The sequence below is a fragment of the Lichenostomus cassidix genome, chromosome W (genome assembly GCF_008360975.1).
Source record: "Lichenostomus cassidix isolate B80296 chromosome W, HeHo_3.0, whole genome shotgun sequence".
Taxonomy (NCBI): domain Eukaryota; kingdom Metazoa; phylum Chordata; class Aves; order Passeriformes; family Meliphagidae; genus Lichenostomus; species Lichenostomus cassidix.
Genome location: NC_139510.1, coordinates 866,104 through 1,010,282, shown reverse-complemented (window position 1 = coordinate 1,010,282; position 144,179 = coordinate 866,104). Strand labels below are relative to the sequence as shown.

Below are 144,179 nucleotides of genomic sequence, written 5' to 3'. Positions count from 1 at the left end.
TCTGAAAACTGCATCTCTTGATGCTGCATGGTTCGATCCAAAATTTTGACTCCTAAATATTTCCAAGGACGCTGTTGTTGAACTTTCTCTGGAGCAACTTGCAACCCATAGGAATGCAAGGCATCGAGCAGTCGAGGCTGTAACCTCTGCAACTCATCCTGGGTGGGTGCTGCCACCAGGATACCATCCATATAATGGTAGCAGAGTGCCTCAGGAAACTGCTCACGGATTCTGGACAAGGCCTGAGTGACATACCCTTGACAGATAGTCAGGCTATTTTTCATGCCCTGAGGTAACACTTTCCATTGAAATCTCCTTACAGGCTCTGCATAGTTAATTGCAGGCACAATAAAGGCAAATTTTGGCCTGTCATTGGGGTGCAAAGGGATTGTGAAAAAACAATCCTTCAAATCAACGATCAAGATTTTCCACCCCGTGGGAATCATCGTAGGTGAGGGCATGCCAGGCTGTATTTTCCCCATACTTTCCATCACTGCATTAACTTTTTGGAGATCTTGCAACAGTCTCCATTTCCCTGATTTTTTCTTAATTACAAAAACAGGGGTGTTCCAGGGTCTGGTAGAAGGCTCAATGTGTCCCTGTTGCAGTTGCTCCTGAACCAGCTGACAAAGGGCGACTAATTTGTCTTTTGGCAGGGGCACTGTGGTTCCCATATGGGTGTTTTGGTCAGCCATCACAGAGATTGCGTGGAATACGGTGCGCCCTTGCACACAGTGACCTCTATTAAAAATTTGTCGTGATTCGCACCCCCCAAGCTGCCAACATGTCCCGTCCCCAGAGGTTAATTGGAGCTGAAGTGACAAAGGGCCGGACTGAGGCCGTGTGTCCCTCTGGGTCCTTCACCAACACAGGTCGTTTACTCAGTCAGCCCTTTGTGGTTCCTCCCAGCCCCGCGACAGCAGATCCCACAGGGGCTAAAGGCCATGAAGGAGGCTGTGAAGTGGAGGAAAGAATTGTTGCATCGGCACCTGTATCAATCAAACCTCTGATCCGAATTCGGTGCCGATACACTTTCAGCATGATGAGGGTACATGTCATCTGTGGTGACTCATTAGAGATGGCAGCAGCCCAGTAGACCTGCGGAAGTCCCGGCAGTTCAGTGCTGTTACCTCCGCCAACTTGCTGGTCTACCCTGGGAACAGAAGACTCAAAAGGCAACATTTGAGCAATGTGAGTCTTTTCAGGGATAGTGACGGGGAGGGATCTAATGTGGAAACCGTAGCATGAATCTGGCCTGTAAAATCAGCATCTATAACTTCTGGAAGAACAAGGATCCCTTGGCTGGTGGAATCAGACCCTCCCACAAGCAGCGCACTGAATCCCTGATCTCAGGGTCCATGTACATCCAAGGGAACCCTGTGGGCATCGCCAGATTCTAGGACGACTGTTGCTGCGGTGTAGACGTCGACTCAGGCTGGGCCTTGGGTGCCATCTCCACATTGACTGGATAGGCCTGTGCCACCGCCCTGTTCTGGGGGAACTGTTGTGTTGGGGGGCAAATCCCCCTTTTTGCAACTCTTTTCACATTTCCCAACAGGGGTCGACCATCTACATGGTACTGTGAACTGCAATAGTCTGAACAGTGACCTGGCCTACCACACCTCTTACATTGAGGAGTCTCGGTCCCCAAATTTTCTTTCTGCTTTGATTTGACTCGTTTCTGTTTGTTCCCAGCTTTGGGCTGTTTTTGTCCCTGATCAGGGGGTTCACAACCAGGTGATAGAAATGCAGCCAAGGTGGATTTCCTTGGACTGTCTGCCTGCACCTTAGCGCAAGCTTGTACCATGTCTGTGACTGAAGGTTCCCCTGGTAGGGCATTTATGATCCTTCTACACTCATCATTGGCATTGTCTTCTGCCAACTGCCTGCACAATATCTCTCTCAATGTATTATCTTCCACCTGCTTTTCCAAGGCACCTGCTTGTGGCTAGCACAGTTTTTCCCATGAGAAGTTTTCTTGTGTTTTGTAAATAAAGATAAAGTTTGGATGTTTTTGGAACAGTGTCCCAGAACTTGGGCAGTGCAGGCCTGGCCAATCAGGCCTGGGGGAAGGCTTCTGACTGACCAATCTAGGTGACTTTTGAGAACTCTATAAATGTGATGAAATCAAAACAATAAAGGTCATTCCTTCTTGCCACTGAGAACCGATGCATTCGTTACTCTGCTAGCTGCTCAACAGCGACACCTGCTAGCTTCTTTACAAAGGTCAGGAAAATCTCAGATTGCCCCTGATGTATTTTTAAATACTGTGTTTGTGGGGCGACCATCTCCATAGTTTTTGTGATGGCTCCCATACCGAGCCTTTTGGCCTGCTCCAGAATCTGAGGATCCCAAGTAGCTTGGACATTGGAGTTAGTGAAATGTCCTCTACCCATAAGGACATCAACCCCAATCGTGCGCCTAGGGTCCTCAGGAGGCAAGTGCATATTCTGCCTCACCTGTTTTTCAACCATCATTTTCCAATTGTCCTCAAAAACTGCACATTGCACGGGGTGAAACAAGACTTTAGCCAAATATGAAATATCAAATGGAGCAAGCAGATCACTATTTATCACGCTAATAATTTGCATAACATGAGGCGAAGAGAGGCCATAATTTGCTATTTTCAAGTAAAGATCTTTCATGACTTTCCATGCAGTGATGTCATGCTTGCTTTTCTCATCCAAATTTGGGTCAGGCTTAAACACCGGAAAAGCCTGACCGTCTCCTTGCAGGAAGCTAGCATCACTTTGACACGCTGTAGCAGCCAACAGGTTCCTTTCACAGTTCTCCCATCTTGGCATCCCTTATCTCTCTATAAGTTCATAATGTCCCGCCTCCAGCTCGCCCTGCTTTACTGATTCCCAGAAATGCAGGAAGTCCCTTGGACGTAATGGCTCCGCGCTGTTCCGGCATTTCCAAGGGGTGCTCAGAAGCAAGTGCTTCTTTCGCCACCCTGCCAACGCGAGCTTTCGCCCAGGAGGAAGCATCCAGTCTACGTTACTGTCTGAATCGTCAGAGTAGGGCTTGCTATCTGCAAGCCCTATCACAAATGACAGGGTCTGGCTGGACGTAGTTCCCGTGTTGAGAAACGGCACAGTGGTGGGGTTGGGGGAAGGGCAAGAGGATGGCGGCGATACGGGAGGGGCATCGGGCATGCTCGCCGAGTTCACTGGCACAGGGTCAGTTAAAATCGCTTGCTGCATTGGCACAAAAGCGGCTGGATCAGCGGGCTGTGCCATGGCTGCGTCTGCCACTGAAACCATCAGAGGGACCGGCAATTGTCTTTGTCCCAGATTCCCCCGCGCTCCCGCTGCCATTTCAGCTGTCCCTGCCGCATGGAGCCTGGACACCTTCCAGGGTCTTGGGACAGGCACTTCCGCCCTGGTCCAGCCTGTGTGCTGGATGCCCTGCGAGCAAATCTCCACCATATCTCGGCTCAATCCGGCCACTTTGGCCAGTAAATCCATTAAAAGCTGAGACGAAGGGGGCAAATCTGGCAGAGACCCAAAATCCCGTGTACCTGGCTCGCAGAGAGTCAACATGTCAATAAAGTCGCCTTGGCTGGAAGCACCAGCTGCCAGAGGCTTCCCTTCTGGTTCCCGCATGGCCTGCACCCCCTCCCCCGCGCCATCTGGGCAACAGCTGGGATTTCTAAGTCCACAGCTGTTCTGGACGGAACCGGGGTCTGTTGCTGTCCTGTCTTTGTAACGACAGGGCAAGCAATTTCTGCACTCTCAGTCCCTGCCCTCGGGGCAGCCCACGCCATGGCTGGGAGCTCCGGCGGCAGCCCCAATGGGAGGGGAGGGGGGCGCCATTCCACAGAGGCAGAGGCAGGGGAACGCTCGCCACTGCCGGTGTCCCGTGGTCCTCCTGATCCCCCTCTTTTTCAGCATCTCTGCTAACTGGTCATTGGGGTGAGGGTAAGTGGGTAAGATAAAATCATTTGGAGAGTTATACTTGCTCTTTTTGGACCCATCCACTGCTGTGGGGTCAGTCTGGGTTGGGGGTTTCTCCGTGCGGTCCTCGCAGATCGAAAGCAAGGAGTCCAGACAGAAAGAAGCGTTAAGTACCATAGTGTAAAATTCCTGTCCCCTTAATGTGTCCCAGACTGATCGCCATGTCCGATGCAAACGAATGGTTATCTCGTCTCCAAATATCATTTCTTTCCACAAAGCCTTCCCAACCATTAGCCATAAGGCACAATCCACATCTGTCTCCCACACTTCTGGAACCCCCTTTTCAGCGGCTCAATCCAGCAACACCCTGGTAAGGTGTTGTTTGCCTGTGACTGCTGGGTCACACCAGGGATCCTCCAAGAAGGATTGCAAAAGGTCATCTTTTGGCATTGGGGGGTCCATCTCCATCCCAAAACCCGAACCGCACCACGTACTTTTGCAGTGCATGTAGTACACATCGGTGGTCACCAGATGTTGCTGTTTGACCTTTAGCAGAGTGAAGAGATGAGTCCTTTCAGAGTGTTCAAAAGAACTACTTTATTAAATAATTAACAGATTTATATACACATCAGAAGGCTGTTAGGATTGGACAACAATCATCCTTCCCCAGGGATTGATTGGCCCAGGCGTTTGACTGCCTGTATCCAAAAGGCCATTTCAATAACATGAAACTTTATTTTTATTTAGAAAACATAGAAGAAGAAGAGAAAAATTCCCATGGGAAAGAATCTGTGCTGCCACAACAATTGACAAAGGTCTGCACTGGGAACATAAAGGGGAACTATTTGTAGCTTGATGGGCTCATGAAATGTCAGGGCATATAAAATGAGATGTCACCTATAGCTGGCCAAGAGACTGAGGGGTAGACTTGTCTAAAGATTCTATTATACAAATAACAAAGGACTGACATTTGTGCATTAGTGAAAAAGCTAAATAAGCACCAATTTGGAGATGTATGGCAAGGAGACTACATTGGACTTCTGTGCAGGACTACTAGGGGGCATTGATAGGTCCTAGCCATGGTAGAAATGACTACAGGCTGGCTAGAGACTTACCCAGTGACCCATGTCACTGCTAAAAGCACAGTAGCAGGTCTCAAAAAAGCAAATTTTATGAAGACATGGTACACCTTGAAGAATTGAGTCTGACAATGGCTATCATTTCAAAAATGTGATTATAAAGTTAGGAGCAGGTGAAAGTGGAATTGACTGGATATACCATATTCCCTGTTATTCCCAGGCCTTGGGAAAGGTAGAATGGCATATTGGACTCCTGAAAACCATGCTATGAGCCCAGGGGAAAAAGGGATATGAAAAATTGGGATGTTCATTTGGCAGAAGTCACTTGGCTTGTAAACACTGGAGAGGCATCATCCCAACCAGGCCCAGGCCAGGCTAGACCCATGTAACCTCCCTAAGTCAGACTCTCCCCTTTTAGATTGGAGGCTTAAGACATAGCTGATTGAGATTTCCTGATTAAGCCACACACCTTTAAAAAGCTAGTAATACCTTAGTTGGTTAACAAACTCCCCACTATTATTAGTAATATTGATGCCTGATGATCTTTTGTCCTTTCTCTTTATACCCTTTTTATACATTTTTATACCCTTTCCCTTTCCTTGTACCCTTCACTAACACTCCTTGTACCTTAGCCCTACATGTTTATAACTCTTGTAGTCTGATATTTAGCTTAGTTTGGGAGTTTTCTGGGGGGAAGACAAAACATCCCTACTATCTCAGAACTAGAGGCTCCAACCTTGGAAGGGGCCTCCTCTCTGAAACATGTTTTTGTAAACTAGATTGTAGTCTCATTTGGGGGGGAGGGGGATAATTAGAATAGGGGGACAATTACTTCATTTGTTAAGTTTCTTATTGGGGGATTTTAGGTAGATATGCTAATTTGTAAGGTCCATAAAATTGTATACGCGTTGTACATGGTGTGCTGCTCGGTGTGTTTCCACCTTTGACGAGGGGGCACCTGGGATCCTATTAAAACCAAGGTAATATCCTTTTTTCCCTATACTGCTGTGTCTGCCTCATATTTTTACCAGCTTTTAAGGCATCAGTATTTGTATACAATTATATCACTGCAGGTTATATTGAGTTATGATTCTATTGCTTATTATTGATACACAGTTATAAAACTATAAATAAAACTTATAAAATACACACATTAGTGCTATTAAGTTACAATTCCACTGCCTTTCCTCCTGCACTTAATAGTAAGGCACAAGTCTGTCCGTCCATGCAAGTTTATTCCTTCTGATACCTTAATAATTTCAGTTTTTTTCTTCTTCATGTATCTGTAACTTGGTGTAGTTCTGTGCTCTTACAAAATGCTGAAAACTTCTGTTCTCAACAGATTTAACCAAAACAAAGCTCTCTGGATAGAGACTCAAGGACATATTCGTTACCCTAGGACCTGGAAATATGTAAACAACTGTGGAAAGGGGAAGCAGGGCCTGGGGCGGTCAGTATCATCACCTGACAGTGTGATTGGATGTCTTGGTTTGAAAGACAGGTGTCTGCTAAGAGAGGTTGAACCCTCCCTTAGGACAGAGAATGTGATTTCCCCTCCCTCCGAATTATTTTAATTTTGAAATCAAGGGCTTTCAGGCAAAGGTATGGGAAAAGGAATAACAGTTCTTTACTAGTATCTATAAACAAGCAATAACAATAATAGCAACCACAAATAGAACCAGAAACCAATAGCAGATGACTTTTGAGCTGCTGAGCTCTTTCCTGTGTGGTATAATCACGGTCACAAGCAGCAGGGGCGCTGTTGAGCTCCAGGGCAGGGAGGGCAGGGCAGGTGCCATGACTCCCGAGCGGCTGCAGGTGGCGATGTGGCGCAGGGTCAAGTCAGCCTCACGCAGCTGGTAATGGCGGACTGAGAAGCAGGCAGCCAGGCAGCTTGGAGCAGCAAAAAGCAGGGCGGCAGGGGCAAGGGGGCTGGCTCTCCCAGGCTAGCCAGCGAGGTAGCAAGGATTCTGCAGTCACGGCAGACGCCGCGATCTCGTGCGGCAAAGCGGGGTGGGCGGCAGGGACAGCCGGACTCCCCGGCAGCTGCTGCGAGAAAATGCAGATGGGAGAGTGTGCACTCCCAATGGGAAAGAGGTTGAATCAAAGCTCACCCAGCCAGGAGGAGAAGGCAGAGCACAGTTGAATCTCCTGCGGTCACAGCCAGAAGCAAAGAGCACCCTTTCGTCCTGGTGTCCGACTCACGAGAGAGTGCCAGTTCCAACAGCCAGCTGCCTCCTTCCCCTGCCCCACCCAGCATACCATTTTGTCCCTTACAAAAGAATTGATGGCTCTAATCAATCAGACATTTGTTGCTTAGTAACAGGGATGGAGAAAAAATTCCAATGCCCCCCAACCTCCGACATTGGAGAATTAGGGACCAATATGCTAATAAGACAAAACTTATAAAAGGTGAAGAGCACCTGGGCATCCATTTTGGGTGTAGTCCCTGAGGGGGGCTTTGCTTGCCCGAATGTACCTTGAAGGCCTTGAATAAATTTGTCTACTTTTTATACACCAAATTGTCTTGGCCTCTGTTTCAGGTAGCTGGTTTCAGGCATCACGTCTTACTCCATCCTCCCATACCAAGTCTTCTAAACATAGGTCTGATGGAGAATCCAGCAGGTTGTCCAAGGGGGTTCCTTCCAGTATCCTGGGGAGCATGGGCCTGCAGGTCAGCTTCACCACTGTCTGTAGGCCTCTACCATTGCAAAATATCCCGTTCTTTGTCTTCCACCTGATTTTATATCTTATTCCAAATTTTTTCTTTCCTGAACACACCTTTTAACCACCCCTGCAACCTTCTCTTTTCCACTCAAACACATCCCAAACAAACAGTGCACCCCTAATTGCTTTTTCCTCGTTGGTCTCAGGTCTGTTACATCTGTACCCAAATTTGGTGTTTCTGACATAGGCAATTTTGGCATAATATGGTATTACGGCATTACTGATACAGTTACCTAGATGAAGGTGGCTTTGCATCCCCAGACTCCTGTACTGGGTCTGGCTGGGATGGAGTTAGTTTTCTTTATAGCAGCTTGTATGGTGCCATGTTTTAGATTTGTGACCAAAACAATGTTGAAAACATACCAATGTTTTAGTTACTGCTAAACAGTGATTGCACAGCATCAAAGCCTTCTCTGTTTCTATCCCTGCCTGCCCCCTCCGCTGCAGTGAACAGATCAGGGGTGCACAAGAGGATGGGAGGGGACACAGCCAGGACAGCTGGCCTGAGCAAATCAAAGAGATATTCTATGCTATATAACATAATATCCAGTGATAAAACAGGAGAGGAGAGGAGAGGAGAGGAGAGGAGAGGAGAGGAGAGGAGAGGAGAGGAGAGGAGAGGAGAGGAGAGGAGAGGAGTTTAGGTAGGTTAGCCATCTTTTGCTCAGGAACTGGCTGGGCATTGGTCTACCTGTGGGAAGTGTCAAGTGATTGCCTTTGTATCACTTGACTTGGTTTGGTTTCCTTCTCTCTTTTCCCACTTCTTTGCTTATTAATTTTTATCTCAACCCATGAGTTTTCTTGATTTTACTTTTCTTCCATCCCACTGGGGGTAGGGAGCGAGTAGGTGGTTGTGTAGTGCTTAGCTGCCTACCAGGGTTAACACACAAAACCTCCCTTCTGATTCTATGGTCCCTATCATTTATATTTTTTTTCCATTATGTTTTTTGGACAGAATTACCTTACTTTTGCCTTGATACCCCTACCTACTCCTAATTAAGCACAAGCAGTTTGCATACTAGAGCAACAACGTAACCCAGTTAGTGCTGACAACATACTTCTATGCTTGAAGAGTTTTCATCACACCTCTGGTTCCCATCAGAAGCCTTAGCTAGTTTTGAAGCCTAATATTCCAATGGGACATCTTGTTCACAGCCTGTCAGAAGAGTAGCTTGAGATAAGGTTCCAATCATGACAGGCCACAATTGGATGGGAAATGTGATTGTTTGGGCTGTCACTCCCTTAGGGAAAGGGAAACCGTGGGGGTGTGTTAGTGTTTGCACATGGACTGGGACATACAGCATGAGTAATATTATAAAACAGGGAAATGAAATGTGTACCTAAACAAACGCTGACTGTAATTAACCCCCTGTGAACCTCATTATACACAGGAAGATGAACCCTTTTTTGGTATGGACAGCACTTTGGACTTTGACCGTAATAATGGCACAACCAACCACCCACCCCCCAGTGCTGGTCACAAGCTACCACACCACTGTGGAATGAGAGGGAATCATATGAAATGAACTGCAGAAAAAAAAAAATAGAGGATTGACTGTATGGTAGAAAATTGAAGGAGAATGTCTTACTGTATAATAAACCCTAATGACAATACAACCCAATTAACTCAGAATAGCAGCCAGAGCAGAGCAGGTAAAAATGAACCCTGGTATGTAGGCTATATTAGTGAACATAAAAGGCTTCTGACCACTATGATGACTACACTTAATAGGGCCACCAACTTCACAAGTATTCATAAATGTACCCAAGACAATCTAAAATTAGAATTTAAATATGAGGCCCTATCTAATGAAGAAACACAAACCAACACTAGTGAATTAACCTCAATACTATCTTGGCAAAGAACATGGTGAACCCCACAATTTGTAGCAACACCTTTCAATATATTTACCATAGGTGATTGGAATAATCCAATAAGGAACAGTACCACATCAAGTGCGACTGAAATGTAAGTTGACACAATACCACCTGTATGCCTTTTATTATAAGGATTCAACATACCATGTTCCCTGAGCAAGGCATCCACAGAAGAACTAAAAGAGATATCAGGAATGCTAGGACTTGGAGGAGTTGCCCTAAACATCATAGATATCCAAGCTCTCCAAGCCCAGCTGCTACTGGTTGGACAACTAACCTCTCAGTACCTTGAGAGGCTAGCTAAAGCTGCTATCTGATTAGAAATGGCTCACCTCCAATTCTGCTGAATAGAAAGACAGACCTGGGAAGTCATGAAAAATGTATCTATTTCTGCTGGTGTTCAGAATGACTCTTTGGACGCTACCTACCAAAGTATGCAACTGGCCACTTTACTGGCCTGCAAGACTCTGGTGAATGGAATGCTCATGCATACTCAGGACATAATGGGGTAAAAGGGACTAGAAAGGTAAAATCTCTTTACAGCATTTAAATGATAAATGACCAAGCAGTCAAAAACTGGGGAAGATCTAACCCCAGATCCACCTTTACTGTCCCACCTAAAAGTAAAATCTCTATGGCTTGTAAATTTGAAACTCATAAACCTTTTATAGATAAGATTACTACAGTGACCATGGGCATCTATGACTACTTTAACAAGCAGTGTGTACATTCATTTTCATGTGACCCCTACCAGGATTTTTGTGTTATGCAAATTAATGTGACTGTAGCCTAACACAAAGCAGCCCCTTTCTTCCGCAATGCATGGGCTGGGTAGGTACACAATCATCATATAGAGATATAATAATTGAACTGACTGATGATTTGAATCAATAAATATTACTCCCAATAGATGACTCTCGTGCACCCAGCCTAACACATCATACTGGTTGCATGTTTAGTGCATGGGATGGGTCTTGTGTAAAATCTGCATTTGAAAATCAAATCTCATCTTCGGGATATTCTAGGCCATAAGGTATGTTAACTAATCCAGCCGCAGGGGCAGCTCAGGATATAACCACCCTAGTAGGATATATCATGCCCAATTCTGTAAACCAGTGGTGGCAACCCAAATATACATGGAATCCTGATAGCATAACCACATACCTTTATGGGCCGAGATACTCAAAATATTCAACTGTTTGTATCGGGAACTTTGGTAAAGTGAGTATCCTCTATAACACTACTGGAGGTCAGGGTAATGTTTCTGTATGTTTTGGAAATGCTTGCCTAAAGGCAGTCAATGTATTTGAAGAAAACAGTTACATGCTCTGGGTACTCGACAGCCAGCGAAACTAAATGGGTCACTCAATGAACATTTAAAATTAAAACTAAAAACAGTTCTGTAGCATTGGAAACACCAGAATCACATGCGAAAAAATATAATCTTTCACTTGCAGACCCCTATGTGATAAAAAAAACAAATGAACAATTGCTGCTTTTAGATCCTCAATACTCGCTGGAAAAGCTGGAAGTAAGGGTACAGGCTAATATTTCTGGAATTAAACAAAAATAATACCCCTTTATACAGCAGAGCCTTGTGGACAGATAAACACAATGTTAATGAGATTACTGAGACCATCACCAAGATCCAGAAGGAAGGAGAACATCGCTCGTGGGATATCTTCTTGGGATGGACAAATTTAAAATCACCAACAGCCATGCAATTTTTCAATTTCCTCATCCACCCAGTTCTAGTCTTAATAATAATAACCCTCCTATTGACCATCATGAACTTGCAGATGTGGTGGCAGATTAAAATGGTAGCACAACAGGTTCATGTGCTATGGGCTACTAATATAATCTTGTAAAAGAATTTGCAATAGGATAAAAGAAAAGGGGGAAATGAAACAGGGGGCTTCATTTACATAATGAATTATAGGTATTTAACACAATTGATTACAGGTAATTAATATACATTGATTGCACAGTTAAGCACAAATGCTTGAATAAGCAAATACTTAAAAAATAAGAAAGCCTAGTAGGCCCGCTTAGTGTAAGTGCTTAAAATTAGGGACTTAAGAGTGGCAAACAGCTAGAAAAAACCTCTTCTGGCAAGAGAGATAAGAAAGGCTGGCTACTCCCAGCAACACACCCATCCCCACGAGCAAACGTAGGAAGATGATGCAATGTGTCACTAACTGCTTGCTTATCATATACTAACCACAACTCTCTATGAATATTTGGAATTTTTTATAAAATTGCTATATAAACTCACTTAAATTTGTAGTGGGCGGAGAAGCATTTTGGGAGGGGGGGGGGCTGTGGACCCCCGCTCTCCCAGCCAGCCTAAAAGGAAAGTGCTTTGACTGTCAAACTTGTTTGTCAGCCAAATTCTTTAATTCAACAGGGTGTACAAGGGAGGCAAACATATCATATTCGATTTGCTCACCAGACAGAGCCCAATACCTGACTGATTGCCATGCTATGCGACCCTGAAAGGATCCCTTCCCCCATATCCAGAAAATGATGTGAGATGGTATAGAATACACTCCAGGTCCTAGCCATGTCACGTCTTGGCTACTGCAAAAATTAACCCTGTCCTGGCTGGAACAAGGACATTATCCACCCCTTTTTCTATACCATCTATATCATGCCCATATCCTACACTTTCCAACTATATATATATATATATATATACACACACACACATATATATACACACACACACAAGCAGGAGTATCATTTCCATAGTCAGTGGCCATCCCGCCAAAAAGTCTGTTGGGTTCATTTTGTCCATGACTATGGGTTCTATCCACCCTAGATGTCTTCCAGGGAAGGAGGGCTGGTGTGCTGTCAGGTGGTTGCAAACTGCATCAGGAGCTCACAACTGGTATATGTGGAACATTCTATCCTCATTGTCCATAGCAGTTATGGCATACAGTGGCAGTGTCATTCAGAAACCAATATCATACAATTCAAAATTGCTGACTGTTCTCACCAAAAAACCAAACCCGTTAAGGTGCATATTGCGTTTCCCCATCCCTCTGGTTACCCACCAAGTGTACACAGGTCCTTGAATAAAAATAACCCCACGACTGGGTTTGACTTTGCTTGAGGCAGGACTAATCCAAACTGTTTTCCCTAACATATTCCCCATAATGCACCAGAGGAACTTTATCCCCTTCTACAGTATGTGGTTTGGATTGGGCAGGGCCAGCTTGATTGGTAGAGCTTCTAGTGTTAACTAACCAGGTGGCCTTAGCTAAATGTAGATGCCAATGTTTGAAAATCCCACCACCAATGGCTTTCAATGTGGTTTTTAAGAGTCCATTGTACCGTTCAGCATTCCCAGAGGCTGGTGCATGATAGCGAATATGATACACCCACTCAATACCATGCTCTCTGGCCCAGGTGTCTATGAGGCTATTTTTGAAATGAGTCCTGTTGTCCAACTCAGTTCTTTCTGGGGTGCCATGATGCCACAGGACTTGCTTTTCAAGGCCCAAGATGGTGTTCCGGGCAGTGGTGTGAGGCAAAGGGTACGTCTCCATCCACCCAGGGGTTGTTTCTACCATTATAAGCATTTAGTGCTTGCCTTGGTGAGTTTGCAGGAGTGTGATGTAATCAATCTGCCAGGCCTCCCCATACTTATATTTTGACCATCATCCACCATACACAGAGGCTCTACCCACTTGGCCCACTTGATTGCAGTGTATGTTTCACAGTTATGGATAACCTGGGAGATAGTCTCCATGGTTAAGCCCCCACCTCAACCATGAGCTCATCTGTTGCATCTCTTCCCTAATGACCTGGGTAGTCATGGGCCCACCGAATCAGAAATAATTCATGCTTCTGCTGCCAGTCCAGATTCACCTGAGATACTTTAATCTTGCGTTGTGGGTTGATGGTGGCCAGATGCCGGACACCCACAAAGGCTGCTCACTCACTCTCCTCTGCAGCTGGACAGAGGAGAGAAAATTTAATGAAGGGTTCATGGGTTGAAATGAGGAGTGGGAGAGATCACTCATCAAATACCATAACAGGCAAAACAGATGCAAACTAGAGATATGAAATGAATTTATTACTAACAAAATCAGAGCAGGATGAGAAGTAAAATAAGCCGTTAAAAACACCTTACTCCCATGTGGCTAGCACAGACCTTTGCCGTGAGAATTCTTTTCTCTCTTCTTCCTATGTTTTATAAACAAAGATAAAGTTTGGATGTTATTAAAAACAGTTTCTCGGGATGTGGACAGTTCAGGCCAGGCCAATCAGGCCTAGGGGGAGACTTCTAACTGACCAATCTGGGTGACCTTTGAAAAGTCTATATAAGATGGAATTAAATAATAAAACTTTCTTCTTGTTACCACACTTTGAACCTGGATCTTCTTTCTCTGCTAGCGGCTCAACAGCGACACCCCCACCCCTCCCTCCTTCCCAGCTCTACCTGCTCCCCCAGTGGAACAAGCATACAGGGAATGGGGGTTATGAACAGCTCATCAGCTGTGGTTTCTCTCGCTGATCAGGGAGAGGAGTCATTTCCCCTGCTGCATCATGGGGTCCCTCCTATGGGACATAATTTTCCACAAATTTCTCGGATGTCAGTCCATCTCACAAGCAACAGCTCTCTGCACACTGCTGCAATGTGAGTCCATCAATCCATTCCACTGGCAACAGTACCCATCAAACTGCTGCAGCATGGGTTACTCTTCCACAGGGTGCAGTCCTTCAAGGACAGGCTGCTCCAGCATGGCAGCAGGGCCTCTCTCTCCACCGGTCTCCCCCGAGCCCACAGCCTACTCTCAGGCATCCACCTGCTCTGGTGTGGGGCTCCTCCACAGGCTGCAGGTGGATGTCTGCATCCCTTGTGGACCTCCATGGGCTGCAGGAGGACAGCCTGCTTCACCATGGTCTTCACCATGGGCTGCAGAGGAATCTCAGCTCCTGTGCCTGGAGTACCTCCTCACGCTCGTTCTTCACTGACCTTGGTCTCTGCATGTTGTTTTACTCATGTGTTCTCACTCCGCTCTTCTCTGGTTGCAATTAAAACTGTGCTACCACTTTTTGTTTATCTTTCTTGCTAAATATATTATCCCAGAGGCATTGCCACTATTTCTAATTGGTCCAGCCTTGACCAGTGGCACGTCCGTCTTTGGAGCCAGCAGGGATTGGCTCTGCTGGACATTGTGATAAATGAGTGAATAGCGAATGTTGGCTTTCACATATATGAATTTAACATTTACAGGTGATAATGTACTGTGTAAAGTAGCACTAAGATAAAATATAGTTAAGTAGAACCAAAGTTAGAGTGAATTATAACTTCAAGATAGTTGTAATGTTAGAAAACGTGGTAAGAAATACATGGTAATAAATGTCTTTTAAGCTGATAAGCCACAAGGCCAGAGATCAAGACGCCCTAAAGAAACAAAAAGGAACAGACCTCATGCATCCCAGGAAATCTGTTATCTCCATTCACACCTCCCTGAGAAGCTGTCAGCCACAAATTGAATTAGAGCCGAAGAAATATTGAGATAGGATTTCTGCCTTCAGCCCTGAGGCAAACCAGAGGACCCAAGACGGCACTGGCAAAAGGGGGCAAAGATCTAAGAAAGAGGGGTGGTTGAAGTGTAAATAGGTTTTTTTTGGGACTTAATGAATATGTAACAGTTACAGAAAGTACTTAAGTACACATTAATATAAATAGGGTGCGGGGCTGAAAAAGGCAAACTTGCCATGCTCACCCGGCGCTGTACACCTTTGTTCTCCTAATAAATGTTCAATATTATATTTTAAAAAATGCTGGCTTGTGAATTTGTTCATATCAACATGGACAAAGCTTCTAGCAGCTTCTAACAGGAGCCAACCCTGAAGCACCCTCAGCTACCAAAACCCAGGCCATGCAAAACAAATGCATCTTGGCAGCATGATCCACCTGTCCATTTTTGTGGTGTTCTTCAGTAGCCTGACCCTTGGGTACGTGTGCATCTACATTATGTACTTTTACAATCAGCTTCTCCAACCAGGCAACAATGTCTTGCCACAATTCAGCAGCCCAGATGGGTTTACCTCTGCACTGCCAATTCATCTTTTTCCATTAGTCTAGCCACTCCCACAGAGCATTTTCTACCATCCACAAGTTAGTGTAGAAGTAGAGCATTGGCCATTTTTTTCTTTCAGCAATATCTAAAGCCAGCTGGATGACTCAGCTCTGCAACCTGACTTGATCCACCTTGCCCCTCAATAGCTTCTGGGACTTGTAATGTGTGATTCCATATGGTAGCTTTCCATTTTCTATGTATCCCTAAAATATGGCAGGAACCATCAGTGAAGAGAGTGCATTGCTTTTCATTTTCTGGTTGCTGATTATATGGTGGGGCCTCCTCAGCACGAGTCAGCTTTTTCTCCTCCTCCAATAGTCCTAAATTTTCTCCTTCACAACAGTTCATAATGACTTCAAAGATTCCTGGATAATTGGGGTTATGAGAGAAACCAATATGATTTTTATTTATGCCTCAACATATGTTATACCTGAGGTGAAAAAATTACCTTAGGGTCTGTATATGTGCTGGGAGCTCTTTCCCCCAGAGGCTTTGCCTGGCAGCCGATCAGGAGAGAGAAAGCTTCCACTGCAGGTCTGCAAGCGATCTCCCCTTAGCTGGTGGGGCAGATCCCCGGATGCCCGGGAAAAAAAATGCGCAGAAAAAGTGCACGGGAGGGCATGCTATAGGAGGGCCAAGCACATAAAAGCAGTTAACTGCGACACGACCCCAGCCATTTTTCTTTGGGCTTCTTGGAGGGAGTGGGGGCTCACCTGGAGGGTCAGCTCTGCCCCCCTCCCTCCCTTTGCATTTTTCTCCCTGCAATCTTACTCCTTCCCTGGCTTTCTGTCTGCCTGTGTCCTGCTCTGCTTTGCCGCTTCCCTGAGGCAGCACCATAGCTGCGACAACCTTGTGCTCGCTGTTTCGCCGACAGAGCCGCCACTGCCTGTACCCTGTCTGCACGCAGCCACTGCGTGTTCCGCAGAAGCCCCACAGCCATCACTGCCTGCAGCCACTGTGCTCCAACCCTGACTGCCTGCAGCTGCTTCTCGAGTCCTGTTCCTGTTCTTTGCCCATGGGAAGGACACGCTGCTGCTGCTGTTTGGAAATCACACCCAGCCAGCTGCGGGAGCCATGCCTTGCAGCTCGCAGCGCACACACGCGCTATCTGCCAAAACCTCGCCGATGGGGCGCCCGGGGCACAGCGGCAACAATCTGTCCGGTATTCTTTCTCTCTCTGTCCCTCTTTTTTCCTCTTTGTTCCTTTTTCTGTCCCCTTTTGGTAGGAACACTTACCCTTCTTTATCAATAAACAGTTCTCAGATATATTGTAGCGGTTGCGCTTTATTTTTTCTCTGGGAAATATATTAAAAGAATCCTTCCCAACTCCCTCTTTTTACAGCAGAACAGGACAGGTTATCTGTTGTATCACAGTCTGGGAGGGTGGCACAGGCCGGCTGCCCCCCCGGACCGGGTCTCTGGTTCGTGTAATCCCACCGTATCTGGGGCGGGCGGCCCCCCGAGGTTCTGCGGCATGGCGGCAGTCTTCAAACTACGTCAATTCAGGCAGGAATATAGTGAGACGAAGGAAGAACTGGACTCCATCTCTGTTCTAGCACGGAGGTTTATTTGGGGTAACGGGGAAAAGGGGGTTGCAGGGAAGGAGAAAGGGGGAGGAAAGGCTGGGATAGGATAAGGGGTGCCAGCCCAGAGATGCAGAGACCACAAGCTGATCCAGGCTCTGCCTTTTAAGGGGAAGGAGAGGGGGCAGGGGCTGGCTCTCTCTGAGCCAGTCCCAGGAGGACAAAGGGAAGATGGGCAGGAGGGTACACACCAATAGGTTTTGAGGTACAGCAGAGCATATTTCAAAATGAACCAATGGTATACAAAGCAGAGGAACAAAGGAGCACATGGAATCCTAAAACCCACGTTGCTACAGTTATCTATTCAAGCTCACTGTGTGATCAGAGCAATCGACTTACTCCACATAGCACCAATGAGATGGTGTGTAAAAGGAACTTTCCCACTGAACATGCAGCCCAGCACTGGCAGTCAGGGTGCCAAGAGGAGCTGTGCTTCGATGCCAATCACTTGTGAAGCACCTCAAAGCCCTTCATAAGATGCCAGGATCTCCTTTTCAGTTGGGGCATAACAGGCCTTAGATTCTCTGTATCCCCAACTCCAGTCTTGAATTACAGTGTAAGGTGTTCACAGAATCACAGAATCACAGAATTACCAGGTTGGAAGAGACCTTCAAGATCATCGAGTCCAACCTCTGTCCTAACACCTCAACTAAATTAAACCATGGCACCAAGCGCCACATCCAGTCTCTTTTTAAACACGTCCAGGGATGGTGACTCCACCACCTCCCCAGGCAGACCATTCCAATATTTTATCACTCTTTCTGTAAAAAAGTTTCTCCTAATATCTAACCTATATTTTCCTTGGCACAACTTAAGACTGTGTCCTCTTGTTCTGTCAGTTGTTGCCCGGAAAAAGAGACCAACCCCCACCTCACTACAACCACCTTTCAGGAAGTTGTAGAGAGTGATAAGGTCACCTCTGAGTCTCCTTTTCTCCAGGCTAAACAACCCCAGCTCCCTCAGCTGTTCCTCATAGGACTTGTGTTCCAAGGCCTTCACCAGCCTTGTTGCCCTCCTCTGGACGCGCTCAAGTGTCTCCACGTCCTTCCTGAGCTGAGGGGCCCAGAACTGGACACAGTACTCAAGGTGCGGCCTCACCAGTGTCGAGTATAGGGGAAGGATGACTTCCCTGCTCCTGCTGGCCACACTATTCCTGATACAGGCCAGGATACCATTGGCCTTTTTGGCCACCTGGGCACACTGCTGACTCATGTTGAGTCGGCTGTCGACCAGTACCCCCAAGTCTCTTTCTGCCTGGGCACTCTCCAGCCACTCTGTTCCCAGCCTATAGCGTTGCAGGGGGTTGTTGCGGCCAAAATGCAGGACTCGGCACTTGGACTGGTTAAACTTCATCCTATTGGACTCAGCCCATGTATCCAACCATTCCATGTCTCTCTGCAGAGCCCTCCTACCCTCCAACAGATCGACACACGCTCCCAGCTTAGTGTCATCTGCAAATTTACTAATGAAAGACTCAATACCCTCATCCATGTCATCAATAAAAATATTAAACAGAGCTGGTCCCAGTACAGACCCCTGAGGGACACCACTGGTGACTGGCCGCCAGCTGGATGCAGCACCATTCACCACCACCCTCTGGGCCCGGCCTTCCAGCCAGTTCTTAACCCAGCGAAGAGTGCCCCTGTCCAAGCCGTGGGCTGCCAGCTTTTCCAGGAGTATGCTGTGGGAGACAGTGTCAAAGGCTTTGCTGAGGTCTAAATAGACAACATCTACAGCCTTTCCTGCATCCACCAGGCGGGTTACCTGGTCATAAAAGGAGACCAGGTTGGTCAAACATGACCTACCCCTTTTAAACCCATGCTGACTGGGTCTGATCCCCTGTCCATCCTGTAGGTGCTGTGTAATAGCACTCAATATAAACTGTTCCATAACCTTCCCTGGTACCGAGGTCAGGCTAACCGGCCTGTAATTACCAGGATCCTCCTTCTTACCCTTTTTATGAATGGGCGTCACATTGGCCAGCTTCCAGTCATCTGGAACCTCGCCAGTGAGCCAGGACTGCTGGTAGATGATGGAGAGTGGCTTTGCAAGCTCATCTGCCAGCTCTCTCATCACCCTGGGATGGATCCCATCCGGTCCCATAGATTTATGGATATCCAGGCAGCTCAGCAGTTCCCTGACTGCCTCCTCTTGGATAACAGGGGGACTGTTCTGCTCCCTGACACTATCTACCAACCCAGGAAGACAGTTGTCCTGAGCACCATGTGTCTTTTCAGTAAAGACCGAGGCAAAGAAGTCATTAAGCACTTCCGCTTTCTTCTCATCTGCAGTTACTAAATTCCCTTCCGCATCCAATAGACAACAAAGGTCGGTCTTGCCCTTCCTTTTTTCATTAATATATTTGTAAAAGCATTTTCTATTGTCCTTTACAAGGGTTGCCAAATTGAGTTCAAACTGAGCTTTGGCCTCCCTAATTTTTTTCCTACATGCCCTAGCAGCTTCCTTAAATACTTCCTGAGAGACCTGACCCTCCTTCCAAAGATGATATATCCTCTTTTTGTTCCTAAGTTCCTTCAAAACCTCATTGTCCATCCAGGATGGACGTTTACCTCGCCCACTCATCTTTCGTCGCACTGGAACAGTCTGTTCCTGTGCCCTCAAGATCTCTCTTTTGAAGTATGCCCACCCTTCCTGTACTCCTTTGTTTTTAAGGGCTGCTTCCCAAGGAACTCTCTGGATAAGTCTCTTAAATAGGTTAAAGTCTGCCCTCTTGAAGTCCAATGTAAAAGTCTTATTGATGTTCACCCTCCTTTCACCAATTATTGAAAACTCAATAATTCCATGGTCACTATGCCCCAGTTGTCCTCCAACCACCACATCTCCCACCAGCCTGTCTCTATTTGTCAACAATAAATCTAGTATAGCCTCTCCCCTGGTGGGCTCACTCACCAGCTGCAACAGAAAATTGTCCTCCACCCACTCCAAGAACTTCCTGGACTGCCTCTTTTCTGCTGTATTAAGTTCCCAGCAGATGTCCGGTAGGTTAAAGTCACCTACGAGAACAAGGGCTGGTGACCCTGAAACATTCTCTAGCTGCTTATAGAATAGGTTGTCCACTTCTTCATCCTGGTTGGGTGGTCTGTAACAGACTCCCAGTAGGATATCAGCCTTGTTGGCCTTCCCTTTAATCTTTACCCATAGGCATTCAACTTCATCATCATTAGTTTCAATGTCCATGGCATCAAAAACCTCCCTAATGTAAAGGGCCACCCCTCCACCTCTTCTCCCTTTCCTGTCTCTTCTGAAGAGCTTGTAGCCATTCAGTGCAGTGCTCCAGCTATGTGAGTCATCCCACCATGTTTCCGTGATGGCAATCACATCATAGCTTTGCTGTTGTACCATGGCTTCCAGCTCCTCTTGTTTGTTACCCATGCTGCGTGCATTAGTATACATGCACTTCAGCTGGGCTACTGTTTTCACCCCTAACTCAGGCTTACCATTCTTGGGACTGTTTCCAGAGAGCCCAGCTGTATCCCCTTCCCCCTTCGAACCTAGTTTAAAGCCCTTTCAACGAGTTCAGCCAGTTCATGAGCTAAAAACCTTCTGCCCTTAACAGAGAGATGGAGCCCATCTGGTTCTAGCAGACCAGGTGCTGTAAAGGTTTCCCCATGATCAAAAAAACCCAAAATTCTGCTGATGGCACCAACCCTTGAGCCACTTGTTGATAATGTGGGCTCTCCTATTTCTTTAGTCATTTTTCTCTGCCACCAAGAGGACTGAGCAGAACACTACCTGAACTCCTGCCCTATTCACCACTTGACCCAGTGCCCTAAAGTCCCTTTTAACTGCCTTGATGCTCCTCCTCTCAATCTCATCACTGCCAGCCTGGAGTATCAGCAGTGGGTAGTAATCAGAGGGCCGAATCAGCCCAGGTAGTCTCTCAGCAATATCCCGTACCCGAGCCCCAGGGAGGCAGCAGATCTCCCTGTAGGATGGGTCCAGTCGACATATGGGGCCCTCTGTTCCCCTAAGAAGGGAGTCACCCACTACCACTACCCTTCTTTTCTTTTTAATGTTAGAGGTGGTGATCTGTCTGACAGGTGACTCACAACTGGGAGGATCACTGAACAGATCATTCTCCTCTGTGTCCTCTAGTTGATCTTCTAGATCCAGGGCCTCATACCTATTCTGAAATGGCACCTGGGTAGGTGAGGGGGGTAGGGAAGAATTTCTACCACCTCCTCGAGTGGGGACCCATTCCCACTCCCCTTCATCTGCCGGGTGTCCTCCTATTGCCTGACAGGGAGAGGCATAGGAGTCCTCTGACTCCTGGTGAGCCTCCCTCAAGGATGGAAGGGTAGAGCTCCACCAGTCTATTTCCCTTTCACTTTCCCTAATACTCCTTAGTCTTTCTACCTCCTCCCTGAGCTCAGCCACCAGTGAAAGCAAGCCGTTCACCTGTTCACACCGCAAGCATCCTCCTTCTGCAACGTCCCCTGGTACCGCCGATAGGCTCAAACACTTCGCACAGGAATGGGTCTGGACAGACACATCCTTTTTGGAGGGCTCTATTTGGCTACATACACTTGTAGCATTCCCAGGTTTCGATCGTGTAAAGACCATTACTTCCAAGCACAACAACTAACAACTAAAAGCCCCACCAGCAGTAAACCTGCAGCCCTGCCTGCTTGTCCTGCCTGCGCAAACTGCCGCGCAAACTGCCGTGCCACACCCTCAGAGACGTGCCACGCCCCTGTTTGCCCGCTTCTGTTCGCCGCGCTCCGGGTCGCCGCACTCCCTAGGGACGCTTTAAATCGCCCCGCCGCTCTCCCGCGCAAGCCCCCGTACTGCTGAAAAAAGGGGAGTGGATTCTTTTTGATAGATTTCTCGGACAAAAATAAAGTGCAAACATGGCAATATTATATCTGAAAACTGTTTATTGATAAAGAAAAATAAGTGTTCCTACCAAAGGGGGATAGGAAAGGGAGCAAAGAGGGGAAAAGAGAGATGGAGAAACAAGACAGGGACAGCGTTACTGCAGGAACCCAGGGGCGCTCTGTTGGCATCAACTCAGCAGATGGAGCATGTGTGCTGCAAGACATGATGAGTCTGTGTGGCTCCTGTGGCCAGTTTGGCGTGACTTCCAAACAGCACCAGGCTGCATGTCCCTTCCATCGGCAAAGAACAGGTTGCTGTGGCTACGGGCACATTCGTGGAGCAGCTGTGGGCTGTCAGGGTCAGGACGCCACAGCTGCTCTGTTGGGGAAACAGAGGAGCACTAGGTTGTTGCAGTGACGAGCTGCCTCAGGGAAGCGGCTAAGCAGGGCAGACGGACAGGTGTGGACAGGGAAGTGTGTTTCAGAAGACAGCCAGGGAAGAAGCAGGACTGCAGGGAGAAAAAGGCGAGGGGGGCAGGGGGGCCAAGCTGATCCTCCGGGTGAGTCCCCGGCTCCCTCCAAGAAACCCAAAGAAAATGGCCCAAGTTGTGTTGCAGTTAACTGCTTTTATGTGCTAAGACTCCTCCCATAGTGCAGCAGTGCAAAACCTGAGGGCAGCCCCCCCCCTGCTGCGGGGGAGGGCTGCCCTAGAACTGGAACACGCAGGATGGTCATTCCATGGCCACGAGCTGTGGGGCTGGTCAGACACGGTTCTTGTAGAAGCGTTGCAGGTTTAGAAAGGCAGCTGTTTGGTTCCTGGTCTCCATGGTGTTTTTATTGAGGAAAATAGGGGTGGAGTGGGGAGACTGGGGAGGGGGAAGGGAAGGCAAGTGAGGGTGCAGGTTCCATATGAGTCCAGAACCAAAGAGGGCCGTTCCGGATCTGGCTGGGGATTTTATCTCTAGGGATGGGAGGCGGTCCTGACTCACATCCAGTCAGAAGGGGTCAGGGGGGCGGGGTCAGGGACAGGAAGGACACACGTTACAACAAATCCACTTTTTCTCTTATACAAAAGGAAAAAAAAATTTTTCTAGTTTAGAGTCTTTTGGAGCTGGTAGAAATTTCTTCAGTAGGGTTGGAGTTGAAGCTGCTTGGCTGAGATCAGGTATATCTTGCTGCTCTGCTGCGCGACGGGGCTGGGCTGTCTGCAGTGCCCCCCCCAGCTTGGACGTGCAGGGAGAGGGGCAGAGCTTACACACAGCCGGAAAGACACAGGGATTTTGGGAGAAGCAAATTTTTAGAGAGCATGGTAGAGGGGCTATTTGGGGAAGAAGAGGGTAGGAAAAAAGGGGGTGAGGAGTGATTTTTTAAGGGTGATGGTACAAGGGGGGAAGTGGCAAGGCGCCTGAGAGAATCAGTAGCAACTCAGTGTCTTTTTTGACGGGATGCAGCCTTGTTAGTTACCTCCTTATCAGAATGGGAGGGAAGAAGGGACATGGGAAGGAGGAAAGGTATTAATAGGGGTAAACAAAACATACTGTTACTCGAAAAAGGGTTTTAACTAAAGAAAATACCTTTCTTTTTTGAGGATTGGGCGGAGAGGGCCTTTTCCGGAAGCCCTCTCTAGCCCAATTCTCAAAATGCAACACTTGTTAATCTGTCTAAGGTTAAAATAAAAAAGAATGAGCTGGGTTTTAAAACAGAGCCCTACACCCTGCCGTGTTCTATGACTCAACCATTCACACCTCTGCACCCCCTCCCCTGGGGGGTGCCTTCAGCCATTCACACGTTTCCCACCCCCTCCCCTGGGGGGTGCCTCCAAATCACATTCATACAAACATTCACTCCTCCTCTGCTGCAAACTACACCTTTAGCAGAGGTCCAGGGTCGGAAAATTTCCCTGAATAGGCACTGTAGGAGCTATCGGCTCACCCCCAGAGCCTCTCTTACTCTTGGGTAGACTTTTGCCAACTGACAAGACTGGTCACCGCTTTCCGGTCCCTTGCAGTCCTCTTCGTCACTGTTTTATCCTCAGCAACTCAATACAGACTTCACAAGCTTTCTACAAGTCCCTTCAGGGTCCTCTTCTTGGGACTCGCCTGTGTCTTTAGAGAGTCTCACAGCTCGCGGCCACCGCGTGTGCTGCACAGCAGAGATGGTGTTTGGCTGTGCAGAGTTGGTCTCGCCGGGGAGGGGCGCCCGCGACACAAAATGGCGGCTCACAAGATGGCGGCGCCCATGTGCGGGCCACGCGGCCAGGGTGGTCTCCGTCTGCAGCGCAGGCAGCGTCCCGCCGCGTCAGCGGCTCCCTGCCGTGTGTTCGCCGCTCCGCCGCAGCCCCGCGCGGGCTGGCGGGGAGGCGCGGGCCCCGCGGGCCGGCGGCCAGCTCGGCCCGGCCCGGCGCGGCCGTGCCGCTGGCCCCACCGTTCCCCGAGCGCCGCCGGCTCCCGCCGCCCCCCAGCTCCCGCGGGCTCCGCTGCTCCCCGGCGTGTAGGCAAGTTCTTACCGCTGCCCGCATTCTCCACCACTTGCAGCAGTGCAAAACCTGAGGGCAGCCCTCCCCGGCTGCGGGGGAGGGCTGCCCTAGAACCGGAACACGCAGGATGGTAATTCCATGGCCACGAGCTGTGGGGCTGGTCAGACGCGGTCCTTGTAGAAGCGTTGCAGGTTTAGAAAGGCAGCTGTTTGGTTCCTGGTCTCCATGGTGTTTTTATTGAGGAAAATAGGGGTGGAGTGGGGAGACTGGGGAGGGGGAAGGGAAGGCAAGTGAGGGTGCAGGTTCCATATGAGTCCAGAACCAAAGAGGGCCGTTCCGGATCTGGCTGGGGATTTTATCTCTAGGGATGGGAGGCAGTCCTGACTCACATCCAGTCAGAAGGGGTCAGGGGGGCGGGGTCAGGGACAGGAAGGACACACGTTACAACACCATAGCCCAGTTTTCTGGGCATTTTTTCCCAGGCATGTGGGGATCTGTCCCACTGGCAAGGGGGGGGGTCACTTGCAGCCCAATCGTGGAAGCTTTCTTTCCCCTGATTGGCTGTTAGGAGAAGTCTCCCCAGGGACAGGGCTCCCAGCACGTGTACAGCCCCTATAGTAATTTTTCACCTCATGTATAACATATGTTGAGGCATAAATAAAAATCAGATTGGTCCCTCTCAGGTATAACCAAAGTATGTATTCTACCATCATCTACATTACTGTCTTGTTGGAAAACGCAGTTTTCCAGCAAAACTCATGCTAACTGAGCAGGGCTGAGCAAGGCTTCAGTATTCCCAGGCCTCAGTAAAATTCCAACAAGCTGCAGTGGTTTGTTTGCCTGAGAATGTTCTGTGGGAAGAATGCCATGAGAAAGATTAGGAGTCAGGAGTGTTATGAGAAAAGAATAAGGGAGTTAGCAGGAGGATCCCTGAATGTGTGAGAACAGCTGCAGGTGTGTGTGTGTATCTATAATTAGAAATATCTGTAACAGTATATAAGTCTCTCGTTTGGTGAAATAAAATGGAGCTTACTTTATATCTCATATTGAGAGTGCCAGTGAGTTTCCCTCTCGCCGTATCTCGTTACTGTCTGATGAGCTGTTAAAATGGGTGGAGCAGTGTTTCTTTATCTTTGCCATGACTCAACTGTGATCACTCCCTCCAGGGAAGCAGCAGCCATCCTGAGGGGGCCATCTCTGCTAATGGGCCATCAAGGACTCCCCAGAATGACTCATAGAATTACATCATCCCATTGTGAAATCCCCCACCCTGGGGGAGGTCCCAAAAATTCCGACCTGTACAAAATCTGGCGTTTGGGACACCACAATGCTACCACTGGATACCCAGAGGACAAGAGCTCCCAACAACCACCACTTGACCTCCAGAGAAGGACCAGACCTTTCCACAGGATCACTGCTTCAACAAGACCACATCCATCACTCCAATGGGACTGCAACTGAGGTGCAGATTGACTCCTCAACTCAAATAGTTATGAAGTAGGTATGCGTTTATTCCAGCTGGGGTGCATGGGGGGTAGCCCCTCCAAAGGCATGCACACCGTCAGCAGCACTTCACTTGGTTTATATTAGGTTACAGGTTACATATGCATGAAGTTACAAAATGCCCCTATACATATTCATTACCTATCCCCGCTTTGTATTATAATGAGTTTAAAGTTCATTTAAATATGCTCACGCACGCGCAGTATCACGGATTAATTGTGGGCAAGGGTCCCGAAGATAAATGAGAGATGAAGTTAGTAGTCTTCCTCAGGATGAACTCTTCACCCTGTTCCCTTGCACATGCTCTCTTGGTTCTTGGTCCAAGTCCAAGCCTTAGAACTAACTTGTACCAGTTCTGGGGTCCGAGAGCCAGATGCTCAGTCACACTCAGTAGTTTTTCTCAATTATTTGGCTTTCTTTTCTATATCCTCCCTGTTACTAGGTAGGCACAAAATCATTAAGCAAATGATACATTGTCTTCAGCAAGCAGTTCTTAGTAAATCATTATCCAATTTCTGGCCTTCTAAATCAGTTAAAAAAATTATTATCCAGCTTCTAGTTCCCCAAAATTAGTAAATTCTAGCCCCCCTAAATCACAACCACCATTTAATCAGACTGCTACCACCACCCTGACCAACAGGGTGTCAGGTTGTATTCTGACTTTGTTGGTTTAAGCCAAGTGTTTCTGTATAATTACCTTTATTGCAATTTTCCTATTAAATTGTAGCTTCAACTTAGAATCTTTCACAAGACATTTGTGTGGAGTTAATGCCTCCTGCTGGTTTACCTTCAAACCAGCACACATGGTATGTAAAAGGGACTTTCCCTTTGAACATGCAGCCCAGCACTGACAGTCAGGGTGCCAGGAGGAGCTGCGTTTTGATGCCAATCAGTTGTGAAGCACCTTGAATCCCTTCATAAACTGCCAGCATCTCCCTTTCAGTTGGGGGCTAATAGGCCCTCTGTATCCCCAACTCAAGAACCCCAGGGGTTGTCCTCGAGTTTCTCCAGGTACATTCTGCTAGAGGCTCCAGGAAGGACCATTCTCCCCAGCTGTGGTATAGAGTACATTTTTCTCATCTTGTCCTTTCCTGACTGGCCCAAGGGCTACTGCATGAACAATCTCCTGTGTAATCTGTTCAAAAGCTTGTTGTTGTTCAGGACCCCACTTAAAACTGTTCTTCTTCTGGGTCACACGAAAGAGAGGTTTTACAATCTAACTGTAATCTAGAATATGAATCCTCTGAAAACCCAGAGTGCATAGGAAAGCCTGTGTTTCCTTCTTGCTGGTCAGTGGGGACATAGCTGCTACTTTGTTGACCCCATTTATTGGAATCTGATGACATCCATCTTGCCATTTTACTCCTAAAACTGAATTTTCTGGGCAGGCGCCTTGACCATAATTTACTTTATGGCAAAAACAGCCTCCAGGAGGATCTGGATTATCTTCTTCCCTTTCTGAAAAACTTCCTTTGCTGTGTTGCACCATACAATGATGTCATCAATGTATTGCAAGTGTTCTGGAGCTTCACCCTTTTCCAGTACAGTCTGGATGTCTCCATGGCAAATTGTGGGGCTGTGTTTCCACCCCGGGGCAGGCAGTTCCAGGTGTACTGGACACCCCTCCAGGTGAAAGCAAACTGTTGCCTGCACTCTGCTGCTGAAAGAACGGAGAAAAATGCATTAGCAATGTTGATGGTGGCACCACTTTGCTGTCTTGAACTCCAGTTCATACTGAATTTCCAGCATGTCTGGCACAGCAGCACTCAGTGGTGGTGTGACTTTGTTCAGGCCACAATAGTCCACTGTCAGTCTCCACTTTCCATTGGACTTATGCACTGGCCATATAGGGCTATTGAAGGGTGAGTGAGTCTTGCTGACTAGACCCTGGCTCTCCAGTTCTCAAATCATCTCATGGATGTGGGTCATGGAGTCCTGGTTGGTGCGATATTGTCAGGGTACATTGTGCAGCGGTGTCAACTAAAGCCTTATACTCCTGTGGGTCTGATGTGCCAGGCCATTGGATCCACACAGTTCAATAGATCGGATTGTCCCTTTCCGCTACCTGGCTATAGGCCAGGTCATAGTACTCGTTGCTCACTTCTTGCAAATATGAACTGGAGGTCCTTTCAAAAGGATCACAAGTGGCATCAGTCCTCTGTATTGGGTCTGACTGAGATTTAATTTTTCCTTAGCACCCCTCACAGTGCTATGCTTTGCATTGGTAGCTGGAAGGGTGTTGATAACACACCAATGGTTTTGGCTACTGCTGAGCAGCATTGTCCCTCTAACATTCCAACCCCCCCCCCCCCATCAAGGGGTTCGGAGTGGGCAAGATCCTGGGAGGGGACACAACCAGGTCAGCTGACCCAAAATAACCAAAGGGATATTCCATATAATATGATGTCAGCTCAGATATCAAAGTTAAGGGAGGGAGGAGGAACAGGGGGGTATTCGTTATTCTACGTTTGCCTTCCAGAGCAACTGCTACATGTGTTGAAGCCCTGCTTCCTGTGAAGTGGCTGAACATTGCTCGCTGATGGGAAGTAGAGATTAACTTTTCCCTTTGCTGATGCACATGCAAACTTTTGCTTGTTTTTTTCTTTGTTTTAGTAAACAGCCTTATCTCAACCTCCTAGTTGTTCTCCATCTTAGTCTCCCTCCCCTGTCCCACTGGGAAAGGGAGTGATAGAGTGGCTTAGTGGGCACCTGGCCAAGGTCAAACTGCTACACTCTTCTGTCTGAGGACTTGCCCACTGGAAAATGGAGCAGCATTTATCCTTGAAGGATTTCTTGCAGTGCTTGTTCTTCCTCTCAACTCACATCCCCATGCTGCTAGGGCAGAGGTGGGTTTTCCATTCCACTATCTCATGTCCTCTCTGTGGCCATGCAGGAAAGACCACAAGTTACCTCGTGGTGTGTACCCTTTCTCTTGAGCAGGGGGCTACTTTCTCCCAATAGCAGAGGCTGTTGTTTGTACTAGTGGGGCATGGGACACTTCTTTAAATTGCTGGTAGTCCTCTTTAAATTGATGGAGGCCCTTGAACAGTCTTTCCACAGACGAGACACAGGCTCATATAGGGTAAGAGATACTTTCTTCATGTTGCCGGAGTTTGATAACAAAATTATCCACTCTTTGTTCTCCTTCTCTCATTGACATCAATGCCAGTGAGTTGACGCATGACGACGGCACACTCCATAGGAACTTCCACTGCATGGTTTGTGTACACTTGACCATATCTGGATTCATAGGGGATTGATCATTATTTGAATCCCTAAAGAGTACCTCCAGCACAGCTAATTCTCTCAGGTACCGGATACCTTGCTCCATGGTGTTCCACTTGTCTTGGTGCACTACTAGATCATCCTTGAAAAGATGCCTTTCCCTCAAGCTTGACAGGAGTTGCCTCCAGAGGCTGAGTTTCTATTCTTTTCACAATCTCCTGGTCAATGCCCACATCCTGGGACAGGGATCCCAGTAGCTTGGCTTCACTACCATCTAGTTTCATATTGCGGGCCACAACATCCCAGCATCGGAGCAACCGGGTCACCAGGGGCTCACCCAACTGGCAGCTGAAATATTTTTGCATATCTCGCAGCTCACTCAGGAATAGGGATTAGATGATTATCTCTGGCCCTGCCTCTTCCTCCTGCTGTGAGGGCCCTACTTCTTCATCCCTTGGAGAACTGGTTTTGTCTTGGCTTTCTTCCTCTGTATAAAGGCAACTGCTACCAGCACAGGTTGTTCCTCTGGTTCAGCTGCAGTTTGAGTGGCCATAGTGCCTGCTGGTATGCTTTCCTCCTCCTCCTCCCCCTGATGGTGCTGTCTAGTAATGGGCAGTGTCCAATAAATAGTAGCCAGGGCCTGGCACCGTGCATAACTTCACTCCTCTCTAGAACTGCCACAGCATTTTTCTTTCCAATATACTGCCACTTTATCAGGGTCCTGTAGTTGTTCAGGGGTGAACTTCCAAACCATTGGAGCAGAATAGTCCTTCAAAAGCTGGCTGATTTTCTCCCACCTTCCACGCCACTCATGATTATCCACCCTCAAAGCAGATCTCTGAAAGACCCTCCTAAAAATCTCTTGTAACTCTAAACATGGTGTGGACCTCACTGAGGAGACCTGGCAGACATAGCAACAAGAACATGCTTTCCTTAACATCCAAAGGGAATTAAAAATTCTCAAAATCTGTTGTAACAGGCCTGAAGGAGGAAAAGGGGGTGAAAATCTGGGGAAAATCATCCTCCCCTGTTCCCCCCACAGGCTGGGTATGATTATTAAAGAACTCCTAGAAGTAGCACGCAAGGTAAGGGCATGAGGGAAGCACTGAAGACACATCCCAAATGACCCTCATTGCCCTTGATGTTCTGTCATAAACTGATATCACACAGTACATCAACAAAACATTCCTGATCCCTCTCCCTGCTCTGAAAAGGATCATCATGAGGAGCACATCTTGTATATATGAGAATATATACAGGATTAGGTGCCACAACCATGTGAACAGACCAAGCAACTATGTGACCAGCGGCTCTGCACCTAATACAACAAATGCTTAGATTAAATTTGGTTCCAACCGACTCTGGTAAGATCTGTTGTTATCTCAACCCTTTGAGCCCCAAATTGGGTGCCAAATAAGGCTGTCATGGTTTAGGAATGGTATTCCCCAATTTAGTGTTCCCACTGAAACACTCCAAACCATGCTCCGCCTGCTCACTCTCCCCCTTTCCCCTGTGGCAGGCTGGAGAGGAGAATTGGAGGCACAAAAGGTAAAGATCATGGGTTGAGATAAGAACAATTTACTGGAAACAGCAATGAAATAAGGAAATGAACAGTAACAGCAACAATATTAATAACTAAAGTGTATGAGGGAGGTGAATGATTCACACATGATTTGTTCACCACACAGAGCCTGGCAATACCTGCCCACCCGCCATGCTACATGACCCCAAAGGGACCCCTTTCCCTGTTCTCAGAAAATGACATGAGGTTGTAAAGAATAACCTCTGTGTGCTAGCCATGCCCCCTCTTGGCTATTGCAAAAATTAACCCTGTCTTGGCCAGAACCAGGACAGGCAGATATTCATACTTACTCTATGCATTTAAATCAGGCACCTCAGCCAACAGTCTAGGTTCTCTACCAGAGAGAAATTCAGAGCCCCAAATTCAGACTTTACCTCTCTGTTCTGATTATACAGGTAGTCTGAAATTAAACTATTTATGCTGCTTGCCTGCAATCAGTCTCAAGGAGGTTAGGTTCTGATTAAGATGTCCTGAATAAGAGCAGGAAAACACCACAGCTCTCGCTGCTCTAGATTTATATAACAGCACCTGAAAGCCAAAGTACTCTGCAAGACGCTAAAGTAACAGCAGAGAATTCCTGTTGCAGAGAGCTTACCACCTAGATAGGAAACATGCACTAAAGTAAGGGGGAAATACAAAGAGAAGATGCTCTACTATCAATTCTCACAATTAAAAGCCACAAGAGTCCAGGCATTTGACATTGTTCTCAAAGCCTCAGCCCTGAAACAACATCAAAATGAAATCAGGTTTTTCTTTGGAGGGGAAAGGATTCTTAAATGTTAGCTCAGTGTATCCAAATTGCTAAAAGGCAACTCAAAAATAATTTTTAGGCCTGGGTTTTTACATCAACTCTCTGATTTTTGATTACTTGGCTTTGGCAATACTATGAAAATCAAGCTCAGACAGGGCTAGTGACAAGGGAGAGATCAGAACCCAGGGTCACAGAATCACAGTCCAAACTTAAGGCACCAATTACATACAGAATTTTTCCAGCTTCACAATACAGATAAGCAGCTGGCTACCCATACTTTAAGCATCTCCATTTGAGTACTCCCTGCTTGGTAACTACTTTATTTTGTATAACAGCCTCATTGAAAAAAAAATTCACTTTTCATATGTACTTTGGATATCAGTACTTTGGCAGTAGAGGGATGAAGTAGCATTCCTTATGTACCACAGGCATTCTGCATTAAGATGCTTGAGCAGGCACTAGTCAGATTTTGAAGAGCAGAACAGCAGTGGGATAAGTCAGAAAGGCACTGGATTAAGAAACAGGAGTAGGTAAAGTTACTAAAGAACTGACAAAAGAATTTAAATGAAATACAGGCAAGCAAATGTTTCAAATGCAGATAAATTCCCCTGTGCCACTAAGCTGTGGCTGAAACAGCAATTGCAGGAGACAATATTTTAGTGGCACTAACAGAAGTTAAAAAAAAGTGACCTACAGAGACTGAGATGGCCTTGCATGCAGGCAGTACCACAGGTCCACAGATAGCATCTGCGGTGTCCTTGTCTACTTGGAAGTGCCCACCAAAAAAAGCGTACGGTCAAGGTTATTAATTACAATGTTCAAGGCAAAGCAAATAATATTGCCATAAGTGAAAGAACACATACAGAAATCCACAGTAAGGGGACTACAGAATTAGGTCACCCAACTGATTCAAGTTGCAAACTGCTCATAAATGCAATGGGAGTCTTTCACCTAGACAAGTCGCTCTTATCTGTTTCATAGGTGAAAGTAATAATCTGAGTTAGTAGGATGCAATTTGATTGTGGTAGGAAAAAGCAACTGCCTAAAAAACTTGATCAGGAGTAGAAGTCTGTATCGCTAAACACACATAGATCCAGAACCTCCACAACAGCTGTATGAGAAGTGATTTTAACATCTAAACTATACCTTTCCAGCCACAACATGCAGAGCAGTTGTGCCATTTATTTGGGTGGGTTAGAATGACACCTAACCTTCAATAGAAAATATAGACAGCAATTAATAAAAAACCAAACCATCATGAGAATTAAAAGTTTTATTAGTGTATTCACATATTAGAGAAATGCAACACACATGAAGCTTATTTCTTAGGTTCACAAGTTCTACCAATACATTAGTCTAGTGGTAAAACTAGCATAAACTGGTAACTGCTTTGCCAATTTTTGAAAAGTGTCTGGCCCACTTTTTCAAGGCTTGAGTTTTGGTATTGCTTCTATGCCCCAGCCATTATGGCATAAAGATATCCATCACTATTGTCAATTCAGTTAACAGATTAAAAGCTGCAACACTGGCCCCATTTTTGTTCTAAAAACTATCACTAGCTGTACTTACAAAGTACAGTACTAGTGTAATGGATGAAACAATGGGAAAAACAAAGACAATGCCGCTACTGCCACAATAACAAAAGAATGACAGCTAGATCACAAGCTCATTAGTAAGATATATATTTTTCAAGTCAGAATAACCCTTCTATACAGCTTCCCAACCCATCCCCAACCCAGACTTATTTGTAGAATATATTTCAGAATATTTTTAATATGGTGCAGTTGTAGTGTCCAAAGGTTCACAATAACATGCAGTGTCACAAAGAACCTAGAAGTCCTCCTTTACCGGTCATACCTCAGCAACCACTATCCTAGAGGTTTTGCAGAAGCAACTACTTTTAATAACAATACCCATTATGACATAATGAATGTGTATGATCTGGTATGCAAGTAAGCTATACAAAGCCACACAGATCAGAAATTTAAAACCTGTTACTGAAATATATTAAGAAGATGCATCTATTTAAAACCAATACAAAAGTGTAGTTTACCTTGGGAAAGGATTTTTCAAGGTATTTAGCTCCAAAAACTAAACCCCATGATTTTTAGAGACATCTGTTCAATGAAAAAATACAGATGTAAGGGGTAAACCAATAACCTTGTGTACTTAATCCAGTATCCAATGCTATGATAAATTCTCATTCCATGAGAAAAAACACTGACTTCAATGATTCAAGGTAAACAAAAAAGTCCCAAATGACACCATTGCCAACAATAAGGCTGGCACCAGATGCATCAACTTAGATGGGTAGGGAAAAGTAGATTCGTAGTGTGATGGATACTTGGAATTTATAATATGAATTGATTTAGGCCCCATTATGTATATAGGTATCTCAAGATTTCACAGATGAATCTCAAGACATTTCTTTCCCTTCCAATTGAGGGATTTTCTTTTTCTTTAAGAAGGCAGCAAAAAGTTGAGCTTTTTATGTTTAGGACAACTCAAAAATCTGCTTATATTAAAAAATATAAAAGAATAAAGGAGTAGAGTCTTGGAATTTTATAAGAGATTTACCCAAATAAAAAAACCCCAAGCAACTATTTATGGGAACTAAAATGTAGAACAGCACAATACTGTGATAGTTGAGATCATGATGCATTACCTGTACATATACTTGGTTATTCATGTTATTGATAAACCATTAGGACACTCAATTATATGCCAAATAAAAACACCATTAAGACTCTTGAGAACAGTCCTATCTTCTTTCTGAAGAAAGCATTTCTATACACTAAATTTTCATCTAGTAGCAGAGTATAGGAAACAGAATCCACAAGGTGCTTTAATTGATGAGACCTCAAGTGCTGTTTTTATTTTTTTTTCTTTTTTAAAAACCTTTTTAGATAGTAAACAGTTCATGAGGACCACACACAAATACTATGACAGACGAGGTGTTATATTAAGTCTGTTAATTAGACTTGATATTTAGCCCACTGGTAACAGAGGAAGGAGTTTTATGACATGCTGGAGCAGCGTACTGAAGGGGAGCCCATCTGAGTCAATACTTTGTCCAACCATTGTAGAGGTCCATTCAGATGAAGTTCAATCCAGCAAGGAGTGCTTGTTACTGTTTGCCGCCTAGAAAAATAAAGAATAAGGAAGTCAGAAAGCAGCTTTAGCTGCCATAAAGTTCTTCATCATATGATCAAATCTGTTTCCATCTATATCTCGTACACAGAAAGAGAAAAATCCACAACCATTACCATAACTGTTACTAAACTTTTTTCGGACAGTCTTTGAAGAAAAAAAAACCATCAAAAACCCCAAAACACTCCACACATCTGAAAGACACATCAATAATTACATGCTTGTCCATAATACATCAAGAATATTCTGCACTGGAGAATAAGAACTGCAGCATTTGCTTCAAGTACACTTCAAGTACTACACCAAGAGCTTTACTTCTAAAAAGAAATTCAAAACTGAAAATTGTCCAACCAATGTGGTGTTTACATCACAGATAGCTGTGTGCAGCTACATCGTAACCATCAAAGAGTCTGCATGCATAAGTGGGTTTGAATTTTGTAGACAATTACTGAGAAATACAAAATATAAACCCTTGACTCTGCACTATCACCATGGCCAAACAGCACAATGCTATGATGATCATAAAGTCTGGCTTTTTTGGAGCAAATGACAAGATAAATGTATAAGGAAACTGCTAGATGTCAGAAACACTGCATCAAAACACAGTATGCAGTTATACTGTGCTAACTGATGCTATCTCAAATGAACACTAAACTTTTATCTCCAATTTTCTGTAATCTTACACTTCTACATGTGTTTTGTACTGCAACATCCTCACACAAACAACCAAAGTAAAAATTGTGTTTCCATTGCCTTCTACATAAACTTACTGCTGAGAATCGGAGGCTTGACAATCCAATATGGATTTACTACAAGCTTCAGTTTATTGATTTACAGTTTACAGTTTTATAGTGTAGTTAACTAGATCATGCATATTCTGTAATCGTACAATATTATTGGTTATATACTTCCACGCCCTAAGTTTGGCTACTTGCCTTAACATGTATCTATGTTTACCTATAATGCCTGATTTCAGCATTCTTGCTACCAATTAACGCATTTTCGACGGCTCCTACAACCTCCATTTGCAGAAAGTCATGGTGACCTTAGATCGCTGATTGGACGAAGGTATCTAATTAATAGTTGGCTGAATATGGCTATTGTTAAGAAGCGGCTTGTTAAGAAGCAATCTATCTACATCTGCGTGTCCCTTCTCTAGAAGCCAGCTTTCCACAACTTACCTATAATTTTTCACAATAGAAGCCCTTAAATAAACACCATATAGCAAGTCTCAGTAAAGCTGAAGGGCTGACAATCAAAAAAGCTTCAATTCACTCTCCCATATATCCTTGTTTCAGAGACCTGTTGTTCAAAAATTTTCCTTCTCATTTCCAAAGTAAAAAAGATCAGTATCGGACATACTCTGCCTGAAAAGTCCTGGTTTTTTTCACTGTACCTGCTACAGACATGGGAGTTTTTCCAAAATAGACTGCCAAGACTACTGTTGCTAAGCCAGTTTTTCCTAGTAATTCTAGCTATTCCAAAGTCAAAGCAAGAAGGCATTAAGATTCAAAGGCAGCAGATTAGTCAGACATAAACTCAGTCCTTTCATTTTTACTGTTGGCACTGCAAGCCTTCACTTTAAGGAAATCTGTTTATATAAACAGAGGAACTGAAAAGGCAGAAAAATTAGGCCAGAGAGAAGATTAATTTCCAAAGTTGTCGGTGATTCCATATTTTCTAGGAAAAGAAAGCAGCTGGGGTTGGTGCACTCTCAGCACTCTAAAAAACATTGTTATCTTAGCCCCAAATGCCTATGTCAAAATAAAGTGATCCAATAGAACAACCTAAACCACAGGAAATATAATTCCATTTAGTCTCAAATCGTTTCCCAAAGAAGGAAGTTCATTATTCCAATGCTGTTAACTCCCCTACAATGTGTTTCACAACACACTTCCTCAAAATTTTATAACTGGTTCTGTTCAACAACCCTAGCTTTGCACTACACTGGCAGAAGTTGATAACATAGCAACAGTTGCTTAGTGGCTGTCTCAAAGCTAAAACTCAGCCTCTTCTACCCACAGATTTCCAGTTCACATATCACTGTTTGCTGTAATTACCTCTCTACTGAACTCTCTTTAGAAGATGATCCTAGACCTGGATAGTTCTTGTGATAACTTGAACACTTGACTGCTGATCTGAACTTCTACCACCATCCTCAATTCTACCTAACATGTTGAGCAAAAAGTTGTAAACTATTTTGTCTACCAAGCTTATAAGCTTGGTAAATAAACAAAATGTACCACTTTGCCATACATGTGCATTTACCCACATAGCATAAAATGTAAGTAATGCTTTGGCTTTGCCCAAGCCAGTTCTATGAGAAATCTTTTTGACATAATGATGAAGCACAGAAGTTTTAACAAGAATGATGGAGTTTACAGTGCCTCCTAGTCTATTTTGACAATTCAAACTACATTTGTTTAAATTCAAGGTTGTGTTTGCAGGAGCAAACTCTTCTTGCTTTTATCACAACTGCAGCATAACTTACAGGTTTTGTTCATCAATAATTTATTAGTATCATCTTAAATAGAGATGCAAAGCAACTAGTTGAGCATTATGCCAGTAATCAGTTTCTGTGGTGTTCTGGCAGTGTTTGCACTGCAGCTTTTTTAATCCTATGATCTCTGAACAGTTTATAGACTACTAATAACCAACATTCTCCCTCCTTAGAAACAACTTTACCAAAAGGCTCCCCACTGTTTTAATTCAGCACTTACACTCCATTCACTTCAAGTTGTCTCCATATAATCTGACTGATTATGCCTCTTCTGTTCTGATTTGAATGTTGTATTTAATTGTGTAAGTGTATACATACTTATTTTGAGACAAATCCAATAGTTCTTTAAACTCGAGCCAGATTCTTTCTTGTGTATCTCTTACTAACAAAGAGGTACCAATTTATTCCATTACTCAAATTTCTCATTTCATCTAATTAGACTTCTACAAAATTGGCTTCATTTATCTGAGAAGCCTCCCCCACACACTGATGCTGCTATTTACATGTGTATATTTCAAGAGCAGATAAAAGAAACAAACCACCAACATTCGCAGTGGAACCTACACACCATTATTCAACTTCAGAAATTATATGGATTTTAAAAAAGTCATTATGTATTACAATAGGTATTGATATGTCAGACCTCATTCTTTAAGGGGACAATTTCTAGAGAGGTTTAAGGAATTTGTTCAAATAAAGAATACTATTGGAATCTATTAAAAATCAGATAAAAGGCTATTTTTTCCACTCAAAAAAATTTAGCAGTTTTACTACATAAACCAAATCATCTTACTCCTGCAAAGTTTTTTCCATTACAAGTTCCAAAATATTTGTCATCCCTTAAATGCATGTTCTCCAGCTGTTTCGTTCTGCAGAATTCATTCCAAATTACTTAAATTATTTCTGTCAGATACTATCAACTGCATCCCTCACCACAACCTAATGAACTCATTATTGTCTTGGGGTGACTTTATAATGATACTCTATTCCTGATTGTCTGCTTTATGCCCAGAAATGGGTCCTGTAGCTTTAAGCTGGGTTGGGGGAGGGGCGGGAGCCAGGGGAACTCTGGCACAGGCTTTGTTCAAACTCTCACTCCCGCGTGCTCAGCTTGTGGAGCAGACAGGTGTTACATTGTTGCTTTTAGCTAGCTCGGGTTTTGTTAGCTGAGGCAAAAAGTTTTTCCCTGGACTGCAATAGCAATCCTCCGGCAGCTTCTGTGGTTTCTTCTGGAACTGTTCAACTTAGCTTTGGTCCAAGAATCAGACCATTGGTGGGAGCCGCTCGGCGCGGACCAGCAGGGGAGCTGCGGGGACACCCCATCTCAGCCCAGACCTCAGGAGAAGCTGAACTACTGAAAGAAAGAACTCTAAATCCCCAGATTCATCTGCTGCGAGGAGACCAACATTGGAGTTCACCAGGTTCCCATCTGTTTTCTTTTTCCCAAGCTGCTGCCTGGACTTGTTGGGGTCTGGCCTGTGTTATCAGCTGGTCTGTCTTAACAGACCTATGAAAGTCTTTGAAGATAGATAAGAGGAAGTATTTTGCTGATGCTGCAAGAAAGCAAGCAGCTGGCCAGAGAAAACCGGATCTTGCCCAAAAGTAGAAGATGACTTGTTGGCCAAAGAAAACAGGAAATATTGCCCAAAGTAGGGAATTCCTTGCTGGCCAAGGAATATAGGAAATATTGCCCAAATTAGTAATCTGCATATACCAATCATATAGTGCATGCTTAGCTTTGTTTATCACCTATAACCAATTATATAATCTCATGGCGCATGTACAAACCATATGTAGAAGTTCCGTGTCGCATCTACGGAAGGTAAAAAGCTTTAAAAGAAGCACTGCTGAAGAATAAAGTTGGACGACTTTCTGCATCACATTGGTGTCATGTTGTACCCGTCTCGCATGGATTTATTAAACCCTGACATGGACTCTTCTTCCTCCCCCGAGACAAAGGCCGTCTGCCATTTTGTTCCTTCTCTCCACATGGCAGAGTTTTTTTCCCCTTCCCCTGGCATTTTTGGGTTTTTTTTTTCTGCTGTGGGTGGGCATCTGTGTGTATGTGGGTAAGGTTCTGAAGGTTCAATATATAGTTTTCCCTGTGTTGTACGGGCACTTTGTCAAATAAACAGTTGCTTTTTTTCACTTTCACCAACCAATATTCATTTCATATCAGCAGGAAGGGATTGCTGAAACTCTTCTCTTAGAGGAAACACTCATTCCAGAGCGTTTTCTCCTAAACTTGTCTCTAAACTGAGACAATCATACTCCACACAGAACAGGACAGAGACCAAAATGACTGTACATCGAACAAACAGCAAATAATCTCACAGCACAAACTGTGAAACTTCTAGATATTGTCAGTGATTTTTCCACAATAAGCAACCAAGCAGGACCAAGTGAGGAAACAGAACTTTGATGACATTCCTTGCTGAACAGCTGACTGTAATACGAAAATCAATTTCTGGTCTTTATAACTTAGAAACTCAATAGCTGATGAGGGAGAAAAGGGAAAATATGGGCTTCAACTTGCAAACAGCATGTCTACAGTAGCAGTAAGAAGCCTGTCAGTACAGCTTTCAAACCAGACAGAAATAGTGCATTAGTGAAAGAAGAAAAATTAACTCTAAAATTAGAACAAACATTTCTTACCTGTATTCAGCTCCCCATCCTTTAACAAAACTCATTCTTATGGTACACATTCTAGTAAGTTGATAAACTGCTTCAAAACCCTGATTCACAGATTGAGCCAGAAGAGCAGCAAATTCTTGGTTATTAAAGATTTTTAGGTTGCATCCTATAAAGAAAAAAGTTCAAAGAGTACAATCAATACTTGTGTTTGCTACACAGAAGCCCAAGACTACGAAGAAACTATGAAAAGGAAAACAAATGTCCAGTGAATACATTCACTGAATATTTTTATACAAGACCTTTGGTAAGATACTAACCTGGTGGAATTTTGCACACAGTTGCAGGATGCCAGCCATATCTTTGATTACAGTTGGGGCTCTGAACAAAAATCGCGCTATCGCTTAAGCACTCAGCAAAAACTTCTCCACCAATGTAATAGAGACGTACTCCCCTTCCTGTAGCAAAATTCAAAGGAACTCTAGTTATGATATGACCCAAGCAGATTAACAAACAAGAGAGTATTTTGTTTCAGAGAAGGCCAAGTTTTTCTTTATAACAGAAACAGAAATCAATTACCTACAGGACAACACTGCTGGGCTGACAGCTGTAGCAGGAGCAGAACACAATTAACTTGCATTTTTCCTCCCACAAACACATAATATTTGAAGGAGAAGCAGAATAATTTTTGGTCAAGAGTGAGATAGAATTTTCCAGCCATGTAATGGCTTGTAACCAAATCCAAATTAGAAAGCAGTGCTCATTACCAAATAACATTTTACTTAAAGAAATACCAGAATCAAAATAAAAATATTAGGTTCAACAGAGTTAAAACTTGTGCTAGTATTAAAGTGTTGTATATGAAGCAGCACAGGCCACTATGGCAAAAAAGGAAAACACAGTATACCACTTCAACACTCTCTGCTTACATGCACCCACACTATTTCACAACCCACTGCATACTCCTTTCTCTGTACTACTTTATCAAAATCAACAGGACTTCATTTAGCCCTATTACCAAAAAAACCCAAACAACCAACCCCCCCCAAACCCAAAACTGAAGAAATACTATTGTTCTCTCTCTCTGAGTGAAAAAAAACAAACCCTGTAAGGGTTATTTCTAGCAGAAGATAAGTGATGTACAATTGAGCTCTCAAATAAAGCTATTTATAATTAACAGGTTCTTTAAAGGCCAGTTTCTATTTCCCCTTTTCTTAAAAAAATGTTTCAAACAAAATGTGAAGTGCTCTATTAAAAAAAGTGAGAGGTCCTTAAATTTTTGCTTTTCCTCATCATTGATCATTTTGATCAGTCGGCACAGGCATAGCCTGGGCTTCTGTACATCTAAATTTTTATAACACAAGCATTTGGATTTAGCATAGAGGCAATCAGAAGGTTCTAGTAAAGAGGTTGAATTTTTTACTAAAATCAAACCAAAAAACCTCATGAATGTTGCTAAATAAAAGAATCCAGGAAAAAAGGGTAGTTTATTGAAGAACCTATAGCCAAGACACTGCATCGTAGAAAACAATATTCTTTACTAACCATTACAAATAAAATCTTAATAATGTCAAAACAGCATGTTATCTCAACTGCAGCTTTTCCCATTTCAGAAAAGCATTTAAGTACTACTAATGTTCATTCTGCATTTTATAAATTAGAATAAACTAAGCAACATGCTAATATTTTGCAATTAAAGCTTAAATTTCAATTATAAGCAACTCTGAATATAAATGCTACCTAGGGCAGAGCAGTCCAATGAGGAGCCTGAAAGCCAAAAACCCTTGGGATACTTTGGTGCATCATCTTTTCCAGAAGGCAGAGAACAGCAACATGAGCAACAGAAATCCCCTATAGTTGAGTGGCTTCCTCCTGTGCCACTTGCATCCTGACAGTTGTGTGACTGCTGCTGCCACCAGCTTAGTAACTGCTGATTGAAGAAAGGGAGCTCCTTTCAACTCTAGTCATCACTTCACCTCTTCCCAATTGCAACAGGCTGTGGTAACAGAAGCTGCTATATTTCTCCCTAATTTCAGAAGCAGCAACCTCTCTGTCTTTCCACTTCTGTCCTTAGCAAGAGAGAGCAAGCTCTCCTTGGCAAGCCCCAAGAGAGAAGTTCTATGGCTGGCTGCACAAGAGTGAAAGAAACCCAAAACACAGATCTGCCCATCCTACCTGGATCATTTCAGATAATTTAATGTCTAAAATGAAATTAAAGATCAGAGATCTTTACCTATGTGTCGCCTTGTCATTTCCACTGTAGCATTTCTGTTTACGTTGGAAAGCAAACCTAGACAAAACCGTTCTGAATTTGATGGATCTGTAAAGCCATCTACAGTCAAGGAAGGCTGGGATGCATGGAAGGTTTCTCCCACTCTCTGATTCAATTCATAATATGCTATTGAACACCAAAACGCAGGCTCCGAGTAAGTAACTGGTTGTAAGTCTAAAAAAAAAAAATTAAAAAACAAGCTTAATACAGAATTCGAGGCTGAAAAGAAATCTATCTGCCCTGCTATTTGTCTCTCCCAGAAACAACAGCAGTAGTCACCTCAAATTATATTTTACTTGCTGTCATTTTTACCTATTCCAGTAAACAGAATGGAATTTAGACTTTCACACAAAGGAAGGAGGAGGGGAAGAAGGGGTGATCAAACCTGACCACAGCTCATTTAGTTCAGTACTTGCATTTTGCTTGGCAAAATGATTAGGCTAATGCTGCTGTGAGTGCCAGACGTTGAGACATTTTTGTTGCTTTTCTATAACTTGCAAACATTTTGGCAATGTTAAAGAAAAGATTAAACTATCAAACACTGAACCACAGAATGGAAAAAACATTAATATGAAAATATTTCTTTGTATTACACTAGATCTTATACCATTTCCTTATCTAAGAGCAGTTCTAAGCTCCTTTTACTCTCCCCTATGAGAGCTCAGTATCTTCCCTGTGCATCTTCAGCTTTTCCTGAGCTGCTTCCCCTTTTTACCTACCCTAATTACTTACTAAGCATTCTGAACATCATTTTTCTGTCATCATTCCTTAAACAAACCCAGGGGAATCTGATCTTCCTGAAGCATTTATACAAATACACAGCAATGGCACCTGATCAAAGCAGGTGGGCAACTAATGTGGGAGCAATAATTGTGTTGCGGTTACAGGTGAAACAGTACATGAGAAGAGTAGCAGAACATATATACAAGGGAGTCAGCAAGTCTGGGCAGCACTATGGATTGGCTAACATCCTTTAAACTATTTATTTTATAAATGCTAGTCCTGCACACACAACCATATTATTCTTTCTCTTTGCTAGGAACTCAACAGTTACAGAAATAGAGTACTAGTTAAGAAGTTATTTACCCAGCCCTATTATGTTTATCATCAGAAAGCCAACCCAATAGTCTCCTCCTAATACAGTTCTTAATTTTTTAAGTACATTTTCAGTTTTAATGTAATATATACATAAAGAAGAATCATCACACAGAGAAACAATTAAAAGTATTTCCAGCTTACCCAGGCTATGATTAACTGGAGAAAGACTACTAGGAGACAGCTCTGCTGGAGATCCTGTTGAAGCAATACAGATTGTTTCAGAGCAAATGACTCTTGTTATTTCAGATAGGTAGGAATAACCATTATCTAGATATAGTTTTACATTGAAATTCTTTGGAATAAGAAACCTCAGAAATCCTAACACCACTTTTCCAGCATATAACACACTTATTGTGAATTAAGACTGCATTTAATTTTCTAGACTCATGGGACCCTACCCCTCCTCATAAAGACTCAACATCTTAGTGTTGTATTTGTCAGAGCTTTTATTTCATGCACACTCTGTGAACATAACTTTATTTATGTGCTTGTCACAGAATCATAGAATGGTTTGGGTTGGAAGGGACCTTCAAGATCATCTAGTTCCAACCCCCTGCCATAGGCAGGGACACCTTCCACTAGACCAGGTTACTTAAAGCCCCATCCAACCTGGCCTTGAACACTTTCAGGGACGGGGCAGCCATAGCTTCTCTGGACAACCTGTGCCAGTGCCTCACCACCTTCACAGGAAAGAATTTCTTCCCAATATCTAATCTAACCCTGCCCTCTGACAGTTAGAAGCCATTCCCCCTTGTCCTATCACTCCATGCCCTTGTCCAAAGTCCCTCTCCAGCTCTCTTGTAGCCCCTTTAGGTACTGGAAGGTGCTCTAAGGTCTCCCTGGAGCCTTCTCTTCTCCAGGCTGGACAACCCCAACTCTCTCAAACTGTCTTCATAAGAGAGGTGCTTCAGCCCAGTGAGAAGGTAGTGACTTCTTCCCAAATTCAGTGGAAAAAAAAGCTAAGAAAAAGTGGACGAGACAAGCAAGATATTGCCTCTATTCTCAAAGGAGAGGGTTTATCTCTAGAAGAACAAGATGGATTTCCTCATTTGAGATTATTCTTTCCTGGAAGGAGGAAGGAAAAAATTTAGAAAAACATGAACTCTCCAACAAAATTTGTGCACTTGTAGACAAAATACAAAGAGGCTTTGCACAGAATCATTCCTACAATGATTGCTGATATCAGACTTTTTAAATTAAGGTACCCATTATCACATAGTGGGAAAATATTGCAGTTCTTTCAGAAACTGGTGCAGTTGATTCCAACTAACTGGAAAAGATTGCTAACATTGGCTAACTAAATACACTCAAGTCTGCCAGCACATAGCAGGATGTTCTTCTCCAGCACATTAACTGTTCTTTGACCAAGTCTAAAGCCAACCACATTATCTAAAAACTCTTTCATACAAAGGCACAGGTGCTTAATATTTCTACTACTCTTTCCATAGAGCCTTCCATACAAGAACTGATTTGAAACATGGCAGAAGTGATAAGGTGCCAGAGGTAAGAGACAGGTTCTCAAAATGCAGAGTCTGTAACTTGTTTAGGCCAACAGACATATTGCTTCAATTTCCAGAAGGTAAAGTTGGGGATGGTTAAAACAAATCAACTATTAAAATCTGATGAAGACTTAATTAGACCTGTATGTTTTTGTTACAGAACAAATGTAATGTACTTAATATGGCACAGAACATTTTAAAAGCATTCCCCTAACAAAATATTAAGTTGTTCACTAAAGACTGAAAGTGATATTTTAAACAGAAAACACCAGGTTGTACAGAGGAAAACTGCCATCATCTTTTAGGCTGAATTCATGCTGCTATGCAGAGTGATCACAGCTAGTAATCCCAAGTTTTGAAAGTAGTTACCTGTATCCATGCTTTGGTTCAACTGCTGGTCATTTGTTTCTCCATCTTCGCTGATATATCCTGGAGGTGGTGTTTCTGTCAAAAAACCCCAACAAAACACCTAATGGTTCAATGACTGGGGAAATTTGTAAGATTTAGCATATAGGGTTTTTGTTCTCAAGTCCTCATGAGCTCCATACAATACCTAAATACTTTATTAGAATGTCATTTTGCCATCCCTTTCTCCTTCCAGTAGGCCTTCAAACACATTACCTGCCTTAATTGTCTATGTAAAATGTATCATCTCTTTTATGCCAGTCAACTGTTCAAATAGGTTATATAATTAACATATAATCCTTGTCTTTTCCATTTAAGACAAGATACTTTCACTACAATAAGTAACAGTTTTGCAAATGTGATCAACAGCTTTCACATTTAGTAGAATTAAAAAAAAAAAAAAACACATATGGTGACTAGCACAAAAAAATAATTGTCTTGGTTTGAAAGACAGGTGTCTGCCAAGGAAGGTGAGAACCTCCCGTAGAATAGAGAATGTGAACCCCCTTCCCTCCAAATTATTATAACTTTGGAATCAAGGGTTTTCAGGCAAAGAGAAGGGAAAAGGAATAACAGTTTTTTACTAGTATCTATAACGAGGCAAACAAGCAACAACAACGGTAGCAACAACAAACAGACCAGAAACCCAGTGACAGCTTTCTTTGGGCTGCCAGGCACTTTCCTTTTGGTGCAATTACAGTCACAGCCGGCAGGGGCGCTGTTGGGCTCCCAGCCAGGCAGGGCAGGTGCGATGATTCCCCCACACAGCTGCAGGGGGCGCTGTGGCGTGGGTTCAGCTCCCTCTCTCACGCGGGTAATGGCGGGCAGGCTGGATGGCAGGATGGGGTGCAGCAGGGAGCTCAGAGCAGCAAGCTGGAACAGCAGGGCTGGCTCACCCGGGGGAGCAAGCAAGAGGTGGCAGAAACTCCGCAGCTCTGGCAGGAGCCATAGTGTCCCGGAAGGCGGAGGTGCGGGGTTACAGGGTAGCAGATGAGAAAGGGGTAATCAATAGGTAACTCAAGTTAACTATTGAGAGACAGAATATGTGAATTCTAAAACCTAGAAAAACAGGATTCCCTTAATCTTATCAAGATAAGACGGACAAAAGAATCTGTTTGAAGCCAGCACAAGAAATCGTTGAATCATCCCACGAAGGACTACACATGCTCCAGAGAGAAAGGTGAAAAGTGCATTGTGATGAAGACTTTTGGGGCCTTAATCTGAAGGTTACTTTGGGGGGTCTCCAAAGACCATTGGGACATACGGAGCATGCGTGGTGCACATGCTAATGATATTAATGACTTCCGAGAAATTATTTGTATAACCACTCCTATCCCGGGGAATGTGATGAATATTCATGAATTTTACCTATAACACTGTGTCTTTGGAGGTACCGAGGTGTGTGTTTGGAGGAGTGAATTCCCCCACACCCAGTGCACCGAATAAAGCAAATACCCACTTCTCTGACTTTGTGTCTGAAGTATCTCTGGGCTCGCTTGGGGCAAATCACAGAAAACAACCCGATGCAGCAGCAGAAAAAAACGGCAGGGCTAGGGACTGGCAGCCGAACTCCTCTGTAGGGAGAAAGGGTCCTGGGTTTCCCCTGAGGCATCCGAGTGGATGGTAAAAGTCCTCCCCAGTGAAAATTTGGTGTTAATACGGTCCCAGTTCAAACAGCTGCTCTTACAAACAAAAGCTCACCCAGTAAGGAAGAAGTGCAGAGCTGGGCTCTGGCAGTCACAGAGAACCCTCTCACAGCAAACAGGAGCTCGACTATCCCCTCCGATACCCAGAGCACAAGAGAGCTAGGAGCAGCAAGGTGCTGTGTGCTCTGCTCTTCCTCTCCTGCCCCCCATCCTGGCTACATCTTTTGTCTCTCTTAAGTACTGGTAGTTAGGGTCTCTTAGCAACAGATGGGACAAAATTCCCTAAGAGAAAGAAAACAAAAGGAAAAAAATCCTAACCTCCAACAATCATGTGAGCTGTTTTTATGTACTATAACCATCAGATCAGATCCCCTCCAATACCTTATTGATTTAAAGGTTACTTTTCCGTTCTATCCCCAAATCCATTTTTCTTCATTACCTAAAAGTTTATTTCACTCAATAACTATATTATTTAACTAGTTACACTGCACAAGCTCCATTATCATTATTACTTCCAAGCTCTATTAAAACAATCACCTATTCTTTTAACTAGCTTTCTTTAAAGATGGAGCTTCTCCAACCAAAGCAAACTCAGTAACAAGTTTGAAGCATTCTGATACTAGAAACTTTATCTAATTCAACAGAAATATTTTCAAAACCCAGAAGAGTATGATTTAGGGTAAAATAGAAATTACTAATGTAAAAGAGCTAGAAGCTAGATAATAGTAATAATAATATTTTTAAACTGATTTAGAGAGCCAGAGATTGTATAATGATTTACTAAGATATGCCAGCTGCGATCCATTTATTATTTTCTTAATGAATTTGTGCCTACTTGGTACCAGGGAGGAAGAAGAGAGGAGAGCCAAGTAATTGAGAGAAACCACCAAGTGTAACCGAGCATCCTGCCCTTGGACCCCAGGACCAGTACGAGTTGGTTCTCAGGCTTGGACTAGGACCAAGGACCAAGGGAGCATGCGCACCTGTCATAATTAATCATCGGGACCCTCGCCCACAATTAATCTGAAGATACTGCGCTTGCGTGAGCATATTTAAATGAACTTTGAACTCATTATAATACGAAGCGGGGATAGGTATTGAATATGTATAGGGGCTTTGTCTAACTTTATGCATATGTAATCTGTAACCTAATATAAACTTAGTGAAGTGCCGCTGAGGGCGTGCATGTCTTTGGAGGGGCTACCCCCCATGCACCCCAGCTGGAATAAACACATACCTACTTCATAACTATCTGAGTTGTGGAGTCAATTCCGTGCTTCAAGTATGCATGTTCTTTTTCTCCATTCAAAAGGTACTTTGTAATCCATATAAGTTAACCAACTGCCTTTCAGGAAATAATTTTCTTTGAACTAGACAAATGTTCCTATATGGAGCTGGACTTTGATGATCCTTGTGGGTTCCTTTCAACTCAGGATATTTTATGATTCTATATATTAAAGGCAAAACCTGGATTGCTTTCGTGAAAATGTTTGAAGCTAACTATGTCTACAACTGCCTTAGAATTTTCTCTGAGACATCTGAGGGATTAAATACATTTAATTACATTATTATCAAACAGCAGAAATTTAAAGCTTTTCGCTTAAGAATTAAAATCAAATTATATCAAATATCATGTCTGAGATTTGCAGCAATATAGTAAGGTCAGAAGGAAGTCAGCAAGAGGAAACTAGATTAAGTCAGTTGATTAAATAAAAATTAACCAAAATAATTATATCTTTGGTTCACTCTGTAAAACTAGTAAGCTAAATATAGATGTGACAAAATTCAAATAAGAATTAAAAAGGACGATTAAGGGAAATCTTCACTATCAAGAATTATGATGAAAATCATACTAATTTTGAACATTTTTATTGAATTCATTGTGGTAAAGTGGACTCCACCCTTCTCCAAACCATTCATTATAGTTAAGCCCACAGCCATGGTAAAAGGTCAATAACCATTTCCAATCCGACCCACGCCTCCTGTTTCCAGTTGCTAATCTAGAGTCTTTGGCACAGATTATTTTCCATAACTAATCTCTTTCTGAATAGAGATTTCCTTCACCTAGTAGTATTAATGGAACATACAGCCCCAACAGCCATCCTGCACCGTCACAATTGCCATCTTCCCAACTGTAAGTGAAACCAACCTCTCTGTAGATCATGTACTGAGACAGTATTGTGGTGCAAAGCTACCACAGTTGTTAGTCTGGCCTACCACTAAAGAAAATGGTTCTCTGAAACAGGCTGTCAAGACACACAAGATTTATCAGAACCTAGCTAAGTGTTCAAGATTAAGTCAGCAAGGTCAAATAAAGTAGGATGCCATGAATACAACAGGAGGGTGTCAGTGACAAAGATAAGGAGGCAAGGCGTGGTTATCTGCGTGAACATCTGAAAATCATGTGAATACCCACAATCACCTTGAACATACTTCCTGCAAATAACTACCTATCTGCTTTAGCTCATTTCCATAGCACTGGATTTGCAAATGGTAGCTTTCTAGTAAGTTGTTAGCAAATGCTATCAAAAGCCCTCAGACTGAGTCAAAAAAAGCATACGTCAATCAGGAAAGCAGCACCAATTTCTATCCCCTTAAATTGCTCTTTACAGATCTGCTGCCCCTAGGTGGCAACAAACATGGCCCAGATTAAACAGATGAGAACAAATTTATTGCATTTTCAATGCCATTTCAATTCTTGGATCCATTTAAAGAAAACACAAGCAATGTCCTGTTTAAGACATATAGATACAATTTCTAAATTGCACATATGTGGTGGTTTTGATTGGCCCAAAACATCAGCAAGGTATTTTTAACATCTAAGTGTCATTAGAAATCGCGAAGAGAGAGTGTGAACGGCAGTCTTAATGTGAGATATAAGCAAGCTCCCTTTATTTTACCATATCAGTGGCATGTATACTATTACAGGGTTTCTATTTATATCACATAGCTTACAATCTACATTCTCACACATTCAGAGATTCTCTTTAGTGACTCCTTAATTTCTCATGAAATTCTCTTACAGCAAAGAGGCACAGCTGTGGCTTTCGGTATTTTTCTCATGGCACCTTTCCAGGGCTGTACTGCACCCTATGTTCAGCTTGTTCAGCTAACACAAGTCTTGCTTGTACTTGACACAAGCCCTATTACATTTTGCAACATCTAAGAGAAATTTAAACCCCTCAGAAGCTGTTGTAGTTGGCCTGAGGAAGTGTCTGAGGGGTGGGGAGTGGCACAAAGATGGCTCCTGTGTGTCCTGAATGAAAGTTCTGGAAGTTTTTACATCAAGTCCAGCAGAGCCAATCTCTGATAGCTCTGAAGGTGATGGACATGCTGCCGGCCAAGTTTGGGCCAATTAGAGGTGCTAGTTACGCCTCTGTGAAAACATATTTAAGAAAAATTCAAAACAAGGTAGTCATGCACTTCTTTGTAGAGGAGGAAGAGGTGGAAGTAAAAATATGTGAAGGGAAAACAACATGGAGACACCAAAGTCAGTGAAGAAGGTGGGGGAGGAGGTGTTCCAGGCACTGGAGCTGAAAACCCTCTGCTAGCCATGGTGAAGACCATGGGGGGAGCAGGAGGTCCCCCTGCAGCCCATGGAGTCCACAGGGGTGCAGAAACCCACCCACAGCCCACACCAGAGGAGCAGGTGGATGCCTGGAGAAAGCTGTGAACCAGTTGGAGTCTCATCTAAAGAGTTAAAACTGCAAAGGCCTTGCAAAGGAGAGAAAGGCCTTGCTCCTGGCATGGAACCAGCCTGGCCTCAGCTCAGGAGAGTCTGCACAGCACCTTATGGACAAAAGGACTCATGTTGCAGCAGAATTCAGGCGGGATGTTGCTCGTGAGATTGGACCCATGCCAAAGAAGTTCCCAGAGGACTGTCTCTCATGGGAGGGACCCCGTGGCTAAGTAAAGGACCCCTCTCCCTGATGGACTGACCAGAGAACAAACCCCTTTCCCTGCACCCTTCCCGTGTTGTTGGTTTGGAAAGAGGGAAGGGGGGTGAGCGGAGAGACTGCTTCTTAAGAGGGGGGGGGAGAGCAGAGAAACTGTCTGGAGAAAGAGATAAGTAGAGATAAAGAGTATTTGTAGTAGAAGAATTGTGGTGATGAATAGATTTATGGACCTGCTCTGTGGACTGAGAAAATACCCCACACTCTGCCCCCCTACCCGAGATTGTTGGTTAAAAAGAGGAAAGGGGGTGAATAAAAAATGGGTTTGTAAGAGGGAGGGGGTGAGTGAACAAAATAGTGTAAGAAAAGTTTATTTTTGCCTTGCATTTATCCTCCAACTCTGTTAGGCAATTAAATCACTTTGGAACTTTAAGTTTGGAGCCTGTCTGCCCTTTCTTCCGTGTGTCCTCCTACCAGTGTCCTATCTCACTTAACTCATGAAATTGGTGTGTGTTTTTACAGTTTTTTTTTCTTTCCCCTCTCCTACACGTCTGCAGCAGGAGAGAGAGCCAGAGTGCTGGCATTTAGTCAAGGTCAAACCCCGACAACATATTTGAGTTTCAAGTAATTTTATTTTTCAAGAGTCCAGATCTGAATTTTCAGCTTTTTCATAACATAGCAGCTAACGGCCCATAGCTGGTGGTAATAGAATATTTAAATACATCTATATTGCAACCTAGGACATTATCCACCCCTTATTCTATTACCATCTACACAGTTCTCACTTAAGATAAGGTCTCCTTGTGGTACACAATGGGTTTCCCCATCTGCCTGCATCACCCACCAAGTATAACCAGGTCCTTGGGCAAAAACAACACCACAGATGGGCTTGCCTTTGCCTGAGGTGGGACTAATCCAAACAGTCTTTCCTAAAAAACCTCTTATGTGTACCACAGGGACTTTATCTCCATCCACTGTGTGCAAAGGTTTGGACTGGGCAGGACCGGCTCAATTGATAGAACCTCTTGTGTTAACCATCCAGGTGGCCTTTGCTAAGTTCAGTTCCCAATTTTTGAAGGTTCCCCCGCCAAGTGCCTTCAAAGTTGTCTTAAGTAGTCCATTGCACCGTTCAACTTTCCCGGCAGCTGGTGCATGATAGGGGATATGGCATATCCATTCAATTCCGTGTTCTCTAGCCCAGGTGCTTATGAGGCCATTCTTGAAATGGGTTCCATTATCAGACTCGATTCTCTCAGGGGTACCATGTCTCCACAGGACTTGCTTTTCCAGACCCAAGATGGTGTTCCGGGCAGTAGCATGAGGCACAGGGTAGGTCTCTAACCATCCTGTGGTTGCTTCCACCATGGTCAACATGTAGCACTTTCCTCGGCGGGTTTGGGGAAGTGTGATGTAGTCAACTTGCCATACTTCCCCATACCTGTACTTTGACCATCGTCCCCCATACCACAGAGGCTTCACCCGCTTGGCCTGTTTGATTGCACCACAGGTTTCACAGCTGTGGATGACCTGTGAGATGTTGTCCATGGTCAAGTCCACCCCTCGGTCACGAGCCCATCTATACATTGCATCCCTCCCTACATGACCAGAGGCATCATGGGCCCAACGAGCTAGAAATAACTCTCCTTTGTGGTGCCAGTCCAAATCCACCTGTGACACTTTCACTTTGGCAGCTCGGTCCACTTGCTCGTTGTTACAATGTGCTTCATTAGCCCGACTCTTAGGTACATGTGCATCCACGTGTCGAACTTTCACGGTCAGCTTTTCTGCCCGGGCGGCAATGTCCTGCCAAATCTCAGCAGCCCAGATGGGTTTTCCTCTGCACTGCCAGTTGGCCTTTCTCCAGCGATCTAACCATCCCCACAGTGCATTGGCTACCATCCAGGAGTCGGTGTAGAGATAGAGCCTTGGCCATTTCTCTTGTTTGGCAATATCCAAAGCCAGCTGGACGGCTTTAAGCTCTGCGACCTGACTTGATCCACCTTGTCCCTCAGTAGCCTGTACAGCTTGTCGTGTGGGGCTCCATACTGCAGCTTTCCATTTCCGATCTGCGCCTACAATTCAGCAGGAACCATCGGTGAAGAGGGCATAGCGTCTTTCACTCTCCGGCAGCTCGTTATACGGGGGTGCTTCCTCGGCACGTGTTACTTGCTCCTCTGCTTCTTCTGAAGATAATTCAAAAGCCTCACCTTCAGGCCAGTTTGTAATAATTTCCAGAATCCCAGGGCGATTCGGGTTTCCAATACGGGCGCGCTGCGTGATGAGGGCAATCCATTTGCTCCACGTGGCATCAGTGGCATGGTGGGTAGAGGGAACCCTTCCCTTGAACATCCACCCCAGCACTGGCAGTTGGGGTGCAAGGAGAATTTGTGCTTCTGTGCCGATCACCTCTGAGGCAGCTTGGACTCCTTCGTAAGCTTCCAAGATTTCTTTCTTGGTGGGAGTGTAGTTGACTTCAGACCCTCTGTAACTTCGACTCTAGAATCCCAGTGGTCGGCCTCGGGTCTCACCGGGCACCTTCTGCCAAAGGCTCCAGGACAGACCATGGCTCCCAGCTGCAGAGTAAAGCACATTCTTTACCTCTGGTCCTGTCCTGACTGGGCCAAGAGCTACTGCATGAGCAATCTCCTGTTTGATCTGGGTGAAGGCTTGCTGTTGTTCAGGGCCCCAGTGGAAATCGTTCTTCTTGCAGGTTATGAGGTAGAGAGGACTCACGATCTGGCTGTACTCAGGGATGTGCATTCTCCAAAAGCCTATGGCGCCTAGGAAAGCTTGCGTCTCCTTTTTGCTGGTTGGTGGAGACATCGCGGTGATCATATTGATGACCTCAGAAGGAATCTGACGCCGTCCGTCTTGCCACTTTACTCCCAGGAACTGGATCTCTCGGGCAGGTCCTTTGACTTTGCCCTTCTTGATGGTGAAACCAGCTTCCAGGAGAATTTGGATGATTTTCTCTCCTTTCCCAAATACTTCCGTTGCTGTGTCCCCCCACACAATGATGTCATCAATATACTGCAAATGTTCTGGAGCCTCACCCTTTTCCAGTGCAGCCTGGATCAGTCCATGGCAGATGGTGAGACTGTGCTTCCACCCCTGGGGCAGTCAGTTCCACGTGTACTGCACGCCCCTCCAGGTGAAAGCAAACTGAGGCCTACACTCTGCTGCCAGAGGAATGGAGAAAAAGGCATTGGCAATGTCGATGGTCGCATACCACTTTGCTGCCTTGGATTCCAGCTCGTATTGAAGTTCCAACATGTCCGGTACAGCAGCACTCAAAGGTGGTGTGACTTCATTCATGCCACGGTAATCTACTGTCAGTCTCCATTCTTCACTGGACTTATGCACCGGCCATATAGGGCTGTTAAAGGGTGAGTGAGCCTTGCTGACCACCCCTTGGCTCTCCAGTTCCTGAATCATCTTATTGATGGGGGCCACAAAGTCTGTCTGTGCGGTATTGCCGGCGGTGCACTGTTGCTATAGCGATTGGTACCCGCTGTTCTTCAATTCTCAGTAGTCCTACAGCAGATGGGTCATCTGAGAGACCAGGCAGGGTATTCAGTTGTCTTATGTCTTCTGTCTCTATGGCTGCTATCTCAAAAGCCCAGCGATGTCCCTTTGGGTCTTTGAAATATCCACTCCTGAGATAGTCTATGCCAAGGATGCATGGGGCGTCTGGACCAGTCACAATGGGGTGTTTCTGCCACTCGTTCCCAGTTAAACTCACTTCAGCTTCCAGTACAGTCAGCTGCTGGGATCCTCCTGTCACCTCAGAAATAGACATGGATTCAGTCCCCACATACCTGGATGGCATCAGAGTGCACTGAGCACCAGTATCAACCAAAGCCGTATATCTTTGTGGGTCAGACATGCCAGGCCATCGGATCCACACAGTCCAATAGATCCGGTTTTCCCTTTCCTCTACCTGGCTAGAGGCAGAGCTCCTCTAATCCTGGTTTTGGTGCATGATGCTCTCCTCCTGTAAATGTGTTCCCGAGGTCCCTTCAAGAGGATCAGTCATATTGTCATTCCCATGCTGTCTGGGGTTCTGTCCACAAGAGACTGGGGCAGTGTTGAACCTAGATGAGCCTTCTGAAGTGGATGTTTTTCTTTTCAGTTCATGTACCCAGGCTGCTAAGGAGGAGGTGGGTTTCCTATCCCACTTTCTCATGTCTTCCCCATGCTGCTGTAGGAAAAAACAGAGGTCACGTCACGGAGTTTGTCTTCTTTCCCTGGCTGGGGGACGTCTGCTCCTGATGGCAGAGACTCTAGTTGGTTTTGGTGAGGCATGGTAAATTCCTTCTTTGAACTCTTTCCTTAGTTTCTGGAGGCCCTCTTCAATCAAGCTCCAGACTTGCTCGGCCAGGTTTGTTTCCACCGATGAGACATGGGTGCGTAGTGGGGCACTGACGGTGTCTTCATAAATTCTCAGTTTGTTGGCTAACACACCCACCTTGTCTTCTCCTTCCCTCCACTGCAGTGTTGCCAGGTAACGAGAGTATATCTCTGGTCCGAGCCGCGCAAATCTTAGCCACATTTGTGAAGTGCACTGGACATTATCTGGGCTGTTAGGGAATCTCTCGTTTTCTGAGAAAATGATCTCTAGCACGGCCAATTCCCTCAGGCATCGGATACCTTGTTCTATCGTGCTCCGTTTCCTTTGGTGCATCTGGAGGTCTTCTTTACACAGGTATCTGTCCCGTACACTTGTCAGCAATCGCCACCAGAGGCTGAGAGTTTCCTGGGTTCTCCCAATCCCCTGGTCAATGACCACCTCCTGAGACAGGGATCTGAGTTGCCTGGCCTCACTTCTGTCCAGAATGGTGTCGTTAGCTGCGGCGTCCCAGATGCGGAGCAGCCAGGTCAAGATGGACTCGTTTGCCTACCGGGTGAATTCCCTCCGTAGGTCACGCAGCTCCCCCAGGGATAGAGAGCGAGTGATGATCTCCAGCTCTGTCTCTTCTGCTTGGTGAGATGGTCCTGCCGCATCCTCATCAGTCGCTATGCGGACTGATTTGTTCTTTGATTTCTTTTTCTGGATGGGGGCAACCGCTACTGGCTTTGGCTGTTCGGATTCGGCAATGGTCTGTGTTGAGACATTGCTCATTTGGTTCCTTTCCTCTTGGTGGCAGTTTACGTGGACGTGGTGCCTGCTGACTTGTTTCTTTTCTCCTCCTCTTCAAGAAGACGCTGTACAACACCAAGTATTGTTCTGTTTCTCAGCATGATGTACACAGTGCTGGTCACAGACAGGAAGATTATGCCATCCTTAGCATCCAGAGAGAACTCAATATTGTCAAAGACGGCTGTGCCTGGCCTGAAATGCTGGAAGAAACCGCTCTCTCCTCCTAGCCCCAGAAGGTGGGTGCGATTGCTGAGGAGGTCCCAGACGGAGCAGCTCAGGTTAGGCCAGGCAGACAAAGTCGAGTATATGTAACGAATGGCATTCATTGCCTCACAGGTTACCATGCAATAGGCATAATAAACCAATAGAGCAATTCTCATGCCATTCCCTGGTCACAACAGGAGCAATACGATGGGCAGATAGTTTCCCACTTGAGGGAAAATATAGAGGGTAAGATACAGTACCCACATAGACAGGCTGAGCATCGTAGTGATAAGATTTCTGTAATAACAATTATATTTCCGACTTTCCCTCAGATCGAGCCCCACATTGGGCGCCAAAATATGTGTTGGTTTGAAAACAAACCAGTGGGAGATCACAAGTCAAGATTGAAATTAAAAATAAGTGAAATTATACAAGGAAAAGCACTGACAAAGTCAGATACAACCTGACACCCGGTTAGGGTGGTGGTAGCAGTCCAACTCAAGTAGTTCAGTTGAAGCGGTGATCTTGTGAAGGTCTGGTCTCCAGCTGAAGGTCCAGTGGCAGCTTTTGTCCTCTGGGAACCCAGTAGACAGGGCTAGCTCAGGCAGTTCCAAGGCCAGGTTATATCCAGGTGGGAACACCTGGCTCCTCCCTCCTGGGCAGAGCATCCCACAATGGGATAAGTCCATGAGTCATGCGGTGGGTCCCTGATGGCCCATTATCTGTCATCCGGAGTGGATCATTAGCAGGTGATAGCAGCTAACGGCCCACAGCTGGTGGTAATAGAATACTTAACTACATCTATATTGCAACCTAGGACAATGGTGTTCTGCAAACAGCAATGTTCAGGAATTTCCATTGGAATTAATAGACAAAATCAATTCGATCTAACTTATTGGCACATCTTGCAATTAATTTGATCACTTAGGAGCATAAAATTACCATATTTGTTTCTGTGGCACAATGTTAAACGTACTGTTTACAGTGAAAGTTAAGAAAATACCTGGTATGTAATTGCTCTGTGGTTCAATTCCAGCTGGAAAGTTAGTGTTTTCAGGAATGGAATGGGTATAGTCATCAAGAGGTGGCAGTTCTGTTAGAATCTCAGTGTGCCGTGGAACTAGTACAGGAGGTAAGACTGGAAAAGCAAAGTTCAAAGCATTAATAAGACCCTCAAAATACACACTTCTACGAGCTAAAAGGAAAAAATATATATCTAAACCATCTAACACTTTCTTCAGATGTTTTGAAATTTTCTGAATCTCAGTACTGCTAGTATTATGGTTGTACTGCTAGTGGTATAAAAAGATTCCTGAAGTGCCTCTTGAGTAAGACTATTCCACATTAGCAAAGGTGAATCATCTCTGTTCTTCTCAGTCTGAGTTGTATTTAGCCATCTGAAAACTGCTAGCAGTCCTGGAAATGTTTATCAGGGGTAAAGGTATCTCCACATTCATAAAGATTTTTCAGTAAATTTACTATTAAAAACTATCAGGGTGGTTTTCTCAAAAGATGTATCTCTCAGAATCTTGTACTTTTGGCAAGAGAAAGCATCATCTTTCTCTTTTTCACTTATGCTGATCAAGTACATACAGATGCTATACAATGTCAGAAGTAGTCTTCCTACCTGGTGTCTCCACTCTCTGGTAGTGGTAAGGGTTTACACATACTTCATCCTTTTTAAGATTAAAAGCATATTCACAGTTTTCAATTGCTTTAAGTTCATGGTGACTGTGAAGATCTGGCCAGCGCCACAAACGACAGTAAATAACATGCGGCAATCCTTTACGATGAGATACTTGTAGACGACCATCGAGAGATCTGGAGGGGAAAGATGTTAAAAAGTTTTTACAGACTGCATGCTCTTAGTCACTCAAGCAACAGTATACACACATGGGATGGGTACTTTATTCATTTTCAGAATTCAGTGGATTGATACTGCTAGTGACATTTATACTCTTGTTGAAAGGCTTCAAATGTGATAAAAATTATCATATCAGTAGTCTCCTAACTTATATTTGAGTTGCTCAAATCATTGCCAGTGAATTTAGAATTCATTAAAGGCTACTTTACCTCCAAACAAGCATTTAGGATGATTGCTTCATATATTTTTTTTAAATGCAGAAGAGAGTTGTTAAAAAAATTAATAAAATCACACACTTAATGGTCCCTTCTGCTACTAAACCTCAAAGCTTTGCTGTGGCATAGATGCTTTATGGCTTTAAGTTTAAGAATTCCCACAGGACTACAAATAAGCCTGTAAGCAGTCAGCTGCCCAAGTGATCCACATGGCAGTATAACTGTAAATACAAAAAGCATGAATGCAGATCTTTTAAGGACTGTACAGTTTGTCTTCTTAATTTCGTCTGCCTTACTACCAGCTGAAATTGTTTTGCTAGTTTTAAGACAGACTGCATATGCTTACACAAATGCAGATGTTTATGATTGTCATGGGATGGGAGACAAACCTCAATACACAAATCAAGTAATGTGACATGAAAAATAAAGACTGTTTAGAATTTTCTTGCCATTAACTACTGAAGAATTTACAAACAATTCTTTAGTAGCTCATATCTGAGCCAATTAGCAAGATTTAACTGAAAGCTTGTGGCATACAAAGCAGTTTAAATATTTTGTAAGATTAGGCCTAAAGAATTAAGCTTCCCAACTTTGTTAATATAAATACCAAATCATATTAGAGCCTGCATTTAACATGTCTTCCCATTCTTTCAATAGCACTGGCATGAAAAATCAATATTGCAGAATTAGAGTTTCATTGGTCAAAACATCAGCTGATAACACTTGGACTTCTACACTGGCAAGCAAATGTTTTAAAATGCTGTACCATGAGAGGTCTAGGAAGCATTTTAGTCTATTTTACAGCTAAAGCATCCCATTACAGACCCTCCAAAGCCAATCCCTCCCACAAAATTTCTATGATGCAAGAGGGCAGAATATTCACCTGTTTTGTTCAGAGAAGCTGTAAAGGCCTGTTGTATCCCACTGATCTATCGTGTTTGGTGTACTCAGTCCCCAAATTTCAGAACAAGTGCTGTGCATAATAAATTGAAAACAAAAACAAAAAATTGATATGAATATGGAACATGGTTATTCAAAACACTATGGTGTCAAACGTGGAAAAACGCACAGAATACTTCCTTTCACATAGAAGATAGAGCATTTTTAGACTTGCATTTAGAATGACATCTCATGCTATATTTTCTATATGAAGGAGGCTATCAAAATGGAATAAGTGATTCAAGGCAAATGATAAATGTTTTTAAAAGTTGAACAAGTTCTCTGCTTTTAAGTATTCAATACAGCTGTAACATTACTTAAAACAGGCAAAACTACTTCAGCCTAGCTCTTAAAAAAATCAGTTTTAAAGGGTAGTTTCCGGGTTTGTTTCTTGGTGGTTTTTTGTTTGTTTTTAAACATAAGCTTCCCTAAGATTTCAAACAAATGCCATGTATATCTGAAACTGAACATCACAATCTAACTTTCAGGTACCGCCACTTAAGCATTAATCTCATTCTCCATGCATATATTAATTTGCTGCTTTCCCCAAAACAGGACAATTCAGACTTTAAAAAAAGCGCATTGTAGCTAATACTTCTCACTGTTTTATGTACTCTCCTTGATTAAAGAACTAAATATACTTTTCCACAGTATACAAAACACAGAATGTTTAATACAGTTTTACAGTATAGTATTTCAGTATTCAACTACAGTATAACAAACCTTTAATTGCTAAATCAAGGAGGAGGAAAGGAGAGACAACTAATTTTTTACCAAACTGGTTCAAGGACAAGATCACAACAGTAAAGAAAAAGGAGCCTTTAGTCATAGGCACAAACTAAAAGCAGCATCAGATTTAAACAAAGCAAGAAAATAGCATGGGTTTGTAAACAGAAAGCAGACTCAGAAGCATAAATCCAGCTCAGCTCTATCACAGACTTGCTCCGTGACCACTAAAAATGGACAGTTTAATTTTAATATAAGTGACATACAACTAGACTTCACACCTCATAAATGATGAGAATTTGGTTCACAAGCAACTTACATCTCCACTTCCTAATTACAGAGTCTGAAGTTTGACTGTCTGTTACAGTCCCTTTAAAATGAATAGCCTCTGAAAAGTTGCAACAGAAAGAAAAGCATGCAAGTTCACAAAACTCCTGGTTTTAAATATAGGTGTTGTGACTTAAACTACTAAACTTAGCTGATACAGTCACAAGTTTGGATTGAGTGCTTAGGGGAAGAAAAGTGAAGTAGGTATTTTTATTTCTCCTCCCTACACAGGGAAAATTCATTAGTATTATGAAACAAGAAGACATAAACATAAGTCTGGGCTACTGATTAAGGGAATTAATGGTTCTTATCCACTTCCTGCTGGTCCCAAACACCTTATTTTTAGTGCCATTCCAGGGAGGCTGAAATGTCCATGCAATTGAGCAGCAACCCAAATTAATAAACTGGCTATCTGAGCACAGAACATACACAGCAGAAAATTTGTTTTGAGAGTTACTTTTCATCTAGTGTTAGGGGCCTGGTCTGTCTTAACAGCTGGTCTGTCTTAACAGACCTATGAAAGTCTTTGAAGATAGAGGAAGTATTTTGCTGATGTTGCAAGAAAGCAAACAGCTGGCCAGAGAAAACCGGATATATTGCCCAAAAGTAGGAAATTACTTGCTGGCCAAAGAAAACAGGATATATTGCCCAAAAGTAAGAAACTGCGGTTTTAGTATATACCAATCATATAATGCATGCTTAGCTCATGTTAATAGCATGTAACCAATTATATAATTGCATGGCGCATGTACAAACCATATGTAGAGTTCCACGTCACGTTTACGGAAGGTAAAAAGCTTTAAAAGAAGCACTGCTGAAGAATAAAGTGGGATGGCTTTCTGCATCACATTGGTTTTATGTCATTCCCGTCTCGCATGGAATAATAAACCCTGACAACTGGTGACCCCGATGTGATTCGCAAGGATGGATTAGCTGCCGTACCAGGGTGATCGGGAGAATGTAAGGGATCCCGCCGGCCAGCTAAGGTAAGCTGGGCTGCCCGAGAGAGGCAGGAGCAGGCCTATGAACTGGCAAGAGCCAGAGATCGGCGGGATGGGAAACGCTGTATCAGCGATGGAAAGAGCAGCTGTAAACAGCCTGCTCCAGCTAACAAGCAAAACAGAGACTGAACTGAATGAAACTAACCTCTCAGCACTGTTATGATGGTGTCAGAGAAAAGGATTAATGATGCAACCTGATCAGTTATTCGATCTAAACGCATGGGAGCAAGTAAGGAAGGAACTCTGGGATAACGGTTAGAAACAAGGAGGCAAAGAAGCATGTCCCAGTGTGGGAGACTGTCACATTTATGGTTGAGCAATTAAAAGCAGAGACTCAAATTACCGCCACAGCAAAGCAAGCTATAGAAAAGGCTAAGAAGGATTTAAATGGGAAAGAACGGGAAAAAGTAGCAGAAGCCGGGAAAACTGACTTGCTGTTGCCAGAAACACTGGCGTGCCCCACCACTTGAGTGGAAAGGGAATTTTGGGCAAGACCCGAGATAGATATTGCTCTATGGGATCCCTCCGAGCTGCCCCCTCCTCCTCTTCCACCGCAGCCACCTCCGAAGACTTCTTCTTCACTGGCATCGTCCTGCCTCGGGGTGGGGCCGTCCCGCTGCTGGGGCCCGCAGCCGAGGCCTCCCCGGGCTCTCTTCCCCCAGCTGCCGCCGCCTCCCGAGACCGGCGGTGTGGAGACGAGAGCCTCCCCGGCCGCACCACCCACACCCCGCAGCCAGCGGCGAGAGGCGCCCGGAGCGCTCGGCGCTGGGTCGCGGCGGTGCTGCGGCGGGGCAGGATGAAAGCAAATGCTCGCTGAACTAGAGCTCGAGAGAGAAGAAGGAAGGAGAGCCGGAGCCCTTTCAGAGCCCTTTCCACTGCTGCTGCTTCCCGAAGCCACTTCCTCCGCCTGCTGGCTCCCCGAGTCTCTCGGTGGTACCGCAGCCCGCACTGCCGCATGCGGCGCTCCACCGCCGCCGGGGGTGGACCCTGCTGCCCTGGGACGCCGTCAAGCTCCAAAAAAACCAACAAAAACCTAAAAATTCTGCCTAAACACATACACACGAAGGTCCTGGGGTTCCTCTCGCGCCAGCACTGCGTGGAGACAGCACGGAGGGCGGCGTAGAGGACTGCATTCAGTTTGCAGCCGGAGCTGAGCACAGGAGCTGCCGCGGCAGAAAACTACATTCAGTTTGTGGCTGGAGCCAAGCACAGAGGCTGCTGCGGCCTCGAGCCCACGGGCTCGGTTGCTCGGGTGTACTTGTTAAACAGTATAAAGGCCTAAAATGACTGTGAATGCCACTAATATGCCAAGGGGCACCGGGCTCTGGCTAGGACTGGGGAAGCGTCCATCATCAAGTTGGTTCCCAGTGGGGTCCTTCTCCCCAGCCTGGCACAGTGCTGCTAATACTGCTAGTAGCGGCTGGGCAGGAGCCCCGCGGGGCCGGGCCGGATCTTTCCCTTTCTCCGCTGCACCCTCTTCAGCGCAGGGCGAGCACTGCCCCCCAGGCCCGCCAGGCAGCAACTGGGCTGGTTCTCACAGTTGCTGTCCCCGCGCTGGAGGCGCTAGAGCAGGGCGGAGGGCGGCAGCCGCCGCGGGTCCGTGGTGCCCGCCGAGATAGAGCTCCAGCCCAGCCCTGCTGCTTCCTTGGCGCCCCTCAGCAGCTCGGCCCAGCTCAGCGCTGCTCTCATCGCCTCACCCTGAGCTCTGCCGGAGCCTTTGCCGAGCATCCTGTCCGGAGCAAACCTCCAGAGAACACCCTGTTCTGCTCTGCTCCTGCTGCTCCTCTCCAGCCCCGCTGGGTGCACAGTGTACCCCTGCAGGCCTGCAGCACCGCCACACGACTTGCCCTCGCTGCACCTGCACTGCCAGCAGCAGCCGCAGGCGTCCTGTACCCTGCCCAGTGGGCAGCCCTGCGCCAGTAGCGCCAGGCACCGTGCCAGCCCCACCGGGCGCTGCCGCCCCTCGCTTGCCGCGGGCAGATGCCGCCACCCAGTTCATAGAAGCGAGTGTTGAGCCGGAGGCGAGAGTGGTGCCATCACTGCTCATCCTTCCCCGATGCAACAAGCGCAAGAATCACACGTTTTTACATCAGTCATCCCGTGCTTTACAGCACCAATTCCATATATCAAAAACCGATGCATGAGCAATTGTTGCATGTGCCAGAATAAGCCCTATACAAGATCTAGCTACAAGCCATCGCCGCTTTAGGCGTGCCAGTGACAATTAAGACCAATAACAGTCCTGCATATCGCAGCACGGCTGTAGCTACCTTTTGCAATAAGTAGAATATTCAGCATGTAACAAGTATCCCGTTCAACAGTACTTAAACACTATTTTACTATATTTTTAAAAGAGAGGGAGAGATCCCCGGCCAACATTGTAGCAAAAACCATTTATGTGCCTAATTGGCTAAATCCTCGCGCTGATGCAAACACTGAAGCTAGCATCTCCATTTTTTCTCATTTTTCTCAAAATCCATCTGATTTTTCAGAACATGATATACCCGTAGATGTTGGGAAGGCCCGTATAGACTATTAACCTGGGGAAAAGGTTATGCTTGTGTCGTTCCAGGACAAGACCATCACCCGTGCTGGTTGCCAGCCAAGTGGGTAAGAGCGCACATTACAACACCCGCCGAGCTGGATGTCATGCCCCGAGGCCCAGAGGAGAAGTAATCAGCAGCTCAAGCATGAACTAGTTCCTCTGCTGTGGACCCTATATGAAGTTTCAGGGTTCTCCATTTGCTTATTTCCACAAGGCCTTACTGTCAGACATCTTTGTTATGCAAGAGAATGCAGTGTGCTCGCTGCGGCCTCAAGTAAAGCGAGAAGCAGAGAGACCATGTGATGAAAGTGTAGAGCAAAGCGTAGAGTGTAGAGCAAAGCAAAAATAGCTAAAAATTTTATGTAAGGAATGTAAGAAAAAAGTTTGAGTAGGTGGAGCAAAGCAGAAGTGGCTGAAAATTTTGTGTAGATGTCATGGGTTTGAGACAGGACTCTTGCTAGGAGGATGTACGAAGAAGGGCAAACAGGCTTCAAGCTTAAAGTTGCAAAAAGTGTTTAATTACCTAACAGAATTGGAGGATAAATGCAAGGCAAAAATATACTTTTCATACATTATTTTGTTCACTCCCCCCCCTCCCTCTTACGAACCTATAGTATTCACCCCCTTTCCTCCTCTACAATCCACAAGCCAGGTGGGGGGGGCAGGGTGTGGGGTCTCTTTTCAGTCCACAGAGCAGATTCTCAAATTTACTCATCACCACAATTCTTCTACTACAAATACTCTTTATCTCTACTTGTTTCTCTCTCTCTTCAGACAGTTTTCTGCTCTCACCCCCACCCTCTTAAGAAGCAGTCTCTGCACTCACCCCCCCCTTTTTCCCTCTTTGCAAACTAGCAACACAGACAGGGGGCAGGTTGAGGGGTCTTCTGGTCAGTCCAATCAGGAAAAGAGGTTCTCTACTTAGCCAGGGGTCCTTCCCACTAGAGACAGTCCTCTAGGAACTTCTTTGGCGTGGGTCCAATCTCATGAGCAACATCCCGCCCGAATTTTTGCTGCAACATGAGTCTTTTGTCCATAAGGTGCTGTGCAGACTCTCCCGAGCTGAGGCCAGGCTGCTTCCATGCCAGGAGCAAAGCCTATCTCTCCTAGATGTTAAAAACACTTCGCTGATGTTTTGGGCCAATCAAAACCACCACATTAGAGAATGTAAAAAGAAAGTTTGAGCAAGTGGAGCTGTCGCTGTTGAGCAGCTAGCAGAGTAAAGAGGTCAGTTCTCAGTGGCAAGAAGGAAAGACCTTTATTGTTTTGATTTCATCATATATATAGAGTTTTCAAAAGTCACCCAGATTGGTTGGCCAGAAGCCTCCCCCTAGGCCTGATTGGCCAGGCATGCACCGTCCAGATCTTGGGACACTGTTTTTAATAACATCCAAACTTTATCTTTATTTATAAAACACAAAAAGAATTCTCATGGGAAAAGCCTGTGCTAGCCACATGGAGCAAAGCATAAGTAGCTGAAAATTTTGTGTAGAGAATGTAAGAAAAAAGTTTGAGTAAATGTAGCAGTGTTTATTGGAAAGTAGCTGTGTGTGGCCTGTAGTTCTCGCTTTCATGAGCGAGATAATCCACTGAGAACGTTGCGAGAGTTTATTGGAGATTTTTCTTCGAGCAATCAAGACCTTATACGGTTGTTTGAGATCATTGAGGCTAGGGAGCGAGCTTTACGTAAGTGGCAAGTACTAATAACAATACAACGAGCCAGAGCAAATAGAACCACTGTGATTTTACAAGCCCAGTGTCACTAAAACATTTTTGTACCAGTTAACTATATCTGATGGGCTGGGTATTGATGGGTGGCTCAGTGGCTGGGGTATTACTGGCTGGCTGAAAGACCTCTGTAAGTTAGCATTAATGTTGGTGTTGTTCCTTTTGGTAAGTAAGATTTTGCTGTGCTGTGCCCTACAGTGCTGTAACATGGTTATTCGCTGAGTGTTGGGTTTATTTGAAAGGAAAGGGGGAGATGTTAGGGGCCTGGTCTGTCTTAACAGCTGGTCTGTCTTAACAGACCTATGAAAGTCTTTGAAGATAGATAAGAGGAAGTATTTTGCTGATGCTGCAAGAAAGCAAACAGCTGGCCAGAGAAAACCGGATATATTGCCCAAAAGTAGGAGATTACTTGCTGGCCAAAGAAAACAGGATATATTGCCCAAAAGTAAGAAACTGCGGTTTTAGTATATACCAATCATATAATGCATGCTTAGCTCATGTTAATAGCATGTAACCAATTATATAATTGCATGGCGCATGTACAAACCATATGTAGAGTTCCGCGTCACGTTTACGGAAGGTAAAAAGCTTTAAAAGAAGCACTGCTGAAGAATAAAGTAGGATGACTTTCTGCATCACATAGGTGTTATGTCGTTCCTGTCTCGCATGGAATAATAAACCCCGACAATGTAGATCACTTCTATTCACTGTAGAGCTACATGAGCACTACAAAGGAGGAATAAGAGTATAATTGTGGACAGCAGCCTGCATTTATCACAAATAAAATTGTGAAATAAAATATGGCCTTTGACATTTTTCTGATTATGGACACGAATAAAATCTTGTACTAGAGAACTTTTTGTCTAGTAGAGGGCAGCAGAGTGTCAGATGAGAAGGCCCATTCTCTGATTTAGATCCAGCTCTTCAAAAGAGCTAACTCTCCTGAACAAGTTACATCTATCTCAGACACAGGCAGCATCACAGCTCTCTAGAAAGAGTGGGCAAAGAGGTATCCTGAGCATCACTGTATCAGCAGAGCCTATAGCCTCTCTTTTTCATATTCATAATATGTCTCTAGGATGGTAGACTGCCAGAAGCTGCACAAGGATTGAAATAGTTGCCCTGAAGACACACAAGGAGCCTGTGGGATGCCAGGGAGCATCCCAACGCTGCACTGTGTCCTTAAATATTTACCACTACTGCATGTAAGACAGACCATCACATACGTTAAATTAGAAGAACAATCAGCAGACACAAAGCCTGCTGCACATTAATTGACACAGTCAGCTCATTACCTTTGAGCAATGGATCCTTTATACAAAGCAGTGCTCCAAAGTTGACACTCTTACAGATTACATATTCCCAAAATTGTGGGGTGCATCACTGGTGTAAGCATGACATGCTGCGCATTTGCTGCACAAGACTTAAGACAGCATATGCAAAAGTAAAATTTCACAGTTCCTGACAAAGCATGATGAATAGGAACAATACTTTATATTGCTAACCTCTTCTCTCTATAAATATTCAAAGTATCAAAGCTGACAGCATATTTCATAGCTTACAGAAAGACAAACAGTATCCTGAAGTGACTGCAACAGAGTCATAGGTTGCAATGAAGCTCAGGACACCATGGAGAGAGGGCAGGCCAGGAGGTACAGAAAAAGTGAACAGTTAGAAGTTAGAGCAAAACTGCTCTAATATTCAGCAGCTTACATGACATGCTGTCTTCCAGTATGTATGTCTGCTTAGAGTTAGGATTAATAAAAATGTTTTACTGGTTCATCTACACTAATATACTCAACTCCAATAATCCGCAATCAAACATAGAGGAGCCTGCAGGAAATCAATTTGCATGATCAATAAAGTCAGCTCAAAATAGCTTTTTCTGTTCACTGGAAGAAACAACTTAGGAAATAAATAGGTCTCTCCACTCTCCTGCTCACATATAAGATCCATTGCCTGAGATGCAAGACTGTCCTTCCCACTACATCACCCAGACAGTAAACAAGGCCTCAATATTCACATGAATACACACTAAATCAGAATGAAATTCCTCACAACCCTAAAAAGCATACTTCATGCACAGCACTTCCATGAAAGACCACAATATATTCATTCATACACAAACAATAGCCTGACAGAGGGCAGACACATCTATTCATCCCAGAAAGGTGGTACTGGAAAGGTGACTGCATTCTGAAAGGTGTTTAAACAACCACTAAAACCCTCTGAAAGGGAAAGAGGAGTACAGAATTACTGTACCAAAACAAATAGGAGGTATTCTCTCCTAAACCTACTTTTCTGAAGCATCCAAAACCCCTTGTGATGTGAAGAGTCCTTTCTATGGCTTATTCCATAAATAATTTAGGAGAATCAAGGATTAACATCTGTATTCATAAGTTAAGTCTTGTCTGGAAACATTCCCATGCCCTGGAACATGAACATTTATGCTAGAAAGCAGCTAGGACATTCCCCAGCACTGGGCCATGCCAATTACTATTCTTCCACAGAATTCCCAGGTTTGTGAGTGGCACATCATCAGAACCACTTCAAAGATATTTACATATGAAGTACTAGAAACTCTATACAGAAGTTGCTAAGTATCGTCCCAATTCATACATAACTGCAGTTCCATTTTCTTCTTCTTCAGTCTCAGAAAGCAGAACTGTAAAGAAGCTTAAAAGGCACTGTGTTCAGTTGACAGCTTCCTCTTTACCTGAAGTGGTAGCACTAGAAAAATGGCAAATAAAACAGCATCATACTAGCCAAAGTCCACATTATACAGAAATCATTATAGAATGGTCTTGGACATTTAGCTTGCTTATTTGTGAAATATTACACTGAGCCACTAACATTTTTACTGAATCTTTCATATCTTTTAGAATCTACAGCCACTAACAAGTTTGCCAAGTCCATGTTCAAGACAATCTTCTCCATTAGTCTTTTTCTGCATCTTACGATCACAAGCCTTTCTTCCACTGAATCTAATTTGTCCACCCCAACATTTTCTGAGGCATTTGTAGTGCTGGAGCTGTGACTGAAATTAAAAATAATTTCAGTAAACCATGACAGTACCCCATTTATCTGTTTTAAAGTGGGATATGAAAGTTTTCAAATTCTAGAATTCTTATGCAAAGTCTTCCCTATAGATGTGAGCCTGACATTTGTTTTCACTCACATTTTCACAGAAAGACTAAACAAGAAAAATGCAACCAAAAATATGATCAGGTTTTCACTTGAACTAGACAAGTTACTTAGCACAGGGACACAAATACCTTTATACAAGCCTAACATTTACAGGACTTACTACCTTGACTTACTACCTTTGTCAGGGGGGTAGAAAAGAGGTGCAGAATTTGCTTTGAGAGCTACACCAAGCTATCCAAAAAAGAGTTAGAGCAGTAAGAAATGACCACTAGATTCATAGAGTTCCATTTTCTCACAACAAATGGGCAAATGACAATGCATTAACATTGCTCATGGCTGCTTGTGTAAAATTTGCCTGAGAAAACAGGTTGAAGCCTGCAGATTGAAGATCTGTACCTTGCATACTAATTGGTTTTTGGTTGGGGTTTTTTGTGGTTGGTTTCTTTTTTTGTTGTTGTTTTTGGGGTTTTTTGTTTTGTTTGCTTGTTTTTTAAATCTTGCTATGTAAGATCTTACATCTAAGACTTCACACAACATACAGAGCAGGAAACCAAGGCAAGAACACCACTATATTGACTTCAGCTCTGGTTCATCACTGGTAAAGCTCCTGTGAAGACACTGTCCCATTACACTCCACTGATACTAACTTTGAGAAAAGGATCAATGAATTGATGGATGAAAGAACAGAATCCTTCCTCTCATACAAGTTATCTTCTTCCTGATGTACCTAAGGTTCAAGAGTAGCTAGGAGGGAAACATACCAAACCTTTGGAACTAGTTCAGAGAGGGTCTCAAAGACAACAGTAATAGGAAAGCCTGATTTGACAAGCTTAGGTGTAATATAGATAAAACAAAGTCAGCTATTAAAAAAGTTCATTGGCTTACATACAGTATTGTATTCAGCACAGACAGTTCCTATCAAGTCTGCCAAATTCCACCTTGGACTTCTGGTGGGCAGACTTTGTCCTGTTTAGGACATTTATTGACAGAGTCCCTTGGGAGTCAGTCCCGAAGGGCAAATTCATCCAGGAAGGCTAGATGTGCTTTAAAAATGAATTGTCAAATATTCAGGAGCAGGCTGTCCCCATGTGTAGAAAGACAAGTAGTCGGGGAAAAAGACTGGCCTGGTTAAACAGAAAATTTAGGCTGGAACTTGGAGGGAAAAAAAAAATCTATCATTTCTGCAAGGAGGGTCAGATAACTTGGACTATAAGGATGTCATGAGGGACATATATGGGGAGAAGATGAGAAGGGCAAAAGCCCAACTAGAACTTGATTCGGCTGCTGCAGTTAAAGACAACAAAAAGTTTCTATAAATACATTCGCAGCAAAAGGAGGGTCAAGGAGAGTCTCCATTTATTGAATGCAGAGGATAGTGTAGTGTCAGGGTATGATGAAAAGGCAGAGGTATTTAATGCTGCCTTTGCCTCAGTCTTTAATATCAAGACAAGTTGTCCTCAGAATAATCAGCTCCTGGAGCAGGAAGGTAGGGACAGGGAGCTGAGTGAAGCCCCCATAATCCAGGAGGAGATGGTTAGTGACCTGCTATGCCAATTAGATACCCACAGGTCTATGGGTCCAGATGGGATCCACCCCAGAGTAATGAGGAAACTGGCAAAAGAACTTGTGAAACCACTCTCAATCATATACCAGCAGTCCTGGTTAACCAGAGAAGTTCCAGCTAATTGGAAATTAGTAAACATAATGCCCGTCTACAAGAAGGGTTAGAGGGATGATCCAGGGAACTACACGCCTGTCAGCCTTACTTCAGTTCCAGTCAAGGTTATGGAAGAGATGATCCTGAGTGCCGTTACATGGCACATGCAGGACAATCAGTGGATCAGGCCCTGGTCAACATGGATTTACAAAAGGAAGGTCCTGTTTGACCAACCTGATCTCCTTTGTCCTGGGTAACCCCAAATGTTATTGTATTCCATATCTATCTGTGCCCAAAATTGTTACCGTCTCTTTAAGACTGCAGCACAGCCAGAAACACAACAGCGGGGCAGAGGGTGCCCCAGGCTTTTAAAAGTTGGAGCATGCAGGGAGCCCTCTCTCTCTTGCCATTTTGGCTCTCTCTCTTTTGCCTTGTAGCTCTTGCTCAAGGCAGAGGCTCCCTTTTGTAGTTTATTTTCTGTTTCTCTCTGACCTCTGGAGGGGGTTGTTTCAGGCAGGTTTCTGGACTCACAAAAGTAGAAACCCAAGAAGCTGCATTTCACAATCAAAAACTGTTTCAGAGTAAAATTTGCAATACCTGTCAGCAGTGCGAAGCCTGAGCCAGTCTGGGGTTGGGCTGCCATTCATCAGTGTCTGAGAGTCCATTTTCTTCCCCCCCATGAAAGCAGGGACCCGAGACAGTAGCGCCACAACTGGCAAAATCCGGCAGGCGGCAGCAAGCGGTAGCACTGACCCCCACAAACACCAGCAATTTTCACCTGCCACTAAACTGCTTCATAAGCTCCTACCTTCCCGTCTTTTTTTCTTCCAGGGGCAAGGGTGCACCAAGCGGGGTTTGTCTGCCATCTCCCTTTTGTCTCACGGACCACACAGTCACCTGCAGAGCACGCCATCTTGGAGGGAGGGCTGCTGCTATCTTTTGTCTTTGTTTTTCTACACATGGTCACCCGTGGCAGGCACCATCTTGGGGAAGGAGACACTTCGCCATTTTGGGTTTCTCTTTGTTCACTGGGAGTCTGCGGGATTTCAGCAACTTTGTAACTAGTGACTATAACTTATTTTTTGCCTGTTGCTGTTTCATTTTTTAGTAAACTTATTTTTTCACTTATATCTACTTGTATTTGTTTCTCCTTATTGGTGGAAAGGGATTCATTAAAACTAAAGAGGTAACTCATTTCAGAGTGTCCACCTTAAATTGTCTTAAACCAAGACACCTTCTATGACAGTGACCCACTTAGTAGATGAGGGAAAGACTGTAGATGTGGTCTATCTAGAGTTCAGAAAAGCATCTGACACCATCTCCCACAGCATCCTCTTGAAAAACTGGCTGCTCGTGGCTTGGATAGGTAGACTCTTTGATGGGTAAGAAACCAGCTGGATGGACAGGCCCAGAAAGTTACGGTAAATGGAGCTAAATCCAGTTGGTGGCTGGTCACTAGCTGTGTTCCCCAGGGCTCATTTTTGGGGCTAGTCCTGTTTAACATCTTTATTGATGTGGCGATCAAATGTACCCTCAGTAAATTTGCAGACAACACCAAGTTGTGTGGGAGTGTTGATCAGCTCAAGGGTAGGAAGGCTCTGCAGAGACACCTGGACAGACTCAATCAATGGGTTGAGGACAACTGCATAAGGCAAAGTGCTGAGTCCTGCATTGGGGGCTCAGTAATCCCATGTAACACTACAGGCTGGGGGAGGAGTGACTTGAGAGCTGTTTTGCAGAAAAAGACTTGGGGGTGCTGGTTGACACCCAGCTCAATATGAACCAGCAGTGTGGCCAAGAAGGCCAATGGCATCCTGGCCTGTATAAGAAATAGTGTAGGCATCAAGACTAGGGCAGTGATTGTCCCCCTGTACTCAGCACTGGTGAGGCTTCACCTCAATTACTGCATTCAGTTTTGGGCTCCTCACTTTAAAAAGGACATTGAAGTGCTGGAGCATGCCCAGAGAAAAGCAACAAACTTCAGGAAAGGTATAGAAAATATGTCTTATGAGGAATGGCTGAGGGAGCTGAGATTGTTTAGTCTAGAGAAGAGGAGGCTCAGGGGGACCTCATCTCTCTCTACAATTACTTGAAAGGAGGTTGTAGGGAGGTGGGGGCCAGTCTCTTCTGCCATGCCTGCAGTGAGAGGACCAGAGGAAATGGACTTAAACTGAGACAGGGAAGATTCAGCATAGATATCAGAAAAAAAATTTCACTGTTAGGGTAGTCAGGCATTAGAATTAGCTTGCCCAGGGAGGTGGAAGAGTCACTGTCCTGGGAGGTGTTCAAGAGGCATCTAGATCTGTCACTGAGAGATAGAGCTTAGAGGTTACATTGGTAGTGCTGGGTGGTATAAGGACTTGAAAGGCACAGTTGCCCATCTTAAACACTGTCAAGGCCACGGAAAGAACTTGCCAAAAGCCACAAGAACAGGAACTTGAGATAAGCATAGAGGGGAGGAATTGACGACAGGAAGGCGCTAATTCCAGGCCTGGCAGAGGTGAGAGCTGGCTAGCACATGCTGGTGAATGCATCCAGACAAAAACTCTAACCATAAAAAACTGTGGAAAATGAAGCAACTGCTCGTACATGCATCACCCCAAGTTATAGGAACAGCACTGTGATTACAGCATGGATACCCAGAACATGGACAGTGTAAAACTGGTACCCCCAGAAGAAAGACTCAGTGACCCCCACAACGAAGAAGCCCAGGGTGAAGGAGGACCCAGGGTAAACTTTAAAATCCACATGTGGTGGCTATCATCTGCTTTGTCCTCTTTTCTCTCCCTCTTACTACCTACATTTTTCTCTCCCTCTCTCACCCGCTCCTCTATTCTGCCATCCCTCTTCTCTCTCGCTTTTCTCCCTCTCTTCCTTTCTCTCCCTCTCCTCTCTCCATCTTGCTGCTCCCTTCTCTCTCAATTTGTTCTCTCCTCCTTTCTCTCACTCTTGCATTTCTCTCCCCCTCCACCCTTCTCTCTCTCACGCCTTTCTCTCCCTCTCTCTCTCCTCCCTTCCCTCACTCCTTTCTCCCACTCTCTCTCTCCTCCTTTTCTCCTTAACTCCTTTCCCACCCTCCCTCACCTCCAGACACTCTCTCGCATTTCTCCCACTCTCCTTCACTCCCCCCCTTTTCACCCTACCTCTCCTGCTCTCTCTACTTCTCTCCCTCTGAATAACTCTCTCCCTCCAACTCTCTCTGACTCTTTCCTCCTCCCCCACCCTCTCTTTCTCACTATCCTACTCTCCCTCGCCCTCCATCTTTCCCGCCCTCTCCCTCCCTTTCTCCCCCTCCCTCTCTCCTTCTATCTCACCCTCTCCTTCTCTCTCACCTTCCTTCCCTCTCTCCCTCTTTTGCCCCCTCCCTCTCGAGTTCTCCCTCCCTGTCATCCTTCTCTCTCACCATGTCTTTCTCCTTCTCTCCTCCTCTCTCCTTCTTTCCCCTTCTCTCTGCCTTTCTCCTTCATCCTCCTTCTCTCCTTCTCTTTCTCCGTCTCTCTCCTTCTCTTTCCCCTTCTCTCACCCTTTCTCCTTCTCTCTCCCTCTCTTTCTCTTCTCCCTCCTTCTCTTTCCCCTTCTCTCTCCCTCTCCTTCTCTCTCATTCTTTCCCCTTCTCTCTCCTTCTTTCTCCTTCTTTTTCCCCTTCTCTCTCCCTCTCCTTCTCTCTCATTCTTTTCCCTTCTCTCCCTCTCTTTCTCCTTCTCTTTCCCCTTCTCTCTCCCTCTCCTTCTCTCTCATTCTTTTCCCTTCTCTCTCCCTCTCTTTCTCCTTCTCTTTCCCCTTCTCTCTCCCTTTCTCCTCTTTCCCCTTCTCTCTCCCTCTCTTTCTCCTTCCCTTTCCCCTTCTCTCTCCCTCTCTTTCTCCTTCTCTCTCCTTCTATTGCCCCTTCTCTGTCCCCTTCTCTCCCTCTTTCTCCTTCTCTCTCCCTCTTTCTCCTTCTCTCTCCCTCTTTCTCCTTCTCTCTCCTTCTATTTCCCCTTCTCTGTCCCCTTCTCTCCCTCTTTCTCCTTCTCTTTCCCTCTCTCCTTCTCCCTCCTTCTCTCCTTCTCGCTCCTTTGTTGCAGTGGATTGGCCCCATGTAATTCCCTGCTTTTGTCCCATTTATGATTTATGTTCCAGAATGTTCCCCCAGCAAAACATTTTATTGGTTTAAAGCTTTGTACCCTCCCTCGCAGTACGGTCACTGGTTTGTACCCCTGTCCTTCCCCCTCGGACCTTCCCTGGTTGGCCCTTCGGGGCTGGACACGCCCTGTTTTCCCCCCCTTTTTAACACTGTGCAGCTTTTGTTCTGGGCTTTTGCGTTCCGGATTCCCGCCGCCTCGCTACCAACCCCCGTTCTCCGCCCTGCTTGCCTTCCCTGCAATCCTACAATAAACCTGCTGGAATCCCAAACGCAAGAGCCTACGCCTCCTTCGTTTCTACCACTTTCCCAATGCGCAACCATCCCCCTGGGTGCGGCACTCGCCCGTGTGCGTCAAAGCCGCGGGGCGTCCGGACCATGTTCAGCACGACCGATCGCCTTTCGTTGCTGCTTTTCGGCGTTCGGCCACTTTTCGGAGGGCAAAGCAGCAAATGGTGCATTGGCTGGGAAAATAAGACTTGCTGAACACACTGGAGCCGGCGTGACCTGTCCCGTGCAGCCTTGCCACACCGACGAGTCATTGCCGCTGCAGAAATAGCAGCGCCGACCCCTCCATGTGGCAGCCGCTCCCGCACCCGCTGCCTTGCCACGCGCGGAGCTGCGTTGCCGGCGGATCACGCTATCAAGAGAAACCACACTGCCGGTGAGAAGCGCCGCCACCCCTGCCCCGCTCTGCACACGGCAGTTCCACCCGAGCCAGGCGGTGCGCTGCCGCCATCTTAGTGAAAAACGCCGTGTGCCGTTCTGAGCGCAGCGCCAAAGACAGCCCGTGCTGCCCTGGTGCTGTAATCACTGCGATACCATCTCTGCCGTGAAGCGGACATCTTGTGTGTAGGTGTAGCGTTCCCGGGGGACCCAGGAGAGACTTTTGGAAAAGTCCCCATTAGCAGTTGGGAGTACCTGCTGTTAGCTGAACTCTGTTGCTGCGGGAGCAGCGTGACATCAGTGCTGTAGGGACCAAAAGAGCGGAGATCAGCCGTCAGCCCGCGGGAGACAGCTGCAGGGAAGCTGTCGAGTTTAGGGTAAGTGTCTCAGCACCGGGGTGGGGAGGGAGTTTGCCCCGCCGGTCCTCCGAGGGTGTAGTGATCCGCGGGTGGCCCTTAGAGACCCAAAAGTGGAGACAGGGCCCGCTGTTCCCCAGCCCCTTCTGTTTTAATTTCTTCATTTTTCGGTGCGGCAAGTGTAGAACTCTGAAAGTTAGCCAGCATGGGTTGTGGAAATTCCCGGCTGCCTGACCCTCAGACAGAGGTGTATATTAACCTCCCTGCTTTGGTTTCTCCCCCTTCCTCAGATCCCCCACGTTCCCCCTCGGACTTTCCTTCTCCTCAGTCTCCTCATCCCTCTAACCCTTTTAGGGGGGAACAAGAAACCACACCCCGTCACCAGATGCCTGGTTGCCACCAGCTCCAGGGTGCTTCCCTGTCCCCCTCTTCCCCTCGTCTGAGCAGGACTGCGCACCCTGCTCAGTCATCTAACCCAAATCCCTTCACCTCACTCTTTTTCTCCTCCCCTTCTCCCTTTACCGGACTAGACAAACATGGCGCCAACCACGTGTCGACTCCAAATAGCTACTGGCATGTTATCACCGACCCGAGCTGCCCACAAAATGGCGGCGCAGAGCCCCCTGGGGCAGCTCCTTCTCCCCATAATCCCTTCTGCTTTCCTGCCCTGAGCCCTTCCATCACCTCAGCACCGCCCCTAAACCCCCCTCCCTCAGTGTCGTCATTCCCCGCCCCTATTACATCAGGGGGCGGGGCGGCAGCGAGGGAAAACCTCACCCCTGAGTTCCCAGGCTCAGGTTCCCACGCTGCATCACCTACCGGGGCCGGAAGTGATGCCGCGGGGGGGGGGGGGAGGAGTGTGTTTGCTGCGCCGGCATGTCATGGCCAAGAGGGCCCCAGCCCTACCCCACAGCATAATCACCCTAGCCAACCGAATGCAGTGAGCTGGCAAGAAATTCCATTCAGCCAGATGAAAGAGTTGTGCAAAGCAGCGAAAGAATATGGGAAAGATTCCTCATATTTTTGGTCTTTTTTGCAAACCATGCTAGCATCAGAGGCAAAATGCCCCCACGATATCAAAGCAATTATAAAGAGTATATTGACAAGTGCCCAATATAAAATGTGGAAAGAAGCCTGGAAGGAGAGAGCTCAAGCTCTAATTGGCTTATACAAGGGGAACCCTGAGTGTCAAAACTTGACGCTTGACTGCTTATGTGGGGAAGGAGACTGGAAAAAACCTCTTGATTAAATAGCTGCTTTATCCCCCTCTGTGTTATCAGATTTAGCCAAAGCTGCAGAGCAAGCCCTAAAGCTTGTCCCCACCAGTTCTGCATCATTTCTACCTTACACCTCCATCACACAAAACCCTAATGAGACGTTCATTGATTTTGTTGATCGGCTTACTATCGCCATTGAAAGACAATTCATGGGAGAGGAGACTCAGGAGCAAGTTTTGTTAAAAAGCGCTATGCTTAATGCAAACGATCGTTGTAAACAAATTATCAGCCCTCTTTCTTCTAATCCTCCACTCACCATTAGCCGGCTCATCGACGCCTGCATGCGAGTACCGGTAGACCTAAATTCAAATACCCCTTCCAAACCTCCCCTGGAAACCTCTAAAGCTTTCCCTGTGAACCAGAGAAAGCCACCTAAACCTCCTACCACCCCTATTGTCTGTTACCAGTGTAAGCAACCTGGTCACATAGCCAGATTTTGCCATGTGTTCCTACCAGCTACTAATGACAGTTCTATGAGTTATGTGCCTGCAGAACAGATGCCATCACACCCGACATATACCAATCAAGCCTACCAGCCAGGACCAGCGCAGCAGCAACCACCTCCTGCCTGCACGTTCCTAGTGCTGCCACCTCCTGCTCAACCGGCTTGGATTCCACCTCACACCGCAGGAACCCAGCCAAAAAACTGATTGAAGAGTGCGGAGGGGCGTCACATGTAGACACAAGTAACGTCGCTGCCTCATCAGACCAGCTCACGGTAATGATGTCACTAAAGGACAATAGACTGGACACTTCTAATTCGTTACAGGCCTGGTGGACTGAGCAGGCTAATTCACAGAGGCCTTATGCCACTTGCGTGTTATCTAACCAGGACACATCTACATCAGTAAGGGGGCTAATCGATACAGGGGCGGATGTTACTATCATTTCTAAGAGCGCGTGGCCTTCACATTGGCCCTTGCAAACCACCACACAATCCATCAGTGGGGTGGGGGGGCATTCTCCTGCACAACAAAGTGCAGAGAGCATTGTCATCGTAAGTCCTGACGGCATGCCAGCCCGAGTCCGGCCGCTGGTAATGGATGCTTCATTTAACCTTTGGGGCCGAGACACCTTGTCTCAATGGGGGACTCAAATTCATATCCCATCTCTGGAGTTGGGTTTTTAGCTGTGGCCACTGATGAGCGCACTACCCCACGCTTAAATTGGCTTAGTGAAACACCTGTGTGGGTAGATCAGTGGCCCCTTTCAAATGACAAATTAAGTGCTCTCGAGTCCCTTGTAGAGGATCAGCTTGCCAAGGGCCATATTATACCAACTAATAGCCCTTGTAACTCCCCCGTTTTTGTCCTCTGAAAACCTAATAAAAATGAGTGGAGGCTCCTCCACGACCTCTGTAAAATCAATGAGGTTATTGAGGACATGGGGCCTCTGCAGCCTGGGATGCCATCAGCAACCATGCTCCCCCGGGAGTGGAAGCTAGCAGTAATAGACATCAAGGATTGCTTCTTCCACATCCCCATTCATCCTGAAGACGCCCCTAGATTTGCCTTTTCAGTGCCATCTTTAAACCGTGAAGCCCCAATGCGCAGGTACCACTGGACAGTTCTGCCGCAAGGCATGAAAAACAGCCCCACCATCTGCCAATGGTACATAGCCAAGGTTCTCACCCCAGTCCGCCAGCAATCCCCAGGAGTGATGCTGTACCATTATATGGACGACATCCTCATTTGTGCACCTGATGATGAATGTTTAAATGTTACTCTGGCACTGACTTTTCAAGTTCTCTAGGAAGCAGGGTTCCAGATACATCTGGAGAAAATACAGCACTCCTGCCCTGCTAAGTACCTTGGCCTGGTAATCAGGGAACAGACTATTGTGCCCCAGCAGCTTTCCATCCAGGACAATCCAGGAACCCTGCGGGAACTCCATCAACTCTGCGGGTCCATCAACTGGGCTCGCCCACTGCTGGGGATCTCATCGGAAGACCTAGCCCCCCTGTTCAACCTACTGCATGGCAGCGAGGATTTGGACTCCCCACGTTCCCTGACACCAGAGGCCCGAGAGTGTATCGTACGTGTACAGGATGCCATGACCCAGAGACAGGCATACAGAGTCGATCCACGACTCCCATACCAGCTCATCATCTTGGGGGAAAAACAATACATACACGGACTAATCTATCAGTGGGACAGTGAGCTGATGGATCCACTACTGATCATCGAGTGGGTCTTTCTGCCTCACCAGGTTTCCAAAACTCTAACAACATTACAAGAGTTTGTATCAAGGGTAATTATGAAGGCCAGGTCTCGGCTTCATGCCCTGGCAGGCCAGGACTTTGCATGCATTCAGGCACCATTCACAACTGATTATTTGGAACACCTGATGCAATTCAGCGAAAATTTACAATTTGCTCTAGAGGGGTACTCCGGGAAGATTCAAATTAGTCACGGAAAACACAAATTGTTCAATACCAATTTTAAATTAATCCAAAAAACCAAATTAGCAGACACCCCTATTAAGGGAGCCCTGACAGTTTTCACAGATGGCTCCGGGTCTTCTCACAAGTCCGTGGTAACGTGGAGAAATCCCAAGATACAGCAGTGGGATGCTGATGTCAAGGAAGTCTCTAGATCGCCTCTGCTTGCGGAGCTAGCAGCAGTTGTCAGGGCCTTCAAAAGGTTCCCGGAGCCCCTGGATTTAATCACAGATTCAGCCTATGTTGCTGGAATCATATCTAGAGCAGAGAATTCAGTACTAAAAGAAGTATCCAATTTAAAATTATTCAAATTGCTTTCAGAACTCATAGAAGTTCTATCCCACTGGGAGCAACTGTACTTTGTGATGCATGTGAGGTCTCACACTGACCTGCCAGGCCCAATTGCCGAGGGTAATAAAAGAGCAGATGCTTTAGCTGCCACTGTCATGAAACCATCAGTCCCGGACACATTCACACAGGCCAAGCTGAGCCATCAGCTTTACCATCAAAACACCTCGGCCCTTGTGTGAATGTTTTGGCTGACCAGAGAGGAAGCTAAAGCCATTGTTACCACCTGCCCTTCATGCTGTAAATACCAGGTTCCCTCCTGCAACCAGGGAGTTAACCCCAGAGGATTACACAGCTGCCAACTTTGGCAGACAGATGTAACCCATGTTCCAGAGTTCGGTAGACAAAAATATGTTCATGTCTCTATTGATACGTTTTCAGGAGCCATGTATGCCTCAGCACATTCAGGGGAGAGGGCAACAGATGTCATCAAGCACTTCCTTTTAGCCTTCTCGACCCTAGGTGTGCCGGCAGAAATTAAAACAGACAACGGCCCTGCTTATGTTTCAAAACAATTAAGAGAATTTTTTAAGAAATGGGGAATTGGGCACTCCACTGGGATCCCTTATTCACCCACAGGACAATCAATTGTAGAACGAGCCCACCAAACCATCAAGAGTCCTTTCTCAGCAGCAAGAAGGAGCAGAGATCAATTTGCCTGTTGTGCGTCTCTGCATGGCTCTATTCACCATCAATTTTTTAAATAACTCCTTTGCTGAGCCTGTTCCCCCCGTATTCTGGCATTTTGCCAATGATACAAGGGCAAAATTAAAGGAGCAGCCACCGGTGCTGATCAAGGACCCAGAATCCCGACAAGTCAGAGGCCCCTTCCCTTTGGTAACCTGGGGTAGAGGGTATGCCTGTGTATCCACCCCTGCAGGCCCCCGGTGGATACCCAGCAAATGGGTGAAACCCCACACTCCAGAACTTCCAGGAAAGCAGGTCCATTTTGCCAAAAAAGACTATTTACCAGATTGGAAGACCCTCTCCACTGTGGCGTGGAAGAGAAGAAAAAAGAAAAGGTCAGATCAAAAAATCAGAGATTAACCCAGATTCCTGGATAGCTATTCTACAGGCAAATTTATTTCCCACAGAAATTCCCCTCAGTCCAAGTGTGTTCTGCATTTCCCTGAATCTTTTGTTTGATGAACCCTAAAATGTAACTTTTTCATTCCCTCCCTATACAGAGATCCCTTTTCTTCCATACTCCTTACATTGCGTTCCCAATTTTTCATTTGTTGTAAACAGGAAATGGGGAATTGTTGCAGTGGATTGGCCCCGTGTAATTCCCTGCTTTTGTCCCATTTATGATTTATGTTCCAGAATGTTCCCCAGCAAAATATTTTATTGGTTTAAAGCTTTGTACCCTCCCTCGCAGTACAGTCACTGGTTTGTACCCCTGTCCTTCCCCCTCGGACCTTCCCTGGTTGGCCCTTCGGGGCTGGACACGCCCCGTTTTCCCCCCCTTTTTAACACTGTGCAGCTTTTGTTCTGGGCTTTTGCGTTCCGGATTCCCGCCGCCTTGCTACCAACCCCCGTTCTCCGCCCTGCTTGCCTTCCCTGCAGTCCTACAATAAACCTGCTGGAATCCCAAACGCAAGAGCCTACGCCTCCTTCGTTTCTACCACTTTCCCAATGCGCAACCACCCCCCTGGGCGCGGCACCCGCCCATGTGCGTCACAGCCGCGGCGCGTCCAGACCGTGTTCAGCGCGACCGATCGCCTTTCGTTGCCGCTTTTCGGCGTTCGGCCACTTTTCGGAGGGCAAAGCAGCACTCCTCCTCTTTCTCCTTCTCTCTCCTTCTTTCTCCTTTGCTTTCTCCTTCTCTCTCCTTCTCATTCTCCTTCTTCTTCTTTTTCCTTCTGTGTCCTTCTCATTCTTCTTTCTCCTTCTCTCTCCTCCTCATTCTCCTTTTCTTTCTCCTTCTCTCTTTCTCTTTCTGTCTCCTTCTGTATCTTCTGTCTCCTCGTCTTTCTCCTTCTCTCTCCTTCTCATTCTCCTTCTGTATCTTCTGTCTCCTCCTCTTTCTCCTTCTCATTCTCCTTCTGTATCTTCTGTCTCCTCCTCTTTCTCCTTCTCTCTCCTCATTCTTCTTCTCTATCTTCTGTCTCCTCCTCTTTCTCCTTCTCTCTCCTTCTCATTCTTTCTCTATCTCCTGTCTCCTTCTCTCTCTCCTTCTTTCTCCTTCTCTTTCTCCTTCTCATTCTCCTTCTCTTTCTTCTTCTGTCTCCTTCTCATTCTCGTTCTCTATCTCCTTCTGTCTCCTTCTCTTTCTCCTTCTCTCTGTCCTTCACATTCTCCTTCTCTCTCTCCTCTTTCTCCTTCTCTCTCCTCCTTCTCTCCTTCTCTCCTCTTTCTCCTACACTTTCTCCTTCTCTCTCTTCTCTTTCCTTTCTCCTTCCCTCCTTCTCTCTCCTCTTTCTCCTTCTCTCTTCTTTCTACTATACTTTTTCCTTTTCTCTTCTCTTTCTCCTTCTCTCTCCTCATCTCTCTCCTTCTCTTTTTTCTCCTACACTTTCTCCTTTTTCTCCTTCTCTCTCCTGGTTTTTTTCCTTCCCTCTCCTTCTCTTTCTCCTTCCCTTTCTCCCTTCTTCTTTCTCCCTCCTTCTTCCCTTTCTCTCTCCTTCTTCCTCTCTCCTTCTTCCCTTTCTCCCTCCTTCTTTCTCCCTCCTTCTTCTTCCCTTTCTCTCTCCTTCTTCCTCTCTCCTTCTTCCCTTTCTCCCTCCTTCTTCCTCTCTCCTTCTTCCCTTTCTCCCTCCTCTTTCTCTCCTCCTTCCCTTTCTCCCTCCTTCTCTTTCTTTGTCCTCTCCTTTCCTTTCTCCCTCTACTCCTTCCCTTTTTCTGTCCCTCCTTCCCTTTCTCACCCCTTCTCATTCTTCCTATTCCTTTCTCCCTCCTTCTCTCTCTCTGTCCCTCCTTCTCATTCTCACCCCTTCTCTTGCTCCCTTTTTGTTCCTCCTTCCCTTTCTCTGTCCCTCCTTTTAATTCTCACCTCTTCTTTCTCCCTCCTTCTCTTGCTCTCTCTTTCTCTTGCTCCTTTTCTCTTTCTCATTTACTCTCCTTCTCCTTCTCTTTTTTGCTTTCTCTCTTCTTCTTCTTTTTCTCTCCTCTTTCTCTCTTTCTCCCTCCTTCTCTTGCTCGCTCTCGCTCTCTCTCCTCTTGCCCTGTCTCTCCCTTTTTCTCTCCTTCTCTTTCTGCCTCCTCCTCCTTCCCCCCTCCGTCTGCTTCTCCTTCTCCACCCTGTCTCCTTCTCTCCCCTGCTCCTTCTCTCTCTCTCTCCTCTCCTTCTCTCCCTCCCTCCCTCATTCTCTCTCTTATTCTTTCCCTCCCTCTCCTCTTTTTTCTTCTCTCCCTTCTTTTCCCTCGTCTCCCTACGTCACTCCTTTTTTTCTTTCCCTCTCTACATTACATTTGTTGTTAAATAAAATTCATTTTATTGAGTTTTGGCTAAGATCTCATTTGCACCTTCATTCGGACAGAGGCATCTCTCACGAAGCCGATCTTAACACGTGGACTGTTGGACTGGGTGATTGTGTAGGTCTCTTACAACCTTGACGATTTTGTGTTTTCAAGAGGAGACACTTTTGTCTCACAAAAAATTCTGAGGCATCCCAAACAGCCTCATAGGCTGCTAATATCTCTTTTTCAGTGTGAGTCAGTGGGGTTCTGATCCTCTATAACCCAAGCTCCAAAACCCTAATGGCTAACCTCAGGTTTCTCCTGATTTCCTTTGCCAGAGGCTCCAGGTGAGGCCTTGGTCCCCAGCTGCAGTGTATATTTTGCATGGCTGGTCCTGTCAAAACTGGTCAAAGAGCTACGACACTAGCTATCTCCTATTTGACCTGATCAAAGACCTGTTGTTGCTCAAGGCCCCACTTGAAATGGTTCTTCTTTCAGGTCACTCAGTAGAGGGGGCTCAGAAGCTGGCTATAACCTAGAATACGTGTTCTCCACAATGCCCCAAGGCCTGGAAAAGCTTGTGTTTCCTTCTTGTTAGCTGGTGGAGACATAGTTGCAGTTTTGTTAATCACCTCCATAGGTGCATGACAGTGTCCACCCTGCCATTTTATTCCCAAGGTACCTTGACCTTCCTTTTTTTTTTGGCAAACCCAGTTTTCCGAAGAATCTGAATCATCTTCTTCCTTTTCTCAAACACTTCTTCTGCCTTATTGCCCCATACAATGTCATTATCAATTTATTGTAGATGTTCAGGGGCATCACTTGTTTCCAGTACAGTTTGGATCAGTCCATGACAAACAGAGCTGTACTTCCACCCCTCAGGCAGTCGATTCCAGGTGTATTGGACACCTCTCCAAATGAAAGCAAACTGTAGTCTGCACTCTGCATCCAAAGGAATTGAGAAAAATGTATTGGCAATGTCAATTGTAGCACACCACCTGGCTGCCTTCGACTCCAGTTCATATTGGAGCTCTAATGTGTCTGTTACAGCAGCACACAGTGGTGGCATTACTTCATTCAGGCCACAATAGCCTACTGTTAACCTCCACCCTGCATCAGACTTTGGCACTGGCCACATGGACTTTTAAAAGTCAAGTGAGTCTTGCTGATCACTCCTTGGCTCTCCAGTTGATGAATCAGTTCATGGATGTGAGCCAGGGAGTATCAGTTGGCGCAATATTGCCACCAATGCACTGTCCTGATAGCAATTGGCACTTGCTGGTCTTCAACCTGCAGCAATCCCACAATGAAGGGATCTTCTGAGAGGCCAGGCAGGGTGCATAACTGTTTGACCTTCTCTGTATTCACAGTAGCTACACCAGAAGCCCATCAATACCCTTTTGGATCCTTCAAGTACCCTCTCCTGAGGTAGTCCATGCCAAGGATACAAGGGGCCTCTGGGCCAGTCCCAATGGGGTGCTTTTCCCACTAGTTCCCTGTTAAGCTCACCTCAGCCTCCAATACAGACAATTCATGGCATCTCCCTGTCACTCCAGAGATCCAGATAGGTTCTGTGCCCCTGTACCCTGATTGCACCAGTGTACAACGTGCACTGGTGTCTACTAAAGCTTTATACTTCTGTGGATCTGATGTGCCAGGCCATCGAATCCACACAGTCCAGTATGCCCAGTCATCCCTTTCCTCTTCCTGGCCAAAGGCAGGAACCCTCTATTCCTGTTCTTTATCAGAGTATTCACTGACTTTTGTGATGCCAGATCAGAGGATCCCTTGCCAGGGTCAAAGGAAGTAATTTCAGTTCTGTCTGGGAGATCACCGATTGCCTTCTTGTCTCTCTGCAGCAACTACACTGACAGCCTTCTTGGGTGACCCCTTCTTAAAAGCTCTCTTCCCTCTCAGTTCACAGACACAGGCTTCCAGCTTAGAGGTGGGTTCACCATCCCACTTCCTCATGTCCTCCCCCTGGTCACACAGAAAAAACCAGTTCATTACATGGCCTGCGCTTGGGGCTTTCCTTCCCTCTGACCAGGGCAGGAGAGAACCGATCTCTTGGGCTGCCCCTAAAAGCTGAGGTGCTGGCCTATAGGGATGTAGAAGTACCTAGAGTTTCTTCTACATTTCAGTGTCTTCCTGGCTCCATCTCTACAGTCGGCATATCCATTTTAAGGTAATACATTGCTACCAAGCTGCTGGAATATGATGCAGGGGAACTTTGAACCACCTTCCACCACATGGCCATTGAGCGAGGGACATCTTCTCGATCTTTAGGGGCATTATTATTTTTTAGATCACTATCGATGACTTCCAGCACTGCTAGTTCTCTCAAGTACTGGATACCTTCATCTGCAGTGGTCTACTTCCCTGGGGAGTCCACAAGATCTTCCCTAAATGGATATCTTGTCCTCACACTTGAGAGGAGCTGTCTCCAGAGGGTACAAATTGCTCCTTCTTTTCCAATTCCTCTTTCAATTTCCCGATCTTTAACAAGGGATCCCAGCTGTTGGGCTTCTGCTGACTGTCGGCCCCATTATCCCAGCGTCAAAGCAGCCAGGCAGAAATCCACTCACCTGGCTGGCAGTTGTAATCTTTTTGCAAGTCTTGAAGTTCTGATGAGGTCAGGGACCAAATAACTTAGGTTTCCTGTTTGATTGACCTCCCTCCTTTAAATTTCTATGTTGAAGGACCAGCTTCTTGATCTGGCCCCTCCTCTCTTGATTCTCCTTCTTCCTCCCTTTTTAATTGATGATATGGACCTGTAGCTCTCCTTATCTATGTTTCTTTTTCACTACTGGGGCAATTACTGTAGTTGCTGTGGTTTGAGTCCCGGTCTCAGGCATAGTGTCCTCAAATGCAGTTTGGGTTCCTGCTTCAACTACAGTCCTCTGAGAGTACTGAACTGTGGCTAGGTAGGCACAGACCAGGCCCCAGTACAGAGCAAGAAGCTGCTGGTTTTCATTGGGATAGGCAAGGCACCCTTCGATCAGTTGACACATCAGTTTGTTAGGGTTGTTAACCTGTACAGGTGTAAAGTCCCAGGCAATGACAGGTGATAAGCACCCTAGGAAGCTGCCCAAATCCTTCCATGCACCCTGCCACCCAGGAACTGGATGCCTCAGGGCAGATTTCAATAGCTCTTCACCTAAAGTTTGTTTTCTCTTATACCAGAATGACACCTGATTCCACAAACTACATGATATGTTAACCATATTAATTAATAGTATTAAACAGCTCACATAAGAATGAACATGGACCACAGGAGCCTGCATTATAAAACCATTCACATCAATCTTGGGCAGGCAGAGGGAGGTGTATTCCCTCATTGTCCATAGAAGATATAGCTACCCCAGCACAACAAGGCCGTCAACATAAGGACAAAGCACAAGAACCATTGCTTGTATTAACATGTTCCCAAACTCAGAAAAAGATAAGTGGTGCAGCTGACAAACTCTGTGTCCCTCACAGGAGCTTGTATTTGGTAACTATTATTACTATAGCATGCAATATATATATACATACACATACACTCATATACACACTACATATCTAGCTACATATCTATTAAAAACTGCCTTTGTGTTGCCCCAATCAGGTGCCAAAAAGGAATGTGGTGGGCTGACCTTGGCTGGACACCACATGCCCACTAAGCCGCTCTATCACTCCCCTTCCCAGCTGGACAGGGGAGATAAAATAAGATGGAAAACAACTCATAGGTTTAGATAAAGCAGTTTACTAAAGCAAAAGCAAAAGTTTGCACACACACAAGCAAAGACAAAATAATTTTATTCTCTATTTCCCATCAGCAAGCAATGTTCAGCCACTTCACAGGAAGCAGGGCTTCAGCACATGTAGCAGTTGCTCTGGAAAGCAAGCATTGTAAATAACAAATGCTCCCCCCTTCCTCCTCCTTTCCTTAGCTTTTATATCTGACCTGACATCATATGGTATGGAATATCCCTTTGGTCAATTTGGGTCACCATTTTATTTTTAAAATTAACTTAGCATGTTTGCTGACATATTGCCTTATATGCTTTTGCTAAGGCAAAAATCAAGAAATCAACTTAGTAGCCAAGGTGTCTAACTACAGGCCCCTGCTCCCCTCAGGCCCAGAACAGAACACAGGACCCCATATTTGATACTGTTGACAGAAAATTGAGTATGCAGGGGACATCCATAGAACAAGAATCAAAATCTATTTCCTGAGCTTCACTGCCTAGAGGTAGACAGAAAGGACGATATGTTAAGATCACGGACAAGTCCTGAAGCCTTCAAGCATCTTGTTCACAATCCACACCCAGAACATGCATCTGAAGATGATATCCACAAGTGCTCTTGCCTCACATGCAAGTGCTTAACAGTTAAAGCAGTTTCCCAGGACATCCAACAATTTCTTTTCCTCACTCCACCTAGCAGTAGTCAACCATGTTCTACCATCATTTGCCCTCTGCTGAGGTGGCAGTTACCCTGCTCTCTCTCTCTCTGTCCTATCGCAGCCAAAAAGATGGGAGTTTCAAAGGCTTGAGGAACATTAGCATTCAAATAAACAGTTATATGTCTTCTTGCTGGAAGGAGAGCTGTTTAAATCCTTATTAGAATGTCTGTGGTTGTTGGTCAAAACATTGAAGGTTTCCCACATGAAAGGCACACTGACACAGGGCTCCAGTAAAAACAACTTCTTATCATTAAACAGACTATTACAGCAATTTTTAAATGGTTGCCACCAATGCAGCCTGCAACAGGTACCAGGCCAGGTCTTCTGTTCTCTTACTGCGTTCACCTAATTTTAGATGCATAGGTGACAGCAAAACATTGATTTTTTTGTTACTCACTGTGCTTAGACAAGGCATCAGTCTGCAAGACAGGTACATGGGACAAGCAGAACATTAGACACTCAAAATTTAAATACAAAGGAACTAAAAAGGTATTTTCATTATTAACTTTGTGGAATTCATCAGTATGGACACACTTGAATTCTTTCCCTGATATGGATGTTAAGTTTATATTCAAGTTCCCCCCCATAACAGAAGAGGAGATTTATTACAGAAAGACAGTAAAGAACTATCAATAAGCTTTGGTGATTAGAGGCTGCACTGCTGTAGGCTTACACTAACACAGCAAGATTCAGAAGCCAATCTTGGAAAATGTAGTTGGAGTCCATGAAATCTACATTTGAGTTACCTATTAAACAGAAAAGACTTCAACCAAACACCTGAGAGTCAAACGCTGTTTCAAACACAACTTTCCATGCCACAAAGCTGCAATTTTCCATGCCAATTGTCAGCCTTTCTTCATGTTCAAAATTGCAAAACTACAGCATGAGGTACAATTATTTCAAATATCAGAGGAACATGACTTGTACCCTCCCACAAAACTAAGAGGAAGCAAAGACCAGCTCTAGGATGTAACTTGCCAATTCAACTAAACAGTAATTTTAAAATTGCACATTTAAGCAAAACCTAGAGTATGCTTCTTTTGCATCAGGCTTTTCTCCATCCAATACCCAAGAAAAGGTAACCCACGCATCCAAAGAAATGGTCAGTTTATCTACAATTACAGGCAGATTCTAAGTGAGAACTTTCAATTCTTGACCTACTAAAATTTGCTTGTACATTTCAGAATAAAAAGCCACAATTTGGGGAATCTTTTCTGAACAAATACTCAAGTCAGATTACTGTGCAGCATTTGTTCAAAGGGATTTTCCCAACCTCATTGTTCTTCTGCCAATTTTTAAGCATAAGCATATGCAGCAAGATTTGAACTTACTCCAGCTCTTGATTGTTCTCTTGTATCCTGCTGGTCAGCTTCACATAATGCAGCATGACAGAAGCGAAAGAAAGCTGTTCATGATGAGACTACAGCATTTTATACAGTAAATTTTAGTTTTACACCGATCAGCACTGCAACTAAGAGTAAGTGAACAAAAACAAGTAGTAAACAAGACATGGGAAGTTACTTTTTATTAAATTATCAGGTATAGATTACAAGCAAGATTAAATCAGTACGGAGCCTATTAACTAGCTATTTGTGTTCAAAGCTGCAGCAGTAAAAGAACTGCAGTATGTTGTTAATCCTAGAAATTCTTTGTAAGCTAACTGCCTGAGCAACATAACCAGGAAGGGGTTTTTTTTTGGTAGAATTGCTCTGGTTGTCATGAAACATTCACACCAGTAAAAACAGCATTCAGGTGTTTTGTTACAGTTCTAAGAAAACTAAATTGGCTGACTTCTACAGAAGAAAAATATAATGAGGAGAGGAATCTTTGTCACGTTGAATAGCTGACCTGATATAAAGGCAAATTACCACAGTAAACCAGGGAAAAGTTTAGAATTGACTGAAGCCAACTAAAGCCTTGATTCCATACTGGAGGGAAAATAAGTACTGATTTATGAGATTATTTGGGGCTCAGTATTGACAATAAAGCACAGTCAACATTTTTCTTGAGTGACTAATATGCCTTCTTAATGGCAGCATGAAGTGCCAGATATAGATATTATTGTAACGAGTTAGAGCTTTGTACCAGGATTCACTGAGCGGGTAAGTTGCTAAAGTAATCACAAGTAGCTCTTTTTAATTTGCTTAAAACTCAACAGTCCCAGCATCAGTTATTAACCTGATAAACAATAAATAGCATATAAAAATCAAGCAAGCTTTAACACTTATTTTTTATTCTGATTCTTCCTACTTACCATTAAGATAATCCTAATGAGGAGCAACAGTAACTTGAACTTGCACAAATTCCAACAACTCATTTTTTCACCCATAAATTTGCTTTCCTCATCATTGATACTCCAATGGGATCAATACCTTAAACTTACTCCGTAAACAAATAATACACCTTATACCACTGAGGTGAAGAAATTACACTATCCTACACCTTACAAAAAATCATCTCAATTTATAGACTGAAAAATGACAGCAAATAAAAACTTGGAGGTTACCTGAGAAAAAGCAGCAGAGCCAAGGCCAGAATCCACATGCCCATAGCCTTTATTCAGTGCTCCAGTTAGTATACAATACAGTCCCCAAAATTCAATGGTTTTTCCTCCTGACTTGAGAGACAAGCTCCTTTGAAGTGTACAGCATTTTGCCACTGGCTAAGAATCTTGTATATTTATATTTTTACATGTTGACCTCCCTCAAAAGACATGCTGATACTTTCTGCTTGGCACACCAACTCACCAATTTTTTAAAATTATATGAGTAAGTCACATGGCTTCCTGAATTGCACAAGCTTAAAATTGGTAGCCCTAAGTATCTTTAATACTCTAAGACTTCCTTTTTCAGGATGACATGATTATAAGATACTGTAACCAGAACGATATCTACACTAAAGCTTAACCTTAGTTATAGCAATTCACTCCTCATCACCAGCTGTGCAACAAACCAAGTTATCAGCTATATTTTAGTATTTATAATTAAAACTCAATTACACGAACACAATTGCTATTCTCAACTTCAATCAATACTGTGTTAGAAGGCTAGAAAACATAAGTCTTCAAATTCACCTTCTAAAGAATAACTGACTGTAGCAACGTGGGGTTTTAGGATTCCATGTGCTCCTTTGTCTCTCTGCTTTGTATACCATTGGTTCATTTTGAAATATGCTCTGCTGTACCCTGAAATCTATTGGTGGGTTCCCTATGCCTGTTTTCCCTTCAGACTCCCCGGGACTGGCTCTAGGGGAGACAGTCCCTCCCCTTCCTTTCCCTTTATAAGGCGATGTCCAGATCTGCTCGAGGTCTTTCCATCTCTGGGCTGCTAGCATCTCCTCCCTGCCTTGTCTCCCTTCCCCCTTCTCCTTCCCTGCACCCCTTTTCCCGTTACCCCAAATAAACATCCCTAGCAGAACAGAGATGGAGTCCAGTTCTTCCTTAGTCTCACTATATTCCTGCTTGAATTGACGTGGTTGGAAGACTGCCGCCATGCCACAGAACCTCGGGGGCCGCTCGCCCCAGATCCAGTGGGATTAAATGGACCAGTGACCCCGGACTGGGGGGGAGCCGGCCTGTGCCACCCTCCCGGACCCTGACACAACAAATGGTGCCAAGACCCCGGAAAAATTCCATCAAATCAGCTTTCTTTACCGTGAAAGAACCATCTCGCCGCTTTTTTCGCCGTTTTGCTGCTTTCCCGCTGCTTCTCGCCGCTTCCGCGTGCTGCCGCGCTCCGCAGCCCCGAAGATTCCTCACGGCCGCCAGCACACTATCCCTCGCGCCGGCAGCACTGCCCTGCCACCGGCAAACCCTCGGAGCAGGCGCAGTGCCGCGCAGAGACCACCGCGCCCGCGCGAGCGGCGCCGGAGCGACCCGCCGAGACCACCCGGTGCCGCATAGCCTTCGCGAACGGCGGAGCCGCGCCACAGCCGCCCCGCCGCCGGGAAGCCGCGAGCCCCGCTCTCCGTGCCCGCCGTGCCCGCCGTGCCCGCGCGCGCCGCTGCCGCCGCCCCGCTGCCGGCCCCACGCCCTCGGGACAGCCCGAGGGGGGAGCGAGAGGCGCCGAAACCACCGCGCCGGAGCTGCCGCCGAGCTGCGGGCGCTGGGTGCCCGCTGCCGCTGCCTTCCCCGTCCCGCGGCCCCGGGGGGCCCGGGACGGGGCGGGAGCCGGCGCCGAGCCGCTACCGCTGCCCGGGGAAGACAGAGGCCGCCGACCACCGCCAGCCCCGCCGGCGAAACGCCGCCCGGTGCGGCGCGCGGCGGCAAGACCACGCCGCAGCGAGACCACGCGGCGCCCGCCATTTTGGTGGCGGGAGCCGCATGGTGGCGGACATCTTGGGTCGCCGCACGGCAGGACGGTGGGCGGGGCCGCGCCTGGACCGATGCGGCGGCAGGAGCTGCTCCACTGCTCCACACCGGGATTTTTCACATCTACTGCCTCCGAGGAACTGCGATTTCAGTGGTGGGAGTCTTTTAACCACTCAGGAGAGACTTTTATAAGAAAGTCCCTGCAATTCCCAGGAATCTCTGCCGAAGCTGGATTTAGTTGCTGAGAGGAATAAGGATCAACATGGAACTGGGGAACCGGGTTACAGGGAACCGTAGGCGCTAGGTGAGAGCGCAGGCCGGACTCTGAACTGCCGGGGACCAGGGTTGACCCGTTCTGTGATAGATAAGGATTGATTCTCTAAATCGCAACAGGAAAACAGGGCCCCCACGGGCCAAAGACCTCCTGCTGGCATAAGCAGAACTTAAGCATCCTGTTTACACAAGGCTTATACAAAACTTGCAAGGTTTAGGAAGAAAGGCAAGCTGCAAACGTGACTACGACCTTTCGGAAGGCAGCGGCGGACCCTCTAGCAACAGCAACGGACTACGCAGACACAGCCTTATCTCCAGCAAATGACATGTAACCCGGAAAAAAAGGACTGTATAAAACCTCGGCACACACAAACCTCTGCGCGGTGTGTCTTAGGCAGAGCGAAGGAGCATGCCTAGCCCGCCCAGCGCTGCTTTGACCAGTATCCGCTTGCTTGAATAATCTACAAATTACTGAATTGGAATTGTCTCTGATTGACTTATTGAGACCCAATTTATAACAACATGGTGCCGTGACTCGGATAGGGTCCCTCGCTGGAGACCCCTCACTGGGAGGCGCCCCGTTGTTTCAACGGCCCTGTGGGGGTACTTCTCTGACACCCTAACCGACGAACCTAAATTCGGATACTGGTCAAAGGAAAACCCCATAATCTTTGTGCACGAAGCTCCGGACGAAGACACAGGACGCGTGAGTATGCGTTCAGATTAAGAGAACACAGGGTATCCGTTCGGTTGGGGTGGTTATCCCAGAGTGTGGTGTGTGAGACGCCAAAGGCTTGGCAAAGTGAATGTGGACTCCCTTGTAGTGCGGTTCCCACATCCCGCGAGGGACTGGGCCACGACCGGGAGGACGCGAGTGTGTGTGTGACTGAAGACACTCTGGAAGATGGGTCAGAGGAAAAGCAAGCCCTCTGAATCCATGGGGGGGGGGGAGCCCCAGACAAAACTCCCGGATATCCCGCCTGATATTCCCTTAGGGGTTTTGATTAAATATTGGGCGGATGACCCCCGTACAAGGGGTAAGAGTAAAAGTAAAATGATAAATTATTGCATAGTAGTTTGGGGAGGAAAACAGATATGGACTGATCCTTTGTACTGACCAGTATTTGGGCCGTTTGAGAATTTTATGTGTCAAGCTTTAAATTCGTATGTAAATTCCAAACAACCTTTTAATCAGGAAGAAAGTGATTATGCTGCCCTTTGGATTACCCCGATATGAGGGGCAGGACTTTTTGTGTTAAAACAAAAGATCCTAAGAAAAGGAATTCAGAGGAAATGCCCCCTCTATATGTACCTCCAGCACCAACTCCGGCACCACCTCCGAATGCACCAACAGCCCCGTTATTACCTCAAGATGACACTAATCAGTCATCTGAGGATGAGGAGCCTGCTCAGCCTAGTAGACGCATCACACGCAGCAGGGCGCGTAATGGTCTATATCCACTCAGAGAGGTTGGTATGGAGATGGTAAACCCACCAGGGGGAGGTCAGGCACCTGGTATAGGGTACATAGCAGTTCCCTTAAATTCAGGGGACGTAAGAGAATTTACAAAGGAAATGGGTCACCTTCTAGAAGATCCATTGGGAGTTGCTGAGAGAGTAGATCAATTCCTAGGTCCTAACATTTATACCTGGGATGAACTCCCTTTACGGCAGAAGAAAGAAGGATGATTAGAACAGCCGGTATGAGAATTTGGGAAAATAACCATCCTCAGGGCCCGACTGGGGATGTGAAGTGGCCATTACAGCGGCCCAGTTGGAATAATCAAGACCCAAATGATCAGGCACACATGCAGGACTTGCAGACGATCATAGTCCAAGGCATTAAAAAAATCAGTCCCTAGGGGACAAAATATGACTAAGGCCTTTAATGAACAGCAAAACAAAATGACAAATTCGACAATTACTGGGATTATTTGGCTATTGTAGACAATGGATTGAGAATTACAGCCAAAAAGTCAAATTCCTATATGAAAAATTGGCCCATGATGGACTCCTTAAATGGTCTCCAGCAGATGAGGAAAGATTTCAGGCTCTAAAAAAAAAAAAAAGAATTGGTCAATGCACCCGTGTTAAGCTTGCCTGATATCCACAAGCCGTCCCATTTATTTGTGAATACCGAAGAGGGGACTGCATTTGGTATTTTAGCTCAGGACTGGGCCAGTAGTAAAAAGCCTGTGGCCTATTTATCTAAATTGTTAGACTCCCATTAGTAAGGGATGGCCTACTTGTCTCCAAGTAGTAGCTGCAGCATCACTAATGGTAGAGGAAGCCCTCAAAATAACCTTTGGAGGAGAACTGCGAGTTGTCTCCCCTCATGATATCTGGAGTATTTTATCCCAAAAGGCAGAAAAATGGATCACAGACGCCAGATTGCTTAAATACGAAGGAATTCTGGTTGCGTCTCCTAAATTAACTTTAGAAACCACCTCAGTACAAAATCCGGCCCAATTTTTGTATGGGGTACCCGACGGCAATGTGCTATTACATGATTGCCTCCAAACCATAGAAGAACAAACAAAGGTTAGGCCTGACCTAGAAGATGAAGAATTAGAAGACGGCATTAAATTATTTGTGGACGGATCCTCACGGGTAGTAGAGGGTAAACATAAGTCCAGCTATGCCATCATTGATGGACAAACCATGGAAGTACTCCAATCAGGTCCCTTAAACCCAAGTTGGTCAGCTCAGGCATGTGAACTTTATGCTGTATTATGAGCCTTACAAATAATTGGAAAAGACATAAGGACCATCTACACTGACTCCAAATATGCATTTGGAGTGGTACATACATTTGGAAAAATTTGGGAAGAAAGGGTCCTAATAACCTCCCAGGGTAAGGGACTAGTGCATGAGAGGCTCATTAAAGAAATCTTAAAGGCACTCTGACAACCAACTAAATTGGCTGTAGTACATGTTAAAGGGCACCAAAAAGGGTTAAGTTTAACTACAAGAGGCAATAACCTAGCAGATGAGGAAGCAAAACGAGCTGCTTTGCTTTCTCTCCATGAGAAACACCCACGCGAGCTTTGTGCAACATGTAAAGATGATTTAGAGAAATTCCCCTGCTTTGCTTGCTGGAAAGATTTTGGGTGCGATGGTCTGGTTTGCACATGCGATAATCCCCATAAGGAATGGTGTTATGTACATGAAAAAGAGGGTCAAACCTAGAGACCTCAGTTGTTATGCTTTTCTATGCTAGAGGAGCAAAAGCTTAGACAAACAGGGGTGACACAGAATTCAGAAAAGAAGTGGGTCCTTGCAGATGGGAGAGAAGTACTACCAAAAGCTATGGCTCTGCGGGTTTTGCGGAGATTACATGAAAAGACTCATTGGGGAATACAAGCCTTAGTAGATCACTTTGCTAATAAATATATGTGCATAAAGATATATAATCTGGCCAAACAAGTAACCATGGGATGTGTAACCTGCCAGAAAGTAAATAAACAGCAACTAAGAGAACGATTGCCTGGGAGATGGGAATTGGCACATAGACCGTTCTCACATGTTCAAATAGACTTCACAGAATTACCTGCAGTAGGAAGACACAAATATCTACTAGTAATGGTAGACCACTTAACCCATTTTGTGGAAGCCGTTTAAACAACACGAGTGTCCTAGGTTGCAATATAGATGTAGTTAAGTATTCTATTACCACCAGCTGTGGGCCGTTAGCTGCTATCACCTGCTAATGACCCACTCCGGATGACAGGCAATGGGCCATCAGGGACCCACCGTGTGACTCATGGACTTATCCCATTGTGGGATGCTCTGCCCAGGAGGGAAGAACCAGGTGTTCCCACGTGGATATAACCTGGCCTTGGAACTGCCTGAGCTAGCCCTGTCTACTGGGTTCCCAGAGGACCAGAGCTACTACTGGATCTTCAGCTGGAGACTAGACCTTCACAGGATCACCGCTTCAACTGGACTACTTCAGTTGGACTGCTACTACCACCCTAACAGGGTGTTAGGTTGTATCTGACTTGGTCAGTGCTTTTCCTTGTATTATTTCACTTATTTTTAATTTCAATCTTGACTTGTGATCTCCCACTGGTTTGTTTTCAAACCAACACAACGAGCTACTGCACAAACAGTTGCCAAGGTATTGTTAGAACAAATTATTCCACGATACGGTCTCATTGAAACTATGGACTCAGACCAAGGACCCCATTTCGTGTCCAAGGTAGCAAAAGCTGTGGCAGACGCTCTAGGTATCAATTGGGAATATCACACCCCCTGGCATCCACAAAGTTCGGGAAAAGTAGAACGTATGAATGGGGAAATTAAGAAACAATTGACTAAATTAAAGCTTGAAACAAAAATGAGTTGGGTTAAATGTTTACCGTTAGCTCTATTAAATATTAGGACACAACCCCGTACAGATATAAGACTTTCTCCCTGTGAAATGTTATATGGAATGCCCTTTGATTTAGAAATTCCTGGAGATCATCCCGCTGTATCAGACACTCACTTACAAACTTACATTACACACTTGGCAGGGAGATGGGACAAGCTGAGACAAAAGGGGTTAGCTGCCCAAAGACCACCTCTCTGGATGCCGATACATGCATATCAGCCTGGAGATGAAGTTTTAATAAAATCCTGGAAAGAGGCATCTTTAACCCCTCAATGGGAAGGTCCCTATGTTGTGTTACTTACCACAGAATCCGCAGTCCGGACCACCGAAAAGGGTTGGACTCACGCTAGCCAAGTAAAGAAGTTCAACAGAGACCCCTCGTAGAAAGTCGTGGAACGCCCCGAGGAATTGAAGATAAGACTTAAGAGACTGTAATTTCTAGTGCATGAACCCTGTTACTGTACACCTGAAATACCCCATTAGAGTTTTCCCTAAGTATGATTTACCCTATGATTGCTATGCTTGGGACCATGTGGTCAAATGTAATACCCCTAATTGTAATTGCTATCCCTTTGTATGTTTTGTATGCAAAGTATGTAGAGAAAAGTGGTGGACCCATTGCACCAGGGGAAGGCCTCCTATGGGGGTCTGCCCAACCTGCTCTAAGGCAGAACATAAGCAAACCGAGCATTTGTTACGATTGGCTGTTAAATTGGGGAGATTACGACAGGGGATGCCCGAATGGTGGGATATTTACCTCCATGGGATTTGCCCTGAATTTTATTGTTACCACTCCAATGAACCTAGGCCGATGGTGGCAGAAATCATTGGAGGAGACTGTAGAAAAAAAAAAAAATGTGGCTCACTTACCCTGCCATGGTCCAGTGGTTAAACATAAAAACTGGGACAGTTATAAAAACAGATCATTTACCCCAGAGCCCCCCCGAGGAATATCCTTGCTGCTGAGAAGATGGTGACCCCCGTGGCTCGCGGAAACCGAGTCGACGGGCGAGGCAGAGGGATCGAACCTGGGAGAGTAAAGACAGTCCGTGGGACTATGAAAAGATCTGTACCGAGCTGCCCCAAGTCTTGGAAGGACTTTAAAAGGGTTCAAGAGCCCAAGCAGCAAAGTGGGTATCAAATACAGGTAAGAAGTACACGTTCAGCCATGGGACCATCACTTACACGATTTATATATATGTGTAGCTTAATTTTGTTAAAATGTATCATGAGTAGTGCTAGCCATCATCCTCATGAACCGTTTAAATGGTCTCTGATCCGATGAGAAGATCAACACATCATACAAACACAAACTACTGTGGAAAACCCATCTTTTCAGATCCCAGTCGGGTCATTAGGACCATACTAGTATCCGAATCGTACTACAGATTACTATATGTGCCCAAGTTCAAATCCTGGTCTTGGGTACTGTAATCAACCAACAGCTTATTATTGTGCATATTGGGAGTGTGTAACTGTAGCAAGAAGTTGGACTCCTAGGAACAGTGACAAACATATTTCCACAGGATAGTATCCTCAAGGGTGTACATCACCTACTAAGTACAATTATATTGACACTGGGAACTCAAACCATAGCAACATTGCTAGCTTTAAAAGCTACTAGAGCCAGTACAGGTATAGCATCTCTTGTAAACAAAGAATTTACTGCTCTGCGGGTAGTATGCTGACCACACAGGGGTAGTGAGAGATGCTATGTCTGAACTCCGTAAAGGATTAGAAAAACGCAAAAGAGAAAGAGAAAACACCCGGAATTGGTATGAAAGCTGGTTCAATACATGCCCGTGGCTTACAACCATGTTATCTACCCTAGCGGGACCTCTGGTTGTACTAATATTGACACTTACATTTGGACCATGTATATTCAATCAACTTTTAAGTATAGTTAAAGGAAGATTGGAAGCAGCACACCTAATGCTAGCTAAGGCTAAACTAGAGATAATACCCGATCAGCAAGAATATGATATGGCCGAAGGACTGATCCTTAGCACAGAGGCCTTAAAGCGATTTAGCGAACAAAATGGTATTAAAGAAAGGGGGGATTGTGATAGATAAGGATTGATTCTCTAAATCGCAACAGGAAAACAGGGCCCCCACGGGCCAAAGACCTCCTGCTGGCATAAGCAGAACTTAATCATCCTGTTTACACAAGGCTTATACAAAACTTGCAAGGTTTAGGAAGAAAGGCAAGCTGCGAACGTGACTACGACCTTTCGGAAGGCAGCGGCGGACCCTCTAGCAACAGCAACGGACTACGCAGACACAGCCTTATCTCCAGCAAATGACACGTAACCTGGAAAAAGGGACTGTATAAAACCTCGGCACACACAAACCTCTGCGCGGTGTGTCTTAGGCAGAGTGAAGGAGCATGCCTAGCCCGCCCAGCGCTGCTTTGACCAGTATCCACTTGCTTGAATAAATTACAAATTACTGAATTGGAATTGTCTCTGATTGACTTATTGAGACCCAGTTTATAACAGTTCTGCCTGTGGAGAGGGCCACAGGAGGCAGGCAGGTTTGCTGATTTTGCTGGTAATTTTGAGTTGGGTGACCAGCTGAAGCTGTAAGGGACCCCCTTATTCTTTTCGCGGCAAATTTTAGTTAAGGATTTTATTTTAATGGTCGTGTTTTTATTTTCCCAGGGTTTTAAGCAGTCAGCAAATCTCCCTTATTTCCCAGCTAATTATTTTTTGTGTTTTTCATTACACAGTTAGGCAGAGGTGAGCTTTGAAGGGCAGGTACCGTGGGGAAGTGGGAACCCCCTAGGTATCTCTCCCTCAAAAAGGAACGAACTTCTATCCCCTCTTTTTGAGTTAAAATATTTTATTTCAGCCTTTGGGGGACTGCAAGGTGATCCCTTATCAGTCCCCTTCCTGACCCCCGTTTTTAACTTTCCTTTTCCCACTTTCCTTCTCCCTCTAACCCTGATAAGAGGTAGCTTGCCAGCCACACCCCGTCCAAATGATGCCGGGTTGCTACCGTTCTCCCGGGCGCCTCGCCAGCTCCCCCTTTTCCCTTGCTAGAGTGAGACTGATCAACTCATCCTGGCCCTTACCCTAAGCCCTCATACCTCACCCTCCTTTCCTACCCTCTCTTTCCCTAAACAGCCTCATAACACCAAGGCTCACTTTCAAGATGGCGGAGGCCATGCTTCCGAGACCTTCTTCTTCCCAGCATGCTCAGTCCTTCCCGGCTGTGTAGGCTCTGCCCCTTCTCACATGTCAGCACGCTCCGCCCCCTTACATCACAGGGCAGAGAAGCATGGGAAAATCCCACCCCTAGGTTCCCACACCAAAACCAGAAGTGCTGGGGAGGGGGAAGCACAGCCGGCCTGGCCTCGCAGGCTGGCAAGAAGAATGATGGGTGAATGAGAAATGCTTTTGTAAATTATGAGTAGCCAGTGTTTTCCATCAGACACTAACAGCTTCTCAAAATGTAATAATTGCATTCTGAGTTTTATTTCCCAAGCAAAACAACCTTTCCCTATTGGCTCAAGCAGCAGTCTGTGTCCCAATCAGCAACAGAATCAACAGCCATCTAAGAACTGCTGTCCAGCTTTGCCAATTTGCTACAAAGACATTCCAACTTGAAGAAACTTGGCAGCAGCCGAGGGAAATGCATACCAACATATATGGGCTCTAATGACTTGATTTTTTGATTTTGAAATCCCCTTAAACAATCATCTGGGTTCAAACCAATAGATTTAACCGTATGTGATTTAGATTGTACCTCAACAACCGCTTCATTTTTCTTTTATATATATAGAAACGGGGAATTGTTGCAATGTGGAGTGTTGGGATTCCATGTGCTCCTTTGTCCCTCTGCTTTGTATACCATTGGTTCATTTTGAAATATGCTCTGCTGTACCTCAAAACCTATTGGTGTGTAACCCTCCTGCCAATCTTCCCTTCATCCTCCTGGGACTGGCTCAGAGAGAGCCAGCCCCTGCCCCCTCTCCTTCCCCTTAAAAGGCAGAGCCTGGACCAGCTCGTGGTCTTTCCATCTCTGGGCTGCTAGCATCTCCTCCCTGCCTTGTCTCCCTTCCCCCTTCTCCTTCCCTGCACCCCTTTTCCCGTTACCCCAAATAAACATCCCTAGCAGAACAGAGATGGAGTCCAGTTCTTCCTTTGTCTCACGATATTCCTGCTTGAATTGACGTGGTTGGAAGACTCACGCCATGCTGCAGAACCTCGGGGGCCGCCCGCCTCAGATCCGGTGGGATTACACGAACCACAGACCCGGTCCAGGGGGGCAGCCGGCCTGTGCCACCCTCCCGGACCGCGCTACAACAACTGACTTGCAAGGCCCTAGCTGCTGCAACACACAGTGTCTGGGCAGTGCCCTACTGATGCACATATGTTCTTCTGTATACAGATATCAAAATTAATTGGGTTGAAAGGGACCTTAAGACCATCTAGTCCCAAGCCCCCCACCATGGGCAGGGACACCTTCCACTAGATCAGGTTGCTCAAAGCCCCATCCAACCTGGCCTTGAACACTTCCAGGGAGGGTGTGGCCACAACTTCTCTGGGCAACCTGTGCCAGTGCCTCACCACCTTCACAAGAAAGAATTTCTTCCCAATATCTAATCTAACCCTGCCCTCTGACAGTTAGAAGCCATTCCCCCTTGTCCTATCACTCCATGCCCTTGTCCAAAGTCACTCTCCAGCTCTCTTGTAGCCCCTTTAGGTACTGGAAAGTTTCTATGTCTCCCCAGAGAGAGGAGGATATATCAGAAGGGTCCTGCTGCTAATCAGCCATTCAAGTAGGAAGTGTTGGTAGAAGAAAAATATGCTATTAGAAATCCTGCATCCTACTCTACATATGAAATACACTGACACTATGAAGCAAATAGGAGAAAACAAACAATTTAACTTTAGGCTATAATGTAGAAGTTATGTAGAAAGGGTTAAGGGAACAACAATATTTAACTTCTTAGCTTATTCTGCTTTGACAATTCACTGCACTCTGTTACACCCCCCATCGATGATGGCTCCTCTCAACGAACAAGGACCTCAAGACTGTTGACCAGTTCACAAAAAACTTTACTAAAAAATGCTTTTTACTAGGAAATTACTGTTTTCACAAAAGGCTTCAAAAAGGCACTTATTTCAAGTCAGTTTCTGAAGACAAGACCACAGACATCATACAGTTATCCAACTGCGTCCCTGAACAAGCATTTTAAAAAAATCACAAACCAGGAATATTAATGCCAGACAAGCTGATATTTCCATGTGGCTAGTTTGTCTGAATAGACTTATTTTTCTTTCACCAGCTTAAAAGAAATTGAGAAATTTGCAAGTGACCACCAGTTCTCATTTTTAAATTTAATTTGGTAATAAAACATGAACTAAATTGATTTTTAAGATAGTTTTATAGTTAAAAGAAATGCAGAAAAGTAGTTTTCAAATAGATGCAGGAAATCGCACAACACTTTCTTATTGATTGCTAACATCAAGTTTAGAAATTAGGTTTCATAGAGACTTGAAGTCAAACCTGACATGAATTTTTATTTCCCATTGTATGTCCATACAGCATCTAAAAGTATTCTGCAACCTAGAGTTTGAACATGTCATTTTACACATGTAATTAGGGCCAGCATCCTTGTGTCTATAGCCACATCATCCTGAAAATTTAGGAACTAAGAAGAGCTGGTACCATTTATCTTTGGGTGCAAGATTGTCTTGGAAAACCAGGTGCCAGCTCCTGCCCCCCCAGCTCTGAGAAAGGCTACGAGGAAATTAGCAGAATTTCTTAAAGCACTCTTGTTTTCTCTACACACTAATCCAGATTGCACAATACAGCACTACAGAACATGGACCAGTTGAAAGCGGTCATTGTAAAATTATTGAAAGAAATGCTCAACACAGATTAAAAGACACTACAAAATGTCAGAAAAACACTCCTAAAGTCAACTGCTTCACACTCACCATTTTCAGAAACAAGGGACTGCTTCTCTCACAGGATCATCTAACATTTGATGTTTAGACTGCAGGTGGACTTGGATTTGATGTGCAGGTGGACTCTATTAACCAGACAAGCAGCTGCTTGGCAGTTTCCCCTAGGCTGGAAATTTAGGCTGCACAACACCATTTACTAAGAGGAAGTCAGGAAGTTACACAGTAAGCTGCTGGAGGAGTACATACACATGGGGCCAACTCCAAGATGAAGAAATGTTACACACAACAGGAAGCTACTGCAAAGCACACCATCACTCTGACCTTACTGCCCTGTGGAGGCCAGAGCTTGGTGTGACACACTTAGCACCAAGAACTTTCTTTAGTCTTTTACAGAGAATGTAGAGACAACATTCAACTCCCACCATAATTACAGAACTGAGAAAAGGAAGGGCAATTTGATCCTCCTGCTATACCTTTCCAGTTAACACATACAAAGTCTTCACAACACCAGCTATCATAAGGAGGACGAGGGGATTTTGAAGCTAATTTTGGCCAGCACTCCCCAAAACCTCAACTATCTCTTGCCATATTTCCAGGAAATATCTCTCTGGCTTTCTTCTAAAGCATTATTTTAATTGAAATTCCAACAAGAGAACAATCAGAGAGTGCTCTGCTTCATCCTTGATAAGCCTGTCACAAGAAAAGGGAGTCAGTTTATAAACAAACAATTTACAAGCACATTCTTCCAGTAACCTCAGCAATAAAAATAGTATATTCTGATGCACTGTTTAAATAACTATACTTATTTTAGAAAGCTTAAGATGTTCAACTATAGTCTTCAAAAATTCATAGAACCTATTTACAGCTAAGTGAATGCATCCAGACTGAGATATGGCCTATGCCATGAGAACATTCTTTACACATAGCAACTCTCAACTTGTGAGCTATGATTAAGAATCAATGTCCACCACCAAAATGAATAGTGACTTATCCCGGCTCTCCTACAAACTAACAGACAGTGCCAAGTTCTGCTTCTGGGAAAACAGATACCTCTGTCTGGATAGCAATGTTATTTTAGGATCTACTGTGTCAATCCAATTGCCTGCTCTTGTCCCCTTACCTAACTCACTCATAGCTTGGCAGCAGCTGTTGGGAACTCTCCTAAAACAGTTTCCAGAGAAACTTTCCCTTCCCCCCAGTGTAATTGTTGAAACCACCCCCATTTCCTATAGCTTTAACCTGTATTGCTATAATGTCCTAGGTTGCAATATAGATGTAGTTAAGTATTCTATTACCACCAGCTGTGGGCCGTTAGCTGCTATCACCTGCTAATGACCCACTCCGGATGACAGGCAATGGGCCATCCGTTAGCTATTACCAGCTGCTAATGACCCACCCCGCATGACAGACAATGGGCCATCAGGGACCCACCGTGTGACTCATGGACTTATCTCATCCCATTGTGGGATGCTCTGCCCAGGAGGGAGGAACCAGGTGTTCCCACCTGGATATAACCTGGCCTTGGAACTGCCTGAGCTAGCCCTGTCTACTGGGTTCCCAGAGGACCAGAGCTACCACTGGATCTTCAGCTGGAGACTAGACCTTCACAGGATCACCACTTCAACTGGACTACTTCAGTTGGACTGCTACTACCACCCTAACAGGGTGTTAGGTTGTATCTGACTTTGTCAGTGCTTTTCCTTGTATTATTTCACTTATTTTTAATTTCAATCTTGACTTGTGATCTCCCACTGGTTTGTTTTCAAACCAAGACATATTTTGGCGCCCAACGTGGGGCACGACCTGGGGAAACTCAGAAATCCTATCACCATGATGTTCTGCTTATCTATATGGGTGCTGTATCTCGCTCTCTATATTTTTCCTCAAATGGGAAACTATCTGCCTGTCGTATTGGTCCTGTTGCGACCAGGGAATGGCATGAAAATTGCTCTATTGGCTGAGACATGCTCATTGCGTGGAGTGTCCTGTGAGGTTAGAAGAATAATTTCATTCTGGAACGTATCACTTCCATCTGCCTGGCCTAATCTGAGCTGCTACGTCTGGGACCTCCTCAGCAATCACACCCAGCCTCTGGCGTTAGGAGGAAAGAGCGATTTCTTCCAGCATTTCAGGTCAGGCACGGCCGTTTTTGACAATATTGAGTTCCCTCTAGATGCTAAGGATGGCATAATCTTTGTCAGTTCTGTTTTCTTTGATCAGCATCGTGTACATCTTGCTGAAGATCAGAACAATATTTTGTCTCCTTGAGGAGGAGAAACAAAGCAAATCAGCAGGCAAGAGGAAAAGAGCCAAAAGAGCAGTCGACGTCTCAACACAGACCATTGCCAAATCAGAACAGCCAAAGCCAGTAGCGGTTGCTCCTGTCCAGAAAAAGAAATCCAAGAGCAAATCAGTCCGCACAGCGACTGATGAGGATGCGGCAGGACCATCTCACCCAGCAGAAGAGACAGAGCCGGAGATCATCACTCGCTCTCTATCCCTGGGGGAGCTGCGTGACCTACGGAGGGAATTCACCCGGCAGGCAAACGAGTCCATCTTAACCTGGCTGCTCCGTATCTGGGACGCCGCAGCTAATGACACTATTCTGGACGGAAGTGAGGCCAGGCAACTGGGATCCCTGTCCCAGGATGTGGTTATTGACCAGGGGATTGGGAAAACCCAGGAAACTCTCAGCCTCTGGCGGCAATTGCTGGCGAGTGTACGGGACAGATACCTTTGCAAAGAAGACCTCCAGATGCACCAAAGGAAATGGAACACAATAGAACAAGGTATCCGATGCCTGAGGGAATTGGCCGTGCTAGAGATCATTTTCTCGGACAACGAGAGATTCCCCAAGAGCCCAGATAATGTCCGGTGCACTTCACAAATGTGGCTAAGATTCGCGCGGCTCGGACCAGAGATATACTCTCGTTACCTGGCAACATTGCAGTGGAGGGAAGGCGAAGACCAGGTGGGTATGTTAACAAACAAACTGAGAATTTACGAGGACACTGTCACCGCTCCACTACGGACCCAGGTCTCATCAGTAGAAACAAACCTGGCCGCGCAAGTCCGGAGCTTGATTGAAGAGAGCCTCCAGAAACTAAGGAAAGAGTTCAAAGAAGGATTTTTCCATGTCACACCGAAACCAACCAGAGTCTCTGCCATCAGGAGCAGACGTCCCCCAGCCAAGGAAAGAAGACAAACTCCACGACGTGACCTCTGGTTTTTCCTGCAGGAGCATGGGGAAGACATGAGGAAGTGGGACAGGAAACCCACCTCCACCTTAGCAGCCCGGGTACGTGAATTGAAAACAGGAACATCCACTTCAGGAGGCTCATCTAGGTACAACACTGCCCCAGTCTCTTGTGGACAGAACTCCAGACAGAATGGAAGTGATAATATGACTGATCCTCTTGAAGGGACCTCAGGAACACATTTACAGGAGAAGAACATCGTGCACCAAAAACAGGATTAGAGGAGCCCTGCCTCTAGCCAGGTAGAGGAAAGGGATAATCGGATCTATTGGACTGTGTGGATCCGATGGCCTGGCACGTCTGACCCACAAAGATACACGGCTTTGGTTGATACTGGCGCTCAGTGCACCCTGATGCCATCCAGGTATGTGGGGACCGAATCCATTTCTATTTCTTGGGTGACAGGAGGATCCCAGCAGCTGACTGTACTGGAAGCTGAAGTGAGTTTAACTGGGAACGAGTGGCAGAAACACCCCATTGTGACTGGTCCAGACGCCCCATGCATCCTCGGCATAGACTATCTCAGGAGTGGATATTTCAAAGACCCAAAGGGACATCGCTGGGCTTTTGGGATAGCAGCTGTAGAGACGGAAGACATAAGACAACTGAATACCCTGCCCGGTCTCTCAGATAACCCGTCTGCTGTAGGACTACTGAGAATTGAAGAACAGCGGGTACCAATTGCTACAGCAACAGTGCACCGCCGGCAATACCGCACTGACAGAGACTCTGTGGCCCCCATCCATAAGATGATTCGGGAACTGGAGAGCCAAGGGGTGGTCAGCAAGGCTCACTCACCCTTTAACAGCCCCATATGGCCAGTGCGTAAGTCCAGTGAAGAATGGAGACTGACAGTGGATTACCGGGGCCTGAATGAAGTCACACCACCACTGAGTGCTGCTGTACCGGACATGTTGGAACTTCAGTACGAGCTGGAATCCAAGGCAGCAAAGTGGTATGCGACCATCGACATTGCCAATGCCTTTTTCTCCATTCCTCTGGCAGCAGAGTGCAGGCCTCAGTTTGCTTTCACCTGGAGAGGTGTGCAGTACACGTGGAACCGACTGCCCCAGGGGTGGAAGCACAGTCCCACCATCTGCCATGGACTGATCCAGGCTGCACTGGAAAAGGGTGAGGCTCCAGAACATCTGCAGTATATTGATGACATCATTGTGTGGGGGGACACAGCAACAGAAGTATTTGGGAAAGGAGAGAAAATCATCAGAATTCTCCTGGAAGCCGGTTTTGCCATCAAGAAGAGTAAAGTCCAGGGACCTGCCCGAGAGATCCAGTTCCTGGGAGTAAAGTGGCAAGACGGACGGCGTCAGATTCCTTCTGAGGTCATCAATAAGATCATCGCGATGTCTCCACCAACCAACAAGAAGGAGACGCAAGCTTTCCTAGGCGCCATAGGCTTTTGGAGAATGCACATCCCTGAGTACAGCCAGATCGTGAGTCCTCTCTACCTCATAACCCGCAAGAAGAACGATTTCCGCTGGGGCCCTGAACAGCAGCAAGCCTTCACCCAGATCAAACAGGAGATTGCTCATGCGGTAGCCCTGGGACCAGTCAGGACAGGACCAGAGGTAAAGAATGTGCTTTACTCTGCAGCTGGGAGCCATGGTCTGTCCTGGAGCCTTTGGCAGAAGGTGCCTGGCGAGACCCGAGGTCGACCACTGGGATTCTGGAGTCGAAGTTACAGAGGGTCTGAAGTCAACTACACTCCCACCAAGAAAGAAATCTTGGCAGCTTACGAAGGAGTCCAAGCCGCCTCAGAGGTGATCGGCACAGAAACACAACTTCTCCTTGCACCCCGACTGCCAGTGCTGGGGTGGATGTTCAAGGGAAGGGTTCCCTCTACCCACCATGCCACTGATGCCACGTGGAGCAAATGGATTGCCCTCATCACGCAGCGCGCCCGTATTGGAAACCCAAATCACCCTGGGATTCTGGAAATTATAACAAACTGGCCTGAAGGTGAGACTTTTAAATTATCTTCAGAAGAAGCAGAGGAGCAAGTAACACGTGCCGAGGAAGCACACCCGTATAACGAGCTGCCGGAGAGTGAAAGACGCTATGCCCTCTTCACCGATGGTTCCTGCCGAATTGTAGGCGCAGATCGGAAATGGAAAGCTGCAGTATGGAGCCCCACACGACAAGCTGTACAGGCTACCGAGGGACAAGGTGGATCGAGTCAGGTCGCAGAGCTTAAAGCCATCCAACTGGCTTTGGATATTGCTGAACGAGAGAAATGGCCAAGCCTTTATCTCTACACCGACTCCTGGATGGTAGCCAATGCACTGTGGGGATGGTTAGATCGCTGGAGAAAGGCTAACTGGCAGCGCAGAGGAAAACCCATCTGGGCCGCTGAGATTTGGCAGGACATTGCCACCCGGGCAGAAAAGCTGACCGTGAAAGTTCGACACGTGGATGCACATGTACCCAAGAGTCGGGCTAATGAAGAGCATCGTAACAAGGTGCAGGTGGACCAAGCTGCCAAGGTGAAAGTGTCACAGGTGGATCTGGACTGGCAGCACAAAGGAGAGTTATTTCTAGCTTGTTGGGCCCATGATGCCTCTGGTCATCAAGGGAGAGATGCGACCTACAGGTGGGCTCGTGACCGAGGGGTGGACTTGACCATGGACAACATCTCACAGGTCATCCACAGCTGTGAGACCTGCGCTGCAATCAAACAGGCCAAGCGGGTGAAGCCTCTGTGGTATGGTGGACGATGGTCAAAGTACAGGTATGGGGAAGTATGGCAAGTTGACTACATCACAGTTCCCCAAACCCGCCAAGGAAAGTGCTACGTGTTGACCATGGTGGAAGCAACCACAGGATGGTTAGAGACCTACCCTGTGCCTCATGCTACTGCCCGGAACACCATCTTGGGTCTGGAAAAGCAAGTCCTGTGGAGACATGGTACCCCTGAGAGAATCGAGTCTGACAATGGAACCCATTTCAAGAATGGCCTCATAAGCACCTGGGCTAGAGAACACGGAATTGAATGGATATACCATATCCCCTATCATGCACCAGCTGCCGGGAAAGTTGAACGGTGCAACGGACTACTTAAGACAACTTTGAAGGCACTTGGCGGGGGAACCTTCAAAAATTGGGAACTGAACTTAGCAAAGGCCACCTGGATGGTTAACACAAGAGGTTCTATCAATTGAGCCGGTCCTGCCCAGTCCAAACCTTTGCACACAGTGGATGGAGATAAAGTCCCTGTGGTACACATGAGAGGTTTTTTAGGAAAGACTGTTTGGATTAGTCCTGCCTCAGGCAAAGGCAAACCCATCCGTGGAGTTGTTTTTGCCCAAGGACCTGGTTATACTTGGTGGGTGATGCAGGCAGATGGGGAAACCCGTTGTGTCCCACAAGGAGACCTTATCTTAAGTGAGAACTGTGTAGATGGTAATAGAATAAGGGGTGGATAATGTCCTAGGTTGCAATATAGATGTAGTTAAGTATTCTATTACCACCAGCTGTGGGCCGTTAGCTGCCATCACCTGCTAATGACCCACTCCGGATGACAGGCAACATCAGGGACCCACCGTGTGACTCATGGACTTATCTCATCCCATTGTGGGATGCTCTGCCGAGGAGGGAGGAACCAGGTGTTCCCACGTGGATATAACCTGGCCTTGGAACTGCCTGAGCTAGCCCTGTCTACTGGGTTCCCAGAGGACCAGAGCTACCACTGGATCTTCAGCTGGAGACTAGACCTTCACAGGATCACCGCTTCAACTGGACTACTTCAGTTGGACTGCTACTACCACCCTAACAGGGTGTTAGGTTGTATCTGACTTTGTCAGTGCTTTTCCTTGTATTATTTCACTTATTTTTAATTTCAATCTTGACTTGTGATCTCCCACTGGTTTGTTTTCAAACCAAGACATATACTCTGAAGCAACCTATTTTGGGGAAAGATGTTAAAGCTTGAAAACAAACTATTCTAAAAGTCACATTAGCTTGACAACTCTGCTCTACTGGTGATCAAAAGCATCCCTAAAGCTAGGTTATTGCATGCAGCTATGTGATCACTTTCCTGACAAATATTCCCAAGGAATTAAAGAAAACATGCTAACAAATAGCACAGGTTATATTTGAGAAAAACTGTGCCCTTTACACTTAAATTAGAAATTTTTTTTTACTCATTTATGAGAAGAAAAAGCCTCAAAATGTCATAATTTTAAAAGATTTCTTTGTTCTGAAACAGCAGTTCCAAGCCAGTTATCCCATCTTTGCCTAGTTTACTACTTCTGTTAACTCCTTTGTAGACACTGGGATCAGCACTAAAGTTCCATGTATGGAGGCTCATATTAACTAATAAAGAGAGTGAGCCTTCAAAAACAATTTTAACATGTACCATAAAAGCTATGCCTAAGCTGCTTACCTTATCCTTAGTGCTAACTCACTGCAGGGAATGATAAAAAGGGCTGCAGGACAAGCAAGCAAAGGAATAACATTAGTATACTAGAGAAATTCATAATTTCTTTAGAGAATTTTGACCATGTAAAATGGTCTTGCTTTCACATGTTTGATGAACTTTCATCAGATTCTGCAGTTTTAGTAGTAATACTTCATATAAAATAAATCCCTACTACAGTCATCACATTATACAAATGTTCGCATGGAAGCGGAACTCAACCTGTGAAATGGATGCACTCAGTTACAGCTCAGGAAGGACATGGTTCTGCACTAGGTTTTGGACATGTATGCTTTAGAGGAACACAAGACATCATGAAGGAGTCTAAACTCAATGCTTCCCTTCCACTAGCTTTTTTTCAGTTTTAAAAACATAGGAGCTACAACATTCCAGGCCAACATTATCCCAAACCTGCCCCAACTAAACTCTCATTAGTTGTACATTATCAGGCATTTTACAAAAGCAACTGCATTTGGCAAGTCTTATTTAAAAGCAGCAAGAAAAAGACATTAAGCATATCTATATTCTTTTAAAGACAGAAAAACCATGCAGCCGATCACACCAAAATACTGAGATGATGAAACTAGTTATTTGTTTCCCTGCTTTGGATTCCAATACTCTGTACTGTCACCACGGAAATAACTTTTTAAATAACAAAGATAGACTATTAATATGCCATTTGACTATTCACTATGTGGCATGGTTTGGTTTGTTAAAGGCTTGGATTTTAGCTACCACTAGTTATAAAGTATTTATGGACAGGGCTTTGAGCAACCTTGTTTAGTTAGTGGAAGGTATCCCTGCCCATGGCAGGGAGGTTCAAACTAGATTATCTTTAAGGTCCCTTCCATCTCAAACCATTCTATGATTCTGTGATTCTATTTCAACAGAATAATCAATGGTAATAAGGAAGAAACTGCTCCATTAGAAGACTCATATAAATGGATGCTCATGCTCTGTTACTTCACTGACTGCTTCTTATGCCCCATTTGTCAAACTGCAAAGGAGAGCATAAAGAAAGGATCTTAAATTCTACCAAATTCCTTATGTGCTTTAAAAAAGTGAACTCACATGCCAACATTTAGTTTCAAGATACTCAGGGATTATGTGATTAAAATCCCACTGGCTTACTGGAAGGATTCGGCAAGATAACTACAAATTACTTAGAGGGCTAGTGTCAAAAGGACCTCTGTACTTATTTAGCTTCTGCTCTAGATTACTGACCCACTTATGAAGAGCTAAGCATCCCTGCTGTGTAATGCCAACACCCACTCCATCTGTTTGCTTCTGCTTTCTCAGAACCTTAATTAGTCTGCATAAGAAGTTCTGTTAATTACCACATGAGCAGCTTTTGCATAGCACACACAGTAACAGCCTCAGTATGTAGTCATCTTGACAAACAGCATAGAAACAGAGCAATCCTAATTCAACAGGATTATCAATGAAATACAGTAATATATAATATGCAGATTTCTGAAGAGGCTATGTAATACAACCTTTGTCCAAGCCGCTCTCAGTTTTGAGAAAAGCTTGTAGGCATTTAGTTGCTTTAGGTTTCAATGATGAAAAAGTATACTAGAGTTAAGTACTGTACCAAACTCTCTGGAAATCTCCAAGGGCACCAGAAATTTGTGAAACCACAAATGAAACTTCTGTTGAAGAAATAACGCAACAGTGGCAAACAGAAACATCCCACAACACTTGTCAATATCTACACTGAGTATTAGTAAGTAAATCTAAAGGAAATTAAAAAAAAAAAAAAAACAAAAAAACACAATATCAAACACAAAAACCCTCCCCAAGCAAAACAAGGTTTGGAAAGTTAGCCCAGCTGCTACATCAGAACTACATCTCAGCATCTTGGCACCTCAAACTCTGTGTTGACTAGGAAGGAAAAAAGCTCCAAATTCAGCATTTTATTATTTATCCCTGCTGATCTGCAGATCTTTAAAACATTCATTAAATAGGTCTCAAGCAGCAGTGTCATTAACTTACTAAATCCAAGAACAAGAACCTCCAGAAATTATTACAGTACTGAGTTGACATTTGTTATTTCTTAGGAACCCAGACTCCTGCTGTCAAAGTGAAACAATATCAACACTCCAAAACCTAACTATGAAACTCAAGAATTCTGGCAACCCTGATATCATCCCACCCCTTAATACCAAAGCAATTTCTTAGTTTAAAATGAAACCTTGTACAATAGCCAGCATCACTAGCTACTAGCTTGCTCCTAAGGCAGTTAAGTAAAACCTAGGTCCAGTTCTTTTTACAGCTTACTGGAGAATAGAGGAGAACAGTATATCACAGCCCAGCAAGAACTAGAACTGCTGGTCACAACATGGAGGCTATACAGAGTATCATAGAGTTTTGCATTCTGTTTTAAAGTATTACTTATTATGTCACACAAAAGGTCATGCAAGCAGAAGGACATACCCAAAGTAGACTAGGAAAACGACATATTAGCATAGTGTTTGTATCCTCTAGAAAAATTAGACAACTATTCTTCTGAAATACCAATATTTACTGCCCCAGTACCCCTGCAGGAGAGCTCTAGAAGATAGATACACATTTTATATCAAGTGAATCTCTATATGGGATATTTAGCTTCTGTCATATGAAATACCTCACAATTAAAGCATTTAGCCTTTATCATGGTAAAGACTTGCTAAATACATAGAGTCATCTTATGTCAAGTCAAGAAATACATACCCCTACAGGTTCCAATCTTAGTCTACTGATATACACCAAGACAAGAAAGAGCTAATATTTTATTTCCAATTTTCCAGCCAGCAAAAGGAAGAAAGCAGAAGGGAAACCCAGAGAATTTTGGAACTGCTCTAGGGAAGAAAATACAAGCAGAGGGCAGCATTAGAAACAAAAGGTGGATAGAAAAGAGAAAACACAATTAAAGTAGTCATTTATTCAGAGAATACTCATGATTTTCCCAAACAGCTGTGTCAAATCTAAAAGAGAACACCAGAACCATTATAAGAACTATAACACATTTGATATATGGAAATCATTAGTGACACCAGTCAAACCTAGTTTGTGCTATGATTAATACAAAGTTTAAAAGTAGTTGGGATGAATGTGCTAATACAGAAATTAGGGTCATAAACCAGATGCAGTTTGTCTCCCCTAGAAATTATTTTAAGTGTCAAGGCACTAAATGCCCAAAATATTCCTATGCCACCAGATCCTCTTTTACCTAGAAAAACACACCTGTGAAGTGATTTGATACATGTGTTGCACATAATGAGCTTGCACAGGCACCTTAGTGGTATTTCTGTACAACGTGACTGGAAAACAGACCGCATTATACTTACAAACATAACCCTTGCCCCTCACACAGCAGTTGCTATGAATTAAGTTGAGAAAGACAAAGGGGTAGAATGCAAGTTATTTACCTTAATGTATATACATATCAGGAGTTGAAGAGCAGTCCTAGAAATACTCCAAGTTTTATTTAATAAAAAGTCATTTACATTAACCAATAAAAAATAATTTAAATGGTCTTCAGACAGTCTGCCTCTAAAGACACAACTTCAAAAGGGAGAATGAATACAGCTTGTACAATTTAACTGAAACTACCAGATACAACAGAAAATAAATAGATGACTGAAGTGTTGACCAAGGAAAAACTAGTCTTATTTTTAAAGTGAAAGTTCAATTATGCCCCTCTGACAGGTTTATTAAATAAAACCATAAAGCAGTGCTACAAACTAAAAACTGTGCTAGGCACCACCAGAATACACAGAATTTGAATCTAAGTAGCAATGAAAATTGAAACAAAGATATTATTAGAAATTGTAACTTTACAAAGCATGTGATTCAGTTATAAGCAAGCACTATATAAAACCAAAATAGGTTTTAAAGAATTTGTAAAGAATCAAAGCATGCAACTGATTTTTAGTCATTTTTTCAGATAGCCTAAACATCCATTTAGTTATTTCCTAAGTGGTTGTAACAATTTCAAACACAACAGCACTTACCTTGGAATCGTCACACATTTTGTACTGCAATTCTGAGTAGTAATTGCCTTCTCAAGCTCATCCAGCTGTCCCGTTTTCTTTAGCTTCTTGACCAAGCTTTTCACTGCTTTTTCACACCACTTTTCATCCTGACCATTCTGCTCACTACCAGCAGCCCCTCCAGAACCACCAGCAGATTTTTTCCACCCCAAAAGTCTCTTCACAACTGGTGGAGTGAATGGCAATATGGATGACATGACTTTCACCAGACAGAACACTCAGCAAGCAATAGAGATTCCCGTCTGATCCCTAAAAACACAAACCAAAACAGACACATTAGCACTGAGGTTTCACATGAAACAAATACCTTGCTTAGGACTTTTTATTACCAAATGCCATAGGACACTGCATCCTAAAATAAGTCAGATAAGTCTGCATAAAGGTTAGGTACTTCACCAATAAAATTCAAATGCAAGTTTGCTACAGACTCTTCCACAGTTAGCACAGACTAAGGTTACTGTTGGATTGGACATTTAATTTTTCCCCAAGTCTTTCCTGGCTAAATCAACTCCAGAAAAAAAGCAGTTAACTTTAGTCTAGCTTTACACCTAGGCTGACTGGGTCCATTAATTTATTAAAATTTTCCAAAAGTGATTGACAAATTGTACACACATATATGCCCATTCTGCCCATCTCCAAATGAATTTAGCAAGCAAAATTGTGTTTGAAATGTCATTTGGTCATGACAGCTTGACAGAAGTCTTCCAACAGCCAGCCATTTCACAAGTCTTTTCTTGTTGTTTGTCCTACCAATTTTTGTTCCACTAGGGACACCAATTTGAAATTCACTTATAAATCTTGTAACAAGCTTATTCCTATCTTTCAATCTAGAGTTCAATGTCTTACAGATAATTAATCTTCTCAACTGCTCAAAATCATCAAGTCTTTCAAAATTTATTAAAGGATAGATAAATCTTAGTTTGCAGATACATGGGTAGTAGAACTGCCCATTTTCAATTTTGATAGCCTTTCAGTATCAACTACCTGATCAGGATGTTTATATGAAATGAAATATTAGAAGATATGCTGAAAGTTGGGCTATGTTTAACATTCATTACAACTTGCACTTCAAATAATTTAAAAGAAAAAGTATAGCCATTTAGAAAAAAAAAATCTTTTTTTCAGAGCTTCTATTAGACTTGTTTTATGTATTAAAATATAAGTCCCAAACCAACCACATTATTTCAGGCAGATAGCTGTTAGAAATTACTCGAGTACATAATGGTCCTATGGATAGAAGTAAGGCATTGCAGTAAAAAACAATCTTATTTCCAGGCAACAAATGGGTATTTGAATTCCAGAAAGTTACCTTATTTCCAAGCTGTATAAGTTAGTTCAGTCAGCTGAAAAAGCCTTGTTTTAGCTAAAAGTTAACACTAGGTTCAGTCTATTCAATTTGAGCTTTCAAGGCAGCTTACATGTCTCTACATCCTGTACAGGTACACTCCTCACTTCTATCCAAAATACACCAACTTAATCTTACTGAAGTTTCCCATCTGCAAAACAGCATGGTTGATTTGGGATACTTCAGGCTACAGTATTTATGGCTAATTTATGCCTTGTCACATCTTTGCAGTTTCACTGACAACCAAGTCAACAGACAATAAATTATATTCTTCAAGTAACTTTAAATCATAACTTTTCAACTTCCGCAAAACGACATTCAGTGGGCATGACATTTCAGTTTCAACTAAATTATACCTCCATAAACCAGCTTCTGAGAGCACCTCAAAACACAGGTGAAGATAGAAATGTAGTTTTCTCAGATCTGGGAGACAGAGGTTCCAGTTAACAGGGACTCAAGATTAACACTGGTAACTTTATGCAAGCCATTCAAAATAAGCTATCCTAAATAAGAGAATCATGAAAATTTTCAAATTAAACACTGACTCGGACACTTGGGGTACAGTTTCATAGGGAGGCAAGCCAACCCTGCCACAGGAAGCACAGCCCTCCTTTTTTTCCCTGTGGCAGCACCACCACCACCTCTGCACCTGTGCTAATACCTTTCCACAAAGACTCAGCTAGATAACCAAGTAAAAACTGATCCATTTAGGGGTGTTCTTTATTTTCTGCTGAATTAGTTTTCTTTCAGGTTAACAAGTTGCAGCAGCTCACATAAAATACTGTAAAAGTATTCTAGCTGATGTCAGGGGAGTTATAGGAGTATGCATGGAGGACTCCAGTCCCAGCCTTCAGCAGCCATTATAGCATTAACTGCTTTGCTGGAAACGCAAACCTAACTTAGATCATTTATTTTGGTGGCAAAGACAAATAGGCAGTCTTACGCTCCCTTTTTTGCATGTTCTGAACTGTTCACAAGCCTGGAAGTGAAACATGTTAGACCCCTAATGCAGTACACTGAGTAACTCCAGAGATGAAACAGGAGGCTTGCATGGCCTCTACTGTTTTAACAAATTCTCACACTAGGTTTCTGAAACAGGGAATAGCAGTCACTCTGAGAGTTATAAAAAGACTTCAATACTTGTGCAAGGCCAACATTAGATGCTTCAGAGGCATATGCAAAAAATTGAAAAAGACCAAATCAAAGAAGATAACCTCTTCTACTTTAAGGAACCCATTTTAAATACTAGCAATTGATGGTATAATACTTGAACATTAAATTCAGCGTTGAAAGGTGTGGGCAACCAAGTACCGCTATCACTGCTTACCCCACACACCAATTCTCCCCATCTATGGAGTTCACTGAGATATAATATACATATTCCCTGTTTAGCTTAAAATTTGACACCTTTCATTGCCCTAGAATATTCCTTTGATTGTCAGCCTTATAAAACACACACTTCAGTATGGTCTCATTTACCACCAAGGTAAATTGCCTATTCTTCCAGGCCCTCTAAACATTCTCAATTATTTTATCCAATTTTTCAGCTTTACAATACTCCTTGTGATGAAGTGTCCAGTTTTGCAGTATTCACTCCCTTAAGACTGATCTATCATTTTGTGTATTCCCTGTTTTGGTTTTTTTATTTAACCAAGATTTGCCTTTCTGCTTCAAATGCACATTTGAGTAATTTAAATCTTGCAGCAGGAAATAATTTAAAAGCCACATACATTTCAGTTTTTCTGTATATTTGAACTCTCACACTATTTTGATATACTCAGAGAGGAAAAAAAAAATAGAAATCATTCTTTTCCCATTTCCAAAAGACTCTAAGCTCAGACCTAACTAATCAGAAAATTCCATATACTTTGTTTTAACCAGTTCCCTTACAGATGTGTGCTCATCCAGCTTCTCTAGAAGCTGTCAGAAAGCATTTGATCTGCTACCCCAGTGAAAAGTAGCTTTAAAAAAATATAAACCTGTCCTAGGTTGCAATATTGATGTAGTTAAGTATTCTATTACCACCAGCTGTGGGCCATTAGCTGCTATCACCCACTCCGGATGACAGGCAATGGGCCATCCGTTAGCTATTATCACTTGCTAACGACCCACCCCGCATGACAGGCAATGGGCCATCAGGGACCCACCGTGTGACTCATGGACTTATCTCATCCCATTGTGAGATGCTCTGCCGAGGAGGGAGGAGCCAGGTGTTCCCACCTGGATATAACCTGGCCTTGGAACTGCCTGAGCTAGCCCTGTCTACTGGGTTCCCAGAAGACGAGAGCTACCACTGGATCTTCAGCTGGAGACTAGACCTTCACAGGATCACCACTTCAACTGGACTACTTCAGCTGGACTGCTACTACCACCCTAACAGGGTGTTAGGTTGTATCTGACTTTGTCAGTGCTTTTCCTTGTATTATTTCACTTATTTTTAATTTCAATCTTGACTTGTGATCTCCCACTGGTTTGTTTTCAAACCAAGACATATTTTGGCGCCCAACGTGGGGCACGACCTGGGGAAACTCAGAAATCCTATCACCATGATGGTCAGCTTATCTATATGGGTGCTGTATCTCGCTCTCTATATTTTTCCTCAAATGGGAAACTATCTGCCTGTCGTATTGGCCCTGTTGCGACCAGGGAATGGCATGAAAATTGCTCTTTTGGTTTATTATGCCTATTGCGTGGTAACCTGTGAGGCGATGAATACCATTCGGAACGTATACTCAAGTTTATCTGCCTGGCCTAATCTGAGCCACTACATCTGGGACCTCCTCAGCAATCATACCCAGCCTCTGGGGTTAGGAGGAGAGAGCGGTTTCTTCCAGCCTTTCAGGTCAGGCACAGCCATTTTTGACAATATTGAGTTCTCTCTGGATGCTAGGGATGGCATAATCTTTTTGTTAGTTCTGTTTTCCTTTTTCTCTGCAACCAGCACTGTGTACCTCATGCTGAAGATCAGAACAATATCTTGTCTTTTTGAGGAGGAGAAACAAAGCAAATCAGCAGGAAAGAGGAAAAGAACTAAAAGAGCAGTGGACGTCTCAACACAGACCATTACCAAATCAGAACAGCCGGGAGCCATGGTCTGTCCTGGAGCCTTTGGCAGAAGGTGCCTGGCGAGACCCGAGGTCGACCACTGGGATTCTGGAGTCGAAGTTACAGAGGGTCTGAAGTCAACTACACTCCCACCGAGAAAGAAATCTTGGCAGCTTACGAAGGAGTCCAAGCCGCCTCAGAGGTGATTGGCACAGAAACACAACTTCTCCTTGCACCCCGACTGCCAGTGCTAGGGTGGATGTTCAAGGGAAGGGTTCCCTCTACCCACCATGCCACTGATGCCACGTGGAGCAAATGGATTGCCCTCATCACACAGCGCGCCCGTATTGGAAACCCAAATCGCCCTGGGATTCTGGAAATTATAACAAACTGGCCTGAAGGTGAGACTTTTAAATTATCTTCAGAAGAAGTAGAGGAGCAAGTAGCACGTGCCGAGGAAGCACCCCCGTATAACGAGCTGCCGGAGAGTGAAAGACGCTATGCCCTCTTCACCGATGGGTCCTGCCGAATTGTAGGCGCAGATCGGAAATGGAAAGCTGCAGTATGGAGCCCCACACGACAAGCTGTACAGGCTACTGAGGGACAAGGTGGATCGAGTCAGGTCGCAGAGCTTAAAGCCATCCAACTGGCTTTGGATATTGCTGAACGAGAGAAATGGCCAAGGCTTTATCTCTACACCGACTCCTGGATGGTAGCCAACGCGCTATGGGGATGGTTAGATCGCTGGAGAAAGGCTAACTGGCAGCGCAGAGGAAAACCCATCTGGGCCACTGAGATTTGGCAGGACATCGCCGCCCGGGCAGAAAAGCTGACCGTGAAAGTTCGACATGTGGATGCACATATACCTAAGAGTCGGGCTAATGAAGAGCATCGTAACAATGAGCAGGTGGACCGAGCTGCCAAGGTGGAAGTGTCACAGGTGGATCTGGACTGGCAGCACAAAGGAGAATTATTTCTAGCTCGTTGGGCCCATGATGCCTCTGGTCATCAAGGGAGAGATGCGACATACAGGTGGGCTCGTGACCGAGGGTGGACTTGACCATGGACAACATCTCACAGGTCATCCACAGCTGTGAGACTTGCGCTGCAATCAAACAGGCCAAGCGGGTGAAGCCTCTGTGGTACGGTGGACGATGGTCAAAGTACAGGTATGGGGAAGTATGGCAAGTTGACTACATCACACTTCCCCAAACCCGCCAAGGAAAGCGCTACGTGCTGACCATGGTGGAAGCAACCACGGGATGGTTAGAGACCTACCCTGTGCCTCATGCTACTGCCCGGAACACCATCTTGGGTCTAGAAAAGCAAGTCCTGTGGAGACATGGTACCCCTGAGAAAATCGAGTCTGACAATAGAACCCATTTCAAGAATGGCCTCATAAGCACCTAGGCTAGAAAACACGGAATTGAATGGATATACCACATCCCCTATCATGCACCAGCTGCCGGGAAAGTTGAACGATGCAACAAACTACTTAAGACAACTTTGAAAGCACTTAGTGGGGGAACCTTCAAAAATTGAGAACTGAACTTAGCAAAAGCCACCTAGATGGTTAACACAAGGAGTTCTATCAATCGAGCCGGTCCTGCCGAGTCCGAACCTTTGCACACAGTGGATGGAAATAAAGTCCCTGTGGTACACATAAGAGGTTTTTTAGGAAAGACTGTTTAAATTAGTCCCACCTCAGGCAAAGGCAAGCCCATCCGTGGGGTTGTTTTTGCCCAAGGACCTGGTTATACTTGGTGGGTGATGCAGGCAGATGGGGAAACCCGTTGTGTCCCACAAGGAGACCTTATCTTAAGTGAGAACTGTGTAGATGGTAATAGAATAAGGGGTGGATAATGTCCTAGGTTGCAATATAGATGTAGTTAAGTATTCTATTACCACCAGCTGTGGGCCATTAGCTGCTATCACCCACCGATGACAGCAATGGGCCATCCGTTAGCTATTACCACCTGCTAATGACCCACCCCACATGACAGGCAATGGGCCATCAGGGACCCACCGTGTGACTCATGGACTTATCTCATCCCATTGTGAGATGCTCTGCCGAGGAGGGAGGAGCCAGGTGTTCCCACCTGGATATAACCTGGCCTTGGAACTGCCTGAGCTAGCCCTGTCTACTGGGTTCCCAGAGGACCAGAGCTACTACTGGATCTTCAGCTGGAGACTAGACCTTCACAGGATCACCGCTTCAACTGGACTACTTCAGTTGGACTGCTACTACCACCCTAACAGGGTGTTAGGTTGTATCTGACTTTGTCAGTGCTTTTCCTTGTATTATTTCACTTATTTTTAATTTCAATCTTGACTTGTGATCTCCCACTGGTTTGTTTTCAAACCAAGACAAAACCACAAAGGGATACACTTAACCCTTTATTACAATGACTATTACAGATTAGCATCAATAAAAAAAAAAAAAAAAAAAAAAGACAACCAAAAAACCCCACAACATACACCATAGCTGCAGACTAAGTCTGTCAGGGATTTGCCAGGAGTATCAATAAGAATTTCACAAAATTATTCCAGAAGCAGCCCTGTATCTTTCAAAGGGTAAGCAGAGAAAATAGGACACAAGTAGGACAGGACTTCATTCATCTTAATACTTCAGCTAATTGTGACGACTACTCTCAGGAGAGCAGCACTCTGCTCCAAGCCTAGAAGAGACAGTGCAAAGTGCAAGGCATGGTTAGGTTGAATTATGAACAATTTAGATAAATGCAAATTATGCAAGGAAAAAGTAGCAATAAAGAAATTATTAAGAAATACCCTACTCCGACAGGAGTGGTACATCCAGCCTAGCGTTCCATCTCCAAAGGTGGCAAAAGGACACGCTACTCAAGGAAAGCACAAGAACTTGGCTCTTTTCTGAGCCTGTTCTCATAATTCTTTTCAGCATCTTAAACTGTTACAGCAGTAAATTAAAGACTACATGGCTACCCATTCCCTTTAGCAGCCATTTATGGACCTCCTGCCCAGAAATTCATCTAACCACTTTCTGAACCTGCCTCCACAACCTCATGGCAGACTGCACCAGAATTAAACTGTTCACTGTTTAAAGAACTACTTTTAGCTATTTTCTTTATCATCTTAGTTTCAAAAAATGTCTTTTGTTCTACTGTTGCAAAATGTGGAATATGTAAAATTTTCTTAAAAGGGGATGTTCTTTGATATTTGATCTTTATATACCTTCAAGCCTAATCAACAAGAAGGGAGATTTAATCCATTAAACAGAGCAGCTAACAAGCTCTAAGTGACGTCCAGGTGTTAGAAAAACTAACTACTTCTTGGTAGAATTGCCTTATTAAGGTTTAGGGCTCAACGTGTTTCAATGATCTCAGACCTAGGGGGAGAGTAACAAAGCTTGAGAAGAAGAATGTACCACTGATAGTGGACACAAAGAATGCAGAACTTACGGGCCACAAGGACATTTGGCAGCCCTCCCAAGATAAAGGAGAAATTAATAAAGCCAACTTAGCAACTGTGCTGAATCAGCTCTGACTAGGTAAAAGGTAATTCTGGCAAGGGAAGATCACAACCACCGACTCACAAACCACTGACCCAAGAAACCCACTGACTCAAAAGAAGAGAAAGACTGAGAATGTGGACTAATTAACATTAGATGCAAGGGAATCATTAACCAATAGAAGATAGAATACTAATTAATAAGAGAACTGTGTAACTTGTAGCCAATGAACACTAATTCCTTTGTTTGCTAAAATGTATAAATAGTAAGAAGTTTTAATAGTTGGTGTGCTTGATTTGTGGAATACCACTGAGCATCCAGGCTTGTGCAACTCTGAAATAAATAATCAATCTCTCTCTCGAGTGAGTAATTATTGGCTTGTTGCACACCAGGTAACGAATCTGATTTTTGTTGACAACACTACCACTGCAAGCTTTGCTGAAGAACTGTTTGTATTCATCTTGCCTGCAAGCTTCATGATTCTGTACATTTGAACCACATCCCTCCCTCAACTGGAGGGCTATCATCAGCCTTTTGCCACAAAGAAAGTTTCTGAACACAGCTCATACAGTTTAGGATGCTCCTTTGGAGAGATGCCAAGCCTGAAAGCTTTACTACTTCAATTAAATTACAAATACTCAAAGACATTGCCTAAGGACTGACTTAAAGACCACTGAAAATTTCTATCAGTCTATGGTTATCTTTTCACTTATGTTTTTGGTCATATTATCCTAAAGCCCTCAAGATTATAATTTAAATAAAAAGTACAAAACCAGAAATCTACACCTCATGAGGAATTTGGACATAAAAGGCAGAGTGTATATCTGATGCTGAATATCTGACAGGAGCTCAAATAAAAATGAGGAGCCCTACACCTGCATTGGGTTCTAAATATCTACCCAGTCTCAGACACCATGTTTATAGTAATAGGTTTAAGAGTCACTGTGTCAGCTCATTTTTTCACCAGCAAATCCCATTCCAGTTAATCAACTGTAACTTTTGCCTTCAAATTGATACAGTAATATAAGTTTTGATCTTTGTTCCTAAATAATCATCCTTTTATACACTGGCACTGTTGATACTAGCCTCTTGCTAAAAACACTCCTCTAGTTCTTTTGCCTTGTACACTTTCTTCATTCACAAAAAAAAAAAAATAGAAAATGCTTTTTCCCCCAAACACACCCAGAAAACAATCTTTGCCAGCAATGCAAGAAATATTTCCACATTGCAAAATTGACTGCAAATTAAATACATGCTAAACATGTAATATCCCCTCTTCCTTGCACTATGGTTTTTGTGATTTCCTTGTAGTCTACAACCAACCGTCTCAAAAACTTAGTACTCATTTACAGCCTTTGCTTTTAAGGATTTTAAGTGTGCTTCACAATCATTCTTTTCACTGCCTCTTCCTTTGCTCACTCTCTTCTACTGAGGCCCAATACCACAGCCCAAATCTGATTTTTAATTCCCATGTACTATTTTCAATTTCCACTACAACACACAATACAGGGACTCTGAGGAACTGCAGAGAGTTTTAAGATCCCTTTCTGAGCTCAACTATAGGTGAACTATTAGTATCAAGGCAGCAGTGCAATACATAGTAGAAAACTTCCACTATTTTATCCCTTTACACATTCTCTGGATTGTGCATTAAAACTGCAGCTTTGAATACTCAAGGTGCACTCAACTGTTACCCAGAGAGATACAAAAGTTTCTTTAGATTGCTGGAACACAGGGAACACATGCTGGTATTCCAAACAGATTAATACTGGAAAAGCTACAAACTGCCTAACTCTGGTGATATTTATTTCATCTCTGCCCCTATAGTATATCCCTGCTTCCCAATGCACCCATTTCTATAGTTGGTCAAACAGTGTCATAGCTGGCAGCTTCTAAAGTCACAGCTTTAGTCATGTCTGCTATTTATTCCATTCTACTGTGGTTCTCTGGAACAAGTATTAAATATTAAGCCCATTATCCCAGCAATAACTAAGCATAAAATACAAAGTAAACCTTAAAGGCAGTGTGCTATCAGACTAACATCTTCAAGAGAAATTTTCCTTTCCTGAGTGTCTGGAACATACTATAAACACACTGGTGCTACCAAAAGTATCAAGTGCTTTCTGGCTCATTTATTCTAAAACCTTATGCAACATATTTCATATCAGTCTGCTTATTCACCTTAAACTTGAAAATAAAGAAATCTGACCACTCCTAGTTTTACTAGAAGTATTCTGGCTTAGAGGAATTTCATTTGCAAGAGCTGTTCTGGAATAAAGAGGACAGAAGTTAAACTCCTAAGGAAAGAAGATCAAGGAAAATAATTAGTGGTATTTGAGAGAGTCTACAAACTCATTTCCTCACAATTTTACTCCAACTTTTGAGATTTTTAAGGCAATTTTTTTCATTACTCCTGGAATTTGGACAAGATTCTTTATCAATTTCACCAACTGCACAATGATTCAGATGTTTCAGAAGACAAGGGTATATCCACCCTTTCCCTTCACATGTGCCCCTGTGATATTACTGGTTTCACAATAAAGTGACATTAATTGAAGCATAGTCTATTTAAGGCAGCATCAAGACCTTAAGTTAAACAATAGTTGAAGTTTTAAAAGGCATAGCTTATGCAATACTTGCATGTCTCCTATATTAAGTCAAAGTCATTAAGACTTAGAAAAACAATAAAACAAGTATGTCATCTTGCACTGAACAGAAGAAAAAAAACCAAAACTAATTTATTGTCTGCTTCTCGATCTTTCAGGCTGTGTTATTCCATCCAAGGAGACAATTTATTCTCTGTGGAATGTGAGAAAGTTCTCCTCTATGTTAATGATCTCAACTTGCAGGAAACCTGAATTTTGCATTGAACTTCAAACTAAAATCAAAGCCAGTCTTTTCCCTTTCAGATAGAACACATTCTAGTTAAATTACTCAGTGTAACAGACAAGAGAAGACATTTCACTTCTGTTGCACCCACAGTCCCTCCAAAAACTGCCTTTTGCAATTCAATAAGGGCTAATTCTTTCTCTACAAATGAATATTAGACACCTGGTTTTGTCATACTGGAGAACCTCAAACCTACTGTCACATACATACTTTTCTGAAAAACAACCACATAAGAAAATGAGATGGTGCTCATCTTCTCTCCTCACATTTCAGTCATAGTAGGACAGCTTCAAGTATTCCCTTACTAGTTTTTGGGTGTTAGGGTTTGGGGTTTTTTTGCTTTGGAGGAAGGAGAATGCAGCCCTACTGAGCAATGCCTTCAAATCCACTTCCCAGTTCAGCTTTTCAGCCAATTAGCCCAGCAGTGGGGAGTGGCTCTGAAGAGCTCCCTCCCAAGGGGCTCCATCTGGCCAGCTCATAGCCCAAAGCTCCAAGGAGTAAAAAGCTAAGGTCCTGGTTGAGCTTTGATATGAGCCAATGAGGCAGGCTGCTTGTGATCTGGGGGGACAGGAGCAAAGAAAATTCTTGCTCTGGGTCAGCTTTAGAATGAGAATTTCAAACATGCCTAGAGACTCAACATACACAATTTTTAAGTATACTATGCTCTAGTATTGCAATGCATCTTGAAACTCTGCATAACTGTAGTACCTTTATATAGCTCACTGAAAACAGAATTACCCACCTACGTTGAAAGTAGACTTTTTTGCTCTCACTCTCTTCATGAAGTTTGATTATCAATCAAATGAGAAAACTCATATTTCTCATACACAGAACTAAAATAAGCACAATCATGACATTAGGAAAACTTCAGAAGTTAGATTTTTTTTTTCAATTACTAAGGACTACTGCAAATGACATCCAAATGTAGTAATGAAAAGCTATATTGCTATTAGAAAATTGCACTCCACGTAACACACACATTCATGGTATACTAAAATTGCATACTGGAGACACAAGAAAGATGTTAATTTTACTATCCTTTGATGAAATTACTAATAGGACCAATGTATTTTAGCAACTCTCCTAGAATTGCAAATGAGGAGAATTACAACTGCAGTCAGCCAATTCACCTGTCTCTGCAAAGCAGCAAACTTCTTCCACTTAGTGTCATAAACAACCCAACAGTATTGCTCCTTGAAACTAAAAGGCCATAATAGCCCCACAAAAGCACTCCAAACCACATCAGTTTAAGCCTTCTTACCTCATTAATTTTGACTAAAATTTTTCATGTGCAACAAAGTGTTAACTTCATTATTTTAGAAAATAAATACTCCTGGGCTAAATTTGACAGGAATACTCACAGAACTGATTATCAGGTACCTAGGTACCTGTTACAGTTTTTATCTGTATAGCTTAGCAGCTTCTCCACTAAACCCCAAACAATTGCATTTAACAATTAGTTAACACAAGATCACTTTCAATACAGGCCAAACATAAACATTTCTTAAACAATCCCCCTTGATAAGCAGAGTTCACTTTGCATAAACTCGTATTCTCCCAGTGTAATTAAATCTAGCTTGAGTCCCAGACTAAACTGATAGAAGACCCAGAAACTGCTCTCTCACAGTCTCTTCTTGGTCTTTCTTGACCACTCATGGCTGTCACCTATCATAATACTAAAAAGTCATATGGAATGAAGCCTTACTGTTTGTAACACAGTTCCTCTACTGAAAGTGGAAAGGAATGTTTGGGAAGGTTTTCTGCAGTAGCAAATTTCTTCTAGCCCAAAGTACTGAACACACAGCTGCCTGTACTCTCCATTCTATTACAAAAAAAAAAAAAAAAAAACCTAATCCCATCGCATGACCTGCAGCAATTCAGTTTAACAAATCAACAATTACAAATATTTTGGCAAAGTAAGCTTAGGTATTGTTTGCCTCTCAGCACACTTCACAATCAGTTTGTGGCTTTATGATAAAAGTCATTAAATCCAATCTGAAAAGCAGAATTTACAGCTCACTTAGCAAGACAGGCTCATAAATGGATGCTTTCAATTACAGGGCATTTATATGCGCAATCATTAAGGCAGCATTGAAAACATCTGAAAACTGAAAAATACTTTTAATAATTATAAAAAATTTTGTGCACTGTTCTTCATAAAAACAAAACTCAGGAATTCATTTCAGTCTCAAGCAGAGATCAGAGTCGTTATCCAGAACCTACTACAAAGCCTGTTATCACTGTACTTTTGTGGGAAAGAGATTAGAAAGGTGGAAACAACTTTTTTAAACTTGTGCTTAGTATCAGAGATTTTTTGGAGCTCAAATAAACTCGATTATATCAAGTGGTGCTCAACACTTCTGAAAGATCAAGTGGAACAGGAAAACAGAGGACCCAGAAGGGCCTTTCATTTGGAGATTCACTGTAATTCTTTGATTTTGTTCATTAATCTAGCTTCTGAGTGGAATAAGAGATCAGTTAAGAGACCAATGATTTTAACCTCATTTTTTCAATTGTGGTGCTCTTTTTAATCATCAAGCAGAACCTCAGGAAAGTTGACAAATTCTTCTCTGAGATTACACACACTCAGCTTCTTCCATAAAGAAAACTGGATCTTCAAACACTCTCATTCCTTTCGGTGACTGTCAGCGTAGTCTGAGTCTGACCCACACAACTGGAGAACAACAATCAACTACCAGGTTACTCTATTAAACATCCCAATATGCTCTTAAATATGTGCTTAGACTCATCTTTGAGTTAAGTTTAAGCCACTTCAAATGAGACCCTCCCCTTTCTCTTTTTAAAGGCATTTGTAACTAATACTATCTTTCATCATGATAGTGCTAAGCAAACAGGGGGGACTTCACAAACCTACTCTTTACTTACATTCTCATTCTCCTCTAATGAATTAGACTTTGTAAACATTAAAGTTTTAAAGTTATACCTCAGAATAAACACACAGTCAATCTACTCATACAATGCAAGCTCCAACACTGCAACGAAGCATAGAAAAGAAGAACAAGGTTGCTGTTTAGACTAAGGGAAGCCTTTCACTAAAACAAGGGGTTTTGTTGGTTTGGGTTTTTTTTTCCAGTTTGGAGAACAGAGCAAAGACTAATCAGCCTCTCACTAGAGAGTACAGTCTCCACAGAAATAATGTCACAAATCAATCTGAAAGTACAGCTCTCCAGGCTAAGAGGAACACTTAAGAAAAGACAAACCTACTGTTATGTGCAGCCTCCTCATAAGCTGTTATTATTATAAACTTCTTGCTACATATGGAATCTGACTCATTTGTAACCATGAACTGTGATAACATGAGCCCTACACCGGTTGCAGCATTCATTAGCACTATTTTCAGAAATAGTTTGATGGTAAACCCAGTAAGCAAACTTTTTCTTAAGGCTTTCCACTTGTTTGTGGATAGGCAGGAGCCGCACCCCCGCCCCCCCCCACCGCGGCCGTTTCCTCTTCCGCCAGGAGAGGCAGCCTCCCGAGCCGCCGCCGCCACCGGGGCCCACCGCGCCCGTTTGCCGTCCTCAGCGCCCCACCACAACAAAGGAGGAAGAGGTGCGCGGCGAAGAGGCCCCGTCTCCCGCTGGGACCAGGCCGGGCCTAGTCAGCCCGTACACCGCCAGCAGGACACTCCTTCCCACAGCGCAGCCGAGCCGCTCGTCGAAACCGCCCCAAGACCAACCTCCTCCTCAGCAAGCAGCCAAACCGCCCTGCTCCCTCAGCGTTGCTTTTCCCTGCGCGCCCGCCCTCCTCACACCCATTGGCTCCCGCCCAGACCCGCCCCCAGCAGTGGGTGGGGAGGCGGTGCATTGGTTCGGCCATTCGTCACTTGAGAAACAGTGGGCGAAGATTGAGCGACGCTGGCCAAGGCCCCGGGCCCAGCCGCCGATTGGCGGATTGAGCCGCCAATCGAGTGCATGCGGCCGGAAAAAAAGTAAGGAAAGAGAAAAAAAAAAAGACGCGAGGCGAAGAGAGACGGATCCGGCTGGGCGGGGCGGTGTGCTCAGAGCGGCGAGGGCTGGGCGGCGCCTATTGATCACTCCTCGTTCCACGCGCCCGTTAGGGTTGGTTGATCAAAAAAGGACAATCGGAGCGGAAGTCTGAGTTACCCGCAGGCGCGCAGCCGCACTGAGGCTGAGCGCGCGCACGCCGCTGCCGTAATATTCCGCGCCGGGTGCAGGTGGGAGCTGAAAAAAGGTAGTGCGCTGGTCCCTGACAGACATTACCTCAGGGACCGCGGTAGGCCCGGCACGGTGACACCACTCCTCGCCTCCTTCACCCGGATCTCTTGCGCTAAAGCGGCCCATAAAGCCGTAACTAAATCGAGGTTTAAATGCTCCTTGGATAAGGGAGGGCAAAACCTCTTCCCTCAGAGTCCGGGTACGGATGGGAACCACGGTGACCCCTCAGGGGCACAATACTACACAGCCCCCGTGTCACCGAAACTGCGGGAAAAACAAAAACTGTGAAAAATGAGGTCCACTCTCCTGTTAGGATTAAAAAGGTTTAATAAAAGACAATAGGGGACAGATAAAAGCAAAAGGTCAGCGCTGGGTGCTTTGGCATTCAGCCAAAAAAGCACGCCTGGTATGGACAGACACCCTTTACATACTCTTCAGCCTAATGCATATTCATAAACAGTTATACATATTCATATTTTTCTCCAAACTATTTTGCATGTTCTGGGAACTGATCCGTCTCCTCGGAGCATGCGCAGTCATCTGCTATTGATCCTGTTATCACTCCCAGATTGTGGTTCTTGCAGGCGACAGGTGCTGATAGTTGGAATGTCAGAGGCAGGGTCCATTCGTGGGATGTTATCCAGTTCAAGCAGACAGTTCAAGCATTCTAATAAAACTATAACAGCCATTTTACTACTATTAAACTCAGCTAGTACTAGAAAGAAAGACCTTAGTCATCATTACACAGCAATTTTTCACAACCAGGCTACCTCTATAAGAAAAGAATTAAAACAATACACATAGTATCCATTGTGATATTTGCGAAAAGCCAACATTATGACATGTATTTATCACAAAAACCCTCCAACAACATTTTTAATGTTAGAGAGTCAAGCCATTATTTTCTGGCCAGGGTGTTGTTCTTGTGAAAAACGAGGTCCACTCTCCTGTTATGACTTAAAAGTTTAATAAAAGACAAAAGGGGACAGAGACACCCTTTACATACCCTTCAGCCTAATGCATATTCATAAACAATTACGCATATTCATACTTTTCTCCAAACTAGTTTGCATGTTCTGGGAACTGCTTAGCCTAGCTCCTCTTTGGATACGCCTCCTCGGAGCATGCGCAGTCCTCTTTAATTGATTCTGTTATCACTCCCAGATTGTGGTTTCTACAGACGACAGGTGCTGATAGTTGGAATGTCAGTGGCAGGGTCCGTTCGTGGGATGCTATCCAGTTCAAGCAGGCAGTTCAAGCATTCTAACAAAACTATAACAGCTATTTCACTACTATGTCTAAGCTTAGCTAGCACCAGAAAGAAAGCCATTAGTTATCATCGCACAGCTATTTTTCACAGCAAGGCTACCTTTGTAAAAAAGAATTTAAATCATACACATAGTATCCATTGTAATATTTGCAAAAAGCCAACATTATGATATGTATTAATTACAATTCCTCCTCTTCTTTTTTTAGCAAATCATTTGGCTTGAGCAGTAATTCCTGTTTTCTAACCTCCATCATTCGCTCATTTCTTTCACAAATCAACTTTGTTTCCTCAAAGTGGTCTTTCTTATTATTTTGTTTCTTTAACACCATGATCTTTTGTGCCGTGCCAGATATAGCCAACTTTGGGTCCATAGGCATTGTTACTACTTGCATACCTTGGACTACGCTGGTGATTAGCCGAATAAAACAGGGGATCAGGCAAGGAAGGAATAACAAACCAGCTGTTGCACATTGTCCCGGATTAGAGACAAACTTCTCGAGGTGGAGAGCACTCCAAACAAACGCCTCCCCCGAAAGCCAAGGGCTTGGGTGCCTCCTTCCCCCCCCCCCCCAACAGAATTTTTTTAATGAAAGTGAAAAAAAACCCAACTATTTATTTAACAAAACACACAAAGTGCCCTGCAAGGCACAGGGGAAGGGGAAAACAGGGGGAAAGGAGTTATTAAACCTGAGTTAACAGGTGGTAAGCTTTAGTGTCCTTATCTCAGGCGTAGTTTCCCCTCTCCGGGGGCCCCCGGGGGCTGAGCGGAGTTGCTCCAGTAGCTCCCTGGAGGATTCTCATCTGCCGTGCTCCGGGGCTCCTTGGGTTTTTCTTGGCGAGAAAGCGAATCGGAGAAAAGGGTCCAAAAAGGAAGATGACGAAAAGACACCACCAGGGAAAACCTTGCAGCGTCGACAGCAGCCGCCAGCCAGTCCCAGAAATATATATACATATATATATATATATATATATATATATATATATATATAATTTTTTTTTTTTTCCTCCGTCTCACTTCCCCAGCAGAGAGGCTTGGGGAAGGGTTTTAAACAACCCGCGCTCCTCCCATTGGCTGAATGCAGTTAAAGCTGCAGGACCACATTTTCTGAGCATACAAACAACGATATGGGAATACACAGGATTACCCTCACCCCAGGACATACACAAAAGGAAGAAGCCCAGCTTTTTCCACCATTCTATTCCCAATACATTATCCCACCAGTTAGTTTTTAGCGTTGATTCCCATTTTTGGACTGGTATGTGGGCTATTTTTCTGATATCCTTGGCTATATCTAGGACGGCATCCCTGAGATCATCTATTTTTAAACAACAATCTGATGTATTAAATTTTCCACAGACACTCCCTTCTTCAGCTAATAAATAGTCTAAAGCCAACCTATTCTGATACACTGCAGCTCTTGTTTGCCTTTGTTGATCTGATATTAATTCCATTGCCCGAGCAGTTTTGTTCATTATTATTTCTACAACTGCTTGGAGTCTTATGATACGATTCAGCATATAAATGGGGGTTCGATATCCCCAACTCCCATCTTGTGCCCAGGTGGCTGGCTCATATGTTTCCAGTATGTGTTCAGGGGGCCATTCCTCCTCTCCCCATTTTTGAAATCCACCAATCACTGTACTTTTATTTCTTTTTAGATCCTCCTAAACTGGTACTCCTAGTTGATCTCCATCTGGTCCTGGTAAGAGGAAAAATCCTGGCTGTATGATCCCCAGAGTACAACTCCCTTCCCACTGAGGGGGGAGTTTTGGGTATGCTCTTTTCCCACATATCCAAAATAAGCCATCTGGTGCTTTCCAATAATCATTTCTCTGTTGATTTATATTCTTCCAGAATTTGGATATTTCTGGGATCTTTATACAAGTAACAGTCTAAAGTAAAAATGTGAGGACCCTCTGCTCGAAACAGTCTTGATCCTCCAGTTTGAGGTGGAAGTATTCCTCCCCAAGGAGGTATCGGAGGCTCCTCAAAACTTGTCCAGGTGGCACTTGGAACCACTGATATAAACTTGGCCTTACTTCCTAATTAGGTGTGATTCTTGGTACATTCCCTGGATCATTTGGGTCTTCCCAGTTCATTACCACCCAGTCCTTGCTTAAGAGTCAACTTGGTATCACCCTGCTTAGATGTTATAGTCCACTCCTTAGGTTCCTCCACAGGTCCTTTGATCCTGCTGGCGTGGATCTGCAGCAGTGCCGAATACCGGGGCAGCCCCCTCCTGCTGCGGGGGGGAGGGCTGCCCCTAAGCTGGAACATGCAGGGTGGTCTCACCATGGCCACGAGCGGTGGGACTGGTCAGACTTGGTCCTGGCAGAAGCGTCGCAGGTTTAGAAAGGCAGCTGTTTTGTTCCAGGTCTCCATGGTGTTTTTATTGTGGAAAACAGGGGAGGAGTGGGGAGACTGAGGAGAGGGAAGGGAAGACAGGGGAGAATGTGGGTTCCATTTCGAGACCGGAACCAAAAGAGACCCGTTCCAGATCTTGCTGGAGTTTTTATCTCTGGGGATAGGAGGTGGTCCTGACTCACATCCAGTCAGGAAGGGTCAAGGGGGCGGGGTCAGAGGAGGGAGGGATGCATCACAACATGGATCCACCCTCTTTCTCTGGTCCGGATCACTGCCTCGATTGTCAGTAGTACCTGAAAAGGACCTTCCTATTGTGGAGTTAAAGATTGCTTTTTCCATGTTTTCACCAGTACCCATTCCCCTGGATGGATATTATGGATTTTAAATTCTAAGGGTGTGGTTTTAGGGATTACCCCTTTCAACCGCAAATGTTCAAGTGTTTTTGCAATTGTGGTGATATATTTTCTAACACTTATTTCTCCCATTTCATAAGTAGCAGTTTCATGTTGGGTGGTCAGAAAGGGTAACCCAAACATCATCTCATAAGGTGACACTCCCAGGTCTGACCTGGGTTGTGTTCGGATTCTCAACAGAGCCAATGGTAAACATTTTACCCAGGACATTTGTGTTTCAATCATCAGTTTTGTTTTTTAAAGTCTGATTCATTCTCTCCATCCTACCTGAACTCTGTGGATGCCACAGGTGATTCGCCCCAATCGAGCCCAGAGACACTTCAGAGACCAAGTCAGAGAAGTGGGTATTTGCTTTATTCAATGCACCGGGTGTGTGGGAATTGTTTCCACCAAACACACACACCTCAGTACCCCCAAAGACACAGTGTTATAGGTAAAATTCATGAATATTCATTACATTCTTCAGGATAGGAGTGGTTATACAAATCATTTCTTGGAAGTCATTAATACCATTAGCATGTGCACCATGCATTCTCTGTATGTCGTGGTGGTCTTTGGAGACCCCCAAAGCCCCCTCCAGGGTGAAGGTCTTTCATGGGATGATTCAGCGGTTTCTGTGCTGGTTTCAAATGCATGCTTAGCTGATAAGCCATCAGGCCAGAACTGTTAGCTACAATTTGAATTTGAATTAAGAGTTCAGCCTTCAGCCCTGGAAGCCACAGACAGGCACCTGTGCTGGTGGAAGGGGGGCAAAAGCTCAGAGAATCTTTCTCAATCCCCCCTTTTCTTTTGTAATTTGTAATTCTTTACAAATCTTGTATGTCATGAAAGTAAATACCTTTCTCTATTTTATATCTAAGTTTGTACTTTTGCCATTGAGCATAAGCATCGCAATTCTAAGTACATAATATTATACAACAATAACTACTAATGCAAACAGTAAATGACAATGCAAAAATACAAATAACTATTGCAAACAATTGTTTAAGCCAGGTTAAGTTGGGTAACCATAAGTTTGTCTCATACCTCTTTAAACCCTCAAGAAGTGTCATCTAAAGTGATCTGACGCAATGTTTGTATTTTGTAACTGCAACAGCTTGTATTTATAACTGTCCATTAATTGAAGATTCCTTTTTGGTCCCATGCACCTGCCCCAATTACCAGCATCACTAGCATGGTCCAGATCATGTTGTATTGATCTTTCGTATTTGAAGGCGCAGACATCCTGTTCTTCTTGTCTTGGTCTTGGTGCAAATTTGGTCCTGGTATAATGGATCCAAGTAGATTTTCCCTGTACTTTAATTGCTGTATGAGTCACCAGCAACGTTTGATAAGGTCCATCCCACTTTTCCTGGAGTGGATTTCCTGAAAGAGACTTAACATAAACCCAATCCCCTGGATTCACATTATGAAAGGGTTTATCAGGTAGTGGGGGTTTACAATTAACAACGGTAGTGTATATTGATTGTAATTTTTGACCTAAATATTTTACATAATCTATTAGATAGCTTTGCCCGACCAGAGCCACACTGTCATTGTGAATCACATTTGTTCCATAGGGCCTTCCATACAAAATTTCAAAGGGACTCAGTTTTTCCTTGAGCCGTGGTTTTACCCTAATTCTTAGCAAAGCCATGGGCAGAGCCTGATACCAATATAAGTTGGTTTCTGGACAAATTTTGGCTAATTGTTGCTTTATTAAGTGATTCATCTTTCCTACTTGTCCATTTGCCCGTGGCCTGTATGGTGTATGTAGTTGCCAGCGTATGCCTAGTAGATTACTTATTCCCTGAACCACCTGAGCTACAAAGTGTGATCCCCTATCAGAATTAATTTCCCTGGGTAACCCAAATCGTGGAATTATTTCTTGTACTAAGGCTTTAACAACTTCTCTAGCTTTATTTGTTCTACAAGGGAAGGCTCCTGGCCAACCTGAGAAAGTGTCTGTGAGGACTAAAAGGTACTTGTATCCCCCCTTTCTAGGTAATTCAGAAAAGTCAATTTGCCATACGTCCACTGGTAAGGCTCCTTTGAGGATTGTTCCAGTGTTTTGCCTAACAGTGGTATTAGGGTTGTTTCTAAGACAGATTTCACAAGTGGAAGTTATGTCCTCAATTGTCTCCTTTAATTTTGATGCTATCACTTTGCTCTTTAAATGGTTATGTAAGGCATTAACTCCCCAATGTGTTTTGGAATGTTCACTTTGGATAAATAACTTTAACAATTTTCTGGGTATGACCAGGAGATCCTCTATTCTAGCCCACCCATCTGCTCCTATTTGTCCTTTCTCTTTTTGTATCCAATTCAAATCATCAGTGTCATATGGTGGGGGTTTCTCACCCATAAGGATGCTAGAAGGGATTAGGGCTAGGGCTTGTATTTGAACTGTACCAGCCACCGCCTTTGCTGTTTTGTCTGCCGTAGCATTTCCCAGTTCAGGGATGGTGTTCCCCTGGGAGTGCCCTTTACAATGCATTATAGCCACTTTTGAAGGTTTCAACACTGCTTCTAGCAATTGTAAGATTTCAGTAGCATGCTTGATTTCTTTCTTCTGTGAGGTTAATAAACCCCTCTCCTTCCAGATAGCCCCGTGAGCATGTACCACCCCAAAGGCATACCTTGAATCAGTCCAAATCTTGACAGGCTTTCCTTCGGCTAGTGCCAAGGCTTGAGTTAGAGCTATTATCTCAGCCTTTTGAGCAGATGTCCCCACAGGTAACGGTTTTGCTTCAATGACGGCATCTGTGGTTGTAACTGCATACCCAGCAAGGCGCTTACCATCTCTGACATAACTGCTTCCATCAGTGAACCAGTTTTCCGCATCTTCCAGGGGAGAGTCCTTCAGGTCTGGGTGGCTGGAGTAAACTGCCTCCATGGTTTCAATGCAGTCATGTTGTACAGGTTCTTCGGTAGCTCTGCCCTGGAGGTAAGCTGCTGGATTTAAGATGTTGGTTACCTGGATACTCACATCCTCTGATTCTGCTAGGACAGCTTGATATTTGAGAAAGCGAGATGGTGTTAACCAGTGATTTCCTTTCTGCGTGAGCACTGCTGACACTGTATGAGAGACAAAACCAGTTATCTTCTGGCCCATTGTGAACTTGCGGGCTTCTTCTATGTTCAGGATCACAGCTGCCTCTGCACGCAGGCAGGCGGGCCATCCTCGGCTGACCACATCCAATTGCTTGGAGAAATAAGCCACTGGCCTTTTGTAGGGTCCCAGCTTCTGTGCCAAAAGTCCCAATGCCAGTCCTTGCCTCTCATGTGAGAACAACAGAAAAGGTTTAGTGATATCTGGTATACCCAATGCTGGGGCTTGCATTAGCTCACGTTTCAGAGTTACAAATGCATTATTAGTCTCTGGTGTCTAGCATAGGTAGGTCCCCTTGGTTTCCTTTAGGAGTAGGTACAGGGGTTTCACAATCAACCCATAATGAGGGATCCACAACCTACACCATCCTGTCATGCCCAGAAAGGTTATCAGTTCTTTGATTGTAGTTGGCCGGGGCATTTGAAAGATTGCTTCCTTCCTGTTGTTTCCCAAGGCTCTCTCTCCTCCCGCCAATTCATATCCCAGATATGTAACTTTCTGGAGGACCAACTGAGCCTTCTCAGGAGAGACCCTATATCCATTTAGTCCAAGAAAATTTAAAAGGCTTACAGTCCAATTCTTGCAGTCTTCACGAGTCCTTCTTGCTATTAGTAGGTCATCAACATACTGCAGAAGTGTACCTTCCCCAAAGGGCAGTGTCCAGCCTTCCAGTTCTTTAGCTAATTGATCTCCAAATATCATGGGGCTATTTTTGAATCCTTGTGGCAATATAGTCCATGTAAGTTGGCTTTTTCTCCCTGTTTTGGGGTTTTCCCATTCAAAGGCAAAAATTTCCTGAATGCTTTCAGCTAATGGCAGACAAAAGAAAGCATCTTTTAAATCTAAAACTGAAAACCACACCCAGTCACTTTGCAATTTTGTAAGCAAGGTGTAAGGGTTAGACACTACAGGATGTAGTGTTTTTGTTATTGCATTTATTGCCCTCAGGTCCTGTACTAATCTGTAACTTCCGTTTGGCTTTTGCACTGGTAGAATTGGGGTATTGTAGGCAGACCTACATTCTCTCAACAACCCTTGATCAATAAATTTAGCAATTATTGGTTCTATTCCTACCCGTGCTTCATGCCTTAGTGGATATTGTTTTACTGATACTGGCTGCACTCCTTCCAGCAGATTAATAACCACTGGGGAAGCCTGTTTTGATTTTCCTGGAATTTTGACATCCCATACCAAGGGGAACACTTGATCTGTTATTTCACTATCTATGGGTATTTCCTCTTTTTCAGGGATATTTGCTAGGCTTAAAGCCATAATTAATTTTTCCTCAGGGACCTGTAGTCTTATTCCTTGTTCTGTGAATTCTATTTTTGCTTCTAACTAGGTTAGTAGATCTCTGCCTAATAGGGGTTTTGGTGAATTTGGAAGATATAAAAATTGGTGTATTCCCATTTTCTTGCCTAGTGTAAATTTTAAAGGTCTCAAAAAGTAGGCATTTTCAGTTTTCCCTGTGGCTCCAATAACTTGGATGTAATTACTGCTTATAGGACTCAAAGTTTGATTCAGGACTGAGAACGTGGCTCCAGTATCCACCAAAAACTCCACCTCCCATTCCCCTAGCTTAATTTTAACCAGCGGGTCTGCTAGGGAGGGACTTGCCGGTCCCCGTCATTCTGTATGCAGCTGTGCTACAGTCACTGGTTCTGGAGGTGCTGATGACTGCGTCTGCATAATCGCAGCACGGTCAGGATAATTTCGCTTCCAATGCCCGAACCCCCGCAGCACAGGCACTGGTCACGGCCTGGGCGTTGCCGTCTTTGCCCCCTAGGTGGGAGCCTTCTCCCGCCCCTGGGGGTGTTTGGCTCCTCAGCCTGTGCCACTGCTACCATGACGGCCTGTTTTCTGTTCTTATATACTTCCCATGCTTCTGCTAAGAGTTTTTCTAAGTCTCGGCTATCTGGCCCCTTAATTTTTTGCAACTTTCTGCATATATCTGGTGCTGACTGACCCATCAACAAAGATATTAACTGTTGTTGCCCGGCTTCAGAGGCTGGGTCCAGTGTAGTGTGTTTTCTCATATTATTTCTCAGTCTTTCTATAAATGAGCCTGGGGACTCAGTGGTTTCCTGGTGAATATTGAATAATAAGGACCAATTGATGGTTTTAGGAATGGCATTTAGCAGTTCCCAATATACTAATTTCCTGAATCTAACCAAAAATGGATACATTTGTGTATCGTTCGCATCCCACTGCGGATTTGAAATAGGAGAGATGTTATCTACATTCCCATGTAATGTTCCAGTAGCTATCTGTCCCTGCACGTGTTCTTGCTGCAGATACTACTGCTGCCTTTTCTGTTTCAGTTAATTCTGATAGCATTAAATCTATGTCCTCCCAATCAATATCTTGATTTCCAACAATTAATTCAAACCTCTTTGCTACCTTTTCAGGGTCTTCTCTATACAGCCTGGCTGCTTCCCTCCAGGTATCTAAATCCAAAGCTGTAAATGGCGTTTTAACTTTTGTTATTCCCCTGTCTGGCCCTACCACTTGTCTGAGTGGTGCTATTAGTTTTTCTTTTACAAGGGCCTTGCTTCTAGTTCTGGATGATACTCCTGAGCTAGCTTCACTTGTCCCTTCATCCTCATTATCCTCCAGGGATGTTGAGGACCTGCGGGATGTTGCCCCTGATGTTAGGGTGCCACCATTGCAGTTCATCAACTCCTGAGTTTCTAAGGGATCCTGGTCTCTCTCAGCTTTGAGCTTTAAACACCGCTGTCCGATGCTGCAAGACGAACAGCACCTTATCATGCGGCTTTTCCCTTTTGCTTCTTTTTCCAATACAAGGACCATCGAGTCCTGAGGTGCTAAATTAATATCATATTGTTTCTGCCATTCTGGTTTACGTCTTAAAGTGAAAAAGCAATCAGCGTAAGAGGTCTCATCCCATTTGTTTGCCCTCCTTAAAAATAACATTAGTTGTAGTAGGGTGTTATAGTTTAAAGTTCCATTTCCTGGCCACTTTTCACCATCATCTAATTTGTACAGTGGCCACCACTGGTTACAATATTTAATTAGGGTGCTCTTTTTCATAGTCCCCCCGAGAACGCTCCTAGTTGTTTCCAATGTGCTAACACACATCCTAATGGACTTTTTTGGGGTATTTCCTTGCTTTCTGATGATCCCATTGCCTCCTTTTGTTTATTCTCCCTCTCTTCTTCCTTCCACGCACACTTTCCTGCACGTCTCGTCTGACTTTTCCTCTCAAAACCCCTCAGATCCAGGGAACCAACCACAAAGTCACACTACTCTCGGCCACTTCTCCCCTTAATCTATTCCTTCAATTACAAGCACGCAAAAGTCCAGTTTCCACACTAAACACAGGATTTCTAAAGGAAATCACATGGAGCTGTATTAGAAAGGTGTAGAGGGTCTGGGTGTTCTCAATTCAGTCTTTTCCCTCCAATAATACAATCTGCCCCCCTCCAGATACTCCAAACCAATGGTTTATATATGATTTATACTCATTCACTCTTTGCCACTCGGTTCGCTTTTCTCTGGCCATTTCTGTTGCCAGAGAACGGAAACGCAGATAGAGCTTCACTCTCGCTTCATGTTGGAGACAGGTCTCATTCATTCACACTCACACAGTAACAAAATAATGACACAGTAACACAGTAACAAAATAACGACAGACAGAACAAAGATCACAGTATGGTGTAACACAGTGAGGTCCAACCCCCTTAAAGGTACCTTTCACTATAGCGGGGTCCAACCCCGGGGTCCAACCCCTTAAAAGTACCTTTTCCTGACACCGGGGTCCAACCCCTTGCCCGGGACTAATTTCGGGAGACCCAGTCTCAACCCACCCTCAGGGACTAGCACCCCGGACCTGCAGGCATTTATTTTAAAAGTAGCAAATACCTTAATTTGGTGCAGATGGTCCTTAGTCTACTCCCGCCGTGAGCCAAAGGACAGCTGAGCTCCCCCTGAAAATTCAGGGTCGCGACTGGGAAGTCTGCTTACCCCTGGATCCGGCAGCCAAGCAGAGTCAGGGTCCCATCTGGGGTGCCAATTTGATTTGCCCCAATCGAGCCCAGAGACACTTCAGAGACCAAGTCAGAGAAGTGGGTATTTGCTTTATTCAATGCACCGGGTGTGTGGGAATTGTTTCCACCAAACACACACACCTCAGTACCCCCAAAGACACAGTGTTATAGGTAAAATTCATGAATATTCATTACATTCTTCAGGATAGGAGTGGTTATACAAATCATTTCTTGGAAGTCATTAATACCATTAGCATGTGCACCATGCATTCTCTGTATGTCGTGGTGGTCTTTGGAGACCCCCAAAGCCCCCTCCAGGGTGAAGGTCTTTCATGGGATGATTCAGCGGTTTCTGTGCTGGTTTCAAATGCATGCTTAGCTGATAAGCCATCAGGCCAGAACTGTTAGCTACAATTTGAATTTGAATTAAGAGTTCAGCCTTCAGCCCTGGAAGCCACAGACAGGCACCTGTGCTGGTGGAAGGGGGGCAAAAGCTCAGAGAATCTTTCTCATGGGGTATGTAATTCCCATTTAATTCCCAAGGCTCAAGTTATCTGCTGTAAGACTCTTGATGTAAAATGTGTCCCCCTATCTGAGTCTATTCTATTAACCATTCCATACCTGGGAATTATTTGTTCCAAAAGGGTTTTACATACTACATTAGCTGTAGCTCTGACAGTGGGGACTGCTTCTACCCAATGAGTTAAATGGTCTATTATTACTAATAGAAACTTCCACCTCTGTACTTGGGGAAGTTCAGTAAAGTCTACTTGGATACTCTGAAATTATCTCAGAGCTAATTCGCAGCCTCCTGGGGTTGTTTTCCTCATTACCTTTTTATTTACTTTCTGGCAAGTTATACATTTTTCAGTTACATGTTTTGCCACTCCAAAGATCCCAATGCACCCATAATTCCCTAAAAAGTAAACACACAATGCCTGAGTGTCTTGGTTTGAAAGACAGGTGTCTGCCAAGAGAGGTTGAACCCTCCCTTAGAACAGAGAATGTGATTTTTTTTTTCCCTCCCTCCGAATTATTTAATTTTGAAAATCAAGGGCTTTCAGGCAAAGGTATGGGAAAAAAGGAATATCAGTTCTTTACTAGTATCTATAAACAAACAATAACAATAATAGCCACCACAACTAGAACCAGAAAACCAATAGCAGATGACTTGTGAGCTGCCGAGCCTTTCCAGTGTGGTGTAATCACGGTTGCAAGCAGCAGGGGCGCTGTTGAGCTCCCGGCCGGGCAGGGCAGGTGCGATGACTCCCGAGCGACTGCAGGTGGCGCTGTGGTGCAGGGTCAGGTCAGCGTCCGGCAGCTGCAATGGCGGGCAGGCTGAGAAACACGCAGGGCAGCGAAACAGCTCGGAGCAGCGAGAAAGCAGGGCAGCAGCGGCGGGCGCCGGCTCTCTCTCCCCGGCCAGCGAGGCAGCGAGGATTTCTGCAGTCACAGCAGACGCCGCGGTCTCGTGCGGCAGAGGGCGGGGGGCAGGCAGCAGGGGCCGCGGGACTCTCCCGGCAGCAGCCGCAAGAGAACGCAGCCCGGGGGGGAAAACGTGCCCTTCCCTGTGGGGAGAAAGGTTGAATCAAAGCTCACCCAGCCAGGAGAAGAGAAAAAACAGGGCACAGTTGGATTCGCTCTGGTCCCAGGCGAAGAGCAGAAAAAAAAAGCAGCCTCTCCTCTCAGCGTCCGAACCACGAGAGAGAGTTCCAAGGGCTGGCTCTACCCTTACCCTGCCCTGCCCAAAGCCCAGCTTTTGTCTTTTACAAAAGACTTGATCGCTCTAAACATCTAACTATTTGTCGCTTAGTAACAGGAATGGGAAGAAATTCTCAACCCCCGACACTGAGTATCCCAATGAGTCTTCTGATGCATATTTTCCAATATTTTTCTAGTTAGTGGCTTATTAAGTAACTGCCTCCCATCAGAAAGTTTCCACTTCCCAGACTGATCTCACTTCCCCCCTATTTTACTCAATTCTTTTTCTTCTGCTTCATTAAACTTTGGAATTTTCAATTCTTCCTTGTCTGGGGTCAAAATTAACATGACCTTTTCCATCCCATTTTCTGCTGTGTCTTTAGCTTCTTGATCTGCCAAGTTATTCCCTCTTATTTCTGGGGTCATTCTCCCTTGGTGTCCTTTAACATGCACTATAGCTATTTCTTCAGGTAATTTTAATGTCTTTAAAACCTCCAAAATGAATTCTTCATGTATCAGTCCCTTTCCTTTTGAATTTAGTAAACCCCTTTCTTCCCAAATTTTTCCAAAAGTGTGTACTACTCCAAAGGCATACTTTGAATCAGTATATATGGTTCCTTTCTTTTGTGCTAAATATTCCAATGCCCTTTTTAGAGCATATAATTCACAAGACTGAGCTGACCAATATGAAGGTAATTTCCCTTTCTCAATAGTTTGCATATTCCTCCTATCAACCAAGGCATATCCTGACACTCTTTTTCCTTGAATGCATCTAGATGAACCATCAACATATATTCTTTCCCCTTCTAGAAGGGCCTGTTCTACTAAGTCCTCCCGAATTTTAGTTTGGTATTGTATAATTTCTAAACAATTATGTGTTAAATCACCCTTTGGTTCTCCATATAAGAATTGAGCTGAATTCAAAGTCTTGTTTAGTTCTAGTGTCAAGTCATTACCATTTATTAGAATTGCTTCGTATTTTAATAGGCTAGAATCTGTTAACCACTTTTCAGCTTTTTGATTTAATATATTTCAGACTACATGAGGGGTACCCACAATGAGCTTGCTTCCAAAACTAAGTTTACGGCTCTCTTCTACTAAAATAGCAGTTGCCGCTATAGCTTGAATACATACTGGCCAGCCATGACTTACTGGGTCTAGTAATTTAGATAAAAAAGCAACTGGCGTTTTTACTCCTCCCCATTCTTGGACTAAAACTCCATGAGCCACTCCACCTTCCACATTCACATACAGGTAAAAGGGCTTTTCCAATGAAGGTTAACTCAAAGCTGGTACTGAAGCTAGTTTAGACTTCAATTCTTCTAATTTATTGTCATCTTCCTTAGTCCACTCTATATGGTCTCCTCCTGCCAATTTCTCATATAAAAATTTTACTGTTTGAGTATATCCTTCAATCCATAATCTACAGTATCCCAATATTCCAAGTAGTCTTCTTACTTACTTCTTTGAAGAAGGAGGGGGGAAGAGATAAAATCCCTGCAATCCTCTCAGGAGTTAGCTTTCGGCTGCCTTTACTTATTAGGTGGCCAAGATATTTTCCTTCTGATTCCACAAACTGTAATTTCCCTTTTGACACTCTTAATCCTCTTTCCCCAAGAAAATTCACAAGTCCTGTGGTAGCTTCCCTAACTTCAGCTTCCACTTCCCCTGATAATAAAAGATCATCCACATATTGGATAATCTGTATTCCAGGGAGAGTGGGGAAAGTCTGTAATATTTCTTCTAAAGCCTGTCCAAATAAACTTGGGGATTCAGTAAATCCTTGTGGTAGTGTTGTCCACCTTAGCTGTTGCTTTCTCCCAGTAGTTGGATCTTCCATTTCAAAGGCAAAAATATTCCGACTATCCTCTGCTAACGTGCAGGCCCAAAAAGCATCTTTAAGATCTATTACACTAAACCACTGATGCTGAGGTGGGACTTTACTTAAAAGGGTATAGGAGTTGGGTACCACTGGGTAACTTGTCTGAGTTCTCTTGTTAACTTCCCTTAAATCTTGTACCAATCTATAAGTCCCATCAGACTTCTTTACTGCGAGAATAAGGGTATTATGAGGAGACATACAAGGCTCCAATGTCCCATCCTTTATCAATCCTTCTATTATCAGCTTTAACCCTTCTCTCCCCTCTAGGGATATAGGGTACTGGCGGACACATATGGGACATTCTTCTCTCTCAATTGTGACCCTTATAGGGTCAATATTCAACCCTCCCCTATTTCCTTCCCTAGCCCAAACATCTTTGTTAATCCTTCCCTCAACCTCTTGACCGAGTTTTAACACTTTACCTGTCATCTTTCCTTCCTCTGGTATAACCCCTATTCCTAACTGTATTTGCAAGTCCCTCCCCAGTAAATTGCAACCTGCCCCAGGAACTAATAAGACATCTCCCATCCCTATCCTGGTTTCTTCTTCAATTACTACATTTTTAATGACTGGTACTTTATAGCCCTCTCCTTTTGCTCCTGATACTTTTA

At 44.5% G+C, this 144,179-nt stretch overlaps 1 protein-coding gene and 1 pseudogene across 2 annotated transcripts; both read right to left on the bottom strand.

Annotated features, from left to right (window-relative positions):
- Positions 1–32,894: 32,894 nt before the first annotated feature.
- Positions 32,895–128,398, bottom strand: LOC146425285 (SMAD family member 2-like). 2 transcript variants are annotated; one of them, XM_085041630.1, is made up of 11 exons: positions 128,341–128,398; positions 113,839–114,126; positions 59,040–59,129; positions 57,705–57,898; positions 57,081–57,215; positions 45,159–45,233; positions 43,432–43,485; positions 42,154–42,366; positions 40,241–40,378; positions 39,945–40,089; positions 32,895–34,780 (listed from the first exon to the last, which is right to left on the bottom strand). In XM_085041630.1, exons 2-11 carry the CDS (start codon positions 114,072–114,074, stop codon positions 34,657–34,659), a joined length of 1,404 nt encoding a protein of 467 aa, XP_084897756.1. In that variant the 5' UTR covers positions 114,075–114,126; positions 128,341–128,398; the 3' UTR covers positions 32,895–34,656. The 2 variants fall into 2 exon arrangements, with proteins under 2 accessions (XP_084897756.1, XP_084897757.1); XM_085041631.1 differs by lacking the exon at positions 59,040–59,129.
- Positions 82,206–90,352, bottom strand: LOC146425286 (uncharacterized; annotated as a pseudogene).
- Positions 128,399–144,179: the final 15,781 nt, after the last annotated feature.

Coding starts and splice junctions, on each gene's coding strand:
- LOC146425285 (XM_085041630.1), bottom strand. CDS start 114,074: ATGTCATCCATATTGCCATTCACTCCACCAGTTGTGAAGAGACTTTTG. Junction 57,216..57,704: donor CCAGAGAGTGGAGACACCAG/GTAGGAAGACTA, acceptor TTGCTTTTCCAG/TCTTACCTCCTGTACTAGTT. Junction 34,781..39,944: donor GGATGGGGAGCTGAATACAG/GTAAGAAATGTT, acceptor TTATTTTTCTAG/GCGGCAAACAGTAACAAGCA.